General features: G+C 47.2%; 1 protein-coding gene and 1 long non-coding RNA gene across 5 annotated transcripts; one reads left to right on the top strand and one right to left on the bottom strand.

Annotated features, from left to right (window-relative positions):
- Nucleotides 1–8,524: 8,524 nt before the first annotated feature.
- On the bottom strand, nucleotides 8,525–101,057 carry Oatp74d (Organic anion transporting polypeptide 74D). Of its 4 annotated transcripts, XM_076316946.1 has the most exons (13): nucleotides 100,979–101,057; nucleotides 53,566–53,761; nucleotides 27,961–28,423; nucleotides 26,917–27,299; nucleotides 25,305–25,516; nucleotides 24,758–24,898; nucleotides 23,823–23,945; nucleotides 14,766–14,930; nucleotides 13,813–14,008; nucleotides 12,611–12,761; nucleotides 10,353–10,593; nucleotides 9,505–9,633; nucleotides 8,525–8,706 (listed from the first exon to the last, which is right to left on the bottom strand). In XM_076316946.1, the coding sequence occupies exons 3-13, from the start codon at nucleotides 28,276–28,278 to the stop codon at nucleotides 8,537–8,539; spliced, it is 2,229 nt and encodes a 742-aa protein (XP_076173061.1). In that variant the 5' UTR covers nucleotides 28,279–28,423; nucleotides 53,566–53,761; nucleotides 100,979–101,057; the 3' UTR covers nucleotides 8,525–8,536. The 4 variants fall into 4 exon arrangements, with proteins under 4 accessions (XP_076173061.1, XP_076173060.1, XP_076173062.1 ...); XM_076316945.1 differs by lacking the exon at nucleotides 53,566–53,761; XM_076316947.1 differs by lacking the exons at nucleotides 53,566–53,761; nucleotides 100,979–101,057 and adding an exon at nucleotides 100,303–100,963.
- Nucleotides 101,058–114,044: 12,987 nt separating this feature from the next.
- LOC143149365 (uncharacterized) lies at nucleotides 114,045–115,129 on the top strand. The gene is made up of 2 exons (XR_012992758.1): nucleotides 114,045–114,345; nucleotides 114,401–115,129. It is a non-coding gene; the product is annotated as an uncharacterized LOC143149365 (long non-coding RNA).
- Nucleotides 115,130–116,165: the final 1,036 nt, after the last annotated feature.

The raw sequence follows: 116,165 nt of genomic DNA, 5'->3' as shown, positions 1-116,165 counted from the left end.
ATTGTACGCTTCGAGGTACAGTGGGGCGAGTAAATGTTTATTTGTGTGTTTAGAATGTTTACGCACCGACGAAACGACATTCCTGCCAGGCAATAATAATACGGATATTGTTCGTCACAATGGAAAAGTAACTGCCTGCACGATATCTAGCTAAAAATAAGCACAAGAGAAAAACAGACGCATCGGCAACTCAACGACATTTACAAATGTAAAATTCGTTCTGCGTATGCCCGACGATTCAGGCCGAACGCATTCAGAATTAATCCGTATCGCACTTACAGCAAACACACACGCGCACTCACACGCCCACACACATGCAGACACACGCAACGTGGCATCGTGCGCTATACCAAAATACAGTTACGTCTCCTACAGAGTAATCGATTCTTTTTATATATATAATATACATATTATATATAAAAATCGAAGCGCATATTACAACGGTAATTCACGACCGCGAATATTAATTATAATTAATAGCAATAATCAATAGTCGATGACAGTATATGGTAGTAAACCATAGTAGTAATAATAATATTAATAAAACAGAAATTTATAATAAACATTAGTACAATATATGCATACATAAAAATGGCATTATATTCATTCTTCTTTTTTTTATTTCTTATATTCCCCGCTTTTCGTTACGTCTATTTATCGATTTAGTCGTTCCTTACGTCTGATACACACGCATATATATTAGGTGCATAAGTATAACGCTGGGACAACTTTAACACTTTGCAATCTTCACAAGAGTTTTATTGGTAATTAACTATATACACTGTGATGTATTAATTCGCACGTAGTTCGAAAGAGAAGTTTGCGTTCCGCATACGTTTGTATCGAGTTTCCAACGCGCGTTAAATTAACGATAATTTCTTGCTTGAAATTCGGGCATAAAAACGAACGTACGAATAAATTCAAGTGTTACGTAATATTTGTTTGGCTGGACAATTACACGCTGAGATACGCGAACGCGTAGAAATCGTTCACGATAATCCTCGAACACATTCCTTCCACTGAGATTCGTTAAATTATCGCTTAAAAATACTTTCCCAGTAACTCTACAACATTTCGCTGCGATCTTATTTCAGTAATTACGAAACTAATGAAATTAAGACAGGTTGAACGTGGTCTCGAGTTTTCGGTCCAGATTTGTGCGCATTCGAGTTGCGCAGCGCGTGACCACCCGTTAAGCTCCGCCTCCTCGTTCAGCGTGGAGGGGCGGGCTCGAAGTTTATCGTACAGAGTGTACAATCTCGGTACTCCAATTCGCTGCAGATAAAAAATCAACACTCTTAATATAATTTTCTATTTCCACAAATTCCTTGCAATGTGACAAAGTTGCTCCAACGTGGAATTCATAAAACATCCAGTATATATTTCGCCGAGACGTGCGGATACACGCGTGCACGTCGCAAGTTAAAGACTAGCAATTATGGTTCTCTTAAAAAGACTACGTCGTAATTAGGTAAAACTGTTTCCGCCGTTGACACGGCTGATTATCCTACAAGTATATTATCGATAAATTCTTTTTACTAAAATATAATTATTATGGTATTCCGTGTTACGCCAGCGATTGTTTTCTTCTTTTTTGTTTTTTTTGTTTCGTTTTTTTTTTGTTTTTGGGTTTTTTCTTTTTTTTTCAAGAATGTTCGAACAACGAGAATCGTAACAGTGATGGCGCTGTATCAATGAATGAATATAGTGAACTTTAAATGCTAAAAGAATGTAAACGTTAAGTATAAAAAACGAACGCCCTGGTGCTTTTACCTACTTGTAAAATTACCTTAGATTATCCAAAAATTGTGTTACATAATCGTGTTGAACATTTCCCTTTCGGAATTTGCTCTTGTTCGAATTTCGAGATGCGTATATGCATATTCGTTCCTCGTTAATAACATCGTTAGTCTTTTTCTGTTAAAGAAATGCTTCGTAAACGCGTACAAGAAATAAGTATCGAACGTTAGTAAGTTAGTTATCGTTTAAAAAGTCTTCTCGGCGTGTAACGCGTTGCTCGTCGGCTCTGTCGATGAACAAAAGTTCCAGAAGAACGTATTTTTGGCCGACGAGCGACCCGTTGAAAAATAGGAATTCTTTTCTAGTTCTCAGTCCCGTGAATAATTTTACGCGACACTTATAAATGGACAGTTTCGTGCGCAGTCGTTATATCTCGTGTATAAAAATATCGGTAAAAAGATACCAGTACGAAACGAAGTAAAAACGGGCAATAGTTCAGTTTGCTAGTCGGTTTCCACGTTAGACGAGAGTCTTTTGATGAATATTGGCAGTAACGGTAAACAGGCAGTGTTTGAACGTCATCGCGCCATCATCGCGTCCGATCCTCACGGCTATGAGATCACCGCGTTCGAACATGGGGGACAATTTAATCGAATTGAGATTTAAGGGTTACAATTGTCAGCGCTGCCATCGATACTCGAGACCTCCGGGTGTATCCATGTGAAAGATTCATCGATAAATCTGCGATGCATACCCGGAAGGCTCGATTATTGGCACTTGGACGACTTTGTTCGCGCAGCGGATAGGATTCTAAACGCGTGTGCAAAGTCGACGCGTAATCAATTGGCCGTTCAAGGACGCTCCCCCCACTCCGAGTCACTTTCTCTTTTACGGCCGATCGGTCGTTCGATCGTAACGAGGAGAAAGGAGCGAAAGAAACGTTCGAAAACGCTTCGAACCGGTCGAATAGCGTGGTGGGGGTCGACTCCTCGTTGACCTTGAGGAGCCAATTGATTTCGTTGCAACCTCGGTACGTTCGAAGTCGCGTACAGCCGCTCGATAAACGAAAATTCGAATCCAGACGTCCACCATTCCGGACACCGGCTGGCGCAACATGCGGAATAAAGATCGAGACTCTGTCGCTCCGCGCCACGATTATTTTGGCAATTATTGTACTCTCCTATATTTACAGGTCTATCGTACACGTAATATACAATCATGTGTCGAGCGCTGAAAGGCAAACGCGCAAGTAACGCTCCGTTCGCTGTCTACCTCGTCGCTGTTCATCCGAAAATAAAACGGGACTCGCTCGTTAAAAATCCGTCTTCCCTCCCCTCCTCTCGTGGTCAAAATACACGGGCAAACTAGTCAGCTCTCATTCTCTCACTCTCGCATTCTTTCCGTCACTTGTACCCCTCACGTTCAATCGAGTGCATCTCGTCGAGAAACGACGAAGACTCTCTTTCTTTCTCTTTCTTTTTCTCTCTCTCTCTCTGGTTCACGATATTCGTGGAAAATATACGCATGTGTCGTCGTTTCCCCCGATTCTCACGCAAGAAAAAAATAACTCTGACTCTGCGACGGACACACGGGACGACGGCCTCTCTTCGAACCCTACGACCGTCGCGACGATGGAGAAGGGATCTCTGGACGCGATTAAAAGGAATCGAACGGAAGAGATGAGCTAATCGTCTTTAAGATCTGAAAAATAGTTTCGTCCGATCGTTCCGCGAGGATGCATCGTGTGTCAATTGTCCTTCAACGGTACATCGAAAACAGACAGCGCGATCCGAGAGATAAGTTTCCTTCCGCGTCTTCGATTTATTTTTCTCTACTTTCCAACCGGTGTGTAGGAAAGTATCGAAACCGCGAACGATCAACGGATTTTAACGAAATTTTATTATTTCAGTTTCGTATCATTTTTCTCAAGGTATGACTAGATTCTTAGGCGATGATTACCTCGTGGTATTTTCTTCTTTTCGTATATATATATATATTCGTTATTCGTAAAAATTGGAAAAAACGTCTCGAACGAATCTCCGAGAGAATTATATTTCGCACGAAAAAGTGAAACAAACTTTTTCTCTGTCGTCTTTCGTAGAGCGATAAACTAGTATCAAAGTGATGTGTTTCTATCGAGCATTCTTTCCAGAGCGAACAATCCCTTTTCTCGATTTGCACCGTGTGTTTTCGCAGCACCAATGTCCATTTCGCGTTGTACCTCTCGAAACGTCCATTTTGATCATCAACTTTAAACCCTTCGTTGGCAAAGACGCTCTAGACGATTAACGTTGCTTTTCACGGCGATTAGTAACGCGCGAGACTTCACGCGACTCTGCAAAGTCCCGTACAAATACTCTAGAATCTATTTAGCGTCTACGTGTAATCATGCTCCGGGGATTCTCGAAATCTCGTTTAAAACGTTACCGTAATTCTAAGAAACATTCGAATAAAAGCGTCGAGAATTTGCCGCACCGAAGGGTCAAAGTTCATCCTCCATCGCTCGGTTCGACTCTCAGCGTGAAATTTTTATTGTAGCTGTGTGACTATAAGTAGTGTGTTTCTCATTCAAAATATCAATTCTCTCTCTCTCTCTCTCTTTCTCTCGTTTTCTCTCTCTTTCTCTCGATGTTGCCTCGCGTAACTATCGTTCGACAAGATGTTTGTATTCATCCTGACAAGTACGCCGAGATCCGAGAAACTGACGCGATGTTAAAAGGGTGAACCGGCTCAACGTTACGTGCTCTGTGCTTATACGACGTGTGATCGATTAAAATATAGATTATGTTCGCTTCGAATACAAAAATACAATTCTTCGTTTGGAGATCAACTGGCGCACGGAAGGCCGTAATTCGCCTCCGTGCAATTCTTCTCAATTGCATCGTCAACGATTTACCGGTACAAGTGTACACGCACACACATACACACACACACGAAAACACGTTTACTGTACAATTGTAACACGTTTAACCCTATCGACGACGCGGACCGTGCTCCGTGTGCGGGACACCGACGATCCCCTCCGGTATACGCGTTCTTCGAACGCCCTACGGGCGTTCCCCGCACGGCCAGGGTTAAAGTCTACGGTTCACGATTCTACCCAGAGCCCAGAAGAAGTTCCGAGTGGTTGTCGAGCCATGTCGTTCAAAAATCAAGACAGTTTCTATTTTCATCTCTTCGCTGCTCTCTACCTGGCCAGAGGTACGATAATAAAAAAAATAGCTTCCCGCGATCGTCCTCTCTCGTAATCGGATCTGGCGCTACGTCTGGGCCGACAGTAGATCGTCTAGCAATGTTATATATACCTCTTCGATTATTTCAGCGTTTCGAGAAAGTAATTGACTGGCATTTACGTATTCTCGTCCGGTGATTTCGCGAAAATGGATACAATGTCTATCGCCGGAGCGCGAAGAAAAGTCATTTCGCACGAATGCACGATATATAAAAAAAAAAAAGAAATTGAAATTTGTACAATTCTTCTTAACTCGAGTTCCCTTGGGAAAAGTATATTCTAGGCTCGTAAACGTTAATTTCGGATAAAATTAGATTCGTCCAGATCTGGTAAAATTTCGATCTCAATTTCGTTCGATAGGACTAATTTTAAAGTTAATTTAGAAATTAAGGATAAACCGGGAAACGTCTGTCGTTCCGGCGTCACGTTTCAAATATACTTCTCCCCGCGGCCGTGTCGCGAACAGCTCTCCGGTTTCCGGGGTCGACGGAGAAATACACAAACGTTCGAACAAAAATATATTTCCAAATTTTCCAAAAATATATTTCCCGTTTCTTCGCTCTAACCGTCTTCGACGAGATCGATAAAACCGGACAGCCGTCCCTCCCCGATGCAGAGTGGTAAAATAATCGAGCGACTCTCGGTTCGAAAAAAAAAAAAAACAAAACTATTAATCGATGACTGCGTCGTCGAATATTATTGGAATAGATTTTTCTTCGAATAATTTTCAACGTCCCTAGTTGCTTCACCTCGTGTCACTGGTATTTCCGAGAACGTCTCGACCAATTAACTCATTTCACGATAATCATTAGCGATGCACACGCTGCAAACAATTGCACGAATTTTACCAACGAAAATTTCATCCACGATCGAATCGACGGAATTGGTCGAAAACATTGTCACGGTCGTTCGCCCGAAGAACCATTATTCGAATAAAAATCATTCTTTCATCCGACTCTGATTTCGCATCAGCCAAGCACTTTCCGAAACAAACACAAACGGTGTAGTACATTAGCAATGCCCCTGAATCGAATAATTCGCGAAATTTATAGTGACTAATGCCTACCCTAAATGCGCGTTTCTAAATCCTTCTTTCTCTCTCACACACACACATATACACACGCACACTCTCTTTCTCTTGCCATGTGCAACAACCCTCTAAATTCTCTTATTCCGTTACTCTGAACGAGACACAGAAATTCATCCGGTACTGATCGTTCGTTTAACCCCTTTGTCGACGAAATCCCGCGGTTGTTTGCGCGTTTACAATGTTCGTTAAAAGATTTTAAAATATTCCGAGTTCGGTTTCGATTCACGGAAGGAACGGCCCCGGTGGAAGAGTCGATCCATACTTGCGCGATTGTTCACGATTTTGAAACGGAAACGGTTCGACTGGTCGGGGCGATTCGCTCGCGAGAACGTTACGTCTTCGGAGAGTTAATAAACGAACAGGCCGGCCACTCCGCGCGAGCCGATAACGGTGAACGCTCCAACCGCTAAAAGCACAGGCGTGTGTCCCGCGAGTGTGTAAATTGCGTATCGTATTAAAATACAGCTCTTATGGGCTTTTCGCGTTTTTCCATCTCCCGTCGACTCTCGCGTTTCGTGGCCCTCACGCTGCTCCAGCCCTGTGTCGCACCCACCCTTAATAATATTAATAATTAACGTTACTCTTTGTTCTGTCCCCCCGTTTCGTCGTCAAATCTTCTAAAAATATGTCCTATATATATATTTTCGTTCCCCATTCTCACCCTCTCTCTCTCTTTTTCACTCGCTCGTTCGTTCGCTCGTTCTCGTTCTCTCTCGCGCGCATTTCGTCCGAGACAAATATCATCGACACCCGTGCACACATCGTAAATCGCTTGTACGTACAGTTTGCCTACGCCTATGTGTATTTGCAGAGTGAAACACGGACGGTAGTGCCTAAATGAAGCTCACCCAAGATCCGAGAACCTCGAATGCCGAGGGAACGGCACGTTCGTCTTCGATGTCGATCGTCTTTTCGGAACCGATCGTCCATCTTCCCCCTCTCCCCGTTTCGGAGACGCCAGAGAATCGAGAACTCCCTCCTCCTTCTCCTCCTCCTCCGCTCGAAACGAGCCCTCCCCCGATGTCGAGCGAATTCAACGATCGCGATCGTGAAACTCGTCGCTCTTTCGAACGCAGCCTTCGATAACGTTTCTGTGACGCACGACAGAGTCGCCACGGTAGCTTATTAGGAGTCGATGAATACCACGTACGAACACAGAAGATAGAACGATACCTGCGGTACGTATATTTAATTAAGAACCGGCAGACCATCCTCTGTGTTCACCGACACAATATTCCGACCCGTAATGGATCCACAACGACCCATCGGTAACCTACGAACAAGCGTAAACGGATGATTGAATTTGACACGCGACTCGAGTACAGAGAACGACGACGTACCTCGAGCCCTGTTCCTCTGGACGCGTACAGAGTCCTGATCCGTTCTTCGGGGAACGTACCAATTTCGTACAATATCGGTGTAATCATTTTCCAGGGTCGTGCACCGCAAAGATCGCGTTTCGAAAGCGTGATCCGGATCTACGGAGCTTCCGCGCGGACTAAGAGGAACTCGTGTTTCGAGCGGACGATACAACCCAATCGATTACGACTCGAAGCTGCTAACCACGTAAATACCTAGACTCCGTTACACGGCTCCTGCACGCACACAATAATACACGCAAACACCTTCTCTGTCTTCGTCCGCGAGGAAATTGGGGCGAATCGTACGATCGACGCGCAGACATCCATGGTCGACGCACACTCCAAACGACGATGTCCTGGACGTACCTCGATCCCGTCATCCTCGTTCGATCGTCGTCCCTCGAATACCGATCGGGAAGAGTTCCACTCGGCAGGCGTTTCTTCGTGCCTCTAGGCGCAACCTAGGATCACTGGCAACATCTCCCGAGGAGAAACTGAGCTCTCCCGAGGATTCACCGAGACCGATCGCGTCGTCTCCAGGCCCGAGAAACGTCGTCGTCGTCGATCCTCCCATTTAGTCGTCGTTGATCGTTGATCCACCGTTTAGTCGTCGGTTCCAGCTGCTCGACCCCCTGTTTCTCGTGTTCTTCTCGCGCTGGCACGTTCCAGCGACGATGCACTCGTTCTACACCTAATCTCGACACAGCCTCTTCGGAAACTACGGGCATCTTCGTGGCCCAGCACCGCCTACTTCGACAGTCGCGTTCGTGATCCGACCCCGTCGTCCTGGTCTCCGTTCAGACTGCGTGACGACGATTCGTTGACGTAAGCACCAGTGTGTTGTCCCTTTCGAGAATCTAGCCAACGGGTTTCGCGATTGTCCGAGAGTCCCCTGCCGTCGAAGAGGTCCCGTCAGATTTCGAACGAAGCCCACGGACGCGGCGATCCGGCGCGAACACGATCAAAGTCGACCGCCAGTCCGACACCTGGCGTGCTACTGGCACCGAGTTGCCATCAGTTAGGAACTGAGACTCGTCACGCTTCGTCCTGAGGCTTACGACGCTAGATTCAGGCCTGGTTCATGGGATGCCATTGAAGTCGGCCCGGGACCCTTCACAAGTAGTCGTTGTCAACCGCCTGGGCGTCCTGGGACTTCAGGGTGGCCATTTCCTCCACGGTACCCTCCTCGGCCTCTTGCTCCTCCACGAAATTGATGCTCCCGGCTTTGTACCAGACCACTATGTCCACCACGAACGCCAGGACCAGGATACCACCCGTCGTACCTGAAAAATTCAATATCGGTTAGATTATTTGTTTCGAAACGATCGAGGATCTAAGAACGAGGATCAACGAAGGATCTAGGATTCGGTATCGTCGCGAGGTTGTCGAGAGTCCTCTCCGAGAAGGGATCGTTACCCAGAGACCGTATCTACCACGCTTTCAGGTGTATTCCCTTTTTCAGGCCCGAACCGCATGGGAACAATGACCTTACTCAGGTGGGCGGACAGGAGAAAGGCCATGCTACCTAATTCAGAAGCCGAAGGGGTTTAAAACATCGAAGTGTGTCTTTTATAGCCCCAGCGGGACCAGCTGACTCTGTCTCTTGTTCTACGCGAAGTTCTTCATCGATTGTAAGTTCAACGAAACCCAGAACCCCGTCCGGTGCTACGGTGAACGAAAATATTGTTCACCTCGGAGAAGGAAGTGGATAAACATCCATCGAGATCCGATCGAAGAACGTGGCTCGATTACACCCTCCGAGTATACAAGGCGAACCACCTAACTCGACCGGCTCGATTTTTTTTCCTAACTTCAAGGTGATTACGTTCGTTTTTTTTTTCTTTCCATGTATTTCTTTTTCCCGTGTAAATTTTCAAGGTCGTCTTCGACCTTCTCACGCGCAACAACTTACAATTCGTTCGTCCATCGACCGACGAGTATCCAGACGAATTCAACGAGTCGAAGAACGTACATATTTTTCGTTTCAATGTAGAAAACTTACAAAGTGTGTATCGATTAATTTGTCGATTAGGGAGTGGGTGAATAGGTTTATTAGCGAGCTCCACCGAGCGCACACCTACCATGATAGAACATTCTGAAGACATTCGAGTCGTAAAGCCAGCAGGCACCCCGTGAGCCGCAAGCGTATTCCCATACGAGACAAGCGGAGTCCACCACAGCACCATAAACGATAGGACACGGAACGTTACCTGGAACCAGAGAAACAACGGATCAACGCGTGACTTAATTTATTTTCGGTGCTTAATTTATTCATTCGATGCGCGCGTAAAAAAAAAAAAGAAAAAAAAAAGAATCAAGAACCGAATACTAAAGTATTCCAAATACAGGGATCCCATAATTCAACCGTACGATATTAATTCCTACCTCGCGTTTTATACGAAGACCGTTTTGAACCCTTAGATGCGCTCTTTTTTCTTTCGCGAGTCGAATTTAACAAATTACTTTCGTACTCGTTCAATTTATGTCCGCCTTGTATATCATTGCCTACCATTATCGTAATACACATTTGTAAACTTTAATTTATCTCACAATCGATATCTATTCATTACGAGGAAAATCTCACGCAATTACTTTCGTACTCGATCAATTTATCTCCGCCTTGTATATCGTTGTCCACTATTATCGTAATACACATTTGTAAACTTCGATTTATCTCAAAATCTATTCATTACGAGGAAGATAATTCGTTAAATTCGTTTCGCGAAAGAAAAAAGAACGCATCTAAGGGTTGAAAGCGATCTGCGTATAAAACGCGAGGTAGGAATTAATATCGTCGAACATCCTGTTCTATTTCTGTCGAAGACCTTCGTATCCTCGACGATAAACGCATCGATTTCTATTTTCATATCTCGGTGAAAAAATCACCGTTCGACGACCCAAATAAAGAAACACGAGTGGAAATAATTACCGAAGAGGCCGATGGCGAACTGTATAAGTCCCAAAGCCATGGCCTTGTCCCGCGGATCCACGCACCGTAGTATCAACAGCATGGAGCCCACCTCGCTGGTCGAGTGGATGAAAACGAACACGGAGAACAGGACCATATAAACCCAAAAGTTACTGCACTCGAGCGTGCAGTAACCGATCGTCGCCGTGCTCGTTGTTTCCGGTATCGTTAGGTTCTCCCCGATGCACTGGCAGTTGTAAAACTGTAAGTCGCGAAACCTGGGATTATTAAAGTACACGGAACGCCGACAGTGACCACGATGAGCCCGTATGGTGGTTCGTGAACTGGGGATGGGATCGAGCTTCACGATGGGAAATAAATTCGAACACGACCGAACCGTTCTACGAATACCTCGAGAAACCAAAACGATATCCAACTGAGTGTCATTTCTACCTAGACGGTTTCGAACTCATCACGAATACCAATGGAACAATGTCGATGCAATTGAAACGATCTCGTACGCGTATTTGGAGAAGAATACTCTCCGCAGGGATTTGTATCTGGACAGGTTCGAAGTCTCTCTGGGAATACCAATGGAGCAACATTGAATTTAAACAATCGAAAGAGTGTTTGTCGAAAGAGTTTCGTACAGATGCTATATACTCTTTAGGGAGAATTCTATAAAAATGGAGCAACGCGTATCGTTCAAAGAACGATGTATTTATTCGAAATAGAAAACGTGGGCGATCGATGACAAAGTACGCAATGTGTCGGATAAACATTTCGTACGGGAGAAAGTTATAGTCCGAGTGAAACGATCGTGAATATATTGAAGAAAAACGGAAACGGTGGAACTTTCACGTTTTTACCAAATAATACGTGGGTCTCTGTCGTATCTGTCAAAGTTGCGTCTTCTTTGCCAGTGAAACCGTTTGACGAAAGAACTTTGTTTCCAAATTCGTAGTAGCGGAAAAGTGTACTCTAATCGAAGAGTAAACGATCCGTGGACCGTGGAAAACCGATACGGATTACGATTCAAGATAGAAATACTCTCGTTTAGAAGAGTCCTCGAATTCGTGGCGCGCGAATGAAAAAAAAAAATGAAAAACCCGGGCAAGAAAATTACCATCGAAGATTCGGTTAGTCGCGCCTAAAAGTCGAATCGTATATATTTCCTCGCAATTGAAAAAGAAAAGCGTCGTCGAACGATGGATCGGTGCGCGTCTCTCCCTCTCCGGTTAATTTCGGAGCGTGTATCTGGTGTTGAAGTTGCGCAAGCAAGCGATCCGTGTCGCGCAAAATCCGAACAACTGGAAATGAAATGTGCTCCCGGCGAGCACGTTGAATTGCGAAAGTAATGACTCGTGCCGTTGCGCAATCAATGAAGCATTGTCTCGTCCACGCGGATAACGCGATTTCGCCCATAAATGGCAGAACAGAGAAACATTTCTGGCCTAGTTGCATGCCACTGTCGCTGACAATTACGAGGCGTCGTTGTTCCAATCCGTTGTACGTATCAATATCCCCCGCTCCGCGTACCCTATCCACGCGATGACGTCAGTCCGCTGTGCACAATCGGAGAACGCAATCAACGCGCAGAATAGAGGACGAAGTTATTCGATTAGAATTAGACGCTACGCGTCGACGTAACGAGACAGCGAAACTGTCTTCGTTTAATCTCGCGCGTCCGGTACAAATGTACGCGCCTGCGCGTACGCGCTCGTTCGCTCGCTCGCACCGACTCCTCTTATCGAAGATTCTTAGCACGCGATCGTCCAATAAATAACGCGTTAATTAATTTAACGAACTTGGACTTTCCCATGGCTAGACCACGGGTCTCTCGTTCGACCACTACGGTTCCCTTTTAATAACCACGGCGATCAAAGGTCCGGGGACTCGACGGAGTCGGGCAAATAACCCTGTAAACGAGACTCGGTCTCGACGAAGAGGATCTCTATTTCTCAAGAGAGAAGGTCGCCCGCAACGAGTAAACGTAACCCTGGGGGACGGTGAACCGAAGATAACGATGAGTTACGCACGGTATTAGGTAAATATTAATACGCGTATTTCTGGCGGAGTAACGAACGGTATAAAGAACCTCGACGTGGAAGAAAACTCGAATGCTCCTATTCGTGCATCGCCGAGATCACCGGGGTTATCGTAACGTTTCGCGTGCGCGCCGTGGCTACGATTATACGTAATTGGGTGATCCGATGAAATTACGAATACCATTCGGACCCTCGTGTTTACACCACTGTTCACGATTAATCGTTACTCACCGAAGCTACCTTCCCGTCGATTACGGTGTAATTCGAGCAGCCCGCGTGACACGCGGAAAAATACGTTTTACCATCAGCACCGCAAATTGGACTGAACTTGTTCCGATCGCAGTCGCAGGTAGCCTCGCACGTCGGCTCGAAACTGGACAATCTACGGGGATGTCGTTACTTTAATACCTGATCGATCTCTCGAAACATGGAGGGTATTTACGGTTGCACGTGGTGACACCCTTAACTTCATCTTAGGGGAAATTTTTCCTACATTACTCGGTATCGAATCATATCGCAACTGGAGATTAAAATCGTTTTTTTAAAGATACTCGAAATAGAGGATTGCTTCGAATGAATTTTTCTCAGTGTTACGATATCGTGCAAATGTACTCTCCCAAGTGGAGATTCCAAGATGTTTTGAATAGTATGGTAATATTGCTCAAAAATTATTTTCAGTATACTGAAAATACTCAAAGTAGAGAAAACATTTCTGGTGACTTTTTCTGATAGTTCCGATATCGCAAAATACACTCTCCCAATTGGAGATTCCAAGAAGATACAACGAGTATAATTTTTGAGTAACACTACCTACTGAAAATACTCGAAGTAGAGAAAATATTTCGGGTGAACTTTTTTTTACGCACACGGCGTTACAAACTATATTCGTTTCCGATAAAGACGTCAACGGTACACAAATAAAATTGTTGCAACGGTATCCGTTTATATCTATAAAAAAAAAAAAAAAGAAAAGTACCGAAAGTAGAGGAAATATTTCAGACGGATAAAGTTAGGTGAGTCACCCTGTACTTTCTTAGGCCATCGAAGGTGCAAAAATTGTGCGCCACTCGAGAGGAGAAACGTTACGGTGGAATTAATTTCCCTTTCACCTTCGTTTTCTGTGCACTGTCTTTCGAGAGCATCGCCCATCGTCGAGCTATCGGACGACTTCGAAATCTCGGCGGTTAAATTTCAATGGAAAAAAAAAGAAGAAAAAAAAAACCGAGATTCCACGAGCACCCTCGATGGCCTAAGAAATAACCGAGGCGGAAAATCAATTACGGCGTAATGATAATATATGTAAACTGGTGCACTAGCGACCGAGTTACAATTAGTGTATACATAGAGCACAGAAACACGCGGGAAAGTAATTCCAAGAGATTACCGCTTAATCGAGGAATCGTAACGAAGAAGGTAGAAACGTAGGATCTTACCCGTTGGAATGCGAAACGAGACCGGCGAAATCGTCCATCGGACAACCAATGAACATCAGCACACCCATGCCGATCGCGTAAACAACCGCTGTGAAGGCGATCCAGGCTGCGACAAACCTGGCGTTAGGCTTTGCCCTCAGGATAAACACTCCGCTAATTATAATACCCAGACCCATTACTAAAATACCACCGACACCTGCGAAAAAAACCACACGAACGCATTGAAACCTGCCCTCTGCTTCGTACCGTGCTACCAGGATCAATGTTCGATCCGTGTTCGCGTGCAACCTGTCCTTTGAATGTAAATTTTCATCCTCCGTCGTATACTAAATTCATCGAGGAACGTTTACTCTACCGTTAACGGATTTCAATCTCTTAACGACGCGTTCCTCGAGTTCAGCTACAACCGAATTGGGAATTGTTCCGTCGATGAAGTTCATCGTGGATCAAATTTCAAACGTTAAATCGAAACTCGATCGTATCTTAAATCGATCTGCGTTAGTAAATACAACAAAGTGGAAAATGCTACACTTAAAGGACCTTGCACTTCGCCGTTAGTTACTTTTATGTTTGATGAAAAAATAAAGGAATTGCACCAGCAGTGGTATCTTTAACGTACTTTTAGAATTGCAATATTCTTACGATAAATTCGAATTAGAAACCGTGTGAAACGTAACGTGAAACGTAGTTTTTTGAAATATATTTCCAAAGTGCATCGTACGTTATGACGGTAAATAATTGAATACTTGTTATTTTTAGCTTTGTAATTTATAGATGTAGCACCGTTTCGAGCGTTGCGTCGATGGGATTGTCATAGGTTGTCGATAAATTTGTAAATGTTTGCGAAACTCGAGAACAGTGGGGCCCCGTTCCCCGTTGTACGGGAGTTAATGGCGCCGCGATCCAACGGGGGCCAGGAGCGCCCCACTCGCGTGTCTATTCGCGAAAATTACCTGAGATCATGTTCGCATGATGAGCTGGCAAGCGAAATTGGCTCTCGAGGTACTTTGGCAGGAAGGTGTAGAGGCCGGCAATCGGTAGGATGTGCAGCACGCTGCTGGCCGTCCGGAACATAAGAATGTCGTTCTTCAACAGCCTCTTCACCGCTTTAGGGAAGTCTGCAACAGGTAGAGAGAAGCCGTGATGTAGCCGATGCACCGTGCACGAGCAACGTCGCGACCTCCGATGCCACGATTTACATGAAATTCATCCACGGTTCTACACCGTGTGTTTTCGAGCCTCGTGAATTTCGAGGACGAGAGCGTTCGAGAGCCTTCTGTATTTCGACGTTTATCGCGGACATGAGTTCACGAGCGGTAATTAATTCTCGCGAGAGTGCGCGCTGAAAATCTTCGAGTCGAGAAAATTTTTCAGCGAGAGATAATTAAGCTTTGCGAGAACGTACGAAAATCTTCCAAGTTTCTATTATCAGAAGATTGTACGTGTGTTTTCGAGGCTCGTGAAATTCGAGGACAAGAGCGTTCGAGAGCCTTCTGTATTTTGACGTTTATCGCGGACACGAGTTCACGAGCGATAATTAATCCTCGGAAGAGTGCCCGCTGAAAATCTTCGAGTCGAGAAAATCTTACAACGATAATTAAGCTTTGCGAGAACGTATGAAAATTTTCGAGGCCGAAATCGTCCGGAACTTACGAATATTTTTAAGTTTCTATTATCAGAGGATTGTACGTACGAAATGACTGTATATAACAGCTTTGGTTACGGAAAAAATCGATCCTCAAACCCTGAAACTACCGATAGATTTCGGTACATTAAAGTGTTCCTTGTAGGTGTCCGAGGAAAATCGACGATCGATGGAAAAGTCGCAACGTCTTTTGGAAATACGATGCGAAATTTCAAGCAAAATTTCTTCCTAAGAGCAGTTGAGACCAGTCGTTTCGAATCTAGCGTTAATACGTAGCTATTACCGTACTATTGATTTCAAGTGAAAAAATACGAGGACCTCGAGCCACGAAAGAGAATCCTTCGTCTCTTCGTTCTCGCACATCTTCCTCCATCCGAGGTCCAACATCGCGCAGTATCGATCCGGAGTAAGTAGGTAATCGATTTCCACCGAAGAGTACCAAAATACGATGACTAGGTTGTTTCTGCTCGCATCGTTTACATTTACGTAGCGTTCTCACCGCGCGTCGAAGTCACCGGAGCGGGGTGTGCGTAAATGTTTGCGAATTTATTACGCGAAAACTATCCGCGTTACGAGTGCCAAGCTTTCGCTGTGCCAGGATCTCTTCGAAACGTCGATGTTACTCGAGCTACTCGAAGAGATAAACAGCGACAGAATTGTTTCTCGAGGGCCAGTGTCGGGGTGGTTAATGGCGCCGCCAGGTTGGAAAAATATTTCGCCCGAAAGGGGATCGAGGCGGGGAAAAACGAGCAGGAAAACCTTTTACAAGACTTTGGAACAGCCCGATCGGGAGTTTCCGATATTTCATTGGTTCGCGCGGCACGGAATTTTTCCGTGCCCGTGTCTCAAAACTCGATTCGCAACCACTCTTGGCTGAATCGGACGTTCCGTAATATATATATACGAACCCGATTACGAGCGGCGAGCTAATCAGTCGACGATCGAGTTTCCGTTCGTTCTATTTTTCGAAAGGGACACAGAGACACGCGTTCACGGGGAGGAAAAAGGAGTAGCTGGCCGCCGCCTCGAGCACGAAAAACGAGAAAAACGTACACCCGGTGGAAGGAAAAAAGGAAACGAACCCGACGATCACTTCGCGGCGCGAGGAGAACGGGTATCGATCTTCGGCGGTAACGCGATAAAAGTCCTGTCGGACGGCCATGTTTCGCGTCGATATTTCGAAAAAGACTTCGATAAGAAGTCGAAGCCTCCACTTCCATTTTCCTTTTCTTTCTTTCTTTTACCCTTCCACGGCCAATTGACTTTTCCTACGTCGCGGAGCGATCGAGAGTTCGGTTTCTTAACCGCAATTAAACGGTAATACGTTTCTGTTGCACCGAACCGGACGAGTGAACTCGTTTTCGGAGTTCTTGTATCTTTATTAGAATTACATCCATTATCCTATCGGAACCGAGGTTATTCCCGAGCGTTCCCGAGACGGTTCTGCCGCGAACTCGAGGCTTCCTCGCCTACCGAATTATCTTAACCTTAATGGTATCTTCCGTTCGATTACACGAGGTTCGATCAAATTGTAAACTTTCCACGGTAATAAGAATTCTTCTTCCTGCACCGCTCGGAGAATTTCATTTCACCGCGCATCTGTTCGAACGTTTTCTTTCTCCGTTAGCGAAAGTATCGAGTGGAACTTGCGTCGCGTGGAACACCCGGTAAACAAATTAACGGCCAACTACGCTCTCGTAAAAGTTTTCCCTCCCTCGAACTCGACCTCCATTTTTCCGTCAACCGAGAACATTCTCGCGAACGTTTGGTAGTCTTGGAAATGAAACTTATCACCGGGAGAAACGCGAACGTTCGGTGCAACAATCGTTATCCTTACTTTTCAAACGAAGCTCGTACGCAGGATGTAACGCAATCCGTAGGGCCCAATTTAAGAATAGACTCTCCAGCCGCTTCTCCGTGGCAAATGGAACAACGAGAACCGCGCTTGGTAAGCGACGCGGGGAATGGAAAGCGAGAGTGAAACACGACGAATATGAAAGGGAAACGACTGCAAAAGCGGAAAGTAAAAAAGTAACGCGAAGCACCTGCGGCGCAATTAGACGAACCATCAATTTCGGAACGGCTCGTGAAAAAAGGAGTATCTGGGGCCCACGAAACGGGGGAGAGAAACGAGTCGAGGAACGGACCGTGCGTGCATGCGAGCGAACGAATAAGCGAGTAAGCGAGCGAATGACTGAGTGACTGAGTGCGTGCACCAGTGCGTGCCCGAGACGAAGAGAGATGAGAATGCACACCGCTCGTCGTCGTCGTCCAGCTTCGTGCGAGGTTCCCGTTCGAGAAACCCTCCGTGGAAACTGGCATTAAGGATGCCTAGGACTGCTCTAGGCTTCCTGGAAGGCCAGGCTAGAGTCGTGGCAACCCCGCATAGAGACGTCCTGCAGACCATGAGTAGACAAACGTGACTAACATTGCGCTCCGTGTATTATCGCGACAACCCCGCAGCGGGCACATACAGGGTGGCCTCTCGCGAAAAGCCTCTCGACAACGAACACGATCGAACTTGGACCAGCCAACCAATCGAACACCACTATGAACGACCAACGAACAACCATCATTCAGATGCGTCCTTTGCGTCGATAGTCCACGATCGTCCATTTTTTTTCTTCTTTTTTTTCTTTAGTTAAACGTTAGAGCTACTTGCACTTCTTCTGGAAGTTTCAACGACGATGTTAACGGGGTTGTAAACTCGATAGTTTTCTCGGTGATTTTACAATCATCTTCTTCCTGCTGATTTCATTTCTCGGTGAGAAGAAAGTTACTCTCTGTTAGAGTATCCGAGGGGAGAATTAGAATAGAGATTCTATCGTAACGATTTAGTTACAATCCATCGCTGTTAAGTTAGTTACTGGACCTGGACAAATTGGGATAAATATACTTTTCCACTATCGCGAGACAACTTGGGAAAATTCTGATAAGAATCCGTGCTGTGGTTATCCCTGATAGAGAGCTTGTAAAGGAAAAGAAGAGAAATCCTTTTATACCGAGCTTTGGTCGACGTTCTTTCCGCGCGGTATTCGTTTTCACGGAATTGTATTCCCGCCATTTTTCCTGTCGTTGTATCCTCCCTTACGAGTGGAACGTGATCGTTGCTCGATGACAGAGAACTCGAAACAACCTCGAAAAAGAGATCCTTTCGTTAATTGGCGTTCTTTTCGCGCGAAATCCGCATCGAGTGTTTTCGTTTAAACGTTTGAAAATTCTTTCGGTTTCTGAAATCTTCGAGCGAAACAGGCCCACGACTTGGGAGTCCGATTCATTTAGGTTCGCTTAGTAATACGCGAATCGCGTGCGTCCATAGCGACTCGATTCGACGGGGACGTCCTCTCGAGCGATTCCCCCAGCATTCCGTCGAGTATTTTCGCGACGACTCCGCACGCGGAAGTTTCCACTGAATTGATGGCGCCAATAATTTCACGATGTTCCGCTGCGTTTTTTTTCCCTTTCTTTCTTCTTTTTTTTTCTTTCCAAATGCGCGAGTAACCGACTGACAGTTAACTCGCGATGGGAACAGGTTTCCGCCAAGTTCGCAAAACCGAACCGTGTCCGATGCTCCAAAAGGCGGAGGCGTCCTCCACTTTCCCGGAGCGGTAACTTTCTTCCAACTCGAAACTCGAACCGGTCGTTCGAACCCTCCACGATCGTTGAATCGTGGAATTTTTCGCGATCGAAATTTCCATCGAGTGGAATTTCTTTTTTTTTTATTTTTTCCGAACTTCGTTGGGTGGCCGACGATTTCAATTTTCCATCCTTCAAAGTGGAGGCTCTTTAGAGAGAAGAAATTTTTTGGCTGCTCAAAGCCAAGGTTCGAGTTCAATTTTTCGCGCACAAAAGGAGGGGAAACCTTTGAACCCTCGACGAGAGGAAGAACGATGGAATTTTCTCGAGAAGGCATTGAAATCTCCCGAAATGGGCTCTATTCTTGCGAATTTTTCGGACCGCTCAAGGCCAAGGATTTCAATTTTCCACCTACAATGGAGAAGAAAAACATCTACACTTTCGAATCTACGAAGGGACGTAAGACGAACGATGAAATTTTCCGGAGAAGCTATTAAAATCTCTCCCGTTAAATTTTCCAAAAGGATCAAGTTCAAAGATTTCAATTTTCCACCTACAATAGAGAAGAAAAACACACTTTTGAACCCTTGAAGGGAAGAAAAACGACCGATGAAATTTTCCAGAAAAAACTACAAAGATCTCCCAAAATCTCACCCGTTAAATTTTCCAAAGGACCCAATTTCAAACATTCAATTTTCCATCTACGAAGCAAAGCTTTCAATTTTCCATCTACGAAAACGATGAAGAAAACTGCTCGCGAGCTCTCGTCCGGACGAAGCGATCGTTCCTTCGAATTGTTCCGAATCGTTTGAATTTTCCACCTACGAAACTTTGGGAAACGATCATTGTCGAAATACTGCAAAGACGGGGGAAAGTTATTTGGTAAAAATGTTCGGCAGGGAAGAGTCTCGTTCGGTCCGAAATGCATCCGGATTTCTCGTCTCTCCGTTGTGGCACGTGTACGTAGGAGTAAGGTACGGCGGGTGTGTGGACGCACGGGGCCCCGTGTGTGCGTTAATAATGATGACTGACCGACTGGTGCACTAGGTGGGGCAAGTTCACGGTCATGCGTCGTGCATAGCGCTCGGTAGGCACGCGCGCGTGCATTTCTCCGTGCATATACGGCCGTGTTCTTCTGCGCGCAGATCCGCTCCTCGTGGGGAGAGACTTATCTCAGCTGTCTCGTGCACCTCGGCCGACATAACACGCGCGACGTAACGTACCCAGAAATGCACCGCGCGTTGCACACCGATGCGTTCCAAGCGGCGGGTGCGCGCGTCCAATTTCGAGCGACGATCGACACCCGCCTCAACCGCGGAGAAAGTACCTCCTCCTCCTACTTTATTTTCTTTTTTTCTCTCTCTCTCTTCCCCCTTCGTTTTTTCACTCGACTTTGACACGTTGTACGGGGTGTCCGATCAGGAACGAATCTCTCGGCCGGTCTCGCGCGTACGTGACTTCGTTTGCTCGTGTTTATGGCACGTTACGGTGCGAATGGATTCGTAACGAAAGAAGTAGGTTACGTCAGAAATGAGAACGAAGGGGAAAGCTGAATGACTCGTATTGAAATATACTCGAAACTGTTCGGCTTTTCTCGTACAGTTACATCGTTGTTCATTTCGATGGGACGAATATGTTTATTTAGACGAATGTACCGGGGGACTTGTTTCGAACCAAGTGTTGCCGTTACCGTGAAAAGAATAGTATTTCGTGCAATTATAGACAACGTGGCGAATATAGAGGAAATGTTGAAGTATTTTTTTTTTTTCAGAAAATTGTACCGGTTGAGAAACAGAGAAATTGAAAGTAACGTTCTTCGATTATTGTATCGGTCGAGGGATCTTTTTCGAAATCTCAGATCGGAGAATCTTTGGTCAGCTGCGTGTGTTTAAAATTTCGGTAACCCAGTTTCGTCGGTCCGGATACAAGGCAAAGGAGAGCCACGAGACAGCTGTTTCTATCTGGACACCGTGTACCGCGCGAATCAACGAATTTGCATATCGATGAATACACAACGTCGGTGAAAGTGTTCGTAAAAACGTCGTCGGCGATTTCAACGCAATTCTGGCGCAGCACGGGAGCTGGGCTACACACGGTTGCAAAACGGGCGAGCAAAGTAATTTTTAAGCATACGTGTACAACGAAACGGTGCAAAGATGTTCACCGCCGCGTGCTGCACCGGAACGTACAAGTTGCATTATCGATGCGATTCGTGCTGCATTTCGAGCAGCTGTCCCTTTCAGGAACAGCATTCCGGAACATTGTCGCTGAAGAGTAAAAGCTCCTCTGAAAAATTCGACACCGTCTCGCTGGAATTCGCGATCGCAAACATTTCACGCTCGCTTTCGATGGGTGGCAGTTTCGAAGAAAGTGAACGTCCTCGCTTCGGAGAAAAATAAATCGACGTCAGGTTATTTCACAACACGTCGCCTGGTGAATGAATTTAACCGATGGAAACTTTTTACATCGCGGATCAACGTATCCGAACTTTTATCGTCGCATCGTGGATGAATTTATTTAAAAGAAACCTCCCGAAACGAAAGTTTTCGAACATTATAAACGAACAAGTTCGAACGTGAGAGGTTCGTTGTTTCTCCCCTGTAGATGACTTCTCGTTCGAATGATAAGACCTGATCGAATGAAATTTGAAAAACTATCTCCGGACACTTACAGTCTAATCTAGTCCTATCGTTCGGACAGTTAAACAGATGTTTACGTACAATTGGAGTACTGCTTGAGGATGATCTAGATAACAAAGATAGAGTACGTAAACACTCCAGAGTTAATTTATCATATATTTAAAACAGTACAGAAACAATTACTCTCTTTGTAGTACACGAGTAAAAAATACATAAAAAAATACAATTCACACGTTCAAATGTGAACGTATCTTATAGTTCTCGCATTAGTATCTATTGGGTTGTTCGGAAAGTGATTTCGTTTTCCAAAATGAAGAGTATATAATTGAATAAAATATTTATACGCTCTAAAAAAAATCGTGCTCCATTTTCATCAAAAAAAAAAAAAAACGAAATGACTTTTCGAACAACCCAAGAATACCGATAGAATAATTCTTCTATCGGTTAGGAGAACGTTCTGCGAAGTTTGACGTTAACAAAGAGAAAGAAAAAAAAGAATTACGAACCGTAGAGAATCGGACAACAAAGAGTTTGGGATTCAGACATCCGGTGAAACGGAGTTCGGAGAAACAAGAGTCCTGGTGCAGTCCCTCCCAGACTGCACACTTTTCCGTCAACTTTTGCTCCGAGCTGCACATGTTGCACGACCTTCGATCGAAGCTTCCAACGAAGCGGACCAAGAATAAACGCGCGAAGGGTCGCCCTTCTGCTGTCCCGACGCGAAGGGTTCCCAGAAAAGGGCTCGCCTGTGTTTCAGAAAGCGCGTTCGGCCGCGTGCTCACGATCGAACGAGCAGACACGCCGACTCTGCGAGCCCAAATTCGCCATTGACCTTGACTGCGAGGTTCACGCTTCAAAGATCATCCCATTGGCCCGTCCTTTCGTCCCGATAAACGTCCGTCGAATACATAATGCCTTCACTGTTTCCGACGGAATTCGCGACATGTAAATATTCTTATCGAAGCGGAGAAAAAGAAACGAAAAATAAAAAAGAATCCAACCGATGGTATCGAATCGTTGACGATCCTTTGCACTCGTAGAGTGTTCTCGATTTTGCAAAAATCGAACGACGTGTCGGCCCTCCAATGCATAGAATTTTGTACATCGCGAAAAGAAATTATTTTCTTTTTCTTTTTTTGCGTTTATACGGTAGAGAAAGTAATTGATCATCGGTTTGGAACTCGTGGAACTGCTATACTCGAGAACTGAAAAGAATGCTCTTGAATAGAATTCGGGCTCGGTGATTACTATTGTCGAGTGAGTCACTGTTTTACGACCGACTGATAGAATTGCGCGAGAATGCAATTTTCGTCGGATGCACTCTTCACGGCCACGTACAGTAGATGTCCCCGTGAATAAACACCGTGGATAAATTCTGTAGACTTTCCTGGGTGAACTGAAAAGAAATGTTGAAAAACATCGATTCGAATATCCTTCGTCGCTTAACTCTCCATGGACACGCGATAATTTAACATCTTCGTCGGACTATTTTAAAATCAGCCCACAAGAAGCGTATACGATCCTTCGCAAGTCCCTCGAGTATTCGAAGATACGATTTTATCGAAAGAGTTGAATCTTGAAAAGAAATGTTGAAAAACATCGATTTGAATATCCTTCGTCGCTTAACTCTCCATGGACACACGATAATTTAACATCTTCGTCGGACTATTTTAAAATCAGCCCACAAGAAGCGTATACGATCCTTCGCAAGTCCCTCGAGTATTCGATGATACGATTTTATCGAAAGAGTCGAATCTTTCGAAGCTTTAGAAAATTCAATAAACCCCTCTCCTCTCTTGGAACGATCCCGGTGTATCCGTGTAGGATTAACTATTGGCCTTAAGGCGTGTATCGAGGTTCACGGGCCAGGAGACCGTTTGGCCGGAATCGAGCTCGCAACATTGTGGGACGATGATCGTGGATACGCAACGGCTCGATTAATAGAAGGCCTCGAACGATCGATGATACTTTTATCTTTCTCGTTGAATCTTCCCCGGGCAATTTCACGGGCCAGCCACGAAACACGGGCGCGCTGAACGGCTTACGGGAAGCCATAAAATCAAATTAAACCGCCTCTGATCCGATGGTCGAGCTTAAACACCAGCCTCCCTGACGAACAATTCGCGTCGCCACGATAAATCAGGGCTTACCTCTGAGACTAGGCTTTTTGGCGTCTGGCCGTTTCGGCGGCGTTCTGCTCGCGGGCAGCCGCGTCGGGAACGCGAACATTCCTAAGCTGACCAGCACCAGCATGGCGGATATTAGCACCAAACCTGAAACACCGAATTCCACCTTCTTTTTTATCTCTTTCGCGTTGCTGGCAAGTCGCTCGGTCCGCGTCAATGGCGTTCATCGATGCTGCGGACACCGAACGCTCGCCGAGTAGAAAGGACATTTTCCCAGAGTTGGCAACCGGCGAAACAATCGAGCCACCGTATCGAACGTTTCTTCGCGAGAGATTACGCACCAAGTGCTCTCCTCCGATTTCACGTGGTTTTACATCGTACGGTGTCGGAGGAGCCACCAGTGATTTCTAACGTTTGCGCGACGACCGAACAGACGAATTTTTTCTTTTTTATATATTTTATTCTTGGAGAGGAATTCAAGTCAGAAAGTGTATCGACAAAAATTTAAACGCGCGGTAAATTGTATAATAGTTTACCGAGAAATAGAGGATTACGGAGTACAAGATTGTATACTACAGCGATTAATAGTTGGAAATTTTTTAATTATGCTAGAACAGGAATAGTGTGTATCTGTAATCTCTGATCTTAAAAAGGAAAATCTGTCTAATTCTGTATTCCAGATAGAATATGTTTAAAGCGGTCCAAACGGTGGCTCGATTTTCGTGGAAAGTCAAGTATGTAAACATTCTTCCAGTCTAGAAGGTTGAAGACTGTTAACTGTTTTCTAAATCGATATATCCGAGAGCTGACGGTTATTTATGAATTTGGCTCCTAATTAACCAGGAAGTGAAAACGTCGAATGCCAATGTAAATAATAATAAATAGTAATTATGTTTCGAGGGTTTTCCATCGGTTTCGCGAGCTTTGTGTAGGTAAACACGCAATGGATTTCAATTTACCAAGCCACCATGCTCCAACCCATCTCGGGTCCGCCGGCGTGATTTGCGGATCCGCCGACAAATCCGCATAAATCATCGTGCAAAATGAACCCAGAATGAACCCTAGGGCTGGACCGAGGATCCTCACTCCGATGGTGATTGCTGCAACAAAGTGTATCGGCATAATGTTCCATGAGTTTGCAGACCTTGGCTACGCAAATATCTAACCGTTACGTTGAAAAGCTGACGAATGGATGGCTCGATGGGAATTTAAACGATCAAATTTCATTGAAAATCTTCCCATTCTTTAAAGGGACCGTTATTCGCCCTAACGTTCAGTCGAGAATCTTTGGAACTATTTCGAATCATCTTGATTAGAGACTTGAAAGTAAATAGTCGCTTTGACCTGGGAAGTTTATTTACTCTTCGATAAAAGATCGACAATTCGTTTCTTTTCTTCTCCGAGGATACAATGAAAGTAATAACACTTTAACGTTTTCGTTCCTAATAACCAAAGACGCCACGTCGATACGTGTATCAAAAGAATAAGAAGCGATCGAATCCTTACCAAAATACAGAGGACTTTCTCTACTAGCCACGTTGTCATCGATGTAAGGAATACCAAGGGTGTAGACCGCCGTTTGGCCCATACCAACACCCAGCAACGAGACGAAAAATATCGCCAAGACCACCGTGGTGATTTTGCTCTGCTTCCTCTTGAACTCGCCCTCGCAGTACTTGGACTTGTCACCCTCCGCTGGCGTCGTCGTCGAGAGCAACCTTTAAATCGAAAAGAAACCGTGACTTCGCGAGGAGTCGCTGACTCGATCGATTTTCGACGCGATGATAATCGCGAGTTGGATGGGAACGTCGGTGGCTCGATCGAGGTACCTTTTATTTATAAATAAAAGGCGAGCGAGCCGGTGTACGGAACGCGAGTGTCCCGCTTGAAATAAAAAAAAAAAAAAAAAAAAAAAAAGAAAAAGGTTCGATCGATGGAGAAATGGGTCGGGACGAAATTGCAGAATTTTTGAGAGCGGCGAGTTTCACAAAACACCCGTGAAAAACGATGCGCGATAAGTGTGTCACGTTCCAATGTGTTCGCGCGGTTGCTTCGGCAGAATAATTTTGGATCTCCTTTATGCAACCAGCCATGAGCGAACGGTTCCAAGGCATTCGGTCCATTTTAAACTCGAGAATCCTCGGTCGTTTTCAGGGCTCCCGTGAAATCGATCTCGACTCCAATCTACCGAACCGCACACCACCACCGGTAACCATCAATTAACTTTACGACACGATTTCGAAGATTCTTGATCTTCTCGTGGGGCTTACGGTATCGTTTCGAAGATTCTTAATCTTTCTACAGGACACGCGGCACAATGTAGAAGAAGATTCTTAATCTTCTCGTAGGGCTCGCTGCACAATGTAGAAGAAGATTCTTGATCTTCTGGGGGGACTCGTGACACACTTTGGAAGATTCTTAATCTTTTGGGGGGCTCGCGACACACTTTCGAAGATTCTTAATCTTTTCGGGGACTCGCGACACACTTTGGTAGATTCTTAATCTTTTTCAGGGGGTCGTGACACGCTTTAAGTAATTCTTGATCTTTTTGGAGGGGGGCTCGTGACACGATAACAAATTCGTCTGTTTTGGGAGTTCGAGAGACACGCTTTTTGAAAAATTATTAATATTTTAGTTGGTGCGAGCAATGTCGTGCCACACTCGACACAGGAGTGGAATCACACACTTTGGAAGATTCATGATCTTTTGTGGGACTCGTGAGACTCTTTGGAAGATTCTTAGTCTTTTTCAGGGGGTCGTAACACACTTTGGAAGATTCCTAATCTTTTGTGAGGCTCGTGACACACTTTGGAAGATTCCTAATCTTTTGTGGGGCTTGTGACACACTTTGGAAGATTCTTGATCTTTTGTGGGGCTCGTGACACTCTTTGGAAGATTCTTAGTCTTTTTCAGGGGGTCGTAACACACTTTGGAAGATTCTTAATCTTTTGTGGGGCTCGTGACACACTTTGGAAGATTCTTAATCTTTTTCAGGGGGTCGTGAGACGCTTTAAGAATTGTTAATCGCACGGGTAAGGTTTAGGTATCACCGCCAGGTTCGAGGGTCGCACAGGTCGAAACGGTGGTAGGGATTGTTTGTATAATTGTGAGCGCTCACCCGTCCAGCGTGATGTTCTCCGGTCGTTCGTGCAGAGCGCAGAGGTTCGCGGGCACCGGGTCTGTGTTGTTCGAGTTCCCGCCCTCGCCCCTCAGCCCCACTCCACTGTGAAACATCTCGTTCTGATGGATCAGCTGTTCGCCGAAGATGAAATGGGGCATCGAGCAGGTGAACGAGCTCACCGCGAAGAGGATCATGCCCCAAGCGATCCACTTAGGCCGGTGACCTTGGCCCCCGTAGTACGTGAGCAGGAGAGAGGAACCGATCTGCCCGATCTCCGTCGCCGACATTATGATACCGGTGGTCTTCGACTGGATCTGGAAGAGTTTCTCGATCGTCGTGATCACCGAGACGAAGTACGTGTAGTACATGCCCTGAAGGACCTGGAATCGGAATGCGCGAGCGACCGGTTACCATTTCGAAACGATTCTGGAAACTACGCGCTTCCAAACGGGGGAGTGTTAATCTTTCGCGAGGGCTTCGTTGTTATTCGCTTCCTTCCCGAGTGCTTCGTTGTTATTCGAAGGTGAACGAAACGTGCCTTGAAAACTCGCACGTTTCAAATTCTTCCTACGGTGCAACGAGTGACACACAACCGTGCAAAACCCGATTAAATTGGCCGCGAACGTTAGAGCACCGTTGGAAAAATCCTAGAGAGATTCGAAGTAACGCGACGGTATAAAAAATTGATCGGACTCTCCGCTCGAAACGAGAAGAACAACCCAAGTGGTGAAAAACTCGAGGTCTTTACCATATCAAAAGAATACTCGATCGAGTGGTAACCGCGGAGTTGCTTCAAGTATACGTATCGAACGACTTTTCGCCGTGGAAGACTCGGGGAGGTTTCGAACATCTATGGTGTAGTGTCTCTCCAAGTGGCAAGTTGCGACTCTACGACAGTCGTCGTCGTCGTCGTCGTCTACGCTTTTTGGAATATTGAACAGGGATCGACCAACGGACGAACTTCGACTGGTTCGAAACTGGTGCCAATTGGAGAGACGTCTCTGGGCCAACTCGAAAGTTCACCAGGAGTCGAATACTGACCCAGGTGATGCAGAAGGTGACCAGAAAGGCTTGCTTCGTGGCAAAATACTGAAGCCAGTGGGGTCTGCAGGGACCCCAGCCGCAGGAGACGTCGGGGTCGTCGAACTCCGTGTGAAGACTACTCGATTTCTCGTCGGACATGATCAGCTTCCCGTTTTCCGTCGCGCCAATCTCGTGGAGCTTCCCGTTGGGTATCGAGCCGTTGTTGTTGTGCTGTTTGCCACAGATCAACCCGTTCCCGTTCGCCATCTTTGGCGGTATTATCGTCAGCGCCTCGACGTTCCCGTTCGCCAGTATCTGCGTGTCCTCGCCCGCCATTGTCCTTCCTCGAGCTTGAACTCTGTTACGCTTCTCTCGTGATTCGTTTCCACCCTCTTGCAACACCTCGTACCCTCTACCCGGGATTCTTCCTCGTGGGAGGACCCTCGTGGCCGCTCAAGCGGTTTGCATTCGAACGGTCAACCTGCAATCGTACACGAAAAATCATTAGCGGGTTTTTACTTCGTTATTTAAACGTTCTTAGAGGCGATAAGTAATTTTAGAAATTTTACCACTCGACGAAATTCCGATAGGAGTGATATCTTTATTCGTTACGGATGTGAAATTTTGAGAATGTTTCTTAGGTAACGAGGAACATACAGAGTACAGTAGAAAGATGGAAAGAATGCTCCTGGATGGAATTTAGAGAGTGGTAAGTTTTCTAAAAGATTGTTACGGTGATACTTTTATTTGCACGGAAGTCACATTTTGAGAAGGTTTCTTAGGCAACAAGGAACATCCAGAGTACAGTAGAGAGCTGGAAAGAATGCTCCTGGATGGAATTTAGCTATTGGAAATTTTTCCCAAAGATTATTTCGTTACTGTACAGGATTTCCTATATCGTGAAACAACGATTAATAGAAATTCACCCAGGAGCGTTCTTTAGACATCCTTACCGTACTTTTTCCAAGTGGAATTCGAATTCGGCGATCAGAAATTTTGTCGAAAGATCGTTATCGGTCAGGATTTTCGTGTCTTGGAAAACGACGATCTATTGTTACAGCGAGAACGCAATTTATGGGCGAAAGGATATTTCTCTCTTATCGCGAACAGCCAGGAGCGTTCTTTATAGCTTCGTACAGTAGTCTTTCCCGTAGACCCGATCCAGAATTTACGAGTTAACGTGTCTCGCGTTCCGCGGGATCGGATTTCGACCGGTCAACGTACCTCCAAATGCACCTTACGTAGATTGTTCTTAAAAATCGTTTCCGCGCGCGTACAAGCGTCATCGTTATTTGTTCGTTTCCCCGCGACGATTTTTGCATTACTGCGAGCCAGGCTTCGGCGCAAAAAAGCAGTGGAAAGCTGTCCAGGAATAAATCGTCAAAATCGCGGCCACGATTTATCATTCGTTCGGAGCGCCTTCAAGATGCACTTTGTATTTTTAAATGTCTAACTTATGTGCGTCACAGCATTATTTATAACGGCGGCTTTCTCTCTCTCTCTTTCCCTCTCTCGAGTCACCTACCACGTTTCCCCGAAATCGCGATCGGCTTTGTTCCGCCGCGAATGGAATTCCACGACCTCCGGTGACCTTTCCGCTTCCAAAGATCCATAGAAATCGATCCGTGAAATCCGATCTCGAACGTGGAAACGTACAACGATTATTTCGTACGAAGTATTTTAATTTTTGTTTTTCAGAGGATTTCATCCCTTGTAAAATTATCCAGATTTTTTCTTCCAAACCCCCAATTTCGAATCATATAAATTTGCAATTGTAATTCCCAGAGTTTCCACTCAATTAACCGTTAATTAATTTCTATCGCGAGGAAACAGTTCGGCCCTTGGTGAAATGTTGCAGATTTATCGCAGGCAGCCAACTTCGAATTGTATAAATTTGCAATTGGAATTTCCGAATTTCCTGGAACTCGGTTATCTAAAAACTTCTGCTGCGAGAGAAAATTCGGTGTTTCGTCGAATTTTGTAAACCTCCGACTTCGATTCGTCCTAATTTGCAATTGGAATTTCTGGACTTTTTGCACGGTTGTCCGAAAACCAATTTCTATCCGAGAAGAGGAGGGGTGGAGGGGGAACAGTTCGCGGTACCTTTCTAGAATTTTGTATATTTTTCGTAGACCGTGAGTCCGAATTGTATAAATTTGCGATCGGAATTCCCGAACTTTCTACGCAGTTATCTGGAAACTAATTCTGGCACAAAACCGAGCAGCACGCACGACGGAAACCATTCACGGTCGAACTCCTTTCTCCCCGTGATTGACAGAAAGGAAACAGCCTGCCTGAAACACCCTGTAGCCGGCATCCTCTCACTTTCATCGGTGCCCGACTTTCCTCATTTCCCTCGCGTTCCATTGCACCGGCTATCCTGCCGCTGCGGTTTTCACTGACAGTGAGTAGGAGTCTGCGGACTAGAACGCGCCTCCGACCACACAACGGGTGACCGGGAAGTACTCGCCTCCCATTACTCGCTTTTCCAAAAATTTCTCCAAAAATTACCAACAAAAATATACGATTGCATCTTCCTGTACACTTCCAACAGCAAAAAGAGAAAAATGAACGTTTCTTAAAAAAAAAAATTGAAACTTCCTTTCTACCACATCTCTGAATCTCCTCGAGTCTATTTTGTTAAAAACATAACTAGATTGCAAGAGAAATACAATGCAGATATTTATCATTCTAATTCAAAAATGAACGATGATTCGATACGAATTAAAAACAAGTATAGTTGCAACCCTCGACCCTGCGTTACCTCGATATTTTCAACCTAGGGTCTTCCACCCTAGCGATACGCAATATTCCCTGTCAGGTTGTCGCAAACTTACCCTCGTTGATCTCTCGTCCCCTATTCATTCAAGATCCAACGAACCGGTGAAACCGACCAAATTGCACCCTGTCTTTCCGTCGGCTCGTTCTCCGAGCCAGCGACAACCCGACAGGGAGTGTCCATACCGTGTCTCGAATGCACCGGGTTGGCGCAGTTTTTTAATATCGGCTCGTTAAGTGTCGACAGAAGTTCGGCGAGGAACTCATTCGTTAGTTCGAACAGCGAGATTGTTTTCTTTAGCGAGCGGAACGATTCGAGGGGTGCTGGCCCAGTGAAACTTCCTGTCGAATGGTTCCGCGCATGATAATAAAACACGGTGGAACGGTGTACGGACAGATTTTATTTGGACGTTAATTGGCCGTGCACGGTAGCTGACCTCCGAAAGACTGTCTAAGAATACGAATGTGTTTACGGTGCAGTGTCGTTTCAGTGCGCCATTGACCCGTTAATGTTTAACGTCGTGCAGCGCGCACGTCGCGTGTATTCCGCGCGCGTCGGGGAAACAACCTTCTGCGAATCGATTTATTCAACCAGAACCCGTGTACATCGCCGTGAATTTATAGATTCCCGTCGACTATAAGATTTCGAGTGGACGTGATTTGCGACCTTTCCACCCTACCGTGACTCGAACCGAACCTAGACCTTGATATAGACACACACCGATTTCCGATCGAGTACCACGTAGACCACGAAACATCGTACCGAGTGGATACCGAGTTTTCGATACGCAAGTCTCGCGATTCACAACCGAAACGAACAACAACCACGACCGAACGATTCTCGGTCGACCACCTGTGTCACGCTACGATTCATCGTTCAACGATGCGTTCAATTTTCCGTTTTTCTTTCGACCAACCGAGCCCTTGAAATTTTCACCACTCGGCAAGACCACCGTGCCTCGAATAGTTCGTTTTAAAGTGCAACGCGAGACCAAAAGGATTCAGAATATACGAGTACACCGAGTGTAGCGAACCATTTTACGATCACGTGCCAAACATCGGTATGGAATATTGAGTAATATTCTCGAGTATTTGAATCAAAGTTCTACCGTTTATCGTAGATTTAATTTTACGGTAAATTTGGTAAATTGCGCGGCTAGTTTGCACCAATTTCGTACGAACCGTAAAACAATACCGCGTGTGGCTCGTTGTTTGTTTCAATTTCTCCAGTAATCGATACGTATCTAACTTTCATAAAATACACTCGATTTAAATCTCGAGCTACTGAAACGCGATGCGAAAACAATTACGCGGTGCAAAGGGTTAACTGGCGGTACACAGTGTTGCTAGATTTAGCACACTGCTTCGAGAGAAGGACGTTCACCACATTAGCATACGTGCACTCTTGGTACTCGACTTTACGAGAAGTCCGTGCATTCGGAATATTTTAATTCGCGATTCGCCAACTCTCCTCCTCTGTAAATCTTCGATATTTTATCTACAACTCGACCAACTCGAATCGTTCACTCGAATTAAAAAAGTTAGGAAACCCCCTGCACCAATGTTTCCAATTTTCAAAAATTAGCCTCTCCTCTCGATTTACCTCTAGAACTAGCGTTCTACTGAATATTCTCGTTTCGAATTTCTTTTTAAAATTACTCAAATATCAAAAGTATCTTTGCGTACGATGTATACAATTATCAAACTACCCAACCGATACCGGTAAATTAATTAATTCTTCCCCCTTTCAACTTCGAAGATACTTACGCGATCGGATAGAAATAGTAACGCGTTCACCATCGATAATTGTAACGTTGAACGGACCCACCCTGTATAGTTTCCGGACAGTGTACGGGAACGTCAGTCCCGGGAACAACGAAACTTCCCATGGGCGATCCTCCGTCGGGAACGAGCCCGAGATTAAGAAGTTCAATTAGCTGAGAACTTTCGCCGGTTAAGGGGGGCAATGTCGACACACATATCGAGGCTGGAATCGGAACGAAATCGAAAGGGCCCGAGGAGAAGAGCGTCGGAGCTCTCCGGAGCGGTCTCGATGGCGAAACGGCGCTCGCGGTCGCCTTTTTGTCGATCGTAAATCCTTTTCGGACAACTCGCCTCCCGAAGTGAAAACCTTCGCGGCAACGGGGCAACCGGGCCCCGATCCGCGACTCTGTCGCCCGCCATGGATGCCCCGTCGATGAATCACGTCTCGAAATCATCCTTTTAATCGTTCCCCGGCCGGCGTCGCGAATATTTCGCAAGAAATCGGCTCATGAATATTCATCGTAGGGGGAATTCGGCGATTCGCTGCTGCTCGCGGTCCCCGGATTCGGGGACCTCGTTCGAAAGGTGTCTTCTGTTGTTCGGGATAACTTCGTAGATCGACCCTGTGTTCGTTCATCGCGCGCACGGAAACTCTCTCGACAATTCGAATTCACGGTATATACCGATCTCGCGATTATCGATATTTCGGGGACCTTCGCGAACGAGGGCCTCTGGATCTCGAGAATTGCGTTCAGTTATTCGTTATATGTTATACGTTATTCGTAATACGTTATACGTTATTCGTTATATATTATTCATTATATGTTATTCGTTATATGTTATTCGTTATATGTTATTCATTATACGTTATAAGTTATTCGTTATACGTTATAAGTTATTCGTTATATGTTATTCGTTATATGTTATTCGTTATATATTATTCTTTATACGTTATACCTTATACGTTATTCATTATACGTTATACGGTATACGTTATGCGTCATACGTTATAGGTTATACGTTACACGTTACACGTTATATGTTACACGTATTATTGTTAATCGGAGATTCGGAAGAGCGATTACGGGACTCGTAGCGCGATTTGGGTAGTCTCTTTCGGTAGTTCGTCTCGTATCGTTCGTTGTTGTTACCATTGCAGAGGATGTTTTCGTGAAATAATAACGAACAGTTAGCGAGAGAAGTATTCGAAGTTGCGTAACTTTGAGATTTGCTGGAAAGAAAATCTTTAGGGAATTGTTCTCGCGAGTGAACGTACCGGTCGAAAGTTTCATACCATAGGGCAAGAATTATGCGAGAGTATTCTTCGAAGCGTGGAAAGTTATTTATTATTTTTTTTTTATTATTATCCTTCGAATCGTAATGTTCCCCCAACGTTCGTTCAGCAGCTTCCACGAGTGTTGTTTCGACGTTGGTATTTCCCAATCGTCGAATATAAGCTTTGGGTGGATCAGCCGCGTACACTGACATTTATAAACGAAACAAAGAGTACACGGACGGGGAACGGTAATAAAGTAATCCGTGCTGTCCATTTCTAGACGCGGATTAAAATAACAGAACCGTCGAGGCAACCTTCCAATGACAATGCTATAAAATACAATAAAGACTTCCCAAACTTTCGACCGGGAAACGTTGCACAATGAATACATTGAATCATCATCATCATAATAATAATAATAATAGAACGATTAATTTTGGTCGTCGTTTTTATCGTACCTTCTCCGATAACGATATTTACAGAAACACGGTGATCGAATAAATTCCTGCCAACAGTGTACACATTGTACTACGAGCAACTGGAAAAATGTCACTCGACAAGAATCACGAATGGTATCGGATCAGACGACTCAATCGACCTCCGAAGACTCACGACCGAGCAAAAATTACTCGACACTCTCCGTATTCGGTCAACACGTGGTCCCAGATTCCTCTCGCATCCAAACGACATCTTTTCGATCGCTCACAGTACACCGTACCTACCAACGAGCACGACGAAGACGTTCAATAATACAACGATCTCGCAATCCTCGACTTCGTTGCAATCGGTAAGAATTTATATTCAGAGAAGCACCGAGACCGAAAAACAGAAGGTGTATACCAATCGCGACGTCGATGATGCGAATAATAGCTCTCGTTCTTGAAATTCGAAGTTGGCCAGCTTCGTTTAAAATGAAAAGAAAAAACAAACAAACAAGAGAATCACCGATTTCGTCATCGAAACTCGACCGAGTCTCGGTAGATGGTGGACGTCCCGCGGTGAGTTACGCCCGCGTTTTCGTCATATTTTTCACGCGGAATTAATTCGGTAGCTTCGACGAGATAGCTTTCTTTCCACGTTCCAGCCGCGTAATAAATTTCATCGGCGAAAACCGCACGCTTCAACGAGCCCGAACGGCCACGGGTAACGATGTTACAATGTTAAGAAATACTTGCAGCAAGTTGCAGCGCGAGCTGAAAAATACCTTACGGTCGATCGACGGTGATTTCTCGCGCGGCCAATTAGGAATTCCTCGCGCATTGTGATTTCGTTCGGGATCTCATAGGCTCCCGTGGTACCAGCTATGATGCAACGAGAAAAGAAATTTCCGGTAATAAATTGTCGTGGTATGCTGCCGTAGGCTTGAATGGGGGACTCGAATATCTCGTAAGAGTTCTCGCCGGAGAGCCCACGTGCGCACTTCTCGAAGATAGAAACCTTGCGGACAACTGTTCCTCCGTGTCTATCGATAGACCCTTTTTCGTCGTTAATTCGAATGGAAACAAATTTTTTTTTCTTTCTTTATTATTTTTTTTTTCTTTTCGCAACCATCGAACAGGTATTCGTTAATCGTTTGATAATCCATGGAGATCGACGTCTACTGAAACCGAGGACTGTTTTCCGTCGTTATTAAGTGAAACTTGATTGAATCTTTCAAGGTTCGGTAAGCACCGTTCGCAACGAAGTAACGATTTGAAAATTGCGGCGGAATGATTATCCGGAAATGGATTATTCAGCCACCGATTGTGTGGTCGTTGATTTCTCTGACTCTCGATTATTCAGACGTGTAATCAGAAATGTTTGAACGCCATTACCGATTCACCGGACCAATTTATCCTTCCGTGTACCTACTTACGAACGATTGATTATTATTATTATCGCGATGCATTACACACACGTACACATTGATCACGGAAATTAAGATAAACGAACGCGGAAGCTTCTTCGATGAAATCTAGACTAAAAGTAATCTCTCGCAGCGGGGAGTCCATAGACCGAGATTGAACTCTCGCAATGGGGAATCTGTAGACGGAAACTGAAAAAAAAATAAAACTAAAGAAAAGAAAAAAGAATCTATCGACCGAAACCCAAGCCATCGATACGTATATCAAACGCAATACACAGACCCGACGCGAGAACCGTGTCTCGTCCACGTTAGTGCGTTCATTTCCTTGAGAATGTTTCCAAAGAAACCTGGTCCCTTAAGAAAATTCAACGTTCGCGATAGAATCGAGATTCGTGACCTTACCATCGAAACTCGAGTCGAGACGAAAGGGTAAAAAAAAAAACCAACGCCCAAAGTTTCTTCCATCGAAACGATATAGCGATAAATGGAAAGCTCGGTGGTCAGTTCTCGAGAAGCTCGCACGGTATGGAAACAATAACCCGTTAAGTTACGATACTAGGTCGAATTACTTTCGATCTCGTCCCTGATCACCGACGAAGCAAGAGTAGGCCTCGATCCGTGTTTGCGCGATGGATCCACGAGATCGGTGGCTCTAGAAATGTCGTCGCGATTCGTCCCGATTTCGCGCAGGTACGTATCGCCGCGCGTTGCATCTGCATCGCGCGAACACACCTGAGACGGTGGATGAGGAGGAGGAGAAGGAGGAGGAGGAGGGGAGGAGAGGGGGGACACGGACGAGCCGCGTGCACGTACACGAAAACGGCGGCGTTTGTCAAGTTCCAGCAGCATTGCGGCGGAGAGACTTGGTCTAGGTCGCCTTTCACTGTCCTACTGACGTCTCGTGGTTAGTTGGTTAGTTGCTCTATTCTACTACGACTACAACTCAATGCCAGCGTGCAGCACGTTCCCGTACAGAGCGACCCAAAAGAGACTACTTGGCGTACACGGTGAACCCGTGCACGAGCGATCCAAACCTGAGAAAATACGAATTTTCAATATACACACTCTTCTGGCGACCTCGTCGGGAGATCGCGAAAAATTCAACGATTTCCCGGTGTCACGGTCGCGAGAAGGTTAACAACGATGATTTCTACGCTCGTTCGTATCGTATAGCGACCAGGATCGCTCGTGAGATCCTCGTGGAAAAACCAACGAACGAGTATCTTCTGTACGGGGGATTCTCGACCATCTTTCGAACGCGTTTTTTCTATCATCGAAATGGATCATGGAAATTTTCGACGACGTTTTCACCGTGGATCTTCAACGCTTTGAGATGTATCGATATTATCGTTCTAACCGTTTTAGATATCGTTCTAACATTTAGCACGTCGTGCTGAATGTACAGCCGAAATGTCAAATGTGTGTTTTTCATTTGCGATTTATTCCTCGAGGTTCGCGAAACCTGTTCCCATTGTATTCGAAAAGAATTTTTTCGCGTTGCACGGTGATTCGAAAAAGAAGTTGATATCCACGTTGCATGGGAATGCATAGTTTCGTTACCGTTGCGTGTACAAAAATATGTAATTCGCAATGCAGTCGGCAAAAATATCCTTTCGTGAACCTTTGTATTAATGGAACAGTTTCTGTTAATTGATCGTGTGCTCTATGAAAATACAATTTCAAAAATACACTTTCATTGCAAAACCTTCTATTAGAATAATTTCTGTAAATGGAACAGTTTGCAGAGACAGTATATTTTTGAAATTGTATTTTCATTTTTCAATAGAACAGTTTCTATTAATTTATCGTCTACTCTATAAAAATACAATTTCAAAAATATATTGTCGTTGCAAACCTTTCTATTACCAGAATAATTTCTATAAATGAAAGGAATTGCAACGACAGTATATTTTTGAAATTGTATTTTCATTTTTCAATAGAATAGTTTCTATTAATTTATCGCGTGCTCTGTGAAAATACAATTTCAAAAATATACTGTCGTTGCAAACCCTTCTATTACCAGAATAATTTCTATAAATGAAAGAATTTGCAACGAGAGTACATTTCTGAAATTGTATTTTCATTTCTCGATGGAATAATTTCTGACTTGAAAACGCAACGGGCAAAAGTACGATCTCGAGGCGTTGTTTCGGTATCGGTATCGGTATCGGTATCGTTCGGCCCTCTGTCGGCGGCTACCGGAAGTTCGATCTCGATGGTTCGCGGGAAAAGTCAGCGTAACGCGTCCCCGAGCGTATTTCCCTCGTTTTTACCACGTTCACGGGTTACGTCGGCGAAGTAATCGTTTCACCGTGAAACGATCCACGGGGTACGTAAGAAGGGCCCCCGTTCTCGCAACAGGACGAAACCGAACGAAGGAGGGAGGGCGGAGGGGAACACGGGATCCTTCCGCGTCGAATCGTCGTGTCGGCCTTCGTCGAGACAATGCCGCGTGTCCTGTATCCGTGGCACACTTTTTGCCACCCTTTCACGGCCAATTGCCCTTTTAAAGCAGCTTTTTACCCGGTGGTTCGGGCCCCGTGTGTACAGAGCACACCGTCCGATCGCCTCGGACCGGTCTCGAGCCTCTCGAAAACGCCGACGAGCATCGGCCACCCCCTCTAACCCCCCTATGCCCCTATCGACTCGACGTAACAATCACCCGCGATCGCTACGACTTTTTCCCACCCACCTCCGACATTTTTATCCCGGGAATCGATATCGCCGCGAACAAAAAACCAGGGCCCCGAACCAAGGGGGATTTCGAGCCAGATAGCTCGATAAGTCGCGAGTAAAATTAGCGCGCGAAAGGAACGAGAAGGAAACCCAAGCGGAACGGAAACGCGAGAAAGGGACGAGGACGAAGCGCGAGAAAGAAACGAAAAGGAAATCAACGAAAGAATTCTACTTTTTCTTCCGTTAACCAATTGTCGCCTTTTTTATTCTAGGTGGATTTTCCGTAACTTCGAATCAAAGAAACCCGGAAGCACACCCCGTTAGTTTTTCTCGAGTTCGAGTTTTCCTTTTAACGAGGTGTTCGAATTCTCCTTTACCGAGGTATCCACATGTTCCTGTTTTGCGTGACTTTCGATTTTCTTAATTCAATGTTTCAGGGAGCACCGTCTTTTCATATTTCGAAAAAAGACAATTTTTGGAATTTATCGTTTTCAAGCAGCATTATTCGTTTCCTTTGGTAATATTTAACTTATTTTCTTACAACAGAAAGTTTCCTGTTTGCGAAGAATTAAATGTTTCGCTGAAATTTCTACACGATGGCGAGATATTCTTTTCTTTGTCGATAATACGAGCATAATGTGCGAGTTTCCGCGGATATTGCTCGAGTAACATTCGAAAGAAATTGTTCAGTGGTTGTTAAACGTTGGTCCAGGTGTTGGTAGAAAATGGCTTTTAGTTTTGGATCGCGATCGGGGTTAAAGTGCAGCGTGAACACCGGCGAGTGTACGCGATTACGAAAATTGTATTCGCGCTAGGAGATCGAGCTTGGAAAAGCGGGCCAAATGAGTTTGACTTTGCGACTAGTATCGGGATTAATTTTGCGGTGTCCCGTTGGAAATCAATTTCGCGCCGCCGTCACTTTTCCCATTAACGCTTTTCAGATCGATAAAGGCGCAACGACGCGAAACAAGCGGGGTTCGCGTGTCCCGCTGTGGGCCACTTGTTCAGGGCGCGGTCCGCGTTTCTTCTTTTATTTATTTCCTTTTTCCTTCTTTTTTCTCCCTTCTCGTTTCGATCGAAGATCGATCGTGACATTTCGGTTCCGCCGGCTGAACGCCCAACCTTTCGCGGGCCGCAGGAAAAATTCTCGAAAAAAGAAGTACTCGATAACTGTACCTTTCCAACGTGAAACGAGTACGGGAAAAGTATTCGGTAATTGTACCTTTCCAGTGTGAAAAGAATATGGGAAAAATACTCGATAACTGTACCTTTCCAACGAGTACGGGAAAAGTATTCGATAATTGTACCTTTCCAGTGTGAAAAGAGTATGGAAAAAGTACTCGGTAATTGTACCTTTCCAGTGTGAAAAGAGTATGGAAAAAGTACTCGGTAATTGTACCTTTCCAGTGTAAAAAGGGTACGGGAAAAGTACTCGATAATTGTACCTTTCCAGTGTGAAAAGAATACGGGAAAAGTACTCGATAATTGTACCTTTCCAGTGTGAAAAGAGTACGGAAAAAGTACTCGATAATTGTACCTTTCCAACGTGAAAAGACTAAATAGTGTATTATTACCGTGACAATTGTAACGATGGTGTTATTATCAAAAATTTTCTTAAGAATTAACAAACACTACTACCACTAATAGTAATATATAATTATAATAATAATATCATTACCAAGGACTTTTGTTGGAACTTATCAAATACTACTACCACTGATAGAAATAATAATCTTGGTTTTTTCACAGTGAAAAAAATTTCAATTGCCAAAACCTTTCGTCGAGAATTGTAATATTATTATCATTGAATGTGTCGCGTTGTAGGTAGACCGTAGCGCGAAGAATAATTCGCAACAATGGCGGAGTACAAGCTTCGGAACCTAACCTCGATTCGATCGAATCGAGGTACGTTTCCCGAGTGGATGCGATTCACTTTCGATCGGCAGTCTCGATGCCGGTGAACGCGTGTCGCAAATCTTTGCAAATGCCCCCAAGAAAGTAAGTGGAAAGCAGCAAGATTTATATTCCACTTTGATGTTCCCAGCAAACTTGTTGAACCTGATCTTGAATCTGGTTTACGGTGATACGCTTACGTGCACGTGGTGCGGTGCAGTCGACGCCGAAGAATAATTCGAGCCACTTTTGTGGAACAATAAATAATAAACGGTGTTAAGAACTGGCTGGAATCAGCTGGAAATGATTCTAATGGCTCGCGAGACCGTACACTCGCGCGCTCATATTTTTCCTTCTTATTATTCGAACGCTGATTGGCGTGAAGCGGTAATAGGATCAAAGAGTAATCTAAAAGTATTAAGGGGGATCGTTGATCATCGTCGCTCCTCCCTTTTCTTCGACTGTGCGTGCTCGTTGAAGAAAAAAAGAAGAACGAGTGAGAAACAAAAAAAAGAAAAGAAAAGAAGAAAAAAGAATTACTCCTGAACCCATCGAGAACGCTCGTCGTTGCATTAGGATCGCCCTATCCCATTTTTCCGAAACAAAAAATCGTCCGTGTAATCGACCGCTGCAAAATATATGGAAATCGAGCACCCTGTGATCGATCAGGTTTGGAATTAACTACGAGCACCTGTTTAGCCTGTTTCTCCGAGTGAATAAAATGAAGCAACGTACTTCGTACGTACCGTATTTCTAACTACCTGCAAATTTTCAGCCTCGATTTACAATTCTACCCGCCGACGATAAATATTAAAATGTGCGAAACACTGTGCGCGCCGATGATACAAATACGTACAACGTACACGTTTCCCTATTTTTTCCGTGCAACAATTTCGAACACTGATTCCTCTCGGTGGTAATTATTTTTACATCGTTCGAATCGAGATTGTATCCGTTCACGGGTACGATAATCTTGAATACGATTCGTCGTCGAGGTTGTTTGAAAATATAAACTTTCGTTGATCAGAGACGCGGAGTATCGTCGAATCGCGGTTTCCCGTGCTCTCGAAAGTCGAGCTCGTACCGAAATTAATGATCTTTCTCCGAAGGAGGATCCGTGGCGCTCTGATTCTAATTCGAGGGCAAAATGGTAGCGAGTCGCGGTAAAGACGAGCGAGCCACGATCCACCGAGGATGAAAGTCGCGCGGCCGTGTCGTTGTCTCTATTAAATCCCGGTGGTCGTGAAAATCGAAAGCAGCGAAAGTAATTCCCGCACCGCGAACAATGGGACGAATCACGATCTCGATCTCGTTCTGGAAAGCAATAAACGCGGGACAAAAATGAACGCCGCCGTTGGAGAAGTCGAGCAATCGTTCGGACTAATTTCCCAAAGTGAAAATATCTCGTCTCTCTACTCCTTTCACCGAAAGGACGCTACGGAATCCTGGAACGGGATGCACTCGAGATGCACTCGATTATTCTCCACTTGGAAATTTCTTCCTCGTGAAATTCTACGTAGAGATAAAAAATCTTCCACTTTCGATCGGGTCGGCTAAAAATGTCTATTCCGATAACAACGATCGAAGGTTAAACTTTTAATTTTTGATTTTGTTTACCACCGAAGGTACCTCGTAGAAACAATTTTCTACTTTTACTCTTCTACTCTTCTATTTTCCACCAAGTTTGACAGAGATGACACGGTATCGACGATCGAAAATAACCGTTCAACTTTGAATCTTTAATTTTGTTTACTCCCATCGGGGAACACTTCGTAGAATCGTATCGCTGGTTCCGCTATTCTCTCGACCACGTCCGACAGAGAACTACCACGAGCCACGTAAAACGACCGAAAATAACTTGTTCACTTCCTCGTTAATGTTCTTTGTGGCTAAATCGTAAAAATTTCCTTACGCAACGTTTCCTGGTATCTCCATCCAGTCGCGAGATACGATCGGAAGGGGTGAAACTTCGCAGGATCGGTTCGCGACTACCTCGGCTAAAAGGAACCCACCACCCGTGTCGGTGCTTTCGGCTCGCCCTAAAAACTCGGCAAAGTTCCATCAAAATCAGATAGCGTTCAGATGCTCCATATGATAGGCGAGCTCGCACGCGACAATTCTAAATGAGAACGGCTGCTGATTAATCCGCACAGATTAGACGCCGGGTTCTATAGCAGCCGCACGCTACGCGAGACCCGGACCGATCCAAGATCGACGAGAACCGGCTCGTTTACGCGACCGGGACGGATACGGACCGATCGCGAATTAAAATCGAATCGCACGAAAAAGTAAAAAGTGAAAAAAAAAAAAACTACCGTGGAAACCGGAGCGATCGAACGAAACCAAGAGTGAAAGACGAGCTCTCGACGTCTCTCCGCCGGTCGTTACGAAAGAAAGCAAGAGTTTAATGGAAACTAGAACATGAAAATCGGTGTCATTCGGGAGCAACGTGGGTGATTCACGAGGAAAGTTTCAAAACTCGTTCCCGTTTACTTTTTCGCCTTCGGTACATTCGACGTATCGATAAATGCTCGTTTCCAGTGCACTTTCAATTTTTTTTTTTTCTTTCTTTCTTTCTTTCTTTCTCGCAAGGTTCATCGATCAACACCGACACTGGTTGCACGCGTCCATTATATTCGGCGTCGATCCTCGAAATTCATGCTACGATCGTTGTTAATAGCCCGCCCAACCGATACAGCTGGTAATGATAGATAAACGTCGCGATATTAATAACAGTCGGTATATTCATAGCGGCAATAAACCTCGTCGGAAATTATGGGTAATAAAGACTCAAAGGTCCGCTTTTTGCGCGTCCTTTGTATCAGCTGCTCCGCGAGCGGGCCTCGTTAACATTGTTGTCGATCGACCGGATGCGCGACCAAACCGCGAAAACGCGACAATACGACGCGATCTGCGTACCGAGAACGCTCCCTTTCCTTCTCGGACCACAGGTTTCGCTTCGACGTGTTAATAGTTTACAAACTTTTCGAGCGGTACTTGTATCTTCGTATCGAGGAAATACAATCGCTTTTTTTTACAAAAAAGCGCTCTAGGAGCGCGGTAGAATTTCTTGGGAATTCTTAGAACGGTGATCTCACTTTTTCTTTTCCCAAATTTCACGAGTTAACGTCTTCGGGACTTTTCCGTAGTTTCTGAAATTTTCCTACTGGGAACATATTACTAATACTATCGTGAAAACGTGGAAGGATCTTTTTGGAGATTTTCAGAAGTGTGGTACCACTTTTTTGGGACTTCGCGAGTCAACATTTTCGAGACTTTGATCGTTCTGAAATTTTCCTACTGGGAAAACACGATCGCGAAAAAGTGGAACAATTCTTTGGAAATTCCTAGAACTGTGAGACCACTTCCCCGAAATTCCGCGAGTTAACATCCTCGAGACTTTCCGATGGTTTCTCAAAATTTTTGTATCGGGAAAATGTAGTAACGATAAAGGTGGCACAATTTTTCGCTAGTTCCTAGTTTTCAAGAATTTCGGTGTTTTTTTTTTTTTTTTTGAAATTCCCCGAATTGCAAGGTAGTTTCCCGAAAATTGTCGAGTCGACATTTCCGAGATTTCCTCGAGACCGTTCGACCACGATCCGCGAAAACGCGCGACTCGTCCCGTTCACGGACCCGGCTGTACGACTATACCCCCTCGCGATACGATTTCCTCGAACTGGCTGACCCAAACGATCGTAAATTACAGTTATTGAGCGAATCACCGTGCGTACAGGGTGATCCGGAACGAACGGTATCGCGGGAATTACGAATCGTATCGCGTCCGACGTCTCGCTCGATCTAGATAACGTTTCGGGAGTGTAAAAAAATAAATCGCGAAAGTTTACACGGCTCTTGCTAATAATACGGATCGGGAGAACGAAAGGTCCCGAATAGAATCGAGGGTACCATCGGGCCAGACGTCCTGGCCCGTCTCGATGAGCTTTGGGACTGGAAAAAAAATAAATCGAGAAAGTTTGTACCGTTCTTGGTAATAATATAGACGAGGATACCATTAAGTCGGACGTTTCGGGAATGGAGAAAAATAAATCGAGCAGGTTTATACGCTCGTTGGACGGGAGAGTAAAGAATCAATTCTAAAGGAAATTAGGAACAGTATCGGGCCTTAACGAGGCTCGTGACTGGAGAAAAATAAATCGAGAAAGTTTATACCTACACCTTTTACCAACGGTGCACACGAGAGACCGAAGAATTAGTCTCGAAGTGAATTCAGAGTGAAGGGAATTAAGAGTTCTATAGGGTCAGACATTTTAGTCCGACTTGGCGAGGCCCGAGATTAAAGGAAAATGAATCGAGAAAGTTTCCGTGTCTCTTACCAACAACGTAGACGAACCAACGAACGAACGAAGAATCGCTCCTGAAGAGAATCGAGCGTAGCGTTAAGTTGGACGGTTCAGTGGCAGACTTCTCGAGGCTGGAACCGTGGAAAAATAAGTCGAGAAAGTTGATATGCCTCTCGCTAATAACACAGATGGGAGAACGAAGGATTAGTTCTAAACGGAACCGAGAATCCCACCGGGTCGAACGTTTCGGTCGATCTGGGCGAGGCCCGGGACCGAAGAGAAACAAATCGAGAAAGTTTATACGATTCTTCGCTAATAATGCAAACGCAGGAACAAAGAATCGACCACCGCGAGGAGAGGAAAGAAAAAGAAAAAAATAAATAAGTTCGTATTCCTCTTACCGGTGTTACGGTCGAGAGATAGAACGAAGGAACAGCCCTGAAGGGAATTGAGAACCGTACCGGGTCAGACGTTTTAATCAGCCTTCCTCGGGCTTGCGAATAGGCAGAAATTACTCGATAGTGTCCACATTCCCCTTACCAATGGTACCAGATTCCTCTTAACCTCGTGTCTGATCTTTCTTTCGCCCTGTGGTTACAGCCCGGAGGATTCTACGTAAAACGACTAATCATAAACGGGAAATAAACACGAAACGTGAACAGAGTGTGCTCGAACCGTGTTCACGAGTTAATTTCCTGGAGAATAAAATCAAATGAGAAGAATACTCGAAAATTTTCTCATCGAGCGCTACATTCTCGGTTGTAATTACACCGGTACGATGAACGAATTGGAACCGTTTATTCGAAAAATTCCCAACAATTCTCATTGGTTCGATACGCGACGACGATACATCGTTTCGTGATCTTTCGTTCGTAATCTTATTCGAAATTGAAATCCATCGTTCGGAGCGCTCGATTCGGGACACCCCGTATACACGAGTCGTACGAAGAGTCCGCAACGTGTCCGCGTGTGCGAACGTGCGAGCCACAGAGTGATTTGCGCCGAGCGTACAATGTGCGAAACGATATGTATCGCATGTAAAAGGTTGTTAAATAACTCGAGGCGTGTACAGAAGTTGCGGAGCGATTTGCATCGAGAGTAGGAAGTACGGTCGCGGTTTCTGTTGCGTTTGCAGCCCGTTGAGCGCGATTTTGCTACGAAAGTTGCAAACCGAGCGAGCGATTTCCATTTCGAGGTGTAGCTACCCATCGAACGGAGTCTCGCGTTCCCGGTCTACGGGTTGTTCGGTGGTTTCTTTCGCTTAAGCGAGCACCGGAATGATTTACGTAGCGAGTGGAAGCCCGGGTGCTTCCACGACGAGCACGCGCGCGTACACGGTCGGATCTGCGGCCGGTAAAAGCCGATTGAGCGATCATCGTGGCCGTGTGATGTATCTCGAATACAATAATCGAGTATCCGGTCACAAATTTTCCGCATCGATACGAATTAACGACCGTTCGGTCGTTACTTCCAGTCTAGGATGCAACCGGTCACCGATCGAACGACGCATAAAACCGTGTTCGGTACCCGAAGGACCGTACGCCGATTTAAAATATTCGAAAACTAAATTACGCGGAATTACCGTAATCATCTTGGATTAATTACGAAAATCCAGCCCACTGAAATCAACCCCAATTACCAGCAACAATAAACATCGTTCCTGAAATGACATCAGACCCAATTAAGCGGTTAATCGCTGCAACGAGACATAATCCAATCTTTACCGACTGCCACCATAAAACCACGCCCCGTCCTCACCCCCCGTAAGATACGGCAAAAGAACTTGCACGACAATCGCGAGCCGGATTAAATACGCGACGGAAAATGGCAACGGGCTCGAGACGCTTCGAATCGCATTCAATGGGGTTCTACGCCACCAATTATTGTCAATTTTTCGTAAAAACGCGCTCGATCGTTCTACCACGTTCCAGATGCTTCGAGAGATCTCGAACGAGAGTCGAACGATCGGTTACGATTATCGTTTCGTTTCGTTTCGTTTCCGTTAGGACTCGCGAACGTTCGTTTTTAACGATCGTGTAAACCGATTTTAATCGTTCCGCGCGTTATCGACGTTTCACGCTAATATGTCGTAGTAAAGTTAAAATCGACGTTTAAATCCGGTCGTGTAATAAAACGAACGATTAACTTTTATTCGACAATTAATGCACTTTGATATCTTCGATCGAGTCGGGTGTACACGTGGCTTCGTGTTCCAAATTGTTCCGTCGCGAGTTAAATTCGAGTCGCGGTAGAATCTGAATTCATCCGTAGTTAAAATAGGAAACTCCCTTCGTAATGAGAATAACTCACCATCCGATCTACGATTAAACCGAGTTAAACCGAGTCGAACCACGATCGAAATAGAAAGCTTTCTTCGTATCCGAGACAAGTTACGACCGAGGTGTACACGTGATTTCGAGTTCCAAGTTGTTCCGTTGCGAGTTAAATTCGAGTCGCGGTAGAATCCGAGTTGATCCGTAGTCAAAATAAGCTCCCTTCGTAATAAGAATAACTCACCATCGTATCTACGATTAAACCGAGTTAAACCGAGTCGAACCACGATCGAAATAGAAAGCTTCCTTCGTGTCCGAGAGAAGTTACGATCGAGGTAGAAACGTAGAGATCCAGCGGGCCGAATTACTCGATCATCGAGTTTCTGGATTACCATCTCGTATTTTAATCCGTGAAACTTGGCGTCGAACGCGCCGAGGCTACCTTTCCCGAGATCACCGCAACATCTCCAAACAATCTACAACTCGGTTAGCATTCCAGGCGATTTTAAGCCCGTCGCGACCGAGACCCGCGAGCTTGCAACCAAGAGAATTGAACGTCCGTCGCTAGGAACGTTAAAATAGCCCATACAAATGGTACACCGCTGGCACCAAACTGCAGCGTATTATGGTGGCCATAGGTACTAACGTCGAACCGCAGCGCATTATGGTGGACACAGCGCGATGTAATAATAGATTGTATTCACGACCGCGGTGGCCCCTCGCCGCAAATTACCGACAATCATACCCAGCGCTATCGGTAGCATCTTTTTTGGCAAATAACACGCTAGCCACGGCTGCATCGCGGTTGAACTACGAGCGCGGCGTTCCACGCCGCAAACACCGCTTCGGAAACCGATCGGGATGGAAATTTCACTCAGGATTTTCTACGTCTGCGTTCCGCGAGACGGTTTACCATACGCTCGATATTCGTCTACGGTCTTTCGAGTTACGAGAGGAAAAGGACGCTCCTCCAGTTCCATTTTCGACGGAAGATAAATAACAGCCGAAATGGTATCGCGTAATGTGTACTCGATCATTGAACGAGATTCTATGGTATACTGCAACGAACTACGGATCGAAGGAAATGCTTATCAACGTACGTAATTATAATCTGGAGAACTTCATTTCTGGTGTAGGTACGACATCGAGCTTTCAAGATAAAAGTCCATGTGTAAAAGGATGATTCTGATGTCTCATTTTCGATCCAATGCAAATAACAATAGTACAAACGATATCGCGCAGTGTGAAATATTATATGGGACATTGCAACGAAACACTATCGAAAGAAATGCTTACCAACGTACATAATTATGATCTGGAGAACTTAATGTCTGGTATAGGTACAAGATCGAGCATTCGAGATAATAGTCCATGTGGAAAAGGATGATTCCGAAGTCCCATTTTCGATCCAACGCAAACAATAGCCAAAATGGTATCGCGCAGTGTGTATTCGATCACCGGACGAGATTCTACGGGACATCGTAACGAACCACGGATCGAAGAAGGCACTCATCACCGCGCGTATCCACGACCTGGGTGATCCAAGTTCGGGTGCAGGTAAGCACGAACATTTAAAACTCTGACCACACGCAAGCAACCCTTCGTTGCGGCACAATTGATCGCGAACCAACGGCGAGGTTACGCGGATCCCCGTGAATAGACTCGTGCACGAAATCGGGATACCCATCTGGCGATATTCTTCCGCTGGAGCACAATTTGTTCGAATAATTGATAAATGGAGGAACTCCGTGGCTCTGGGAAAGCTCGTCCGAAACATTCGGGCGTCGAGCTACTCGAAAAGTCCAATTGTACCCCCTGTACAGCGACCCAGATACGTGTTTTCGAGCGGCCTGGACGATAATAAACATCGACCAAGGGAGTTGGAAACTTCCATCTCCGTGACGCGAGGCTTGCCGGTCGTCGTGGAATCCCAAGTGCCACTGAACGCGAAAACTCGTAGCCAGGTATCGGTGCTAAGTCAATACCAAAGATCGCAGAGAGCCTTCGCGGATTCACGATCGAGTAGCCCGCGCGAGCGCCGCGATTACGAAACACCCAGACACTTGGCGAGGAACGAAAGGATAGGACGAGCGAAAAGATCAGCCAACGATCGAGTCCTGGTTCCCACTTCTGGTGTGTGTCCGCGTTTCCAGAGTGTCCGCGACTCGCGTGGCCGGCCACGTGTATCCAACCTCCGGGGTTCTCACCGACAATCACCACCTGGAGAGCCACCTGGTCAATCGGAGCTCGATTCGAATCTCTTTCGTCTGTTTCCTCTAACCGAAGATTGATACGGAATCTCTCGGAAATGAAAGAATTTAGTACGTTAGGTCTAGGTTAGATCTTCCTTCTTTTAGATACAAAGTTTCTAGCCCCGTGAACTTCGAGTCGTCGAGAAGAAAATTTGTAATCCGAGTAACTTGGCAAGAAAAACTGAATCATTCTTTTCCAAGTATCCCCAGAAATGCCCGCAAATGCGTATCGTTCGATACAAGTCCCTTTGTCAAAGATTTCATCATCGTTCAATTTTTTTTATAAAATCGACGTCTCGATTCAACTCGGAGGTTGTTAACGCTTTGATACTTTCGATCAACGAAACGTCCATACGCGACAATAATTCACCGTTTCGATCCGAAAGAGTAGCCTCTCCGTGCGCATGCGCGGATACATCGGACCGGGGAATTTTTGGCGCGCAACGCGTACTTCGTAGAATTATGGATTTTCCATGCTCGGCCCTTCGTACCTCTCCCACGGATGGAACACACCGTGCTTGTTGCTGGATGTGAACACATTATAGTCAGCGGATTATGCGAGTCAGGTGAACACGGTGCACAGGTGTGCCGACGCTAGAGATGGGATCAAGCCAGTGATTGGCTCGTGAACAATGTAGCCGGATACTGTTTTCTCGTTCCGATCGGTAACAGTTGAGCTTCTCTTTCACCGAAACTGTTCCGCTTTGCGACGATTTACGATTCAACGACCAAAGATTCGACGTACCTCGACGGATTCCACGATCACCGAGAGTCCATTAGTTATCGCGCTCGGAAAGGTCGAACTTTGACAACTCGTATCAAGATCCTACGCGGTCGGTAGATCCCCGCGTGAGATTGCTCCCGTTTCTTCAAAAGCTACCGGACTAGGGTTGGGCTATTTTAACAATTCATCCAACCCTGAAAAGATAACGTCGATTCGCCGAGTCCATTAAGCAAATGTACGCCTAGATAGATCCTAACCACAGATTCTGCTAATGTCTCTCAACGGGTGTATCGGTAAATAGAGGGCGAGTAGCTGTTAGTTTCGTGGATCTATCTCTCGATCGCTCGTTTCGACCACGATCACGTCGGTACAATCGCTCAGTTACGTTACGATAAATTGAACAAAACCTATCGTACGCAAAAGAACAAAGATTCGATGAATCTTCGCCGAGCTTTCTATCAATTTTCGACCGAGTCTTCCAAGATCGACCCTCGAACGCGTAACGGTGTCTCTTCCGAAAGTCGTAAATCAAATTCAAAGAATCGTTTTACTTTGTATTACATCTACGAGAAGATATCGTCGAAACGAACATTTAAACAAAATGAACAACAGTGGAGAAACGAAGCCTGGTAAGGTCCGTACGATTGAAAAATATTGCTCGGAAAGTCATTTCATTCTTTTTTGATAAAAATGAAACACGATTTCTTTAGAGCGTACAAACATTTCACTAAATTACATATTCTCCAAACGACTTTCCGAACAATCGAATAATCGCACAATTACGTCGTTCCGCGATCACGTGTGGATTTACTCGGAGTAAATGTGTGTAAGATCGTCGGTGTCGTCGAAACTTAACCGGAACGTAGTTGGATCGCGAGAACTCGGTCGGATCCGAGATCAAGAGCTCGAAATCAACGTGAGCGCGGCTTGATCCCATCTCTAGCCAGCAGCCCACAACACACCGGCGGCGCGCACACGCAGGGCTGTTGCTCGCTCGCAAAGTTTTATGCACGCATTTATTTCCAGCGTTCAGCATCTATGTAGCCAAGCTTCGTACGAGGTCTGCCGGCGGGTACCCTTAATGAATTCGCGGAAATCTCATTCCCCGGCGAATTCTTCGCCGCAGCATACCCATAAGGGTATACACGCGAAATGAATCGTTCGTAGGGTCGTTACGGCCGTCCGGAAATATTTCTGGAATCCGCGGAAAGTGGATGGCCTAGGATACTACGGCTCGGCCCTCTGCGACGTCTGCCGAGACTCTTTGCTCCTTTCTTGGGACTCTCCTTCGAGGACGCGGGGGATTGCGTAACCACGCGAGGTTTACGTCGACGCGAACCCCGCGTATCGAAACCTATTGGAAACCAGAGAAACGAGGATCGATTCCCTCGATCTTCGTCCGAGCTCTTCGTCGCGATCTTCGCGAGTCGTGTACTCGTCTTGGAGGAATAACGAAATCGGAGCAGAGACGCGATTGTAATGAATAATTTCAATTTTGATGTTACTTTGACTAGTTAAATCTCGCTATATCGGGGACTTGGAAATATTGGGACGATATTAAGACATGGGTGAAAAATTTAATTTATTGTTTATACTATCCGCAAGACTCGTATTCGTACGACGTAGGGAAAGAAATTTCGATATTATTTATAGTTTCTTCGCGTAATTGAAATGGCGATATTTTTTCAACGAGTGGAGGGTTCGACGTCGTTTATCTTCTATTCGTTGCTTTCGAAAGTTTTACCCGGATGAAAATTACATCTCTCTCTCTCTCTCTCTCTGCTGTAAACTCGTGATTTGCATTGTTTCGCGGTTGGCTGGGTAGTTTCTGGAGACGACCCAAAACCTATGCGACGAAGAGCTCGCTCGAGACCGACTCGGTTGTAGTTCTTTTATTTATCGTATCGATCGGCTTAACCTTTAATACCTATTGGAAATATTCTCGATCGTGGCGGACCTCGTTGAATCGCGTCCACGGTTGATTAGAGGCCTTGAAATCCGAGGGAATTCTCGACGACTCGGAAGCGTTCATGCGAGGCAGAGATTGCTGGCTCGCGTTTCGGATAATTAAAGGTTGATCGTGTTCGAAAGGACTTTTTCCTCGCGCGTTCAGCGATACGGTGCAAGCAACAGTGGCGCTAGATTCGTTCGACACGGTGTACACCTGGACAGGCTTCTCGAAACCCGGCGATATAAATTTCAACGGAAATTAACAACGTTTCTTGCACTCCGTACCTACCGTGGAAAATCATTTTGTCCCGTCCGTAAAAAAAGAAAAAAGAAATACACACATCGAACGAAATGAATCGCAATGTCGCGCGAAATTCACCGAATCCCCTGTTAAAAATGAACAATAACGCGGTTCGCGGGGCAATATTAAATAATGGCATCTGGAAAGTTACAGCCGAAGCTGTTCCTTTGTTTGCGAGAGAAAAATGATACACCCACGAGCTTTTGTACGATTTGCGCCACGGGCGACTTCGACGAAACCGATATTCGTGGTGTGTAGCAAGTTACGTCCGTGCGTGTACGAGATTGTTCGTAGCATCGCGATTATCGAGTATCCGCACCCAATATTTTTACACGTAGCAACGGGCGCCGTGCTTTCTATCGTTCTACAAAACCGCGTCAAAATCGGAGGGGGACGGATCGGGTCCTTGAGTCTACGTTTAATATTTTACGCATTGCAACGAGAACCTGTTCTCCGCCATCGTGCAAAAGCGCGTCAAAATCGGAAGGGGACGGGCTCGTGTCTTTGGCTCCGTATCTAATACTCTACATACTGGGACTTGTTCTTCGTCACCGTGGAAACGCGCGGTAAAAGCAAAGGGGGACTTTTTGGGCCGGTTTTGAAATTCAATCGTCCCTCTAGGTTATTCGTATATCTTGCGATAACTTTCCACGACTTTGGAGCATCGAGATGGATACAAGATATTTCTAACGTTCCATTTGTACTACTGGAAGCATCCTACTGGATCTCCACCGACCCTCGCTCTTAGCTAAATAGCGCCCCCAAGACTTGGGACAGACACTTGTCCTCCATCATTATGAAAACGCGCGTTAAAAGCAAAGGGGGACAGTTTGGGCCAATTTTGAAATTCAATCGTCCCTCTAGGTTACTCGTACACCTTGTGATAACTATCCACGACTTTGAAGCGACGACTTGCATACAAGATATTTCTAACGTCCCATCTGTACCACTGGAAGCATCCTCGTGGACCTCCACCGACCCTCGCTCTTAGCTAAATAGCGCCCTCAAAACTTGGAACACTTGTTTTTCGTCACTCTGAAAACGTGCATCAAAAGTAAGAGTCAAGAGGACAGTTGGGCCAGTTTTGAAATTCAATCGTCCCTTTAGGTTACTCGTACACCTCGTGATAACTTTCCACGACTTTGAAGCGACGACTTGCATACAAGATATTTCTAACGTTCCATCTGTACCACTGAAAGCATCCTCGTGTACCTCCACCGACCCTCGCTCTTAGCCAAATAACGCCCCTTCCAAGATCCGAGGAGGCCCCCCGTTCGGGCCCTCGTGGAAAATCGGCATCGTCCTCGGGAACGAACGCGCGTAGCGGAGGCGGCGAAAGAAAGTGAAAAAGCCGGAACGAGAGCTATCCACCGGGGGAGAAAGAGAAAAAGAGAGGCGAAACTGGCCGGATGACCTCGGTCGTGGTGTTGCAGTTGCAGCGCGACAGGTTCGCAGCTGCGGCTTGTCCCAGATGTCGAGGCTGACGTAGGCGTAGGTGTGAGAGATCTGTGTAAGTACGCGCGGCGTTTCGTTTCGATCTGTGTCACGGTGTCTTTCAGCCGGTTTAAAAGTAAAAGTAATTGACAGACCGTGCCGACGACGTTCACGGATGATCGTCTGGTGCGACAGTGTGCATCCACGGGTAACATCGACGCGGCCTGGGCTCCGTTTCTTATCCACGATCGGTGCACAGGGTCGCCAACCCCCGAAAACTCATCGCCTCGGCGAACACTGTCGCACGTTTGGCTCGCGCGAATCGTACGGACGAACGTGTCCGCGACTTACCTGAAACAGATAGAGAGACAACGGTTAGAAACACGGTGATCGAGAGAGACAAAGGAAAATGGCACCCAGGGGTGTGAGGGTGGGGGACGGTGGGAGCTCGCGGTGTCTCGGACGCAGCAGGTGCGCATCTGCGACCTACTCTCTAAATCGATGGTAAGCACGGTGGTGCAACGTGGGCGCGAAACTGCATCCGATCGGCAACACGTGACGCGAGCGTGGTGCGCGGTGCGCGGTGCGCGGTGCACAATGCGCCTTCTTCGAATCGAACAAATTAACTTCGAACGGCGCAGCTTCGCTCGCCTCGCGTTCCTTCGTCGAATGAAACATTTTACCCAATCCGTAGAAACAATTTTACCCAATTCGAATCGGAACAACGACGACCAAATGTCTCGAGGAGGGATCCGGAAGACGACTCGCGCGAGAAGGAATCGTCAAGCTTGCTCGCTAGTTCGGATCGTTTATATCTCGTTTGAACCAAGGTGACCCCTAGAGAACTCCCAACGGTCGCGTTTGTTTCTCGTTTATATTAATTTTTCCGAAGCGATAGGGAACCCACCAAACGGTCGAAGATCAAACGAGAAACACGGAGGTCTCCGAGCGACGAGTTCGGTCAATTGGCCGTCCGCGACTACGACTCCCCAATTCTAGGATCGAAACGACAGCCACCTACATTATCAATTGGAAAATAGCTCCAAGTGTCCTTCTACGAGCTATTCGGCCAATTTCGTCCGGAGGGCCTCAATAGTTTGTAGCACAAAGCGGAACGCGCAGCAATGGGCGAGAGCGTTAGAAGACGTCAGGAACCGAGCGTCGACTTCTCGCGCGCGAAATACAGGTCAAACGAATATTAAAAGCTTCAACGGCTAACTCGGACATTGACGAACACTTGGAGACCGGGCACGAAGGAGTTAAACGCCAATCAGACCCCTCGACCGCTCTGGAACGCTCCAAAACTTGAACGATCTATGAACGGATCGCGGCTTCCCGGCTCTTACACCTCTAGTCGATCCACTCGGGGCCCGAGGTACACTTTCCTTCGGTTCTCTTCGATTTATTTCGAAGATCTGTGACCCCTGGTTTGCGCACTCTCGATACAGATGGAAAACTAAATACACGGCTCGATGGAAAATTATCATTAACGAACAGAGTGAGTCCCTTTTGTTCGATTTTCTCTAAAGATTCCATTTACGCAGTCTCGACGAAAGTAAACGTATCGTCTATTGAAGAAGTATCGACGCACACGGGGGCCTAAAATTTGACCTCGAAGGGCCCACGTGCCCATCTACTTCCGTTTCCAAACGAGTATTCAACGTTAACTCACTGGATAAAAACGACCCAGAAATAAACACGGATCGCCCAGCGGAAAACGAACAACCGAAGGTAAATCTTGGCTCGAGTTAGGGTCCCGAGTTACCCTTTCGTTCGGTTTTCTTTCGCGAACGTAGAGTTGCCGGTTCGCGCAGCCTCGATAAAGACGATGCAAAAATAAATACATCGGCTGGCAGGAAATTATTAACGGAAAGGAAAAAAAACGCAAGGCAGGAAGAAGAGGAAGAGGGGGGAGATGTGGAATCGCCGGGATGACCTCAGTCTCGAAGCTACAGCGCAGCAGGTACGCAGCTGCGGAATGTCCCATATTCCCATGGTGAACTCGGACGCTCGATAATCGAGATATCGAGCACGTAGGTGCAAGGCTCGGGCACGAACGACGCGGTCCCGGCTTCCACGGTTGCATCATACGCATTACACACACATTTGCTTGATGAAACAAATTGGTATGACCTGGTCTAGCGTTGCTTCTCATCGACACCCTCCAGCTAGTACTCCCCTCCGTCCCTTCTCCTGTCGTGTTCTTTCTTCGTTTCATTGAAGGAAGTCGTTTAGAGCGAGCGATTCTTCAGCTGGAGCTTGCTTGATTTCCATGTAGCGACCGCTCGACCGTTCGCTAGCCTTCTATTCTAGACTAGCAAAGCTGCCGATCTTTATCGAGGGTGAAATAAAATTTCACATCGTCCTTTACCGTTTCTCTGTTCTCTAGTTCCTCTTCGGAGAACATTCTCTCGTTTCGAGGGGAAGAATTCTCTTAATCTTTTGGAAAAATTACAGAAATATTGCTCGACACTCAAATACGCGTATATAATATCGACGAGCAATCGAGTAGGGACACAAAAGGGTATCTATGAATCGGTGTGACTCTGAACGAAATAAGTCGTGGATTCGTTACAATGGTTTCGGTGATTAAAGATCGTGTGAATTTATCAAAACGGTACAATTGCGTGGCAAGGACTAGGTTGAGGAATTTGAACTCGATTCGACGAAGAATCCCAGGTTGTTCGATTTAGTACGAGGTGAATCGAGATTAGTTCGCGTAGTATCTGTCGCGAGTCGTCTTTACTTTTCGACAACGCGATCGTAAACCTCCTTTCGAAGTATACTTCGAAAGGAGAGTAACAGACATCGCGACGGAGGACTACCAAATAGTTTTCAAGACGTCCACTTTCGAATCTACCGATTGCTCGCGTGTCTTCGGTGCTTACTCTCTACGATAGCTTCCTCTTATCCGTGCCGCTTCTTTCTCGATGACTGCTCGACGATTCTTTCGATACGTCTCCAACCACTCCCTGTCGGAGTTATTTCAATTTTGGATAAGGAGTATCCAACCCTTGTACGATCGAAACGGAGAACTTTACGAAAGCTACCGATTGCTCGCGAATCCAGTTTCTCAAACCCTTTGGATATTACTCTGGAGTAAATTGTCTATCGTAATCTCTCTATTAATCTTCCGGTCTCTTAATTTTGTACAATTTCTTGGTTATTACACGGTATTACAATTTGTGTCTCTGTGTTACATAATTAAAGTGTTCAGATCGCATTGTCACCGAATGCCAACATATTTTGTACAGTAGTTCCTTTCTTTCGCGATTCTAATCGTTCCGCGGTCCCTACCACGCGTGATTCATAACTTTCTCTCCCTTTTTTATTTCATTGCACGTACATCTTTCTTTTCCTTTCTCACTCTCTGCGGTCGAAGAAGTTGGTACATAAGTATCTTTGAAATTCTTTTTTTATTTCAACGCATATGCATACTTTTTTTTTAATATCCAACCAACAAGAGCACTCAAAATCCCTTCTTCTATTTCGATGCGTATCTACTAATTTCTTCTACCAATTTTCCACATCTACTAACTTCTTCTTCCAGTTTTCCACATCTTTTCATTTCTTTTTCCAATTTTCCACATCTGCTCATTTCTTTTTCCAATTCTCCACATCTGTTCATTTCTTTTTTCAATTTTCCACATCTGTTCATTTCTTTCTCCAATTTTTCACAACAACCAATTTCTTTTTCCAATTCTCCACATCTGTTCATTTCTTTTTTCAATTTTCCACATCTACTAATTTCTTTCTCCAATTTTCCACATCTAGTAATATTTTTTTCCAATTTTCCACATCTACTAATTTCTTTCTCCAATTTTCCACAACTACCAATATCATTTTCCAATTTTCCCATTCTACCAATTTCTTTTCCCAATTTCCCCATTGTTCGATCGAAGAAATCACCAACGAGACTCCCTCGTAATTGTCATCACCGAAATCCCTTCGTACGTATTCGCGTACCCACGTACACCTTTTCCATCCACGATCCAAAGTTTCTCCGTATCCACTCGAAGAGACTAACGACCAAAGATCCCCCCGACAATAGTCATCGTCGGTCCTCTCTTCGAAGGGCCGACCGTTCCGAAAAAAGGAAACAAAAGAAGTTTACAAAAAGAAAAAAGAAAAAAGAAAACCCACAGAAAGTCCAGGGAACGTTTCGGGAAACGTTCTCCGGGTCCGGTAGCTCGGTCCTCGGCGATTGGGTGAAAATGACGGTAAGTCGTCGAGGCTGTAAAAGGGGTAGGGAATAGTAGGCCGGCACGCGGCGATACGCAGCGTAGCAGGAAAAAGGGTTCGAGTCGGACGACGATGTTCGGCGCGCATAGTTCAAAGATAGAAGAGCGCAGCGGCACGTTGCACCGGGCGGGCTGCATGTGCATTGGCCGGGCGTGTGCGCATGCACGTAGACACTGGCCGCTCTGCGGCACCGCCATTGAGACCTGACCTACTTTGGGACACACGGTTCGCCGACATCGCGCTTCGCCCGAGTAAAAGCACCGAGCAAAGCGCGCTCCTCGCTCTCCGCGAGCGTGGGCGGCCACTCTTCCTCCCCTTCTCGCTCCCGTTCCCTTGCACCGAACTGTCTCGTTTTTTGCTCCACTCTCGGTTTTTTTCGCTCCCCTCGGCCCTTCTCTCACCGTCTCTTCCGCAGTCCTCCTCGTTCTCTCTCCGGGACGTTCCCCGCTCGGACGTTCCTTTTCTTTTTTCCTCTCGGTTTCTTTTTTACCTCCCGGTACCTGTGCGCGCTCTTTTTTGCCCGCTCCGTTTTGCGTTGCAAACCGTCGACCGTCTTTTTCCCTCTTTCCCTGCTCCCCTTATCCGATACCTCCCCCGTTCCCCCATTGAGCCCTCTTTCGCCGTTTCTGGATCCTTTTTTCTTCTCCCGTGCCTCTTTTACCCCCCCACGGTCGTCTTCTCGAACCGTTCTCCCTTCTCCGGAGCTCTCTCCCACCCCTCTCTCCCTCTCGATCGCTACATCTCATTCCGTTGCCCCTTCTCTTCTCGTCCGACGCCCCTTTCCTCCCCGTTCCACGTTCGCAACCCTTCCACGTTTCTCGCACCCACTACCCTCTTTTTCAGGAGCTCCGGGTTCGCGCAACCCCCTCCGTTGGCCCCTCTCTCTCGTTCACGGGGATACAGTGCACTCGTTTTCGGTGCACCGCGGACGCGTGTATCGAGAGATTTCGAGTGCATCGGCCTAGATACGCGCTCCGAGAGACCAGGGTTCAGCCTCGGGTTTTTTTCTTCTTTTTTTTTCCTCCGCAGCCCTCCCTCTCCCGGTAAAGAGTCGCGCGCGGATTATTCTCTCGGATATCGCCCTCCTCCTCCTCCTCATCCTCATCCTCCCCCCCCGAAACGAGATTCGCGCGAAAGGAGGACACAGGGGAGCGCAATAAAGCCTCGCCTCCACGTCGGTCCGATCTCGCGAAGCCGAACAATATTCCTCAATTGAGCCCACTTCTCGACTCCGCTTCGACTTCGCGCGAGCGCGAGAGCGACCCGCGGAACCGTACGCTTCGTCTTCGTAAATGACAATTACCGTGTATCGTGACTCGATGCGAAAAACACCACGATCGATGAATCGTTCGACGTACGACGAACCTGGACGCGTGTTTACTACGAGCGAACCGAAACTGAAATTTTACGCGCCGCGATGTTGTTCCTCGAGGAGGAATCGCGCGCAGACACACGGTCGTGAACGATGAATTTACAGGGAGGACGATGTTTTCTCGTTATTCGAAACGAGAGAGAGTACAGGTTCAAGAGAGAATGTAAAAGTGACGAGAACTCGAAGTTGCCTCGAAGGTTCAGTTTCGGGAGGCTACGAGAGACTCGTCGTTTGGAGAAATTAATAAAAGGAACAAGAGAAACGTCACAAATTCGAGAAACGATTTCGAGGGCGTAACGCGAACCACTTAGACGGAAAGTTACGAGAAATATCGTGTTCAGAGATCACCGCAATGAATTCGTATCGTTCGAGGAGAGAAATTTCGACGCGGAACTGTCGAAAAATAACGAGGAAACGACGACTTCGAGGCAATAAAACGACCCGAAAGTTACGATGAATATCAAGCCGGGGAAGATTTATACGGATTGTCTTCGATTTAAGAAACGAATAAAAGATGCGCGAGGTGTGTGTTTACTCGTCGATACAGAAGGCTGGGAGGAATATGAGAAAATTAGGAAACGATCTCGAGGAAGTAACGAGTCCCGAAATGATCCAAAGTTGAGAGAAATATCGAGCTCGGAACCACTGTGACTATTTTTCATCGAAGAAACGCGAAAGGATCGGTTCGGTGGGTTCGTAGAGTCTCGTCGACACGGGAGAGGCTAAAAAATATAGAAAAATTTAAAAACGATCTCAGATGGGAGGGATTAAACGGAGGAGAGTGGAAATATCTATGGTCGATCCGTGACGGAACTATTCGTTAGGATAGTACGGTTCAATTAGCACTAGCCAGAAAACGGAGACACGAGAATCGACGAGACGATCGAGCGTACCCGTAATCGTTGAATTATCGAGGATCATTAAGGCGGCGCGGCCGCGTTTACGATCACCGGCCCTGTGCCTTTACGGTCGCGCGAACGAACCCTATAAAGATTTTCAAACGCATAAACCCTTATCGGTGCACGCGCAGCGGAGACGCCAGCACGCGAAAGGAAAGCATCGAGCGTGCCGGGAGAGAAGCTCGATATTTCAACGACGAAACCGATTCGGTATAACCGCGAATTCCACGGCTCCCCGAACGACGCGAGGATCGAAATTTATTCGAAATCTCGGCCGGTCCACGGTGTACACGGAAACGGTCCGTTGCTCGCTTTCGAGGCGGCGAAAGGCCACGAGGTGTACACGAAAATATATTTCGATGGTCGAAATCGGGCTCGTCCCACGACGATCGTTGCGCAAATCGTGGACGAAAGCGAGCCGTTATCTCCGAAACCGAAAGAAACGGAGAGAGAAAGAGAGAGAAAAATCGAGGAGAGCCAGAAACATATTCGGCTGATTATCTTAACGACACCGCATACCTACGGATCCTTTCACCAATAATATATTTAAATATTGTCGCTTTACGCTTTAAAAGTAAAAAGAGAAATCGAGAGGGAAAGCAGCCGCGAACGCGAGTGATCAATTTGCATTAACCGAAGAATTCGACTCCTGAAATTTAAGCGGCGACCGACCGACCGACCGCTTTCTCGTTTCTTCCGGGATGTTCGGTCCCGGTTGTTTTCGTTTAGGCGCGCTTAGCTACGCGTTCGCTTTACAATTATAACGGTAGAGATTCTTTCAACCGTGTCCCCGAACCGTTCCGAGAGAAACAACTACCGTCCCGTTAATTAATCTTAACCGGAGAATCTTCCGTTCGATTGTACGCGCGAGATTATTTCGATGAAATATTCTTCGGTTCGCAGTCGAACGAGGGGAACGAGAAAACACAGAAGCGTCTATAAATACGATCTCGAGAGCGTAATTGCGAGAACGAGATGGGTCGAGAGAGACCCGAGGCACCCACCAGAGTCGAGTTATTTGTCAATCGTCCCTGGATCCTTCCCTCTCGAAGAGATTCCCTTCTCTGTTCAATTAATTACGAATTTTCGCATCTCTCGATCGTTCCCTCTCGAAAGAACCGTTTTCGTTCGACGTCGAATTTACGATATTTGAATTTAGTCAGCTCCGTCGTAATCTTGACCGTACTCGACGACTCTGTACGCGTTAATTCGTCCGAAATGTATTTTAAACTGCGCGCGATCCCCCGGACGAGGAGACAATGAGGACACCGCGTTAAAACGGAGGGCCAAAGCTTCGCGTGTCAACCTAAACAAACTTGCGGATGCCACGCGCATTCCCCCAGAAGCGGATCCGCAAATAATCCGGCCAGTCTTCTATAAATTCACCTTGAAACGGTTATCCACCCGCTCTCGGGATTCAGATGCACACGAGGCGGTGGTGTGCATCGCGTGCGCCGAGACTTCGCTACCGCGACCGATCGAGCGGAACCGAACTTGCAACTTCGACGGGAACTTAACGTCCTTGGCGGAAAATAAATCACCTTCGCCAATTAACCGGCTTTTAAAGATACTTTCAGCGGGTTTTTTTTTTCTTTTCGAGATATTTCACGCCACGCGTGACCCCAAAAACCGAGCGAAGGTAGGTACCATGGTCGCGCGGAGGTTCGTGGACCCTGTTCTAGCCAGTGTTTTCCAAAGTAACGGTCAACGGAGAAGTCTTACGATACACGAGAGGCCTTACGAACCGACCGAGACACCGGGAGAACATTTTTATACGCGACGAATGTCGATAACTAATCTCTCCGCGAACACTTTCACAGAATTTAACACAAGTTCTCGAATTCTTTTTCGAGATAATTCCACGGATACGCTCGACCCTGTCTTTTATTTCATTCGATACGATGTACGGTGTTTGCTCATCGATGGAAGAGTTTCTCGAAGTGGACTTAATTTAGCCACTTTCCTTTCAATAATTCCTTACCTTCGATCGAGCGAACGAACGTTTCAAAAATTATGAACCGTCTCCGGAGTCGATCGAAACTCGAAACGCGTTACTCGCGAATCATCGCGTCCAGGAATTTTCGTTCTCCGCTCCCGAAAGGAAAAAAAACGTTCGCTCTTTTCTTAAAATTTTCCGCCGCGCGCGGAATCTCAATTTTCCCAATTTTCCACGTACGCGGTTATTATTTTCGGCGCGAGCCACCAAACGTGTTCCCACGTTCCACGAATGGTCGTAAATCGTTCTTTTCGACTCTTCTCGAGCGCCGAGAGCTACTACCCGGTTCGAGATCGTTTCTCCCGTTCGCGGAATTAACGAGCGTTCCGCGCGAAAGTTTCCTCTCGGTCGGGCTCGCGTCCGAGACTCGTTGAATTTCTACGTCAACGAAGTCGACGATCGATCGACTTGGATCAACAAACGGCTCAATGGAAAACAGGACCGGCGTTATTTTTAGCCGAAGATTGCGCATGGTGGTCGAGATTGGCCGTGCCTCGAGCCTCGCGAGGCGAATGCACGTGCACCGGGTCGCAACCACGGGGAATCGTTGCAACGCCGAGAGCTTGCAGCCCCGTCAACTGGGTCAACGTGACATCCTCGGCTCTTGACGCACGTGCAACCATCTCGAAACACGGCACGCATGTGCAGCCCCCCCGCTTTTCCACCGTTGGAGAACTTCGCCCGGCTGGATTTCCCTGTCGACGATCGATCACGTCTGGAAAACGCTTACCACCTCCCCACACCACCCCACCGACACAATTTCCCTCGTACCCAATTTCTTCCACTCTGATTAAAATAATACGAGTAACTGCTCACGACGATTCCATCGACACGAGATCGAACGTTGTTCGAAGAGTCCCCGAGTCACCGCGAAAATGCACATAAAGGAAACGTTGCACTTTGCGAAACGTCTTACGAGGTTTCGCGTAAAGGGAAGCTAGTCTTTTGTCGCGAGTTGAGTTAGAAAGACGATTTTTAACTATGTAGTTTGTCGCTCTATTTAAAATAATAGAAATTGGAATAGGAACTAATATCGTACGCACGAAACATGTAACGATGCACTTTTCGTTGCACCGTGCAGAAGGTCGATCGTGTTTATCCAGTTTTTGTAGTTGCACGTTTTTCGTCTCCGGTAACATTTGCTCGAGCGTAGATTGTCAAATATTTTTCGTACTTTTGCACGTGAATCGAGTTCTCGTGGTTATCGAGAAAAATCCAGGCCACGTTGTATAAAATAGAAAAGTGATTTTGAATTGTATAATCGAGCAACGTTCGAGGTAACGGTAAGACTTTACGTTCGTTTTCGATCTTCGAGGAGCCCCACCGTTCTCGTTATCCCATTGCAGCGTATTAATTCGAACCGAACCATTACCGCAAACTGGACCGATCGGTTACGTTATCAATTCGATGCTAAACCCTAATCACACAAAGCAACTCTGATCAATGAAGCCGACAACATTGTCTCGGGACTATCGCCACGGACACAAGACCAGAAGCTATCGAACCAATACCGAGTCATCGTTTGCACAGTACCGTAACCTTCCATCACCGATGGGAATGCAATTACCATCGGATAGATCCACGCGTGGAACAAATTTCGAAGAGGTCGCAATTCTTTAGCAATCGCGTCAAACGCGTGTCCTCGATCCGTTACATTTTACGACCCGCTCGACAGTTTTATTACGAGCGTTATTAATTCCTCGAGGCACTGTTCTTTCGTTAATATAGGACGCGAGGAAAATTCAACGCGTAAACCCGCACGGAACGCGAGACGCGTTTGTTTAAAATATAAGTAAGAAAACAAATTCATCGAACGTACATTGCCGCTCAAGAGTTTCGAGCACGATTCGACGGATTGGTTAAAAATTTCGCTCGATCGAAGCACACTGCGTGCGAAATAAATATAAATGGACGGTTGGTTTGCAACTTACTTTTCTCGGAAAAATGGTGTCGAGCTCGATTCACCGAATAGTCTCTTCCGGTATCAATATTGTCCGGATTCTTTTTCCGTCTTTCCTTATTGAGCAACCGTATCGACAAACTCGTCGAAGAAATTTACGGAGATAGATGCAATTATTTTCGTACGGTGCTCGATTACAAGGATAATAAAAAAAAAAAGGTTTTTCGAAACTGTTGAACGGTACTGTACTCACTCTTCTTTCCGTAAAATCGTTTTCTTCTCGATTTTATTTTTCGCGCGATACTACACTCTACGTTGTTACGATCAAATTAGAAGTATTTTCGAGCATTGTACGGTGGAGAAATAAATACAGTAAATGGAAAATAATTGAAAAACTGCGTTCATGGGCCGTGAATACGTTTTAGAAGACAAAGAGCGAGGAAATCCTATATTATACACTGTTACGATCGATTAAACATATTTTCGAGCACTGTGCGGTCGAGAAATGAATACAGTAAATGGAGGATAATTGGAATTTGTGTTCGTAGGTCGCAAATCCGTTTCAGAAGAGAAAAATCGAGAAAGCACTATACTCTACATTGGCACGATTGATGAAAAATATTTTCGAGCACTGTGCGGTCGAGAAATGAATACAATAAATGTAGAATAATTGTAAATTTGTGTTCGTGGGTCGCGAATCCGTTTCAGAAGCCAAAAATCGAGAAAGCACTCTACTCTACACTGTTACGATCGATGAAAAATATTTTCGAGCAATATACGGTCGAGAAATGAATACAATAAAAGTATAATAATTGGCAAAGTGGGTTCGGCGAGTCGCGAATCCGTATTAGAAGACGAAGATCGACAAAGTCCTTACCCTCTAAGCAGCGTCGTCGCCCGCGGCAAAAGTCCCCGTTTCGCGAGTAGGAACGTTCGCGTTTACCTCTTCCCACAGTGGTCGCACGTGACCGTGTCCGAGAGTGTGTCCCACGTAGACTGCACACAACCGCGGCCAGGCACAGGAGAGCACTCGATATTCCGCGGCCACGCTCGCGCATTCCCAAATCGAACGTGTGTCGTCGGTCCGCGCGGAGGCAGAAAAAAGCAAAGCAAAAGAGGCAGAAACGGCGAACGAACCGAGTGAAAGTGCGAGTCGTCACGAATTCGCGATTAGAGGGGCCTGGGGTGGGGGGAGGGCCCCGAGGACCATGAGAGGATAACGCTGCGGCTCGGCTCGGCTCGCGAGCGAGCGAGCGAGCGAGCGAGCTCGACAGGCCCCGAAAAAGGCGAATCACCTCTCGCGTCGAAAGTTGCTCTTCCGAACGAGCGTCCCGAGGCGGAGGGCACGCGCGAAACAACGGGCCCCGACGCGAATGTTTGCGAAATGACGTCGAGAACCCATCGGGGCCCGTCGATTGTACCTCGCCGCGCGGTCGACGAACGGGGTGAACTCGGAAACAAAGGGATGCTCGCTCGCGGCCAGACGCGAGTACTCTTGGCCGTGATTAAAAAAAAAAATAACGGAAAGAAAAAAAAACACGACGAAATTCATCGATAGTATCTTCTTCCAACGCGTTGTCGAGAGGATCGTTCTGAACACGATCGATTCGATTTTTGGAACAATTTTCGTTCCGGTAAATCGATCCAACGGGTAATGGTAGAACGTTATCGATTTTATTAGTCGAACTAATTTTTTGGAAATGTGTACGGTCGAAGGCAAATCCCGTAGCTTCCCTTGTCTCCGGAGTAACGATTCTAACTAATATTCTAAATACATCGAGCCAACTTGTACGTCCCGCGCGGATAAGTCTCTAATTTAATTCCATCGCGCATCGTTCGAATAAATTATCCCCCGCCTTGTATCGCTCGTGTAATTATTTTCGGCCGTAAAAGAGAAAAAGGAACGTATCCCGTATAAAATCGCGGGCTAACGACCGAGATATACGGCTACGTCGCCGACGAGGAGTATAGATCCTACTACGCGTTAACGTAGCAAATTTTGCCACCGCGATTCCGAACGAAACACTCGAAGCGTTGACGTTCGAGGGGTCAGAGATTGGCATTTTTGAAAGGCGATTCGATCGGCGATTTTTTGATTGGCGTCGATTTCTTTTTCAGTCGCGCATCGTTCCGTCTCTTCTCGACGTATCGTATAGCGAGAGCTATCGTTACAATTTCGAGATATCTCGTTCGTCGTAATTACCGGCACGGTTTACAATGCCGGGAGAATCGACGATTCGAGCGAGTGTCTCCCCGGCGCGGAAAACAAATCGATTACGGTAATTGGAGCGTGGAAAGACGCTGAAAGACTTCGAGCCGTGGAAAGAAACTGGTCGCGAGATCTCGTCCGTGGCGTGTACGTCGTCGTGGTCGTTGTCGTGGAACGCGCGCGGAAATAATGCACGGCCAAGGAGGAATACGCGTTTTACCTGGCTCGAATGCGCACGGATGCATTTTCCATCCCCCTATTCATTCGCGCGCTCGATGGTGGCTGCTGTGACCCACTTCCGTCTCGCGGAATAAACGGTGCACCCGGCAACCACCCACGCAACGGGATCTCCTCGTCGAGATTCGTTCGAACACGGCGTCCATTGACGCGATGCCCTCGTCGTTCCACCAACCGGGGACTTTTTTTCTTTTCTCACTCGGGACCACGAGTGGAAGAATCTTGCGAGAATTTCACCCGTTGCGCCACCGCGATGCGGACTCGAGACGGTTTGCGCGTTATCCGGGTATCTCGGTGCGTTTCGGCTTTCGAGCGACCGGAAGTCGATCTTTTTCGAAGAAGGTGCGCGTATGCAATAATATGTATATAATTTTATGAAAATGGTATTATCGTTCGACGAACACGTGCGAAGTTTCACGTGGATCCGTCGACTCGTTCGTATATTTACGGTCCTTCGAAATTGAAGGGTCGTAGTATTTTTTTCTTACAGAAACAACGACAAAACTTATCGAAGAACTTGGTACACTTGCATCGTGTTAGATAGTAAAGTGGAACGTTTGCGCTGCTCGGAATTCAGGAACTGTTTCGTCGAAAGACGAAAATTTAGACGAGAGAGAAAAGCTCGTCGCATTCTTGAAGAAAATACCGATCGAAGCATTACCGAGCGACCGATAGTCGCCGATAACGAAAGTAGTCGAGGTTGCTCGAAAACCGATACGCGAAGTTCTGGGTTAGACGGTGAAACTCAAAGTACGAATTCAGGGCAAGTCGAAATAAGAAAAAAAAGAAATTCTTTCGCGGTGTGTTCGTAAAATCGAGAGAGATCTTCTAAAATTATAAGAATCGAGTTACGTTGATACAATTTGCCAATTTTTTCGTTTCGAGGTGCTAAGTTTCTATTGCAAGATCGGTTCCAAGGCAAAAGATACAAAAATTGAAGATCGAGAGTGCAATCGTTATCGAACGAAGAAAATATTTAAAAGACCGTTACCCCCCTCCCCTCGGTAGGTCGAACGGTCCCAAGCATCGCTGTAACGCCCTCCGAAAAAAGGTCCTTTTTTCTTCGTGCCGTTCGGAACAATCCTCGTCTCTTCCCGAAGATTCTTCTCGGTCGCGTCGAATCTCCTTTGAGTCTTCGTCTTCCATTTAGGGAAGATGAAAACCTCCTACCCGGTCTCTGGAACGAAGACGAAGATTCAAAGGGGGATTGGGCACAATCGTGGTGAATCTTCGTGAAGAGAGGATGATTGTGCCGAAGAAAGAACAGCGTTCGGTAGGCGTTCCAACAATGACAGAATCGCTGGAACCGTTGCATCGACTCCCAATGGGACTACTTTGAGGGTCCGTCGGTGTTTACGGAGCCAGCTTCGGAAATTGCTCGATACCGGCTCGCGAACCCTCGAGAGATCGAGCGGCCGTGATTTTCGCGATCGAAAGCTCGATGTATACGAAGAAAGAAACGTAACGGTCGAGAGACACGACATCGAAAGCGTGCTCGATAAACGGAACGATTCGCGGAGTTTTCAGGGAAATGTCGCCGCGTTCCGCGCCACCGGAGGAAGCTACACGCTCGAAAAGCACGGGTAAAAGCTGAAAGTGGAACGAAAGGCGGTTCGATCGAAAGGCTCGTTCGGAGCCGAACGGACGTTTATGAGACACCGGAATCCGAGGAACGGCCGGTATCTCGTATTTCGACGTCGAGGCTCGGTATCGAGCAACCGCGACGCCCACGCGACTCGATGCGATCGCGGACAAATTGAACGAATCGATAGGGAAAACTGTTGCATCGATGTCTTTCGCAACCGCGACCGAACCGTGAAAGAAACCGAGAACGAACTGGACGCGAAACTTCGAATTTGGAATTCGAGTCAAGGCTCCGCTCGCCGAGCTCACGGAGCAACAGTCACGGTAACCAGGAAGTGGGATTTACCAGACCAATTCTCTCTCTCTCTCTTTCCCTATTTCTCTCTCTGGGGCTCGGCGCGTTTGGAATGTTTCGTTTTCGAAGCGGTCGACGACTTCCATTAGCCGACTAACCGATAGTCAAAAGTGACACTCTTTGATTCTTTCCTCCGTGCTTGGATCTCTTCGAATACTCGAATCCCTGTCACCGGTTAACTGGTTAACAATTGGTGTATTTTAAATTCTTCAAAAGAGAGATTCAATCTCTGAGCCTTTTCTCCGGACTGGCTCTCCTCGAACGTTCAATTTTCGAAACTATCGACCACCCAGCCGGTTCGCGAATCAATCGACCGGATCCTTCGAAGGAGAGATTCACCACCCTCCAGCTCTTTCCGTATTCTTCCTTGCGCTTCCTAGTTTCGAGTTACAACCTTCAGAAATCGGGATTTTCTCTCTGGTTCGACTGGTCTTGGCTACGCCTCGAACTTTGGATTTTATACACGATCTAGTTGGCGCGTCGACCGACCCAGTCGGAGTCTCTCAGAATGTCGGCGAAAAGAGTTCTCCGATTCTTGCATCTGGTGTTTTCATTACAATTCGAACTTCGTGGACGATTAAGAACCATCCGACACGTCGAAATGGTCGGTTAACGCACGAGGGACATTTGGATACCAGACTTCGGAAGATTGTGTTTACCAAAGTCTTCAATTTTGTAGCTCCTCGGAGTTGTTTCAACTATCCGGCCTATCGTACAGAACGTCTTACAATAGGTACTTTTATACAATATAAATAGGTACTTTTTGCGATTCGATCGAACCTCCATCCCTAGGTACTGAAACTTCAACCACGTCCGAATCAACTGGACCGAGATCTTCGAGCACGAATAAGCTTCAACGAAAACTTAAGAGCTGGAGAATGAATTCCACTCGCGACGATTCCAAGTCAGCGATATCCATAGATATTTTTTGCGATCCGATTAAACTTCTACCCATCCGAATCGACCTGACCCAGAATCTTCGACCGTGAATAAACTTCAACGAAAACCTAAGAGTCGAAAGATAATTCTACTCTCGACGATTCCAACCTAGTGATCCGGATAGATAGTTTTTCGCTCCGAAGTAAACTTCTACCCATTGGAATCGACCTGACCCAGAATCTTTGACGATGAATAAACTTCAACGAAAACCTAAGTGGAAGATAATTCTACTCGCGATGATTCCAACCTAGTGATCCGGATAGATATTTTTTCGCTCCGAAGTAAACTTCTACCCATTGGAATCGACTTGACCCAGAATCTTCGACCATGAATAAACTTCAACGAAAACCTAAGTGGAAGATAATTCTACTCGCGACGATTCCAACCTAGCGATCCCAATAGATATTTTTTCCAATTCGATGAAGTTTCTACTCATTGGAATCGACCTGACCCAGAATCTTCGACCATGAATAAACTTCAACGAAAACCTAAGTGGAAGATGAATTCTACTCGCGACGATTCCAACCTAGCGATCCGAATAGATATTTTTTCCGATTCGATGAAATTTCTACTCGTTGGAATCGACCAGATCCGTAATGATCGAGCACGGAGGAGATTGAAGCGAAGAGCCGGAGAATGAATTCCACTCGCGACGATTTTGGACTAGTCGAACTGGGTCAGCTATCGGTTACTCGGCCACGCTCGGAGCTTGAGATTTTCGGTTCCAGGTGGCCGAAGGGGGCGAGGACGTGGCAGGATGGTCTTCGAACGAGCCTGGAACGTCGGTCCCTGGCCGAATCGGCCGAGTCTGCCGGATGCCCGAACCTGTCTCCTCTACCGGCACGCACGGCGCTCCATCGAGGCTCCGCCACGCGTGGAAGTCGTTTACCCCTCGGAGTTATTTGGCCCCTTCGCAGCGAGCAACGCTCCGACCAACGCGCTCCAACCGGACGACGAAGAGTGACACAACACGAGACGGAGACGGGAAACCGGCGGCCGATACACCGAACAGAGAAATCCTGTGTTTATTGGCCCCGCGCGGAGAACGAATCGGCCAGGAGGACGACGAGCTACCGGGACACTCGACAGGGGAGGAAAGAAATTTTTCGGCAAACGAGAGAAGGGTATCTGTCGTCCCCGTCCGGGGTGAGTCGAGCTTTCTTTTTCATCGAGCATTTTTCAATTTTTTACCAATTTTCAACCTTCCATCGTTGATTTTCCCGCAACGAGGACACGAGGAATATATCGACCGCGAAGGAACAAACTCGACGCAAGAGACTATCTTCGATCTCGGAATATTTTCACGAGTCGCGCGAGTAGATAATTGTAGAACTTTTTTACCTCGACTCGGAGCCTCTCTCTTATTTGCCGAAAGAACTCCTTTCCGCTTCGATGTCGACGCGTTTCGCAAATATTTGCACCCGTGACAGCGACATTAGGTGTACCGATAAATATTTACAACCGGGAGTGAGTCTTGTATCGGTAAAAAGACGAGGAAGACTTTTTCGGGGGAATCGGTTCGAACGCGTCGCGAGTACACCGTGGTCCGCGCGTCTCGTTTAACGGAAACCAACCACGGATGAACGCTTAATTTACAGAGACGATGGTCAATCGTCGAAATACGCGAGAAGGTCGCGCGTAGAAGGCATCGCGATCGGTCGTCTCATTGCTCGTAACCCTACGAAAGCAAACACGTCGTCGTTCGCGATAAAATGAATTTCGTAGGAAAACACGATCACGGCTCTTGTCACGGCTCCAAAGCAAACAGTTCACGGAGAAACATTGACCGCTCGCGGGCCCGAACGGCCACGGTGTAACCGAGAAACATCGTAACGCGAAACGCGAAACGCGAAACGTAAAACGGCGAACGAGCTAACGATCCCCGAGGGGCCACGGTGCCCGCGGAACGAGGAAAAGCGCCGCGGCGACGTTCGTCGGATCGGGCGTAGCCGGTACGCGCGAAACTTACCCGCTCGCGAAGAAAGAGCAACGTTCCAACGGACACGTACTACCAGCTGATATACCTAACGCGTGCGTGTTCGCTCGCCCGCCCGCCCGCTCTGCCCGCTCTGCCCGCTCTGCCCGCTCTGCCCGCTCGCCCGCTCTGCCCGCTCGCCCCTCCGAGAGAGGCGCGACGGACGGGAAAGGAACTCGGGGACGCGAGGTGGATAAATCGGCCCCTAGGTGGGACAGAGAGAGCCCGAAAAACGAGGCGAAGGAGCGGGCCACAAAAAACTACGTAGTCACGGGGAGAGAGAGAGAGAGAGAGAGAGAGACACTCAGAGAGAGAGAGAAGACGGGAGGCCGACGCGAAGATGCGACACACGTGCCAGGGACACGCGTGCTTGTGTAGCGCGACGGAGACGAAGAGTGGCAGGCGCGAGGAGAGAGACAGGAACGCTACGAGTCGAAGAGGGAACACACCGACGTGCTCCAATACGCGGGACAAGGACGCCCGGAGACTCGGGGTGGTAGACCGGAGGGAGAGGAGAAAAAAACACGCAAAAAAATGAGGAGAGACGGGACGCGGAGGATGAAACCGGTGGAAAAAGTAGGTGGAAAAAGGGGACACCGAGAACCTAGCGGGGAAACAGGAACGGGTAGAGCCGAGCGACCGGGAACCCGCGCGAGGGACCGAAAGGTGGTGCGGGGAAACCGGGCGCAAAAAGTGGCGAACCGGGACGCGAAACGATCGCGGAAGGTTGGAAATTGACGAAAAGGGATCGTAGGAGCGTTTCCACGAGGCGAGGGCGCATCGTGGTTTGCGCGCGTGCGCGCGCGCGCGCTCGGTCGTGCACACTCGCGCGATTTTAGGCGTTCTCTGCCACGCTCTCCCTCCTACGGTGCCGGCTCACGAGGGTTCCCCCTTTCGGCGCTCGAAAACGACGTCGAGGAGACCTTCGTATGGCAACTCGCCCGCCGACGGCGACGCCGAGACGTATTCCGCATACGTAAACCCGTGTCTCTCCTCTCGCGGCCGACGAATCCGCCTTGGCGCGCTCACGAAATTTCGGAGAACCCCCGATCCTTCGACGAAACCAAAGCCAGCCTCGTCACGCGTACGCGCACCACCGCAACCGGGGTTCGTCGCCACCGTTCTCCTACGAGTACCGAACGAATCATCTCGGATCTTACACGGGGAGTTTACACGCTCGACCCGAATCGGAATTCGGGGAAAATCGTTTACCACCTGCCGGCTCGCGATGGAAACTGCGCCAACATTTCCGCGGGTACGAGATCGCCGATGAATCTTTCTCTCGACGCTACCGAGTGTGAAATTACCATTTTAGCCACTCGTCTTGAAATTATTTTCAAAATTACCCCTTGATTGCGATATTTCTGGAGAATTATCGAAACGGACGACCGATACTCGTAAATTAATTTCTCCTTTCCCCGATGGAAACTGCGCCAAGATTTTCGCGCGTACGAGATCGCCGATGAATCTTTCTTTCAACGCTACCGAGTTCACTCGTCTCGAAATTATTTTCTAAATTACCCCGTTAAGGGTGTCTCCGATTACGATATTCCTGGACAATTATCGAAACGGACGACCGACACCCGTAAATTAATTTCTCCTTTCCCCGATCAATTTTAAAGATACACGCTACGATGCAAATAGCAACCGCGTTGATCGTCGGTAGTTCGAAGATGAAAGGCGCGTAGATTCGCGCGCAATTTTTCTCCGATTCGAGAAATTTTCCTTTCGGAAAATTCAACGAGAGGACCCCGTACCACTCGACCGTGTTTACCAGCGACGCTTATCGCGAGCAGGTTCTCTTTCGGTGGTGAGGGGCAGGGTGAGACGGACGCGATGAATCTGCAACGTTGTACGCAAATAAACGACCTACAGGGTAGAAAGGAGAGGAACGTTCCGGTCGTAAAAATATCGGGGAAACCGTGCTTTCAATTTCTGCTTGAAATATCGCGACGAGGGAACACCGGCGGAGAGAATTCATTTACCGATCACGGACAGGATAGGTGTTCGCGGCGCTCTCGGAGGGCAAATTGTATTTAAGGGCGATGAATCGACGTTAAACGGACGTAATACGAGACGAACCGTAAATTGGATAAAATTTTCTGCTCTTCGGTTTTCAGCGCGATCGGGACCGTGGGTTTTAAACGCGTCCGCGATTCCCCGTTACGAGCGATCGAGGATTATCGAAACGAGGCTCGCCGAGGGAACGCGTCGAGGAGTTTTCCAAGTGACTTCGATAAGTGGCTAGATCAAAAGCAAGTATTTAACTTGTCCGCGTTTATAAGCGTGCCGCCAGGCTACTTTGACCATGGCCTTAATCGCAATGTATACCGATATGTATACGCGATGCACGCATCGCCTTTTACTGCACTTCGAAAACCGTAAACTCGTAAAATTATCTTCGGCCTGCGGCGAAGTTACGCGGTTTCGTAACAGGCTCTAGTTATTTTCGTAGTAGCTATCGTCCCGACGATATTATCCTTGCTGAATTTACCGTGCCCCTCCCCTCTTTTTCCACCGTTACGGATAAATTTCGCTGCAGCGATAAGTCGGTTATTCACGACCGTTGGTTATTACCGAAATTGTTACGTTTAATTTCCGGGTGAGCAACGTCTTCGCCGAATCGACCGCGTAGATGCGTTCCTCTTATCGTCCGCGACCCAACGAGCTCAGAATCGAACCTAGCTACTCGAGCCTTCTTCTCGTCCTGGTGTATCATCGTACCTCTTTTATCGTCCTACTGTATCGTAACATTGAAAAAGAGAGCTCTACGGATCGAGCATATTACCCAAGAACGCACCGGGCTGGATTATAATTTTCAGAGTATCGTTGGAACAATTGGTATAGAATAAATATACAAAACGGTGGGGTTCAACCCTTTCCACTCGTGAGTAAAATTCAATTACTCCTTTCTTCTAAGATGTAAGTACATCTATATGAAATGTTGAAATGAAAGTGTTTCGTCTTAAATTAATTACACTATTTAAAAGATTTCATCGAGGTGCCAAAGTATCCCCGCTTTGCTAAGAAGACGATCAAAGTTTGCTCGTATCTTCAACGATATTTGGAATTTTTCGGTACGCGATAATTATTCTACTTACAAAGTGTATCTCTCCGTGGTGGTGCAAGAGTCGACGAAACTGGTTAACGATGTTTCCTCTCGTCGATGTCTTCGAGTGAAAAAAAACACGAGTTCTCGCAGATTTTTCGTCGGTTTTTCAGCCACGGATCTCGAACGCGCGATCGTAACGCTCGCAAGTTAAAGGAGTGGCCGTGTAAAGAAAATCGTGAGTGCAAAATACGCGCTTGACCTTAGCCAGTCATCGCTCCGCGAGGTCGGCGGATCAATCATCGAAGTGGAAAACAAGAATCGACTATACTTTGCATCGGGGAACCGCGCCTTATCTGCGCGCCTAAGAAAGTTTCCATTCGAGTTCATAATCCGCGGAAGATTATGATTCCGCTCGACGAAAAGCGTTACTGGCGCACGGTGGTGGTAACCTACTCGCGGATCGTGCGAATTTTCACCACCCTTCTCCGTACAGGGTGTCCCAGAAACGATCGATCCACGGTCCCGACCGATCGTTCCGAAATTAGTGTAGGTCGATCGGACCGCGCCGCGATTACGACACGAACATCTAATTATTTTTCGTCCGGCGACATCGTTGAAATAAAAATAACCGTGGATTCGATAAAAGCGTCCAAGTTTAGTCTGGCGCGTTGATCAACAGACGCGTTGAGAAATTCAAAGGAACGACTCTCTCGTTCGAGATCGATTTTTAACGATCGTCGTGAATATTCGCGACGAAAAGTCCCCGAGCGAGGAGTACTCGCCGCGAGAAAGAGAGAACCCGGTAACCCGGTTTCCGATTGGCTCGTGAAATTTTTAAATCGTCGCGAACACTCTCGAAATTTCCCTACTCGGAAAAATCGATGCGGAATCGTAGCTGGAAAACGTTTCGGCTTTCTCGACTTCTCTCGCCGAACGTGGTGTTCGTTCGTCGTAATCGCGATTAAAGCCACGCTGGGTCGTCCGGGAAAAGATCGATCGTCGACTTCGAAGGCTCGAACGAAATCTGGGTAACGTCGTGGACGATCGACGACGACGTAGTACTCTATTGAACGTTGCACCGGGGGGAAAAAAAAAAAATTGAAAGGAAAAAAACAATTTTTCACCCAAATCGCGCGGTGCAGCGATTCCAGGGAACGGCGTATCGTACAATGCACTTTCGCGATGCTATTCCAGGCCGAAATAATCGCCGAGATAACGAGCATTTCAAACAAGCCCGTTTTTTACACCTCCGAACTGATTGCCCCCGATAAGATAAAGCGATTCCACGACATCGATCGCGTCGATCCGCGCGAAAACGGTGTCGCGACGATGGCCTGCTCGTAAAACGTTACGCGCTTTTATTATTTATTTACGAGCCCACGATCTTCGTTATTCCGTGGATCGATCGCGGGCACACCGTGTGGACAAAGTCGAGTTCGACTAGTTTCTTTTTTTTTTCCTTAAAATTATTCATCACGTACGCTCGACGAGATTTTCTTTCCGATACGGACTGTTCTTCCTAAATGTCTTTATCGGGATGTTAATCTTTGAACGTATACGGTTGCAGAAACTACGTTTATTTTTTGTTTGTACAGGTGTTATTAGATACCAGTAATGTGTTTCTTGCCGTTCTTTTCGTCGATTGCAATTTTTCAAGATCCGCTTGTCACGGTACGTTAAAAAGTGATTTATAAACGGAACGATGCATCCAACTCGCGGAATCGTAACGTACTTATTTATCGTTTCTACAAAAGTTATCGAGTATAAACGACACGATTCTTCTACGATTTACTTCGTCGATTTCGATTTGTTGAGATCGATAGAATTTTCGATAATTGCGAACTGGATTCATCGGTACGCGATAAACGTTGCGAAACGTTTCGATCATTTTCGATCGGTTCGATTTTTTCTTTCATTTATACGAACGAGGCGACCGAGGAAGCAAAGGACGCGCGAAAATCATCGACGATTATTCGATCCCGCGTAAACGACTCGCGAGCGTTCCGCTCGGCTCGAATCGCGACAGAGGCGAGTTCGATTCGGGCCCACGCGTTGCATTTCGATCGACGCAAATCGTAACGACCGGCATGCAACCACGACGAAGCGTGGGAATGAAGTGCAAGGCGCCTCCGCGATGCACATGCACCCGATTGCATCGACGACGATGAGAACGACACGCGCCTCGTGCCGGTCCACGGCTCGAGGCCGCACGAACAACCTGACCGCACCACGGAAAAAACGCCACGGCGAAACCGACACGACCATTTGCCCGATTGTTTATACAAATATTTATAGACGAGGTTTCGCGGCGATCCTCCACGTGAGTAGAATTAAATGTTCGATGCGAAGTAACTGCCTGCGATTCTCAACGAACGCGAAACTCGAAGCGATATCGCGTACGTTCGTTCGTTGCATTTTCTCCGTTAAATGCATCGATAAACGGAAAATATTCTCGGTAAAAGGAACGTCTACACCGTCTACCTTTGCTCGATAAGGGAAAAACAATCCGGATAAAGGTATCGTTGTACCTTTAAAATTGGTTCGATTCGAGTAGAAGAAAAAAGAAATGTCCAACTACGACTATCGGTTCTCGATGCAATTATGGAATTAAACGTTCGATGGAAAGCGATCCCTTGAAATTTTTAAGAAGCTTGAACAATCCTCGAGGAATCGACCGTTGGCTTTCCGAATTTTCTCGATTAAATATAGGTGGTAGCGCTGTTACGGAAAATTTTAGTGGAAATCTTCTCTCGCCTCTTTCCTCGTAAAATGGGAATATACGTCATTTATCTTTACTCTCCGCGTCGACAAAGAGAAAACAATCTGGATAAATATACCAGTGTACATCTAAAATTAGTTCGATTCGTTTTGTTTTGCTTGAAAACACAACCAATGAGGAGAAACAAAAAAGAACAAAAAAAAAACAAAATACACGTCCGCCGGCTGTGCACCTTTTGAAATTTCTCGACGACATTCTATTTGGGAGTACCACGTTGCGCGTATTTTCGAACGAAAGTTAATAAACGTTATATTGGGATGTATTTAACCCCTCGAAATGTTGCGTAAGACGCGAGTGTGTGTATATATAACACGGTGATTTAATAACGCGAGGTCGACCGCGATGCTGCGACGTTTCTTTAATTTTTTCTGTTTTTTTTTTTATTATCAAACGGAGCTCGACATTGTTCAACGCCGCTGGTGTAAAAAGAAATGTTCGTAAAAAGACTAGAACCGCTCGGCTACAAGTAAGCCCGTGAAAGCGCGATCGAGAACTACACGTGTCAACAAAGACTTTACGACCAATAAAATCGAATACGGCACCATATTTCACGCTCATCAATATTTACACGAACGAGCCAGTTGAACCGAGCTTCTATCTCAGACAGAAACTGTCGCCGCAGATTAATCCTGTTTGTCGACGCGTTCCTAACTGTACATTCCCTGTTGTATTTTACTTCGGTTCCTCGAACCATGACAAACGCATAAAAAAGGAAACACGAAATTTCGTCAGCCCGAGAAATTAGCGTCTTTTACGCGCCGAGTGTCCAAACGTTGCCCAATCTTTTCGACGATGTATCTGGCCCCCACGAGTGGGTCACGTGGTCCGGGGAGGGGGAAAAAAAAAAAAAAAAAAACACGAACAAAGTCTCGACTTTCGAACGCGAAAAGTTTCCTCGTCGATTATCTGAAATTTTTCAACCGTTCGCGCGACAGAACGATACGACTCTCGAAACGTTCCAAAAAAATCGTTGCGAACGATTACTTCTTGCGATTGGACCTCGAAAAAAATAATTTTCTTACTCTTACTTCGATTCGAAATCGAAACACGATAAACCGTGTACGATTACGCTGTATAAAATTGCAAAGGTGAGACACTCGTTCAATGATCTCGAGCAAATATTTGGAAACTCGGGGAGGGGGGCAATTGTTCAACGAAATCGTATTAAAATGGTCGATTCGAGATGTTTGTGAAAATAATTCAGTCGTTTGGTATTTCTCGTTGAAAATGATTTCTAGCAGTGACCCCCTCGGGTCTCTTGGGGGGTCGCGCCCCCCGCTTGGGAAAAGACTGGTTCGAACGAAGGGAAAAGGACGGATCCATGGGGGTCTACGGGGACCCGGTAATCTGGAGCGTGCGGCATCGGGGCGATACGCGCACTCGTTCGGACACGACTATACTAAGATCGCGAGCGACCATGCTGGCAGCTACAACGACGACTATCAAGGTAGTTAGCGTGGACAGAGACGTGACGTTGCCCGTTGCCTGTCGGAGTACTTTCATTGCTGTTATACAACCGCGGATCGAGCGACCGACCGCTGAAAGGAGAAATGGGAACACGCAGTGGTTCTCATGCGAACGGGGGAACCCGATCGATCGCGTTTCCACGCCGAGAGAACCGCCCTCGATTGCTCTCTGGACGCCCCGATTCCCGAGGACAATTTAATAGAGTGTCTCGGCAACGAACCACCAACCGGAAAAAATCTTTCGAAACCGACTCCTCGCTCCCTCGGTTTCAAATTCGGACAAAGCTACCTGCGAACGAACGCTCGTCGAACGCACCGATACTCGCCTGTGCTTTTTCTTCTTTTTCTTTTTTTTTTTCAGATCGAAGATTTACGAAACAACACCGTGCGTACGTTCAACGTACGAGTTCCAATCCGGTGAACAACCGGAGCAATTGGATGGAATTTCTTCTTCGAGATACTCGAAAACCACGAGTGAGATATCACGGAGTGAGTAGCTTCGTCGAACGCCAAAGTCGAGATCGAAGATTTACGAAATAACCCGTGACGAGTCGTTGAACGTATCGGTGTTCCAATCTGGCGAACATTAAGAGCAATGGGATGGAATTTCTCGAGGATGATTCTCGGAAACCGGGATACCCGACCACCGCGGGCTAGCATCGCCGTACACCGAAACTCGAAATCGATGACCGTCCAAGGAACGAGCGACCGACGAGTGCGTCGAACGGTTCCACCGATCCGGCGAACGATAGAAATAGTCTCCGGGATGGAATTTCTCGAAGATGCTCGGAAACAGGGGGTGTGTTGCGTACACCTTGTCTTAAATACGAAAACTCGGCTCGGTGGGATCGAAGATTCATGAAACGAACCGCGACACCGAGCGTCGAACGTCGGGGTACCAATACGGTGAACAATAGGTGTAATCGGATGGAATTTCACGGAGATACTCGGTGAACGTGGTGCGCGATATCTCAGCGTGGGATGTTTCTTGAAAAAAAAAAAAAGAGTCGATAATTGGGGATCGATTCCATCGAAATGTTCGTACGTATCGGATAACGTTCGAAAGCGGCCGGTGCAAGGTCTTTAAAACGTGGCTCGCGGGGAGATAGCGGCTCGATGATCCACCCAGAAGGGCATTCCACGGTTTCTATCGCGGAATCGAATCTCTGGAAACAGAGAAACGAGGATCGTCGATGTACGCCGTGGCGCTGAGCGTTGTGGCGCGGCGCGGCGCGGTGCGTCGTTTCGTTTCGTTACGAAAGAACGGATCGGTAAGTCGTGTAGCCTGGGTGGTGGCGTCGACGTACGCGGATGACGAGGCTCGTGCAAACGTTTCGCACGTGGAGACGTCAGGTCGACGACTCGACTCGACTCGACTCGACTCGACTCGACTCGACTCGACTCGACTCGACCCGACTCGACTCGACTCGGTTCGCCTTGTACGCGGACACACGTGTATCCGTTTTATTACCACGTTCATTTTCACCGTGCGCGTAACGCAATTTGCGGCGTACGCGTGACGTCAATTTTATGCCGAAGCCCTCCGCGCTCCAATTTAAAAGAGAAGGAAGAGGAAGCCGGAGATCGGAAATCTGTTGCATCTATTTCGGACAGTTAACTACACGCGCGTCGCAATGGCGCGTCCCAACCTTCGTTCACCGACGTGGCTGATCTATTATTATTATCCCACCTCGCCTTTCACGAATTTATAAATAAACCGCGCTTGTTTTTTCCTACATGGATATTATTACTATAGAAGGTTAAGACGGAGACGTATTCGTTTGCTCGATAGCGTTCGAGAAATAGAAACGAATAAACGAGATCGGGAAGATTGAGAACGAAACGCGGGAGAAGTGACCGAATTGTTTGTATTTTTGAAAATGTTTCGAGACCACTGATGAAACAGCGATACTTGCGATCGAGTTGCGTTGAAACGTTCCACTGTATTCTCGAACGGTTTCTCGCATCGTTACCGATTCGTTTACTCCTCGAGGATGACCCGAAAAACTCGGCCATCGCAATGTTGCAACGCGGAGCTCGCTCGAAATTCAACGAGCTCCTTTCGTTCGTTCGATTATCCGGCGATAATGACCCATTTGGTGTACATTCTGTCGAATAAACGAATCCGACCGCAAACGGACCGCCGCCACCGATTGAGCACCGTGCACAAGAGCAGAACGAAGGTGAGTTTTATCTCGCGGTGTTCTACCCAAGGCTTCGTGTAATCTCGGTCGCGGAGAAAGTGGAAAAGTGTATCACTGACTTCGTTCCCTATATACTCGCCGACTAGACGTATCGATGTCCACGCGTTTTACTGGCTTCGTGGTTCGCAACAATTTCCAACGACTCCTTTAACACTCGCAAAATTTCACCTAACGCTCTCGCGCGCTGCGAACGCCGTATCCTGGAAAAAAAGGGGAACGCGAGGAATCGCGTGGAATCGAAAGAAACGTAAAATACCGAGAATCTCGTGAAAAATTGAAAATGTAGTTTTCAATCCCGTTCGACACCGTTCGACACCGTTCGACGATGCTCGACGATGTTCGACTATGTTCGACATAATTGAAAACGCGCTCGAACCTGCGATCCGGCAACGGAGAACACTGTCAGACGCATCGAGTATTATAGTATTTACCCGGAGTAAAAATTCCACCGAGTATTCTCAACGTGGCCAACAACGCTTTCACGTCCTCGAGTATGTATAGTAACGAGATCCAGCCTCGAACCGTTCGCGGACGATTCTTCCTAGCCTGCGTGTGTATTTAAAGAACGGAAAAACAGTTTCGCGGACGGAGGTACGGTCGGTCGGTCGGTCGGTATTTTCAAAAGTGTTCCACGGTATCGATATTCCAGAGTGGCGGGTGCTCGAGAGTCCCTCTCGATAACGAATGCAGCAACAGTATTGCAGCGTGCACGTTCACCTATTTTCAGAACGCGGTCTAATATTAATCTCGGCGATACCGGCCACTAAAATCGATATCCCCTCGGTCGAACTGGGTCAAACAGTTGCGCGCATTCTGTCGTTATTTTTAATATCGCGAAATCCCGCGTCCCGCGCGTCGAGCTTCGACCGTTTCGTTTTCAAGGGGATTCGCGCGGCACCACGGTGTTCGTCCATCGAGGAAATTTCGTCGAACGATGGTCGTCTCGGTTCTTCCACGGTGGAACGTTCCTCGATATCGTCGTTCCGCAAAGTTCGAAGCGCTGCGCTCGCGCTCGCGCTCGCGCTCGCCGTAACGCGGCCACGGCGAGGAGAAAAGAGACGGTAAAGAGGGACGGGTGTCGTTAAAATGAAGAAGAGCTCCTCGTTGGTTCGTTTACGAGCACCGTTAAGGAACCAAGAGATAAGAGAAAGAGTATTCGTGGCTAGGATTTGTTACTCCCCACCGTCTTTCCACGCAGCGTGGGGCCGTTTAATTCTCATTCATGAGCACGGACAAACTTGCACCGTGGGGTGGTGATCTGTCACGGTGATCCGGCGAAGCAGGTGTCTGAGAGCCAAGCGTTTCTCGTCTCTTAACGATTACCGTACGGACCAACCTTCTGTTCTCTCCGATGGAAGGAATTTCGGAGAAAGAAGAGCTCCTTCCACGTGACGATGTCGACTCGGAGGAGTTGGTGATTTTTAAAGAGAACGACGAGTAAGTGGAATCGGAAATGTATATTTCGACGGCTGCGTGGAAATAAAATACGAACGAACGTTTTCAAATTGCACCGAGGTGAAGTGGACGATTCTCGATGGAATCGTCTTCTCGCGGATCGAGTTCGAACGCTTCCAAACCCAACGAAACCAAACTGGACGATTTCCGGTCGAAGCAAACGCTTTCAAACGGCATCGAAGCGTAGTGAACGATTCCATATTGAATCGTACGCTTTCGAATCGCGTTCCAATGAGTTTCAAACACTTCCAAACCGAACGATACCCGACCGAACCATTTCAAGTCGAAGCAAACGCTTCCAAACGACTTCGGAGCGAAGTGAACGATTCCATATCGAATGGTACACTTTCGAATCGCGTTCCATTGAGTTTCAAACACTTCCAAACCGAACGATACCCGACCGAACGATTTCAAGTCGAAACAAACGCTTCCAAACGGTATCGAAGCGTAGTGAACGATTCCATATCGAATCGTACGCTTTCGAATCGCGTTCCAACGAGTCCGAAACACTTCCAAACCGAACGATACCCGACCGAACGATTTCAAGTCGTCAAACGCTTCCAAACGACATCGGAGCAACGCGAACGCTTCCACGTCGAATCGTGCGCTTTCGACTCGAATTCCATCGAATTTAAAATACTTTCGTACCGAACGATACCCAACCGAATGATTTACAACCGAAACGAATGAAACGCGCCCAAAAGTGGAAGTGAAATAAATTGAACGCGACCCGAGTCGACCGCCTCTAGAACCGATCGGAATTCTCCCTAATCGAAAACCCTTCCAACCGATGGCAATTATTTTAATCGTCGAAACAAGTTCCTGCAACTATAATTGATACTACTCCTGACATAACGCATAAGTTCCGTAGCTCCCCTTAACGTCAGTGGCATACTTCATCAAGAAGAGTCCACATAACTCTGTTCGTAGAACGCTGCGCACCATGCAATGCAATTGGAACCAATTGCACAGTAGCGATTACGTTTAAGAGTATTGGGGAAGGGAGGGGCGAGTTGACTGCAACACTTTCTGCATTTCGACGTGCAACGGCGCGCGGTTGGCTACTTTCGAACTACCTTCCTTCGATCGAGATACCTCTCTCTCTCTCTCTCTCTCTCTCTCTCTCTCTCTCTCTCTCTCTCTCTCTCTCTCTCTCTCTCTCTCTCTCTTTCTCTCTCTCTCTCCCTTTGACATTTTCGAAAATCGAACCGAACGAGCGTACCGCAATTTCCGTGCCGTGTTCCGCGTTTTGCCGGTCTCTTTCGATTTCGCATAAAATCGTGAAAGAAAAGACGGATTTATCCCGCCGCGAGTCCCTCGAACCTATTTATACCGCAACGTTATTATCGTCTATTCAAACGTTAATGTTGCTTCGGCAATGCAACAGCTTTAAACGCGATCATATTTATTAAACGCCGTTGAATGGCCATCTACATACATTAAATCCAGTAAACGCTTAAGCCTTTCCGATCCTCTTAACGGAACGACGCAGGACCCTCGTAGCCTTGGAGGAATCGATTTTTCAGTCCTACGTGTCCTTTCAAAGTCTCTCTTTCTCCGCCTTTACAGTTTGACGCATCCCCGTGCGCTGTAACTTTACCATTTACGTTTCCTTCTCTAAATCGTTCCTCGAGAAACAAGAACAATTTACAGCGTTTTTCCTTTCTAAATTTTCACCGCTCTGTAAATGTATCTCCTTCGACGATACGCGAACAATTGACCCATCTGTGCACAAAATGAGTCTCGTATTGTATTTAATTTTATCTACGAGCCTCGTTAATTTTCATTTCAATTCTATTTCGTCAAAGATGACACGATATAATGCGTAAAAGCGTACGTAGCAGTCGAGTAAAAACATTTCCAGTATTATCGATTTTTCTCTTCGTGACTTCAAATATTTGCGAAACTTTCCGAAATTTGTTCGTTCGAAATGAGAAAAGCTGGCAATATACGTGGATCATCTTTTCGACGAAGCTCGACGAAAGACCGATGCCTCGTTGTTCGTTCGAGATACGTTCGCTGCAAAAGCTTCGATAACTCGAGCACAACTGGTTACCATGACTATGTTGCTGCATCGTGATCGAATATAATGTCGTTCGAAACGGCTACAAGTTTTCAATCGCGCTTAAACGATGTCTCATCGAGCTTTCGAAATTAATTACAGAAACATCGCGTTCTTTTTGAAATCCCGGGGCGAGGTGTTCGGACCGATATAACTGGTTCGAAACGTTACGGGGCGTTCTGCTTGTTTTGTGGACGTAATCGTTTACGTTGCAAGGAAATTTCAATTTCAGAGGCTACTTTACGTTACCACAGATTACGCGTTGCTAACGACGCTTCAATGGGCCACTAGTGGCCGAACCTCGTCCTTGTGGAAATATTTTTCGTGTCAGGTTTCTACTTTCCTTCGCGGCGAGTTTTCTAAGATCCGTTTAATTCGTATTATATTCCACGACGAGGATCGCCACTCGTTTCCGCGAAAGTAATTATTAAACGTAGAAATTAATTCGGTGCCTTTAACGTTGCATTCTCCTTGTTTTTCTTACGTTAAAGTAGCGATCCTTTGCTTTAATAAAACGCACAAATTGGGATTCTCGATCCGGACGAGTTGAGAAGTCGGTGAATTAAAATCGTCCGCTAGAGGAGCAACGAGATAATAATGTTCCTCTCGTGGACGCTCGATTTCATTTTTACACGCGAAATATTACACTACGAATTCTAACTAATTTCAATCGATCTACATCTGGACCCTCCGTAACACGTTGTCCCCTTGCGCGTAATGTCCGATGCAATCGTATCGGTACAATTATCGTCGAATCAAAATTGTTTCTTCCCGTAGATAAACGGGTACGTCTATTTCGGAAAGTCGTTCGATTGATCGCCGCGCGAACGAAAAATCCAAGGGCAAAGAAAATGTAGCACGATCGAAGCACATTGCCAACGATACGTGTTTTCGAGTCGCGATAACGGGTCAGAGCGTTGAAAATAAATTCTCGATGCGCTCCGTCCCGCGGGTTGCACCGGTGCACAATTGCATCGCGGTAAGAGAGTTTCGCCGAGGAAGTGCATCGACGCACATCCTGCAGCAGCTTCATCCTCACGAACCGTCAGTTACATATTTTTCTTTGAAAGCCGAGGCAGGCGAACGCATCGCGTTCTCGAGGCCACGGGTCGAGTCAGATAAGATATAATTATTCGTGTCGCAAAAATGGCTGAATCCAGTCCGCCTCCCCTCGCCTCGGCGCTTTCCTCCTTTACGTATTTTCTTCTTTCCGCGTTTCTAGCCGTCCACCACCCCCTCCCTCCCTCCTCGCGAGCCTATCTCGTCTCCTTTTATCCGTCTCGCCAATCCACGCTCGAGTCTTTCGTTCCTATTTTAGATTCCGATCGATACAACAAATGCGAAGAAGAAAATCGCTTCGAGGTCGCGAGACCTTTTTTCCCTCGGAATCGCGCGGCGATACCGCGCTTAAGGCAACGATTACGTTCTTTAAAAATCGTGCTCCGTCGAGAAGACGATTTTCTGCACAATTCGGCGAGAAACACACACACGCACACATGCGCGCGGGCGTCCGCGCGCGCGCGTGCCAGACAGCAGATATTTAAGGATGTGACGTCGTCGAAACACGCGCCGTCTATTCGAGAGGAAAATAAAAAAGAGAAAAAGGAAAAATAAAATAAAACGGTGAAAATGGGAACTAAATACGAATCGACGCTCTTTCGGGATCGCGATAAATTTCACCGCGACGAACAGTGCCCGCCATTTTGAAAAAAGAAACCTGGAAAATGGAAACTAAATTCGAACGGTCGCTCTCCTCTCTAAGCGCGATAAATTTCAGTCCGCGGGGAACACGCGCCGTGTTTCGCGTGCATCGATGTTTGCACAAATGTCTCGATCGAGACGAGCCGCGAAACGCGTCAAGGAAAAGTCTTATCTTACCGAAACATCGTTGAGAGAGACATCGCGGATGATGTGTTTACCGTTAATATTAATATTGTAAATATTCGCGGCACCGGGGACCCGTTATCGGTGAAAAAGTAACAACGACGTGAATTTATTACCGACGATTTTTAACCGAGCAACGACTGTTTGCTCGCAATTGTTTGCAATCTTCCTCACCGGGGAATTTTTCTTTCTCCCGTATCAAAGACTCGCCTTCGATCTTCGAAAGTGCGACGTTGTTGTTAATGCGTTCTTCTTTTTATCTTCTTTATACATATATACACATCGAAGAAGAAGAAGACTTGTCCGAACCGCGCAAAGTGAACGTTATTATTAAGTTTTTCTGTTCGTTTTTATCGAACGCTTCCTTTCGATCTTCAAATCGAACGAGACGGTGTTGTTGTTATTTCTTCGATCGTTACTCGATTAATTTTCAGCTCGCCGTATGAATATTTAAAAAGGTCGGCGAGATCAACGAGAAGGAAAAATTCTTTCGTCGCTTCGGTCTCTCGCGTTCCACGGGTAAACCGACACGAGATGGAATCTAAAATAAAATTATTATTCGGCTGTGTTCGATCGGTGTACGATACGGTTTCTTGGGTATCGAGGATTCGATTGTGATCGTCGGGACGATAATTAAGCGGTAAAACCGGCAACGAGAGACACACAGAGACAGAGATAGAGAGAGAGAGAAAAAAAGAGAGAAAGAGAGAGAAAAAAAAGAACAACTTCCTCGTGGAATGTTTCCCGACAGCGTCGATTCCCGTGGGCAAACTTTGCCACGGCGTCCCGGACTTATCGCACCACAAATAAAGAGCCAGATATCGCGATATCGTTCCGCGACACTCAGATTAAAAGCGGAAGATCCGGCAAACCGGTGCTCCGACCAGGGAAAAGAGCGTGCAATGACTGAAAGACGAACAGATAATTCAAAAGGTTCCCGCTCAGCTCGGAAAACCCGAGCCTTTCGATGCTCGTTCGTCCAGTTTGAAATTTAAGTTTACCATCGTGATCGAATAAAAATATTTCAACACCCATTTCGAACACCATCCGTAAAGGACCGGTAAACGTTTCTTTGTCAATGGAATACAAAAAGACGATAAAAGTTCCTTAATTCCATAGTATTATACTTGCACGCGTATGCCTTTTACGTTTCCTCTTTATTGTTATCTACATCGCTCTCTTCTCCTTCGAAGGGTCGTTGCGAAATTTTTTTTCTATAGCTTGTTCGGAAAGTGATTTCATTTTCCAAAATGGAGAATATATAACTTAATAAAATGTCTACACGCTCTGAACAAATCGTGTTCCATTTTCACCAAAAAGAAAACCAAACGACTTTCCGAACCTAATATTATTGCCAGCCTGTGACTGAAGATACTTATCCTAATTCATAATTCGCCTATGAACTAACACCGGTTAAAAGAATCATTGTTGACCAATGGTAGCTAAAATACACCACTGAAGCATAGTTCGTCTTGCTGAGTGTCCAAAAAAAATCGTTGTCTACTAACAGTGGCAAAAAAGAGATACTTATCGTAGCAACGAAACATCCCCAAAGCAACCGTGTAAAATATTGTGTCCAAGGGTGTTGAAAATCGGTTGTTTACGATTGCAAATAGTGTCTGGCCATCGAGTATAATTCACCGAGCGAAAGAGGTCGCGAGAAGGGTAACGCGAGAGAAATTGGAGAAACGTTACGTATCGTTCCGGGCTCGGTACGGTCGAGGCGAAAGACTTTGGCCGCTCAAGGCCACCGTTCCCCCACCACCACCACCACTACCACCACCATCGCACCGTTCCCTCTGGCTTCCGTCCTTAACCCAGTTACGGAAGAGAAGGCTTGCTCGCGACGATTCCTGGGGAATTGGTGGACTCTCGCGACGATCGTTTCGCACGGTCGGAGTTGACCTTCCGACCAATATCCAGTCGTTGACTATTTCTTGGTCGAGGAGGTAGGGTAGTTGTTCTCCCCGACGCGGTTGCCGCGTGCTCGGCCACGTTCCGTCTCAAAGGCGTTATAAATAACCACTCAGCCCCGCGTGCATCCGTGATTACGATCACGGAAGATAGCAGAGTGCATGGAAGTCACGTTGCCTTTGGTCCACGCACCGCGAGACGCTCACCTTCCTCTAGGATCGTGCCGCTTTTCTTGCTGATTCCCTCGGCGTTGACAGTGACTCTGTGTCGAGGTACATTCTAAACCGACCGATACCGACGCAGTTGCGACACGTTCCCTTAGATCTTCCGTCGATCGTTTACGACGGAGTGGATTAGCGTCACGAAACGTGACTCCTCGTTTATCGTTTCCGAGAAAATAGTCTCACGACTTTACCTCGAAAGACTACCGACCGATTTTCGATTTTCGATAGGAGGTAAACTTTCCAAGATGGATTCTCGCCTCGAGAGCGAAATCAACGTTCGACGATCCCTCGATTATGGATTACGGTAGGGGAAGGGGTTGGTTGGCTAGTCGAGGGGGTTGAAAAAGTAGAGTACTCTTTTTAGAAGATACGCAATACGTATCATTTTTAAGGTACATCACGAATCGTGACATATGCGTACCTCGTTTAACGTATCGGGTTGTTCGGAAAGTCGTTTCGTTTTTTTTTTTGATGAAGATGAAACACGATCTTTTTACAGCGTATAAACGTTTCGTTAAATTATACATTCTCCATTTTGGAAAACGAAACTACTTTCCGAACAACCGAATACGTTGGGTAACAAATCACGCGAATACTCGTCGCGACGAATTTCACAGTCTTTTTCAATGGTATCGCGATCGCGATAAATGAGCTCTTCGTTTATACGATCGGTGGGATAATCGAGGGACTACCGTATTTCGAAAAGTTGGTGAAAAATGGCGCTTACCGTTTGAAAAAGGATACGAGCGTGAAACATTTCCTCGTACAAATCACACCGACAGCCATTACGCTATCTTTAACTCCGCAGTCCTCGGGCATATATACTTGCCGCGCGAGGTACCCTTACACCTTTACGCTAGTCGCGCGAGATTAAGTAGGCGTACGACGGCGTTCGTTTATTGCAATCGTCGCATCGGACGCTCTGCGAGTTGATCTACGCGCCGTAACTGCGAACACTCCGGTGTATGTTTATTATATTCTCGCGTTTACGAACGAAGAAACACCGGCCCGTAGGTGACGCGACCGAGCCGAACGAAGGAAACCTTTGGGTATCAGGTGCCGAACGTGCTCGCGATTCACCCATTCGCCACCAAAATAAATATCCCTCGACGAACCTGAACTTACAATTCTCTCTGAAATTTCCTAACCTTCTACGAATATCCATTTCTCTATTCTTTTGTATTTACAGTGGTCTCGAATGCGATAGCCTTTAGTAGAAGGCGATTGATCGCGAAAGAAGGGCCTAATTTGAACCCCTGAAGTATACGTGTACGCACAGATGCACTTGAAAATTGAGTTTTCGCAAATTTTGGTCCACAGATTCGTCATTATCCGCGGGAAAGTTAAACCAACACGGAGTGCTCTACTTAAAAAATCTACCTGATGGAATACGATAATTTTCGTAGCTTCTCGAATGAAAATTTTACTTTTCGAGCACAATTTGAAAGATAACCGCGAGGGATCGAGGGACAGGATACTTTTAAAGAAATCGCAGGGGCAAACGGTTGAAACGTTCCGGCGATCGCTGCAAAGGCCGCTTCGGAGGCGGTATAGTTTTTCGAGGGCCCTTCTGGACGCGTCGGAGACACGGCCGTACACGAATACGGTCGATCATTAACTCGTCCGCGACGAAATGCCCGGTGCACGCGAAATCGGTGTCCAGCAGGATTATCAGCTGATTAAGAGACGGCCGCGCTGAGACCGCCGCGCGTGATTTTTTGCTCATTCACCAGCGAGAGACCGGTTTCGAAAGCGTGTGCACCACCGGAGAGAACACGCACGAAACACGAGGAAACGCCCCTACCTCGGAAGAAAAACAATGTATAATTTCGAGATTTACGGACGACGATGTCTGGCCGGCACTCCGATCGACAGAGAAACGGGGAAGGGGGGAATGGACCAAGGGGAACCACCGCACGGCCACGGTGACCGACTCCTTTGCAATTTATAATCCGAACATTACGGCCGATTACATCGAAGCCCGTGGCGATTGAATCTTAATAATTGCATTCCGAGCTTACCCACGGACCGCAACAATATGATCCGACGCATAAAAAGCTCCCTCCTTCCTGGCAGAAGCACTAATTTTCTCGCGATTCTTTTTTTCCCTAGCCGCCTCCAGCCCCCCTACGTACCCCTGACCCCTTTCCGCCGTGAACCTCCTCTCCCACCCTCTTTTCGTCCATCCTTAAAAGTCGTTCTCCGCTTGCGCGCGAGCAAACGAGTGCCTATGCCTCTCTCCTTTCGGCCTTTCTCGATTATATCACGTTTTCTCCAGCCACGTGTTATTTTCGCACTCGATTCGCGAACGGTGATCCAAGCGAGTTCAATTTTATAGTTAAAGAGGATCGACGCTTTGTTTCTCGGTTTTGGTAAGATTTGAATAAATTCGGTGTATCCCTCTCTGGGGTAGATCGCGTTTAGAGAGGGGAATGTGGAAGAACGTTCCGTATTAAAAATATTTGGTTTTAAAGAACGCAGCTCGGGGGGCCTTGGCAAACCTCCAGATGCCTTCTTCGGGGTTAAATAAAAAACGAGATTAACGTACGAAACTTATCGCGCGTATTCACAGCGCCGAAAATACTCGAGTTCGATTAAGGCAATTCCATTATTTAAGGTAGGTTATTGGCTCGGATAAATCGATTATTTCGTTCACTTCCGAAGGAAATAATCCAGGAAAGAAACGAGCGAAATGTTATTCCAGACAGCTATTTCTTATTTTCGTTCGGGATAAAATTCGCCGCCCGCGGTCTGGTCACCCCCTCCCCGCTATTTTTCATCGGCTCTTTCTTTCTTCGGTCTCCCTCTGTTTCTCGAGAGTCGCAGGTTACGCCGCGATTTCACGCCGCATACAAATCCACCGAGGCAACGGGGGGAGTAATAATAAAAGCAAACGTATGCAGGCCGACGCAGTTATTTAGCTAATGACGTCGAACGCCCCCGGGGACCCGAGTTTTTAAGAACCCGCCACAACGAGGGCCCCGAAAAATTCGCCTCGACTCGACTCGACTTCACTCGACCACGGTCGACTCGAACGCGAAATCGTGGGAATGCGTCTCCCGGTTTCGCGTGCACTGTACCCCGCTCACGAGCCCGCTGCGATTACTCGGCCCAACATTTCGAGCACTTTTTTCCTACGTGAAATTCCCCACCTTAACCTTCGTGGATCCGGAGCTTCTCGAGCGACCGAGAGCGAAGAAAAATTATAGACTCCGCTCTCTGGAAATTGCGAACAGATTCTCGAGTCATTTTCGCCGGTAGCGTTTCGAACAAATTTAACCAGGGATATCGGTCTTGGACGAGTCGAGGTACACGTGACGTTCCAGGGTGCAACGCTCGTGGACCTGGTGGCTTTGTCCATTGCCTGGTCGATCGGTAAATTACGAAGAGAAACGATCCGTCCCCCTGACAGTTCGCTCTATCGTAATTCGTTCTAGATACCAGAAACCGAGCTGTTGCAAGAATGCTCTCGCCTCGTTCTTATCGTCGGAGTTTAATATAATTTCGAAATGGGGTACGTTTCGGACAAGTTGGCGAACACGTGTGCCATGTTCCGCGCTGCAACACCTAGATCCAGACTCGGTCGATCATCGATCGGGAGATCGCGAAGAAATATTATCTCCGATGCACACGGTAGACCCTCTGCAGGAGGTACGACACGGACGCAGAGTCTAATCTCCGGCAATTGCAAGAGTATTTACTTCGGGTCGTTTTTCTCGCCGAAGAACGAATTAAGGTTACACGTGTGGGCTCTAACGGAGAATTGAACTGGGAGTAACTTGAAAAAAAGGAAAAAAACAAAGAAGAAGAACCTCGAGTATCAAAGATTGGAAAGTTCGGCGTTGGAAAGTTGCGAGTAAGTTTACTCTTGGATCGCTTTTATCGGTGGAGTCGAACGCGGTTCCGGCAAGGATAAACAAAGAGGCGGACGAACTTGAAATTGGCCGGTTCTCGCGTTCGGAGGAGCCGATAATGATTCCTCGGAGCAGTTTGTCGCCTCGGTTGTACGCGTCGGGAACCGAGCGGACTCTTACACAGGTTCCCGGGATATCGTTACGAGTGGGTTGCTCGTCTTATACACGCGCGGGCAGCATAGATCCAACGAGAAAGTGAAGTTAACAACTTTCAAGGCCTGCGACATAATTCTTCCAAGTCTGTACATCAATTGCACTGTTACTTTCAAGAGTTACCGGCGCGCCGGTGCATTAGAAGGGATACATCGAGTCCCCGAGACTAACTGCTAATCTATTTCAACGAAACGATACTCGAGAGTTAAATCGATTCAACTTGGCCTTGATCTTGCGGTCGGCTCGGTTCGTTGCTGCCCTGTGCGCAGCACGCGTTTCTACGATCGAAGTTTACGCAGAGGAGGGTCCTCGCGTTGCGTTGCACGACCGGTCCGAACTATTGCCACGAGCATCGTGTGAAAGCTGCTTAAACCGACGAAACAGGAAGGGGGCCTCGAAAAGAAGCGGGTCGATTTTATGGGGGCTCATTATCAGCTTTGCTCGTTCCCCTCCTCAATTTCGTCTTATTGTTGACCGTTGAAAACGGAGTCGGGCTTTCGTCGGCATTTTTTTCAACGATAAATTCGCCATCGGAACCGGCCGAATCGACTCGGTAATATTCACGGATCGAAGAAAGCCCGCTGCGCGAGCCGCGCGCATTCACGCTCCCGACGTTTCGACGATTCGATCGTAAGTTACGCGGCACACCTTTTCTAGTTTCTTTTCGCGTTTCGTCGCGAAATCTACAACCACCGTTCGCCTTGTAAATTGTAGCAAAGTGTTGCGCGCAGGAGCCCTATCCGAGCTAGTTTATCGCCCCGTGCACAATTGCCACCTCTCGATCGCCCCTTCCGTCGAACGCACCGTGTTCCTCTCGTCCTTGAAATTTCGTTGTCGGACGGTATTGCGGAGAAAATGAGCGGCGAATCGAGGTCCGAGATACGATCGAAACGATCGAAACGATCGACGTGAAATAAATACCGTTCGAGGAAACGGGAACAAAGGGGATCTCGCGAAGTATGCGATAAAATTAGAAAGCGGGGGCAAGGTCACAGATATTTCAAAAACGAGCGGGGCTTAATGAAATGTATCGAAAAGAAACGATCGTCTAACCGGCGCGTATCCTACGCGCCGTTAATGGCCCGGCCACGTGTTACTTAAGTGTCTAATTAGCGTCCGCTTGTGTCGAAAGGAGAAACGAGCGCGATGCCCGTCCCACGGAAAACGAGAGAGAAGATGGACGGCCCAGAAGGACGGTAGACGACACCACGGACACGCGAGTAGGGTCGAAGGGTCAAGAATGCCACGCACCGTGTACAACAGTCAGAAACAGCGTCAAGCATCGTCCAATTTACCGTCTCCAATTTCTACAAAACTAACCGCGCGAACGGAGCATCGAAAAATATCACAACGGTACTCGTCACGAGTACTTGTACCCCGAGAGTCCAAAACTACCCGCAGAGTTGTCCAAATACCTGTTCACTCGATCGTCTCCATAACTGGAGAAGATATCTGCGTCTCGATGAAACATTTCTTTGAACCCACTCCGAATCGAGCTCTTTTTTGTTTTCGAGTTAATTTTCAACCTTCGAGGACGTACATCGAACCTACCGGGAACGAAACCCTGTTAACGAGTGAACCACTAATAACAAAAGCGACTAGATGTTTTCCATTAAAGATTTTCCGAAAGAACCATACACGTTTCAAAGATACTTTTCACCCCTCGAGGATCAGTGTAGTTTTCATCCAGTCGATTCTCAAGTGGACTACCGACGTACTAACAAACGAAGCTAGATTTTCCATCGAGAAAACGATTCACCGTTTCATCCGCGAGTCGGGTAGCTGGTTTTCGACGAGTACCGGATACCCAGCGACGTCCAAACTCGGTACTCGAGGCAATCAACGGCCAATAATTAGCGCAAGTAGCGCGTGCGCGAGCGCGTGGAAAAGTCACGAGCGATCGGAGTCGGCGCTCAACAATCGAAATTCCCGTGTCCCAGGTCGCGTGACTATGCAAATCGTTCGTCGGCGACCGGCAGTGACAGTGTAATAATGACCGTTACCACTAACTACACGATGATGTTTACGCGACTCGCTGGTCGATCATCGATCACTGCGCGCGGTCTTGAAATTCAATAAAAGAACTCGCCGTCCACCGCGGGCCGGATTGATGATCCGTTGGCCGGGGGAAAAAAAAAAACGAAAAGAAAAGAAAATAAAAGAAAAAAGCCACGAGCATCTACGCGATCTACGATTACCTGTGCCGCGTGATTAATGCCGCGTTTTGCGTTTATTATTACGCACGCCACTTTTCTCGATGCCGGGACTCGCGGCCGACCTACAGGCCCGCTCAAAATAGGTGTCCCGAGGTGAAGTACAGTAGGTCCCACTCTTCTCGAGGAACTACGAGAATTACCCGTTGTGCTTTCTTCGATCGTTATTACAGCGTATTAACGCTTCTCTGGTGCGCAAAATTGGTCGAATTAATCTACAGGGCGGTTCAAATTGGGCGCCTCGAGGGAAAATCTACTCGAATTCCCTCTACGCCAGAAGCACGGGAATTCCTCGTCGTTTCTTTGACGTAGTAATAGGGTATTAACGCTTCGTGGCTGCTACGCGAAATTGATTGGAATTAACGTACAAGGTCGCTCAAAATAGGTGTCCCGAGGCAAAGTACAGCGGGTTTTTCTAGCCGGAGAAGTACGAGAATTCCCTGCGCGCTTTTTTCGATCGTTATTATAGCGTATTAACGCTTCTCTGGTACGCAAAAAGGGTCGTATTAACCTACAGGGCGGTTCAAATTGGGCGCCTCGAGGGAAAATCTACTCGAATTCCCTCTACGCCAGAAGCACGGGAATTCCTCGTCGTTTCTTTGACGTAGTAATAGGGTATTAACGCTTCGTGGCTGCTGCACGAAATTGATTGGAATTAATTGTACAGGGTCGCTCAAAATAGGTGTCCAGAGGCGAAATTCTCTTCGATTCGGAAGTACGAGAATTCTCTGCCTGTTTCTTTTACCGTTACGATAGTTTGTTAACGATTGGTAAGTCGGTGTACAAGAGGAATCGAATTAACGTAGAGGGCGGTTCAAATCGGGCCAACCGAGAGCAAAATCCACTTGGATTCCCATTTTGCGAGGAAAGTACGGGAATTCCTCGCGTTTCCCTCAGCCTCGTAATAGCGTATTAACGCTTCGTGGTCGCTCTGATGCGCAAGAGGGGTTAAATTAACGTACAGGGTCGTTTAAATTAGGCGCCCCGAGGCGGAGGAGCGCGGCGGGCTCCTCTCGTACCAGAAACGCGGGAATTTCCCGGTGTGCTTTCTTCGTCGATGTAATGGCGTATTAACGATTCATGGCCGCGCGAAAGTGGTCAAATTAACGTAGAGGATCGTTCGAAGTAGCGTGTCCGAGAGTAAAATCTGTCACGGTTCTTTCGCGAGTCCGTATAAGGAGACCTTGTGCTCTCTTTATCGTTGTAATAGCGTATTAGCCCTCGATCGCCGCCGTAACGTATAAAATGCATCGATATTATTCTACAGGAACGTTCAAATTAGCCGGCCCGAGGCAAAACCTATTCGGTCCCTTTGGCAACGGAGACACCAGGATCCCGTCGTCTTTTCATTACACCGTTATAATAATTTATCAACGCTTCGTGGCCAGTGTAACCTACCGGGATTAAATCAATGTACAGGGGAGTTCGAATTAACGCGCCCGGAGGCAAAATCCGTTGGATTCCTTTCGGACCGCGAGTACAGAAATTCGTCGCGCTTTCTTTATCGTTGCAACAATCGTAGCGATTGCGAAAGGAGACGCGAAGTCTCACGGTATCTTGTATTCGTTCAGGATACGGGGCGCGACGATACGAGCGTGTTTCGAACCGGTATAGATCTCGAAACGATTCGAATAAATTCGAAAGGAAAATCGAAGTCGAGCCGTAAACGCAGGGAAGGTTCGGATGAAGTCGAAGCGGGACAGGGAGTATCGGTTTTTCGGTTTCTTCTGTTTTTCGGGCCGGTCGAAAGTGAGCGCGCGCGAGGCAAATCCGGCGCGCAGTTTTTGCACGGTTTATTGCGATTTAAAGTCGATTTACGCGCGGGCAACGCGTCGCGCGGCTTTGATCATCGACAGCCAAAAAAAGTTAACGATCAATGATCGCGTGGAATCGGCCAGACTCATCTCCGGTTTCCCCAGCTGCGGGACTTATGGAACACACCGGGCGCACCGCTCTCGGATCATCGCGACTCCGTGAATCGTTTTTTCTGAGTCACGCGCGCCGCTTAGAACCGACGACGAACGTGGGGAAAAAAAAAAAAAACACGGAGGAGAAGAAAAAAAAAGAAGTTTCCACTTCCAGGGAGGAAGGTTGACGCATCGATTAGACCTTCGCTCGTGGAAAAAAAAAGGGTCTGCGAACCGTTGGAGAGAAGACGCTGGCCGGAGGAGATCCTCCGCTCGCAACCTTGCCTTTCCGAGGGAAAAAGCTAACAGAACCGCCCCTCCGCCATCTCGGGGAAGGGAAAAGCTACCGGCTCGGGAAGAACATCGAAGGGTTGCGAAGACCATCGAAGGAAACGCCGACGAGGGAAAACTTGTCCAAGAGGCAACAAGAAATCGGAGAAAGGCAAACAGACAAAGCCGGAAAGTAATATTTTCCTTTGGTCAGCTGCGCCGGGAAGACAGGGCCAACTTCTCCTCGAAGAATACCGAAAGACCGCTGAAAACGAGGATCCGAGAACCGCGGTCTCCCTTGAGCAACCAGCACCTAATGGAACGGAGGAACTACGGTCATCGGTGAATGACACGGAAACGGTAATCGACGACGGTCTATCTTGGTTAACGAGAATCTACAATTGCCCTACTGATCCACCATTAACCGCGATAGTGGTCCGTTGCAGTCACCCCTGGTGGACGAGAGCAGCGATAGACGACCGAGCTAGCTTTTCGCCCGTTGAAAAAGTGGACCGTGGAGAACACGAAGGACGATCGCAGCGATCCTCGGACAACTACCTTACGATAGCACCGAAGCCACCTTTGGTCGGTGACGGTGCAATCGATCATCTATTTTTCTCAACACCGAGTTAACGATCGTTCTACCGAATCAGCTACACCGTAGTCGTCCCCGATAAACGAGAGCTGCGCTAAGAAGCGAAGCGAACTTTTTCCTCGATCCCATTGGGTAACAAACGTGGAACAACGAGTTCAGAGGAAAACAGGACCCCGAAATCCTTACCCAAGTACCAGAAACGATTAACAGCCAGTTGGAGTACAACGACTTGGACCGATGCTGCCCTCGAGAAGTCAAGACACGGGGGAGGGAGTCGTTACCGATTTGGATATTTTTTGGTAGGTGTCCCGACGTGACCGTTACGGTCTAGTCGGTCGTTCATTGCCATGTCCCGCCCTATGACTCTATTACCTTCTACTATTTAAATAAACGTTCAACAATTCCATTATTCCGCACAGCCTATGTTTGGTAACACCTGACTACAAACGCAACAGCCTTATCACGGTTAAAGCGAAACTTTTAATCCCGCGTTGGTCCCTTTAGCGAACGTAGAAAGCTGGAGAGGAGGAGAACTCGGTTGACGATCGAATCCTTAAAGAGTCCGTAAGGGACCACCGAAGTTTCGATCGTCTAACAACGCTATTATCCACGACAGGTTATCTTCGTTATCGCATCGGAGGACGATCGGGCTTCCGAGACATCTGGCCCCGTCGTCACGGTCACCGTCGTTGGTCAAACGAGAACCGACTACCGATCATCGACGACACCTTCAATGAAGATCGGAGCCGGCCGACGGGAACTGCCCTTCGCCAGCGATGAATGACTACCAACGGTTGATCGCCGCGTCGAGAGATGAATATTCATCGGCCCATTTCGGATTTCACGTTCGCGCGACAGATCCTATGCCGAGATGCCTAACGGTACCCGGTCTCCTCTCGACTGGTGGCGAGCTGGCTCGGTGCTCGTCGAAGTTGCAACTTTGCGCGAACGTGACTCAGATGCATCGGTACGCGAAGACGCAGGGAACGACTGCCGGCAGATGGTGGCGAATTTCACTGCCGCGCAGTTCCTCACCTGTTGCGCAAGATGCATTATTGACAGCGAGAACGATTCGTTTCGGTCAGCGACCAACAACACCAGCGATCGGAGACTTTTATTCGCGTATCTCGTGGATTCTCGTATTCGCGTTCCTCGCGATTCGCACTCGATAGCGCAATCTTTTCCGGGTTAGGTGAGAACGACTCTGGATACTGTTCACTGTTAGAAAGAAGTCACCCGGAGCGACAACAGAGCTACGTATACCCGCGTATCTGGTAGCAGGTTTATCCTCGTCGTTGTTTCGGTCGATCTTCGCAATTGCGCGTGGCCATCTTTACGATCGCACGGGAGTGGAGCGGACCAATAACGAAGAGTCGTCTTCGCAATCGTACGAGGTGTATACGTTTGCGATCGAATCGGTACGTGGAAAAAGTGAGTCCCGCGGCGAGTTATCTTCCGATGGTAAGGGCTATCTTTGCGTTTGCGCGGAAGAAGGAGTTGTAACGAGTCGTCTTTACAATTGTACGAGGTATCTTTACAATTGGACGGGAGAAGACGGGGCCGCCCGTAACCAGTTCCACGTTCCTTTTAAACGACTTCTCGCGAGCCGTGCACAGTACCCAGGTTTATCTTCCTGTTCGCCGTATCGCGCGTTATCAATGAAATTATTATCACCGTCGAATAAATTCTAACGCGACCCGTTGGAGCAACGAGAACGCAGGGTAGGGAGAATCGTCGTCGTTTGGTCGTTCGCCTACATCTTGTTTACACCGAAACGCTAATATCTCATCCAACGGGGCAGATTTGTCCGCTAATTTCCTGCATCGCAAACAGCCACGGATCCTCCGCAAAGCGTTGCGGGAATTGTACAAAGCGTCCCAGCTTTGTATCTTATCTCCGACAAGCGCGCAAACAATGTATCCATTTGCATGTCGTCGCGTATTGCATAAATATCCGTGCCACGGTATTATGACGGGCAGACTTCGAGTCGAGATACAAGCTAATCTCTCCGACGTTGGTTCTATCCCGAAGTGGATCCAGCATTTTTTTCCCTCCGTCTGGGAAAGAACGTCGTTTCAGTGAGCGCGGAACCGCCGCGGCTTCTTCTCGCGAAGCTTTTCGCGTAGCGTAATCTCGCGTTCCTCTCGCCTCCGCTGTGATCGAGAACTCGAGGGATCGATACTCGATCGTGAAAAGAAAAAAAAAAAATTAAAAGAGAAGCAACGTATCGAATAAAATCGAGCCACTCGCCGATGCTATTTCTCTCTCTCTCTCTCTCTCTGCTCATGGCGTTCCGCGTCCAATGAGATTGCTCGAGTTGACCCGCCGCGCTCCCGAATTTCCACGGAAACGTATTTATAAATGGCCGGCCGAAACCGCGAGCTGTTTATCCGAACGCTTCGCTAATACCTTTTGTAGCGACGCGAGTAGAACGTTAACGAGCGGCGGAGAGCCTCGAATACGCGGTCTCGCGTTCTCCTCGAGAACGACCGGAGACGAGTTTACCGGGGTTCGCCGGCTTCCGTCGAAACGAATCGAAGGGGACCGCGATCCAGACTCCTCGCTTTTAACCTTAAAACGTTCTTTCGTAGGACCACGCGCTCGAGACGGACCAATCGAGAACGTCTACAGCTCACTCGTTCTCTTTTCGTTCAAGATGCAACGAGATATCGAACGACACAACGAAACTTCCACTACGTCCTCGCGGCGATTACTTTGATTCCGTTGCGGAGGGAATGTGCGGAAAAGAGGTTTATTGGAGAAAGAGTATTCCAAGCTTTCAAAACCGATCTTTTCGACTTTGCAACTAGTCGTCGCTATATTAACGCTACGTTGATAGAAAAAGACCCGAGGACCGAGCCAAGCTTCTCGACGCTACGAACCGATTAATTGCAAAGTTTCGATCGTTGGAAGGGAAGAAAATCGCGAAGAAATCTCGACGTTCTCCGCCATCGAGCGAAAGAAAGATTCACCGTACCGAAGGAACAGCTTCGTGGCGATAATTCGCGTTCGTCGTTATTAAACGAATAGCTCGCGATGGACAGGTGTTTCGGACACGATGTACGAACGATACGCGCGCGAGACGTAAGTACCTATCGGAACCTAATTCTGGAAGCACCTCGAACGATCTAGATTTCCTTCGAAGCGTTGCGTCAGAGATCGTTAGAGACACTTGGAGTATTCTAGTAACGCGTTCCGTCTCGCGGCGATTCCTAGAGACTTCTCGTTGCGCGTACCAACGGCGAATCGTTATCGTCTCCCGGTCGCTGGCTCCAACGTCGAGTGACTCGAATCTACGCGTTCCAGGGAAAGACTGTCTCGCGGATCTTGCCAAAAACGACCAATTGATTCCACGTTCTCGATGTCCCGAAAAGACCTACTCGACGCGCACGGTGTCGTGATTATTCATTTATCGAGGTCCGCGAAGAATCGCGTTTTCCAGCGGGATCGACGTCGAGAGCTCGTCCGAAGAACCGTGGCCCCTGACACCGTCCAGTGTCGGTCGATCTCGGTAAACAAGGTGGCTGCTCCCGGTCGTTAACCAAGGATCGTACGTATAAATCTCCCTCGCGGATAAAAACGGTCGGTGAACCGCGAAACGCGGGTGTCCGGGTCCTCGTCCAGGTCGTGTAAACGTCGAAACGGTTCGGTCGGATGTTCGAGGGTTAGCGATGGTCCGCGATCACGGTCACGGATCGGAGATACGCGCGGTAGGTCGAGCGGATCGCGGCTGGCGGTTTCGCGAAAAGGCAAGAGGTCGAAACGTACCTGTCATACGCGGTTCCCTCGCTCGTTCTCCCGCTGGCTGTCTTCTCCTTCGCGGTCTTTCTCTCTCTCCCTGTTTGGTTCGGCGCAGAGTCGCCTGCGCTTTGGTGGAACGTGGACGCGGCCGAAGAAAGACCGCACCAGGGCCAGCGCAGACAGCACCGAGCAGCACCGTGCGCCGAGATATTTGGCGGGCTCGAAAATAGCAACAGCGTTTGTCCTCTATGGTGTGCGCGCGCTCCCTCCTCTCTACTTCGTCGTCTTCTTCTTCTTCTTCTTCGAGTTCTTCTTCTTCTTCTTCTTCTTCTTCTTCTTCTTCTTCTTCTTCTTCTTCTTCTTCTTCTTCTTCTTCTTCTTCTTCTTCTTCTTCTTCTTCTTCTTCTTCTTCTTCTTCTTCTTCTTCTTCTTCTTCTTCTTCTTCTTCTTCTTCTTCTTCTTCTTCTTCTTCTTCTTCTTCTTCTTCTTCTTCTTCTTCTTCTTCTTCTTCTTCTTCTTCTTCTTCTTCTTCTTCTTCTTCTTCTTCTTCTTCTTCTTCTTCTTCTTCTGCTTGGCGTTCCTCTTCTTCTTCTTGGTCCGCGCGCCACTGGCGAGGCTCGCACCGCCCGGTAACTCGCTCGGTCGCTCCACCAGTTCGCACTTTTATATACCACGCGCTCGCTGCCGCTTGTTGTCACTTGACCGCTCTCGGCTCTTCTCTCGTTCGGTCACCAGCTGCATGTGTGTATCTCCGGATGCAGCGAGGCACCACTCGCGACGCGATTACGGCGTCGATACCGTGGCAATTCCACCGCGAATGATAACCCCGAAAAACTCACCACGAGATCCGACCCGGTTCTCGTCGCTCGACGATGACCACTCTTTCCTCTCTTTCGCGTTGTTTCTTTTTTCCGAGTTTTATTTCCCCGGTGCTCCGTAACCAGCGATGAAAAACCACGTCGGAGGGAGGAAACTGTAAGCCGGGCAAAGTGTCCTAGCGCGAGGGCATCGTCGTCCTCGTGGAACCGTTCCCCCGGTTCGAGCGAATCCTCCTCGACGATCGACGAGAAGAAGTCTCGGGTCGTTCTCGGCGTAGCCCGATCGAAGGTTCACCGAGCGATCCGCGAACGGTATCCGTGGTGTCCGTTCCCCGTTGTTCGCAGTTTCGGCTATCCGGTACCACCGATTCCTGGGTAACGCGTCTCGGCGGTGGACGCGAGCCGACAGCGGCGGTGAACGCGTAACCGAGAACCCCGCTCCGAAACCGAACGATTCACCTGTTCCCTCGGAGGATCCCTTCCTCCGTAAACGGCAACCAGTTCCTCCTCTCCGGTAGTCCCCGGTTTTCCTTGGTTCGAGCCAGCCGAGAATCAGGCCCGTCTATCGGTCGTTTTCCATTCGGTCGGTCGGTCGGTCGGTCGGTCGGTCGGTCGGTCGGTCGGTCGGTCGATCGGTCGCGTTCGGTTTGTTCGCGGTCTCGTCGTCCCCTCGATCGCACGTGCACGCGGACTCGAAACGCCGGAATCCCGGCGAGCGGAGCGAGAGAGAAACGGAGAGATGCTCGCGGCTCCGCGGTTCGCGCGCGACTGACCGAGGGCGAGAGTCGTTATTGGGAGCAGAGCGCCGGTGAAGTCTGTTCGTTGCTCTCCTCTCTCTCGTAGCCCCGAGCCGTCCGCGCGTCCCGTCTCGCGCGCGCCCGTTGCAAGCCCCCTACCCTCCCCGTAGCCCCTTCGCGCCGACGGTGCGGACCTCGAGCTTTTCCTTCTCGCTCCGTCTCCCCTTTTTCCCGTCTCCAGGCCTCTCCTTCCGCGGACGGCGTATCGTCCCGTCTCGTTCCCACCGGTGCCCGCGCCGCGACTGCCTTCTCCCTCCCTCGGTTTCACTCTCTCGTTCGCTCCGACGCTCACTCTCGGCTCCCGTTCGACGCGGAGCAGGCGCGAAACGAACGAAACCGAAACTTTAGCTCGGCTGTCGCCTCCTCCGTCTCTTCTTGCGTTGCTCCCGGACTCTCCTCTTCGCGGACTCTCCCTCTCTCTCTCTCTCTCTCTCTTTCTCTCTTTCTCTCTCTCGCGCGCGTTCCTATCTCCGTTCCTCTCTTTCTCTCTCTCCGTCTACCACGGGCCCAGGCGTCTCCACCGCGAGGCTACGCGTAGGCCTCGTTCGTGCCCGAAGACGCTGTCCGAAACTGGTTGGAGAGATGGACCGCCACTCGTTTCGGCATCGTAATCAACTGGCCAGACTGCTGTTCCACACGGTCGGCCATCCCCTCCGCGATCGTCGTTCTCACCCTACTTTTGCCCACCCCTTCTTTCCTGCGTTCCAGACGAATCTCGACCGAGGGAACGAGCGCCGAGTCCCCGATATGCGCGCGCGAGTAAGCGAGCGAGCGAGCGAGCGCGTTTACGCGCGGCCCTACGAGGAGATCGGGATCCCGAATCCTGGCAGCTGCCGCCACCGCCGCCGCTCGATCGCCTCCCGGCCGATCCTAACCCCCACCCCACCCCACCCCACCCCCCGGTTTTCAATGGGTGCCCGTTGCCCGTTTTTGCGCGGGGCTCCTAACTGTTTTGCCCACCGAACGAACCTATCGCCCGTGGTTCTTAACGGAACGCGACGCTCTACCGCTCGACGTACGGAAACCGCGCCGCAAAAAACCATAGAATTCGAGTGAAAGCGACGCGGCGGCGTTCTCCTAACGGCCGATTCGCGGGCATCGCGTCCAACTTCACCGAACGGGGGATGGATCCATTCGCGTAACCGGACGTTGTTTACGCTCGTCGAACGCGGGAAAACGAGCCTTCTCAAAATTTACCTTCCCCGTACCGCGACACCGAACATTGGCCATCGTCCAACTCGATGCCGAAACGGACGTCTTCTTCCACGTTCGACGCTTTCTTTACTTATTTTTTTTTTGTTGCGTCTTCTTCGATTTTTCGTTTCTCAGACCATAGGACGAAAGCACTCGCGGTTGTAAAAGCGAAGGTACCGCCAACGATGAAAGTTCTCCTAGAAAGTGGAGGAAAGTTGGGCGATTTCCTAGCTACGATCAAATTACTTCCGATAGCGCGACGACGGAATGTCAATTTCGTTTTGCGTTGTTACCGAATCGGTCCCTCCGTTCTGATCACCGATATTGTCCTTTCAGGTTACTTTTTCGCAAACCGCGACGACCACCGCGGGTCGAAAGTTTCGCGTAAATTCGACTTCGGATTCCGCTCGAAGGTCTTTACGTAATCAAGGGACCATCCGGTCGAGATCGATTCAAATCGCGCGGGCTATCCGCGAGAACGCGTCGATCGATACTCCGGATCGTCGTCGATTTGTCCCGTGACGGATTCACTCGGTAGCGAGAAACAAACGTCGTCTTGACCCTCGATCGCCGCTTAATACGGTGTACTCTCTCCAATTTGGAAAACCATCGTGGTTTCGAATCGAAATTAAAATTCAATTACTCGCAAGTGTAAACGTACGTGTACGAAACGTTGAAACGAAAACGCTCCGTTTGAAATTAATTAGACGATTCGAAGGATTTCATCGAGGTGCTAGTTTCTTAGTGGAAAAGCTTCCAGTACAAAGGATTAATCCATCGTACGAATACACGAGTAGTGAAAAATAACGCGCGACACGGTAAGGTTCGTTTTTTATTTCATCGTCTCCGTGAAATTCCAAATTGATAATAAACCTCGGTGTTTCGTAATTCTACAATATTACCTAGACCGTGGCGTAAGGGGTCTTCCCTCGTTCGAACGATGAACGAACGATTAAACGATGACCGGAATCCCTTTTCCTCGATACACGTTGCAGAGATCGGGAGATAGATTTGCATCCAAAATGCAATCCATCGAGCCACGATTGCGCAATTTTAATCATCGCTCGGTTAACAACCGCCGCGATTCGTTTCGATTTCTATCCAGTCGATGGTATCGCGTATCGCGATCGACGCTAATATTCCATCGGCACTTTTATCAATTCCGATCGAACTGCAACTTCCATGTACACCCCGCCGGTGAATAGAAACGTTTAACGCGGTACGAGCCGCTACGATTTTAATCGAGCGAACGAGATCTCTGATTTAAGTGCATTATCTTTTCGATACTCGTAGTACACGTTCACCGACCAGGAATCTCAGGGCCCATTCATACACGCGCGACGCCGTTCCAACGACCATCGCGGAAAATCTACGCGCGTGAACGCGCCTATCGAATCTCGAGAACGATTTCGCGAAACCGTGGACGACGAATCGCGACCCGCTTTCAAGTTTCGCACCAGAAACTTAACCACCGTTGAACTTTCCTCGGTTGCGCGACGACGGTGTGAACGGTCCCTTATCAACACCCGTGCAAGCTCCTCTCGCAGCGAATATTGTGCACTTGCAGTTGCCAAGCCGGCGGCATGAATGGATTCATTATAAACCATGCGAATCGGAGTTTTCGGTACGCGAAATTCTTTCGCCGCGCGAACGTTGATACGACCGCGCTAGTCAACCTTCCGTAAAACGGAGCGTTGTTTTCTCGATGTTCGAAACTTACGACGACGCGTCGATATCGCCGTATCATCGGGAAAACTTTTCTTCGGATCGTCGAGTAAATAAAATTACGCACCGTTCGACGGAACGGTATCATTTACTCCAGCTTCCTAATCAGCAATGGGAAATTTTACGGTGATTTCGAGGTGAGTAACACCGTTCGCCCGAACAGCGAATTATTCGCGCGTTCCGTGAATAACGAGTGCGAAGAACGTTGCGAGTGTTCGCACCTACGGTGTTCAACAACGCGAAGTAAACGTTTCGCGGAGGAATCCGTGTTCGCAACGTTTTCGCAACAGCTCGGTCGTCGATGGAGACAATAGCGACAAATAATGGGCAGATGCTCGTTCCCGCGTGATCGTTCGAGTCAAAATATTCGCAATAAAACGGACATAAGTTTACGAGGGTCTCGTCCGCATCGAGAGGCGAATGGTTCGCGTGGCGATTGGCATTCAGCTGGTCTCGCTGCGGCAAAATGCGTTCGTACACGCATACGTGGATCCCGGTGCACGTAACACCGACAACACGCGTCGACGTAACACACGCCGCGTATATACGTCCGTTTCGTCGGCGCACACGAGGCTCGGGGCTCGATTCACGGCCAGGTAGGTATGCGTCGCGACGCGACGCGACGCAACGCAACGCAACGCAACGCGGCGCGACGTGCGAGAACCCCGACGGTACCGTTATACGAACACCGTCGTCGGAATCTTCTATAGACTCGACGAACGGAACACGATGGATCCTAGGCCGAAGAACCAACGGCCAAACTATCCACCGCTGCCCGCGCGAGTCTCGTTCGCGCGATCCGCTTAGAACCATTCCATTTTTCTTTCTCCCTTTCGAAATTCGTATCGTTACCGGAGGAATTTTTAATCCTATCTTTGAAATCGAAGATAAACGTTGAACGGAGACCAGTGTGAACGGCAGAGTATTGGAAATCCGCTTCGAACGATTCGATTTTTCTTTCTCCGTTTCGAAATTCATACCGTTACCGGAGGAATTTTTAACCGAAATCGGAAACAAACGTCGAACGGAGACCACTGTGAACGACAGAGTATTGGAAAACCGTTTTTGTACTCTACCTAACTCTAGAAGATGAACGGGCACCGTTGTTAACGACGCGTCGTTCCGAAGAATTTTTTCTTTCGGAACTCGGTATCTAGAGGACACGATCAAACGCTAGTAAGGACCACGATGAAACTTTTTTCCTACCTACGCAACTCGAAAAGGTACTCGAACGATATACAGGTACCACTGTTGACGACACATTGTACAGGGAAGTTTTCTCGTACGTTTGAAACCAGAGGAGGGCAATTAAACGATAACGGATATCACTGTTAACGACAAACTGCACGAAGAACCTTTCTTTTCGTGTCACGGTAACCAGAGACAACCAGACGGTGAACAGATAACAACGTTAACCACGCGTTACCGTGTAATAGATTTTATGCGGGAATTATTCACTTTCGTCACGAACGCTGTCGTTACGCGTTCGCGATTATCGTTACATCGTCGCGAAACATTCTCCAGCGATTTCAATCTCGTTCTCGGTGCACGACTTGCTCTTCGAAGTCGACCGGTGGACCTCGTCGTTCGCGAACACCCGATAGACCCGGTTCTTTCGAACCACCTGTACCGTTCGATCGGAATACTTCTTCCTTTAAATGGTAGTGAAAATTTTCCATCGATTTTGATCTCACTTTCGTGCACGCGCGCGATAGATACAGGACGACGTGAATGCTATTCTCGTTCGGTGATCTCTTTCTTCGAGTATCAATGCCCGTTCACGAGTCACTTGACGGTACACGTGCAATCGAAGTCGATTATAATGCGCCGGTGGGAAAAATTCCAAATATTTAGGTCTTCGAGGAAGGCGGACCACGTTTTTAATGGTATCCTGCACGTGAATCCTATTAACATAAATGAAAGGGCTGCGCTGCATTCCGCGGCGAATGGAGATTGACCTTCGTCAGGATAACGTGACCTTGATATACCTTCTATAAGAATCGATATATTCGTGGTAAGGGTAGCCACGTTCTCCGACGAGTGAAAGGGCTACGCGAGTGTCTGCGCCGCAATCCTTGCCGCCGGTTCGAGATTTCGATCGATCCACACCGGAAAAAGGGGATTAACTTGTTCGTTTGCGTTGCGAGAAAAAAAGAAAAAGAAAAAAAAGAAGTCGACGCACGTGGAAACAATCGCGATATCGTCGAGGGAAAATAATTATCCTCGAAGACGAGCGTTGATCTTCCGTGCGGTTCGTTTCGCTTTGGAACGGTGCACCGAATGATTCGAAACGTCGACTTTTCGCGAAAATATATTCACCAACGGACCAAGACGCGAGCCACCGCGCTAAAGATAGCACGACAACAACAGGAGAATTAATGGCGGCTCCTCTGTATCAATTACACGCAGTATAATATACCAGGAAACGTCGAACAATTATTACCGTCTGGCCCACATATTACACCGAGCGGGCTGCAGCGTCGTTCCCCGTCTCGTTGTCCACTTGCCATCGTTGCACTCGTCGAAGGTTCACAATTTTTTTATTTTTCTTCTTCTTCTTCTTCTCCTTCTTCTTCTTCTTCTTTTTTCTCTCCCGGCCTTCCCCTTTCTCCGTTGCGAAACGTTTCAGAAATTTCCCACACGGCCAGAAACGAATCCGACGCGCACGTTCGGAGGAACGATCGCCGAGACTCCGACGAAACGATTCGGTTGCGATACGCAATTTCGAAGGTTCGTTGAACTTTGAAGATCCGAGTTCGCGAAACCTACGGAAAAGCTCAACGGGCTACCGAATACCGTTTTTCGTAAATTTATGTTAAAATTTGGGTTCGAGTGAACAGTCCTTCGATTCTACGCTCGTATAAAATGCAATGACCTGGAACTTAATTCTTTTCTTCAACACGGTGGAGGAATTTAAGGTACGTACAGAATAGAAGTTTCCCAACTGGACGAGAGGATCGATCGTCGGTTCTACGATCCATCGATCGCCATTTGTCTCGCGAGGATCGAGGTACGGCCGCAACGAAGTAAACTAAAGTGAAGTAAAGTAAACGATTGCAAGGACGGGAATACCGTGCCCTCTATTTAGATCGGTCGGGCGCGCGGATCGCGAACAATTAAGTTGTTTATCGATAGGAACGACATCGTAGACCTAGGCGAACGTTCATTGGGCCAGAATGAAAGCGATTAAGCACACGCGACAGAGGCAATTATGTCTGCGCATCAAACGACCCGTCACGTCGGCCATCGATGCGTGCACATTACTATTTTTACGCTCGCGAAAATACTTTGGACCCCGTTATGTTTACGTATCGCAGCCTGTATCTTCTGCAACGGATGATTTCTGTTGTTTTGCAACACGTTGCGCGCGTGTGCGTTTTCGCAACGTAACGACGACGACACGGCTTATCGCGCCGCTGCAATACTCCAATTTGAACGATCGCCGATAATTTAGTCGGTCATCGAGACGGTTTAAAAAAAGAACACGATAAGAGCAAAAGATCGCAATTCCATATACGTACATCTGACCTTCGCTGCAAAAAAGTTCTCGCGATAAAAGTCGACCAACGACTGGACGGCGACTCGGGTCGAAAAATTGGCGACAAATTGGCGAGGAATGAAATATCGATGATAATCTGTTTCCACGATCGTGTACGTTTAAGAAACGTAACATCGGGGGAAGAAAGGGGAACCGGGAAGAAAACGAAAATGGGAAACAAGAGGGAAGTGGAAAGTGGAAAATAATCGTGTCGATGAGAAGGACGAACGAATGAAAGGAAAGTGAGCAGGAAAATGTACTCGGAGACAGTGGCAATGGGAAAAATATATCGAGAAAAGATAAGATCGGAATAAAGAGAATAGTTATCGGTAATGTTTATAACGAATGCGGTAGCTGCGTGCTGGAAAGGTGTTAAAGGTTGTTGGGAGCGAATCGCGAGAACTAGTTTATAGTAATATGCAGAGTAGCGGGAGAAAGAACCGTGGTATTTGAACGCGCGATAAGTAGAAAAGTATAGATCATTGTCTTTGATGAAAAGGAAACTGCGTTGATCATGATCCACGTAAATGCAAAAGTAACACGATGGAAAGGATTTTGTGCATCGAACCGCGATCCAAAACACGTATGCATCCTTGCTCGACGTTCAACCCGATCCTCTGTTTACCACAAAATTGCATCTACGTGTTCAACGAACGAATCCTAGACATTTCGTACCAATAGTAAATTGTAGTACACTGTGGAACGATAAACATCGATAATAGCGAAACATCGAAACGATAGGTATCGGAAGCTTTACAAAACGATGGAAGATTTTCGTCACTCCACCCATACTTAATCTCCGCTTGCAAATTCCTGAGTTGCAACTGCAAACGTTAATCGCATGCACCGGATGTGCGTCGCGACCGAACGTATTTCGGACAAGCGCGTTACCGTGCTCTCTTTCCTTCTTTCTTTCGTTCTTTTTTCTTTCTTTTTTTTTTTTTCTTTTCGTTTCTTGTTTTTATCGACTCGCAGCTCGAAACACATGCACACAGAAACGTCGATAACAGGGCTCAGATTCTTATCTGCGGTAGTCACAGCAGCAGCGGCGCGTCGTTTCGCGTACTTACGTCATCTTATCGCGAATTCAAACGAATTCGTTTATCGTTCGCAACGGTGTAATTCGCGTTACAAGCGCCCGAACGATTTGCAAACGCAGATAACGAGAGACGAGTTCCCGCGAGATATTCCTAGACGATTCCACGGCCCGATCTTTCACCAACTAGACCGGTTCGAACTACGTCCGGGTCGAGTGCGCGAAATTCACTCCTAGTTTTTATTTTTTGGCTCCCCGTCGGTACACGATAAGTGTTCAAATTCGAGAACGCGGTACGGAACGGACCACCCGACTCGATCGACTCGATCCTCTTCCCAATCGGCGAGGAGGATCTTCGAAGCGACGTTCGATTTTTATTACGTCAGTTTTCAAGGTTTCTTTTTTTCCCCCGCAACCCTATAATTCTAGTTGCCAGCAAGTATCGAGACGAGCTGTACGACGAGCATTTTTTCTCGTACGTAAAAATTGTTACGTCGAGTGCAAAGTTAGAGATGACCTTGAAAACTTATATCTAGCAAGATATAGAAAAAATCAAATGTCATCACCTTGAAGGACCTCCAAAATCGTATCGTCCGTGATAAAGTTTCGACTCGCTCGCTACTTGTGTAAAAAAACTCGGTCGTGAAACGGTCCATCCTAATACGAACATTGAAATTGTTCCGAAACGAATACAAACGATGTTAAACTCGATCGAATCCAAAGAGACACGAGCGGTTAACTCGTACGAGAACACGACGTAGACAAATTTATCGAACAATATGGTAAAGGTTACCCCGCGAAAGTATCGTCAAGGGTTGAAAAGTTAATTTACGATCGTCCGCGGTTCGTTGCGCCTGTTACGAATCTAACGAGCAACGTTTACAGGTTTGGTCGCGCGTCTCTGGTTTGTTTATCGCGATGACGGAAATCCCCCGAAGCGGGCGTTGAAACGTTGACGAATCAATGTCGATTCAACGTACGTACACCTATCTCGTCGATAATGCTTCTCTTATATCAAGATATTAATTAACGTCAATTACGCCGAATCGTTTATTGCTTCGATCGATAACTCCATTGCGTAACCTCGAACTGGATATCAATTGCCTCGAGCGTGCACGCGAATAGAGAGACACGCAAATCGGGCACGATTTTCAACGAACCGAACCGCGTTCGAAACGAGGTGTTCCCGTGTTATGGCAACGATCTACCCTCTAGTTGTGGCGTCGATCGCCGCGCTCGCGTTATTTGCGCGGCAAGTGCGATGACGATGAATCGTCATCGGCCAGATCGGTCGGACCCAACGACTTCATTGGGAAACGAGACACTGTGGCCCAGATATCAATGCAAATGCGTTTCACGCCTCTAGTTCGCCGCTTCGACAATCACGGACCGTTCGAACGCGTCGATATTCTGCGTCGTTTCGTTCGAGAAAGAAGCCTCTACGCGCGCCGAGAATATCGATCAAAATCGGATTGAAAAAAATATAGAAACGTTCGAGAAACGTCCGTCGAGTCGAACGAAGTTTCAAGAACAGGACCACCGGTCGTAATTTTAAAGAACGTTCGAACAGGTGAATAATATATTCGACAGATTGCTTTGGATAGTATTTTCGCCTAAAGGAAGACATCGAGTATCTTTAAATTGCGAATAATTGCGAAAAGTCGAAATGTATAAAACAATAGGAAATATTCGACCGATCTGAGAACAGACACGGGTGTTTAGGGTAAGCGTAATTATAATAAAAAAGACATTTGTGCCGACAATAGCGAAATATATCTCCGCTTTTAAGAATGGAAGTGACAAAGGAATCGTAGAGGATCGAGAAAGTACACGTTCGGAGCAGATAAAACTTGACAAAGTTTACACAGAGGACCACAAACGCGAAAAGCGTCCAGGTGGTTTCGAGAAGTTACGAGAATATTCTTGGGAAAAGGTTACGCGATAATTAAACAAGAGAAACTTAAAAGATTGAGAAACAACTAGTTCGGAGTAGATAAAACTCAACGAAGTCTGTAGAGAAGACGCGAAGGTGAAAAACATCGAGACGGGTCAGAAGTTACAACAATATTCTCGGAGAAAGGTTACGTCGCGAGGAGAGTTGAGTCAAGCGAGACACTAAAGGAAGATAAGTTGCGTAGGAGGCAGGAAGAGCCGACAACCAACATGGAGGATTTGGAGGGATTTAATTGCAAACCGTGTAAGTTGCACCAACGCGAAAGCATACGAAGGTCATCTTCTATCGCGCGGTTAGCAGACTCGGCGCGACGAAGATCGAAAATCTTAACCAATCGAGTGTCATCGGCGTACCGTACACCTGGCGGTTATTGCAACCGCGCGGTAAATGGCTCGCATAAATGGTGAACAAAAGAGAAGAGATCCTTGAGGAACGCCACGTGCAACCGACTTATCAAGTAAAAAGTGTGAGCGTGTATTTTGTCATATTCGAGACCGTGCACTACCGGATGCGCATTCCGAATATTGTACATTTATTTACGTAACGCGAACGACGTATTTATAGTTGCGACTCGTAGAGTATTGACTTTGCGACACAAACCCGGAGATAGTCGAACGGACAACAAACGAACGAGTACTCGTTGCGCGATATCGAGATGGTATAAATTCCTTAGTTAATATAAACTGCAACCTGTACGCTGTTTACGTATATACGCTACGTATCCTTGTAACGTGTATGCGCTTCGTGGCGCATACACGGAGGCAACCGAACAGTCGATAAACGAGTAATGTATGCACGGTGTGATACCGAGACGGTATAAATTAATTACGAGCGGGCATTCAGAAATTACGTTATTTCGTTACAACGAATACAATTTTTTTTCGTTTACGATTTTTACACACCGAAGGTCTCCGTTCTCACGGTTTTCTAGTTTTATATTTTCATTCTTCGGTTTTTATCAGCTCGATAGTATAATATAATCGTAGCTGTGCACTACTTACGCGTGTACGTATCCTTGTCACCTGCACGTACTTTACGACACTAACACGGAGCCAGTCGGCAAACGAGGGAGTAATGTATGCACGATGTCGTATCGAGACGGTATAAATTAATTGCAAGTGGATATTTAGAAATTACATCTCATTTGTAGAGGGATCGTTTCGAAGTTTGTCATTTTTTTCGATCGAAGGTCTCCGTTAGAGTTTTAGTTTTCACTTCCTCTTCTCTAGATTTTTATTTTTCACTCCCTCTTCTCTAGATTTTTATTTTTCATTTCCTCCTCTCCTCTCCAATTTTAATTTTCATCTCGTCGATAATCCGGTACCTGTGACCGTGGCGATGGAGAGTCAGGGTTCGGGTCTCGATCGAAAATAACCGAATCGGTTCGTTCGGGAGTCGATCCTCGTCGTGGTTCACGGCGTGGTCCGCAAACGCAATTAGCCGCGGTACCGATCGCGAGGGTTTGCTTAAGCGCAAGAAGGTTAATCAAACGCGGGCATTAGCGGGCGTAAATCAACGGGTCACCGATAGCATCTATCGGAGGCTGGCCGAGCGAGAGAGAATTCCGGCCAAGTGACGGAGCGATCCCCGACACGCTTCGTGATATCAACGAACACGACACCGCCGGTAGTCTATTGGAAAATTAGATCCAATCTAACGCGCGGAGCGGCAGTCTCACGCTCGCGCGCAGACAGAATTTATGAAACGTATTTCATCCGTATAATCTCGTAACGCTACAATAGAACAGCGAGGCCATACCGTGGAACGAGGAAGAGCACTGACCCCTCTACGCGGAAGTGATTAAGCGTGCGTAACGTTTAATGGCACATATGGATTAACCCGATTAACTTATTCATCGAAGAGCAAACGAAGCTGATCGGGGAGTGGGAGAGAAAGAGGACAAGCCTGACAGAGATCGCGATCCAATTCGTTCGAAGGGCATCACGTGAGTCGCTGTGAACTCTCTGATCAGCTTCAATTCGCGTAGTCTCTCGTTCGTGTGCTCTCGGTGAACTCTAACAGAGCCTCCAATCTCGTGGAACTCTACCGCGGACGGAGACTCGATTTCGAGCTTTCCTTATTATTTTCAAAGACGGAGAACCGAGCGTGGACCATCTTCAACGATCGAGTCTAGAATCTATACAAATGTTGGAAACTTTACGAGAGCCTTCGGGGCTACTCGAACAGAGTACCCTGTCCGAGTAACTCGATGGACCGCCGCGGACCGATGCGACTCGGGTTTCGAGAAAATTTGAACAAACACCTGGCCTACACCCAACACTTGTCCATAATTTTACACTCAGCGTTGGCACTCGAAAATTCCTTTCCGAAGGTGAGATACGATCTATCGATAAGAAATGTAAGTAACTAAGTAACAACTTACTTAGTTTTCCAGAAAATTAACACAAATACCTGATCCAGAGTTTCTTCTATTTACAATCGATCGAAGAGACACCTGATAATTTTCACTTGGATTCAAGGATATCATCGGTTCACGGTTTCGCACTTAGGAGTGACAGGCTCGTTTCTGACGATAATGTACGACCTACCGGCATAGAAGGATGATACGAAGGGCCAGTGGACCTCCTTGGTTACGCGTCCAAGTAGCCAGTGTCTGGAAAAGTTTGAGAAGCGATACCCGAGGAGACTCGAATCGAGAGTGGACCAACTTTGGAGCAAATTCGAACACGTAAACAAACACAGGACTTTTTCGTCGGATCCTCGAAATCGTGGTTAATTACCGCAACCTTTGCTCGTACCTCAGGACACGTCGTTGACCCTGGGCTCAATGTATTTCGTTAGTCCCTTCCGAGAAGGCAATTATGCCTGAATTAGTAAATTAGTCGTGGCTTGCCACTCTGTATTGTCGAAACTCGATTGAAATCTGTACCTTCCGTTCGTCCGGTTGTCGAGCAGCAATGTCAACCGTCCGATTAGCAGCAAAAGTATGCGTACGGGATCGTTATCGTTCCATCTCGACGAAACGCGATCCACGAATCGGAACGCGTAGTATTTTCTCTTGGGTAGAAGAATCTCAGCGAATTGACAATTTGCGGGATTTTCGAATAAGTTTCTGAAATTTTTGCTAAAATTTTTCGTCGATTTCGGGTCCTTGGTATCAGGAGTACACGATAGACGAGGAAAACTGAATATTTTGCCATGCTTGAAATAATTTTAATAAAGTGGATATATATATTGGGCATAGAAACGCAATCTTTCGTTTCATTAATATATTCGCACTCTTATACGCATTACAAGAACGTTGTTTTTATTCTCGTCGAAAAAATATACGCAGTAAGGACACCGGAGGAGGATCGAAGCGATCGACGAAACGCGATAGATCCACATTGAGAAAGAGCCACGTGAAAACATTTCGGAAATGCGTTTCCTCGCTCCGGATCGGGACACGCGAACGTGCATCCTCCCGCTTGGCGGTGGTGGGTTCGAGCTGCTTAGAATTTAACCTTAATTCGACATTGAAATGCGCATCCTGTCCGGCTGCATTTACATGTATGAAAGTTGGTAGCGCGGCGGCCGGCGATCGAGCATCGGACACCGAGACAGATCGAATAGACAAATTCGATCGACCTCGTTTCGAAAGGCAGCAGCCCCGGCCGCCGTTGTGTGCGCGTGTTTTTTCTTTTTTTCTTTCTTTTCTTTTTTTTCTTCCCCGCGCTCGCCGTTACGGGCGCCCGTTGCTGAAATCATTGTCGCGGGATCGCGACGAAAAATCGAAATCCAATCGTACGCCGATAGGCTGCGGTTAGGTAACGCGTCTGGTGTGATTTGTAAAGGCACGAGGGGACCCAGATAGCTCTTTCCAGCTACAGGCTGAACCAAGAAAACGAGCCGTTACGCAAGAATCGTGCGCAAGATGTCCACGTTGAAATTCGAATTCGTAGGGAAGGAAAAGAAAAGGAGTAAATAAAAGACACCGGGGAGCCATCGATGCTAACGAAGACAGGGGCGGGGGTGGGGAGACGTTAACTGGAGAACTTCGAACCGAGAACCAACGAAACGTGACCGAAATATCCAACGGGGGCACGAGTTGCGCAACAGTAACAGAGCCTAAACACGGCTCGATCGAAAAACCGATCGTCTCTAACCTTGAACGTCCAACGAAACACGCGAGCGGAGAAATAAAACAGGAAA

This window comes from Ptiloglossa arizonensis, chromosome 7 (assembly GCF_051014685.1).
Source record: "Ptiloglossa arizonensis isolate GNS036 chromosome 7, iyPtiAriz1_principal, whole genome shotgun sequence".
NCBI lineage: Eukaryota > Metazoa > Arthropoda > Insecta > Hymenoptera > Colletidae > Ptiloglossa > Ptiloglossa arizonensis.
This window is presented reverse-complemented; position numbering and strand designations above follow the sequence as displayed.

Bases quoted from the DNA above. Each gene is read 5' to 3' on its own strand.
- Oatp74d (XM_076316946.1), bottom strand. From the start codon at position 28,278: ATGGCGGGCGAGGACACGCAGATACTGGCGAACGGGAACGTCGAGGCG. The intron at 24,899-25,304 runs GTAAGGATTCGA...ACTTTGTTGCAG, and splicing joins AGAAAGTCCTCTGTATTTTG to CAATCACCATCGGAGTGAGG. The intron at 9,634-10,352 runs GTAATTATTTCC...CTCTGGTTCCAG, and splicing joins GTTCGCCATCGGCCTCTTCG to GTAACGTTCCGTGTCCTATC.